The sequence below is a fragment of the Psammomys obesus genome, unplaced genomic scaffold (genome assembly GCF_907164565.1).
Source record: "Psammomys obesus unplaced genomic scaffold, mPsaObe1.curated_primary_1811, whole genome shotgun sequence".
Classification (NCBI taxonomy): domain Eukaryota; kingdom Metazoa; phylum Chordata; class Mammalia; order Rodentia; family Muridae; genus Psammomys; species Psammomys obesus.
In genome coordinates this window covers 6264378-6396828 of record NW_026596466.1, presented here as the reverse complement: position 1 = coordinate 6396828, position 132451 = coordinate 6264378, and the positions used below count along the sequence as shown (strand labels likewise).

At 48.4% G+C, this 132451-nt stretch overlaps 8 protein-coding genes and 1 long non-coding RNA gene across 15 annotated transcripts; 4 read left to right on the top strand and 5 right to left on the bottom strand.

Annotated features, from left to right (window-relative positions):
• Window positions 1-6920: 6920 nt before the first annotated feature.
• On the top strand, window positions 6921-7987 carry LOC129670137 (uncharacterized). Its single transcript, XR_008719130.1, has 2 exons — window positions 6921-7522; window positions 7722-7987. It is a non-coding gene; the product is annotated as an uncharacterized LOC129670137 (long non-coding RNA).
• A 12918-nt stretch (window positions 7988-20905) lies between these two features.
• Window positions 20906-22305, bottom strand: Mblac1 (metallo-beta-lactamase domain containing 1). Its single transcript, XM_055598585.1, is given in 2 exon segments — window positions 20906-21343; window positions 21345-22305. Coding segments are annotated over 2 exon segments (783 nt in total). The 5' UTR covers window positions 22086-22305; the 3' UTR covers window positions 20906-21301.
• A 465-nt stretch (window positions 22306-22770) lies between these two features.
• On the bottom strand, window positions 22771-28868 carry Cnpy4 (canopy FGF signaling regulator 4). Its single transcript, XM_055598586.1, has 6 exons — window positions 28673-28868; window positions 26316-26442; window positions 26132-26228; window positions 24582-24704; window positions 23718-23835; window positions 22771-23633 (listed from the first exon to the last, which is right to left on the bottom strand). The coding sequence occupies exons 1-6, from the start codon at window positions 28785-28787 to the stop codon at window positions 23482-23484; spliced, it is 732 nt and encodes a 243-aa protein (XP_055454561.1). The 5' UTR covers window positions 28788-28868; the 3' UTR covers window positions 22771-23481.
• Window positions 28869-29041: 173 nt separating this feature from the next.
• On the top strand, window positions 29042-38271 carry Taf6 (TATA-box binding protein associated factor 6). Of its 2 annotated transcripts, none has more exons than XM_055598573.1 (15): window positions 29042-29328; window positions 32199-32411; window positions 32768-32854; window positions 32972-33125; window positions 33275-33331; window positions 33447-33566; window positions 34156-34301; window positions 34398-34475; window positions 34577-34678; window positions 34785-34967; window positions 35558-35632; window positions 35729-35854; window positions 36970-37143; window positions 37319-37516; window positions 37758-38271. In XM_055598573.1, exons 2-15 carry the CDS (start codon window positions 32256-32258, stop codon window positions 38136-38138), a joined length of 2037 nt encoding a protein of 678 aa, XP_055454548.1. In that variant the 5' UTR covers window positions 29042-29328; window positions 32199-32255; the 3' UTR covers window positions 38139-38271. The 2 variants fall into 2 exon arrangements, with proteins under 2 accessions (XP_055454548.1, XP_055454549.1); XM_055598574.1 differs by lacking the exon at window positions 29042-29328 and adding an exon at window positions 29615-29658.
• On the bottom strand, window positions 38196-43683 carry Ap4m1 (adaptor related protein complex 4 subunit mu 1). The gene is made up of 15 exons (XM_055598577.1): window positions 43277-43683; window positions 43090-43178; window positions 42601-42707; window positions 42427-42523; window positions 41571-41681; window positions 41408-41488; window positions 40735-40797; window positions 40581-40647; window positions 40445-40498; window positions 40223-40329; window positions 40032-40126; window positions 39729-39773; window positions 38958-39008; window positions 38753-38864; window positions 38196-38660 (listed from the first exon to the last, which is right to left on the bottom strand). Exons 1-15 carry the CDS (start codon window positions 43332-43334, stop codon window positions 38436-38438), a joined length of 1362 nt encoding a protein of 453 aa, XP_055454552.1. The 5' UTR covers window positions 43335-43683; the 3' UTR covers window positions 38196-38435.
• Window positions 43684-43694: 11 nt separating this feature from the next.
• Mcm7 (minichromosome maintenance complex component 7) lies at window positions 43695-50950 on the top strand. 2 transcript variants are annotated; one of them, XM_055598571.1, is made up of 15 exons: window positions 43695-43815; window positions 44996-45075; window positions 45750-45914; window positions 46004-46128; window positions 46201-46381; window positions 46671-46808; window positions 47135-47284; window positions 47473-47587; window positions 47674-47805; window positions 48018-48101; window positions 48210-48603; window positions 48880-48963; window positions 49451-49619; window positions 50336-50445; window positions 50604-50950. In XM_055598571.1, the coding sequence occupies exons 1-15, from the start codon at window positions 43785-43787 to the stop codon at window positions 50806-50808; spliced, it is 2163 nt and encodes a 720-aa protein (XP_055454546.1). In that variant the 5' UTR covers window positions 43695-43784; the 3' UTR covers window positions 50809-50950. The 2 variants fall into 2 exon arrangements, with proteins under 2 accessions (XP_055454546.1, XP_055454547.1); XM_055598572.1 differs by lacking the exon at window positions 43695-43815 and adding an exon at window positions 44531-44691.
• A 695-nt stretch (window positions 50951-51645) lies between these two features.
• On the bottom strand, window positions 51646-54578 carry Cops6 (COP9 signalosome subunit 6). The gene is made up of 10 exons (XM_055598584.1): window positions 54404-54578; window positions 54080-54202; window positions 53759-53890; window positions 53310-53398; window positions 53158-53220; window positions 52774-52821; window positions 52379-52493; window positions 52209-52301; window positions 52019-52119; window positions 51646-51893 (listed from the first exon to the last, which is right to left on the bottom strand). Exons 1-10 carry the CDS (start codon window positions 54561-54563, stop codon window positions 51753-51755), a joined length of 1065 nt encoding a protein of 354 aa, XP_055454559.1. The 5' UTR covers window positions 54564-54578; the 3' UTR covers window positions 51646-51752.
• Window positions 54579-54600: 22 nt separating this feature from the next.
• On the top strand, window positions 54601-74950 carry Znf3 (zinc finger protein 3). Of its 5 annotated transcripts, none has more exons than XM_055598579.1 (6): window positions 61587-61696; window positions 64176-64252; window positions 64694-64826; window positions 66381-66472; window positions 66908-67034; window positions 68318-74950. In XM_055598579.1, exons 3-6 carry the CDS (start codon window positions 64772-64774, stop codon window positions 69355-69357), a joined length of 1314 nt encoding a protein of 437 aa, XP_055454554.1. In that variant the 5' UTR covers window positions 61587-61696; window positions 64176-64252; window positions 64694-64771; the 3' UTR covers window positions 69358-74950. The 5 variants fall into 5 exon arrangements, with proteins under 5 accessions (XP_055454557.1, XP_055454554.1, XP_055454553.1 ...); XM_055598581.1 differs by lacking the exon at window positions 61587-61696 and adding an exon at window positions 62010-62037; XM_055598582.1 differs by lacking the exons at window positions 61587-61696; window positions 64176-64252 and adding an exon at window positions 54601-54664.
• A 4029-nt stretch (window positions 74951-78979) lies between these two features.
• Window positions 78980-121035, bottom strand: Zkscan1 (zinc finger with KRAB and SCAN domains 1). The gene is made up of 7 exons (XM_055598587.1): window positions 120914-121035; window positions 112447-112965; window positions 111653-111803; window positions 108516-108607; window positions 108101-108227; window positions 104512-105321; window positions 78980-79722 (listed from the first exon to the last, which is right to left on the bottom strand). The coding sequence occupies exons 2-7, from the start codon at window positions 112870-112872 to the stop codon at window positions 79349-79351; spliced, it is 1980 nt and encodes a 659-aa protein (XP_055454562.1). The 5' UTR covers window positions 112873-112965; window positions 120914-121035; the 3' UTR covers window positions 78980-79348.
• Window positions 121036-132451: the final 11416 nt, after the last annotated feature.

The following is a 132451-nucleotide window of genomic DNA, read 5'->3' as shown; positions in this document are numbered from 1 at the left end:
GTGTGTACACACATGCGTGTAAAGTCTTAGTAGCAGATGGTTACATGTGGTAACCACTTCTCTTCACTCCCTGCCAGCCCTCCTCCCCACTTCCCCAGCCCCTTCAAACGTTTCCTCCAACCATTCCTCCCTCTGTCCCCAACAGTCTGCTTAAACAGTCCCTTCTCCCAGTTTTCCCAGTATCAGCAGCTCCACACTGTAACATCTGCTCTCACCCATCTGCCCAGGCCAGCTCTCCTGGCTCAACTGTCTCAACAATATCTTCTGCACCAACCGCTTTCTCCTCTCACTCTGCTAGCCCACTTCTCTTTCTCAGCCTCCGCTTGTTTTTTTTTATAACCTATACTGTCCCCAGAAATCCAACAGGCAACCAACTCTGGAGGTCACAGGTTCAAGCATTTCTAATAGCGATGGATTGTTAAGGGGCCACTGGGGATGCCTTAAAGGGCCAGGCACACAAGATAAATCCCTGTTGTACTGTTTAATATTTACTATTGCTATTACGTTTAGTAAAGCTGCTATTAATCCTAAACCAACTGTATACCTAATCACTATACAGAGACTGGGATTTATTAAATTAACCTAGAACACAATGCTGGGCAATAGTTACTCCATCCTAAACCTCCAAGTTCTCATAGTTTCCTAACATTTAGATTTCCCACATTATACTTGCTTTTAGTGATATATTAGGTCCAGTCCATCTTTCCACGTCTTTTCAAGACCTCTCCTCCTGTCTCTGCTCTCCCTCTTCTCCTCCTCTTCCTTCTCTTCCTCCTCTGCCTCCCACTCCTTCCTGTCCTCTGGCTCCTCCCCTCTCCTGCCTACTCCTTCCTCTCCATTGCTCAACATTATGGCTGGTTGTTTTATTTTGGCATGTTTACACAAAGTTGAGACAGGTGATGCTTAGAGTAAGTATCACAATGCAATGTCTGGATTGAAACCAGAGAGTGAAGGAGAGAAATCAGCATTTGAATGAACAAGGGTAAGATGTATACATTTCAAAAGAACATTATACCAACCATAAATCCCACTACATTTCCCCTCATTTGTTTTAGCCACTAATTGTGTGATTTTGAAGCTGTCCCAGGCACTCCCTGTGGCCATACTACTTTGGTGGGTTTTTTTTTTTCTTTTTTTGTTTTGATTTTTAGACAGGGTTTCTCTGTGTAGCCTTGGCTGTCTTAGGCTTGCTTTGTAGACCAGGCTGCCTTGAGCTCACAGAGATCCACCTGCCTCTGCCTACCAGAGTGCTGGGATCATAGGTGTGCGCCACTGGGCCTGGCTTGCCTTTGTGATTATTGTTTCTCCATTCTTTCCAATGTCTGTTCCAGTGTTCTCAGGTGTCTGATGTGATCTTTCTGTTGATCTCTCAGGAGCATATCCACAACTGAGATAAGAACCTAGCAGCAATGCTTCTCTTTTCTGTAATGGGGGTACTGTTTCCTGAACCTCTTATAGTCCTGAACTGTCTTATTTTTCAGCATCATTTCTCCTGAAGTTAACTCTCTGCAGTCTCTTAATCTCCAACCCCCTCCCCCAGCCCTATGAACCTTTGGTGTGCAGCCCCGACTTGGGCATGCAGGATATGATATTCACCATAATGTGTCTTATAAAGTCCTGCCCATAGGCCTGTTGTTGCTCTGCATTGGGGATGGCTCTGTATTGCAGGAGACCAAAGTCCTGATCACAGGCCTGTCAGTGCTTAGGTGAGACTGTTGCTTGGTCAGGCTTTTCTGGCTGTTAGGAGAAGGCAGTGACTGGTCTGTTTCTAGAAGACCTCCCCTGCTCAACTCTGAGCTTTATTAGTTTCAATGGTACCCACAGCTTTTTGTTGCCTGTGAAAATATAAGCAAATCCCAGTCCTCAATGCAAAACATCTGCTTTTTTCTATTCTCATGTTAAGACATCCTTATAGTGTACAGTCTGATTTAATTCCACAGGTTTTTATAACCCAGTGTCTTTCAGCTGCTTTTGTTCCCTTCTTGTTAATGTTCAGGAAAGTTAAAGTTAACAGAGCTTATTTAGTCTGTCCCTGGTGGAGGAGGGGTCCTTATTCTTCCTTTTTGTTTTATAAGCATTTCCTTTAAGGTGACGTTAGAACTCGCTGCAACTGTTTGTCCTGTAGGATTTCTTATATATTATATTATAATATGCAAAGTGGAAGTCGGGCCAGGACCTCTTTCTCCTCCTCTGCGGCAGACAGAACAACGTCTTCTAAAGGCGAGAGGACTGAGGACCTGAGCGCTGGTGAGGAGCACGGCCGTCACCATCTTCCCCAGAGCAGCTGTGACGACAGCAGGGGCCTCCACACGGCCCAGCCTGTAGACTTTCTTGTGCGGGAGGACTCGGGAGGGTCATTAGAGCCTCACCTGGGAGTCCAGCTGCCCCCGTCGCCAACCTTGTCCAGCTGTCTGCAGTTCTTCTCCAGATGCATGTGGTGTCTGGAGGTGCTGGGGCACAGAGAAGGTGAACGCTCCTAACAGGAGAGTTTCTGCAGCTTCAGGGAAGGGGTGTTGACGTGGTTGGCTGGAGACAACCTCTTAATGGTGCTCCTATAAGTAATCCCAACAAACCCATCTGTTCACCGATGCAGACATAGGTAGAAGTGTTCTCTTTGCTGCTGTTGCGCTGTGTAGGGCAAGCAGACATTCGCTCATGCCTTCCCAGCAAGTTCCTTTTTGCACTTTTCTGGACAACTTCTGACTTTAGACTCCCTGATGGACCCCTCCTGCTCACACTCCTTCTAGAATGTTCTCCCTGCAGTTGGTGTTCCCAAATACCCCTCAGGAGTGGGAGGAGGAAGAATGAGAGCTTCCTTTGGGTCATTCTCCAAGATTAAAGCATTAACCAATGCAAACATAGGGAGAAGCAGTAATGGAGCCAACAAGAGACAATGAAAGTACTTACCAAAACCAGAAAGACTAACCCGACAGCCAGAATCCTGTAGCCCTTGGAACACCCCATTAATGGAGCCTGGATCCTTGCAGCCTAGAATCTTGTTGAGTTATAGAAACAAATCCAGGTCGCTCACACGGACTCATAAGTTTACCAAGCCCTTCCAGCATAAAGGAACTGATTCACTGTGACTTGAATTTCCTTGAACACTGTACCTGTCATATGTACATAGTGTCAAATAGAGGAATACGGTAATTATCGGTGCCGAGGTCCAGCTGGCTCTATTACATAGGCACCTCTATCCACAAGTGCAGTTCTATTTGGTAAGGCCCTTGCCCTCCAATGACCCAGCAGACTGTGTGCGCAACGGAGTGTTTCTTGAGAGCACAAAAGTCCTTAGATTCCAGCCGCTCTGTGGCTCTTCTCACTGCCAAGTGTGACAGTGCACACTTGGATCACCTTCCAGTGTGACTCCTGAGCTCCAAGGGCGAGCACAGGCAGGTAGGGCTGGAGGCTGGGCAGGGGTCTTCTCTGCTGCTTGATCCATGGCTAGGCATCCCAGAGCTTAGTTCTCATTTATTTTTGTTGTTGTTGTTCATTTTTCTCACAGATAAAAGAACACAGTATAGACTGATCAATGGTCCCTTCATGGGAAAAAAAACGAACAGACCCAAATTCTAGTACAGAACAATTCCAACTAGGACATAAAGCACCTAAGCTGCGCTAATTACATTTCCCGAGTGTCAGTTACTAATAATTCAGACGTATTCTCCTTCCCGCTTGTCTGATCAATACTGAAATGACTGCCCAACTTTCATTTTAAATAAGCTAAAAGAGCCAAATTTAAACATAGCTCCAGATTTCATATGAAGCAACCACTTTATAGTTATTTAGGACATATTATTTACTCAGCAACAACTTTACCATCATCTTCTCCTACTAAAACTTCCCAAACAGTGCACTCTCAATGGCTTACAACACACTTTGGGCTTTGTCAATAGGATTCATCTTTACTGGGCAACAGCGACTAAGGAATTGGCTCTGCTCTTTAAATTGTTTTGTTGTTGTTGTTGTTTTGTTTTGTTTTTAATTCTTAAAGCAAAATGGCACCTGAAGCAGAATGGGTTATTAGCTTACTAAATGATGTTCCTGCTAAAGCACTAGCTCACAGAATTAATTCCTTACTTCCTTATTACTTATCCTTCCTTATGCCTCTTCACCTACAAAACTATATGCTAACAAGATATAGAAGTTTATATGTCTCAAGAGGGGTTAGAGAGATGACACAAGCAGTTATGAGCACTGACTGCCCCTGCAGAGGTCCCAGGTTCAATTCCTAGTAAACCATAAAGTGGCTTACAGCCTCCCGTAACTCCTGTTCCAGAGAATCTAATGGCCACTTTGATCTTCATAGGGACCAAGCACACATGTGACAAACATACACATACAGGCCAAACATGCATGTAATAAAAATAGGGTAAAGAAATTTATACATATCACAGTTCTCTGCTCTGGTCTGTTATTGTGTTAGGGTTAAAAATCTTTCCTTTTTATAAAGACAAATAAGGGGGGAATTGTTGCAAGATATTTGATCACACTATGAACCCTGAGATTGTGGTGCTTTTTTTTTTTTAAACTGGAAAAAAACTGGTTGTAGTTGTGGTGTGGCTCAGCTCTAGCACACACCTTTAATCCAAGAGCTTTCTGTTTGAGTATTGTAAATGAAACAAAACAAAGTTAGCCTTAGGGCAAGAGTCGGAGCAAGCAACCAGTTGACAGGGAGTGAACGCAGGAAAAAAACAGAGAGAGTAAGAGGAAGTCAGGACGACGGAGAGAGGGAAGCACAGGAAACAAAGGGAAGAGTCAGAGTGAAAGCTTCTGAGAGGCATCGGGAAGGGTGCTTCCTTTTCCTTTTGGGAGGTCGGCTGGGTGCTTTCTCTGCCTCTCTGAGCTAGCAGACTTTCACCCCAGCCTCTGGCTCCTCAGTTTTTACTGGTAAAACTGAACAGTTGAGATTTTGTTAAAAACAGCATTTGGCTCTTCAACTCGTGGCATGACCACACAGACTGAAATCACAACAGCTGTGGACAAAGTGAGAAGCTATCAGATTTGTTAAGTCACCCAGAAAGTCCTCAAGGAAAGAGTTAGGAATAGGAAATACCTTAATTCAAGGTGTTAGGTGTCAAGCATCAAGCGTCCTGGGGGCCCCGCTTGACGAAGTTCCAGGGCCTGGGTGCCTTGGACTGACCCTTCACTGTCCTTGGTGGATACTTCCTGTTAAAGGCCTCTCTCCAAAAGCTTGAGTTGGAATAATGTGACAACAGCTGGTATTATAAAAAATAGTAAGACTAACAATGGTTCCCTGGGAAAAACAGCAATGCAGGAAACTGAGTCTTCCATAGAATCTATTTAGATTTACTGTTAGATTATTCATGATATTAGTAACCCTGATGTAGAGGATCTGAGAAAAACTGTTAAGGAAGAAAAACTTTGGGAAATTTTGGAAGCGGACAAGCTGTAACTGAATGACTAGGCTTTCATGTTCAGCTTCAGAAACAAGGAGCTAGTATGGACAAGAAGAGATTTTGATCAGGCTAGTATCTCCCTGAAGGCAAAGTAAACAAGTTTAGAAACACTGATAGTCTATCCCCTACAGGATGGTTCTAAAGAAAGAAGTTGTATTGAAACAAGGATTCATAACAAAGTCACGGAGACAAGCATTTTGACTCAGCGAACTGCCTGCCTTCCTGAACAAACTTGTCAGACCAGGACTTTTCTGATATTATAAAGACAAAAGGACAGACTGCCGTTAAGTAAAAAGGCTGTACATTTTTTTTAATCCACGAAAAAGATGATGGTTTTGTTTTAAATATAAAGGAAAAATAGAGGAATGAAAGGATCAACCAAGGGTCAGAAAGATTGAACTTTTGAAGGAATATAAGTTTGATGTAACAGGTAGAAGGAAATAATTATTAATCTATCATTCCTATGCTTGTAACAGAACTTGCAACAGAATCAAACTCAAATAGAGCCATCCTGTCTAGCATTTTTGTAACCTCGAGGCTTTACAACACCAATCATAAGGAAGAAAACTTTGAATGAAAAAAAAACACTTGATTTTATCATAATGTTAATTTTTAGTTCTTATGAAATTTGCTGTTTGCTTGCTTTGGTTCTTTCGTTCCTATATACTTAGACAACCAAAGAAGACTTAAAGCTATGTAATCGATAATCAAAGTTTCTGAGGAAATGATTTTGTGTAAAAGTAAAGCTTGCAAGAGGCACAAGTTGTCAGAGCAGGTTAAGCCATACCGAGATGGGCTTCCTCTCTGTCCCATCTCCCATGAAAGAAAACTGAACGGTGTTCCAGCTCTCATCCTTTTGTCCCTTGTCACTCTGGCATCCACCCTCCTTCACGCCCTTCCCTTACCAGGGCTGGACCTGGCAGTTAGGGCCTGGATAGTAATGGTTGTTGTCTGTCTTTCTTTCCTCCTTCCTTCCTTCCTTCCTTCCTTCCTTCCTTCCTTCCTTCCTTCCTTCCTTCCTTCCTTCCTTCCTTTTTTGAGACAGGGTTTCTCTGTGCAGCCCTGGCTGTCCTGGACTGGATCTGTAGAGCAGGCTGGCCTCGAACTCACAGAGATCCGCCTGCCTCTGCCTCCCGAGTGCTGGGATTCAGGCGTGCGCCTCCATGCACAGCTGTATATACTGCTACTTTACATGTCTTGAAAATAGAAGCAGAAAATGAAAAGCTAAATGACTTAATTGAAATTGGCTCAATACTAATTATGATTTTTATCATTTTAGAATTTTATATTTTATCCTTAATAACCATAGTGGATTTCGGTATCCTTTCAAAAAAAAAAAAAAAGCTTTAAAGATACAGGAAAAAGGAAAATATGAAAAGTCGATTGATATGGTAAAGCCTTAGAATAAAAATTAGAGACTTATAAATAAAAATGAGAAAAATACTCAGACACAGAGGAATTTAGGCAAGAACCTACTGACGAAGGGCAGCCCAAGGTTGTTAGAAAACCAATCTTAGTTCATCCAGTTACTATGCAAGACCTGCCAAGAGAGGATAGGCACCCCCAAGTTAGGAAGAAGCTAAATGGAATTCTATAGACATACTAGGTTTGAGGAGATTTTGGGGGAAGCCATCATTTCACATGGTGTGCATTCCAGGATGCCTGGGGTTGCCACCAGAAGGTGTGCTTCTCCACCAGAAGGTCTGAGCTATGGGTCTCTGAGCAGAAGAGAAGGAAGCCAGGGCTCTCACGAGCCTGGAACGAGGTCTGTGTCACACGATCTCCAGTCTAGTTGCGGGTGCCCTTTAAGCTGGGCTGCCAGCACCAGGCCAGGCGGCAGCAGGGGCCCAGCCTGACTCACGAGTCCGGCAGCTGCTTTGGGAACCGCTGGCTGAGGAAGCTCGGGGCTCCAGGAGGGGGTACGGAGGCAGCAGAGGCTCGACCTGCTGGGACAGATGACAGCGGCGACCACGGCCGGTTCTGTGGCAACTGTGTGGCCGGAAGTCGAGTCCTGGGGTCCAGCGGTGAGTTCCTGGTGGAGACGTGAGGCCCAGCTTTCCCCAGCTCACAGTGAACAGCCAGTGTCGGAAGTCCTTCGTGAGGTAGATGGTGCCTGCTGCTTTACTTCATGTGAAACAGGGACCCATAAACCTTGGGCAGTGGAAAGGGGGGTTGAGAATGAATGCATCTGATTGGCCGGGACTTAGGGCAACGGCAATGTTCTGTTTGCATGAGGAAACACTCCATCGATTTTTGCGCGGACATGTGCTGATCTTCGTGCTTCTGTACTTGACTTCACAGAGAGAAACTTTCCAGAGAGCTTCTCGCGGAAATCCAACAGAGTCTAGTGGCTTTCCCTGACCTCGTGTTGCTGCTTGTATTGGCCTTTGGACTGGACACTGGTATCCTGACAACCGAGTTTGGTAATCCACTAAAGACCCATCGACCCTAATCAGCAGGAAGTAGGTTAAAAAACATCTACAGATCTCCTACCTAAGGTCGGGGGTTGGAAGGCAGGTGAAGGTGCTTAAGAACCCTAAATAAAGTCTGTTTGGTGAAAAATCTAACCCTAAGCTATTTATTCAGTTACAACAAGTAATTAGAAATAGAAATCATCCATTGTATATAACACATATCAGACCCCAGACAGTCTACCCTCTAACACAAGGTAAAATGACATTATCAGCTATTAATAGGAAACGTGCTAGAAGTCTCAGAATTTCATAGGAAACACCATGTTAACAGCAAAGGTTTGAAGAAAGATATTTCTATTACTTGGCAACAAGACAAGGAAATTAAAAGGCAATGAATGTCCTACTTGTTCTTTTATAACCAAACTTCATTACATGAAGGAAGTAACCCAAAAAGTACCAAAGAAATGAAATTTGGCAGCTGGGTTTCATTAGGCAACCGTTTCAAGTTCTGAAAAGAATGACTGTGTAATTACACATCTCAGAAGTTGCGGCTATCCTTGGGACACCGGCACAACTTAAGGCTGGCCATGCCGGAGCATGTGTCTCTAATTCATGAAACAGTTTTGCATAAAGAATATTACAAGTGTACTACACAATCCTACAGGACAAGCAGCGACAGAAAGACCTAATCACACTTTTAAAAATATATAAGAACATACGTCATAGACAGAAAAGCGCGGTGAAGATATACAGCGCTTTATTAACTTTAATGCTTCAGTGCTAGCGAGCAAGGAGCAGCAGCTGCACACAGAATTGGTTAGTAAAAAAAAAAAAAAAAATAGTAGAATCAAATCAGTCCATGTGTTTTAAAAATATGTTGACCTCAAAACAAAAACCTGGATATGCATTACGTTGGGAAAGAGGCTTTGCCTTTGTTTCCACAGGGGAAGAAAAGCTGTTTACCATAAAAATTGATAGAGTAGATTCGAACAGGAGAGGCCTCCTGAAGAAGGAGAGAGGGCAATCCATCAAACGGCTTGCTCATTCAGTCCAAACTAACTTAAAAAGACTAACAAATGCCTTTCATTTGATCATGCATGAAAAAATTTTAAAAGATAACATTTTTGAATTATAATTGACCAAAGGCACAGTTGCCTTACTGGCATAAAATGAAAAACGTGTTCTCTTTTTAAAACCACATGTCTTAATTCCATGTTAGAATGTTAGACTGTACATTGCCAAATGTTCCATGCCATCTTGGACATCAGCCCCTTATAATGATGGGTTGGATCCGTCCAAAGGCAGAGTCCTTCACAGGCTTAGCCATGGAAGGAAAATTGTTACGGTGGAACTGGTACCTCTCTGAATTCCTTCATGACCAGGATGTGGAGCATACTGAGGAAATGGCTCAGTTGCCTATAATCTCCATCCCTAAGCCACTCCCCCAAAAGAGGCACCTATTGACCTGTGGGAACCAATGGAATGGTCACCACATTTGGCTAACACAGGGTTGACTAATGGTTCATCAACCACTGATGGAACCACAACAAATCAAGAAGGCTGGATAGACGGCTCAGAGCTCAAGAGCACTTGCTGCAGACCTGGAATGGAGTCCCAGCGCCCACATCACCACTCACAACCACCTGTAACAACCCTACCAGGGAATCCGGTGCCCTCTTCTGAACTCCACTGGCACCATTATGCGCATAACATACATGAAGGCAAAGTACCCAGACACATAGACAGTAAAACAGTCTTTAAATTTTTAATATTTCACACTGCTGGGAGAGGGCAATTTCCAATAATCTCTTCAACTTGGGAGGCTGAGTCATTGCGGTTTATGGGTATAAAACCAGTCTGGTATAGTGTAGATTATATTTGCATATTAGTTTCTTTCCTTTTGCTGTGACTCATGGAAAAAAGAGTCCAAATGGGAGAGGGAAAAACTATAATGGCAGAGGAGGCATGGCAGGAGGAAACTAAGCAATTATATCAGGAAGTAGAGTAAACCGGAAACCTCCAGGCCCATCCCTGGTAACATACTTCCTCCAGCAAGGCAGCACTGCCTAAAGGGTCCATAATATTCCCCTCCAAACAGTGCCATCAACTGGGCATCAACTGGAGTCCATGGGGGGCATTTCTTACACAAACACAACAAGCTGTCATGTGCTGTTTGCATTCACTGAGTTACTGGCCCTCGGAGCAGGTTTGTCTCCACTTCCTCTACAGACCCTGTTTATCTCAAAGTATCTTCACACTGTTTCCTTGTCTACAGGTGGGCTGGCCTCCTAACTCCAACTCCGTGACAGGGAGAGCAAATAGCCTAAGAGTTAAAATACCATGTCCTTTGGAACAAAAGGAGAATAAGTATTAAAACATTGTGTCCTTGGACATAGCTAGGTGGTAAATCATTTCCATGCAGCACATTTTATCATATGATCTAAAAAGAGAAGCTGAAATTTCAACCCAAAACTTTTATTTGAGCCTGAGGGTATAGCTCTATGGCAGAGCACATGTCTAGAATTCCCCCCCCCCGTGAGAGGTGGCCCAGTGGTACTTACCTAGCATGTACAAGGTTCCAAGTTCCATTCTTAGCACCCCCAAAACAAACTTTTTTCATAATCTGTGCCAAACACCATATATAAAATGACACAGATAGGTCTAACCTTTAGAGGTATAATTTCCTGTGGCATGGGTCTCAAAGGCCAGAGTGAAGAAAAGCCCTCCTGTTTCACACCACATACACTGGATTTTCCTTGCTGATGTCTGCTGTCTTTCTTCCTGTTCGTATTGACTTTGCTTTGGAATCTGGTCCATGGAGAGAAATCTGGGCATCTCCTTCGTTATGGTCTTGGTTTCATTTTTAGTTATCAATTGGCTGGCAGTGTGCACAGGCCCACCTGTTTTGAGGTAAAGATTAACAAGGAGCTAAAGATCTTTTCAGTCAGGTGACAGAGAGTTAGACACGAGAGATCAATGCTAGAAATCCTTTATTTTATTTTCATTTCTCTGTGTGTGTGTGAGAGAGAGAGACAGAGAGAGACAGAGCGGGAAGTTCACACAAGCACATGTGTGCTATGCTCATGGGGGCCAGAAGAAGGTTTGGGATCCCTTGGAGTTGGAGCTTCAGACCACTGTGAGCCATTGCACTTGAGTTCTGGGAATCACATCATGTCTTAGGTCAGAACGACCAGTGCCCTTAAGCACTGCGCCATCTCTCTGGCCCTTTGCTCTGGGTTTTGAGCTGTGTGAAGATTTCCTGTAAAGCAAGGCCGCCTTGAGCGTGTGCTGGTTGTCTGGAGACAGGATCTTCTGTACGCCCCAGAACAGCCTGGGATTCACTATGTAGCCCACACTGGCTCCGTCTACTCCATATTTAAATCCACCCACCCTCTTTTTTTTTCCTGCTGCTGCTGCTCAAGACTGAAACCAGGGCCTTACTTACTGTAGGCAGGAGCTCTGCCACCAATGTATATCACTAACCCTTGACCCTGCCTTTCACCTGGGCATTTATACAGATTGTCCTTCAGGGTTGTCAGTCTTCTACCTTCTGTGTGTAAATAAACTTACTCTGTGGCCAGAGAGACGGCTGTGGGTCTCTGCATCTGTTTCCACCAGCTGCTGTGTGAAGCCTCTCAGAGGAGTTATGCTAGGCTCCTGTCTGCACGCACAGAGTAACATCAATAGTCCAGGGTTGGTTCTCTCCCATGGGGTGGGTCTTAAGTCCTTGGTTGGCCCTTCCCTCAATCTCTGCTCCATCTCTGTCCCTGCACATCTTGCAGGTAGGACAAATTTGGGGTAGGTTTTGTAGGTGTGTTGGTGTCCTTCTCTCTCCACTGGAAGTCCTGCCTGGCTACAGGAGGTGGCCACTTCAGGCTCCGAATCCCCCGCTGCTAGGATTCTCAGCTAGGGTGACCCCCTAGACTTCCTGGAGCCTTCCCTATCCCAGGTCTCTGGCAAATCCCAGAGATGACACCCACCTCCAACTTCCATGCTCTCACCCGGCCCTCTCCTCTACCCTGTTCTTCCTACTCCTAACCCCACCCTCACTGCCCTCCCCATCCCCTCTCCTAACTAGGTCCCTCCCTCCCTCCACCACCAGTGCCTATTTTATTTCCCCTTCTGAGTGAGATTCAAGCATCCTCCCTTGGGCCCTCCTTGTAACTTAGCTTCTTTAATTCTTCTGAGGATTGTATCCTGGTTCTCCTGTACTTTATGGCTGGTATCCATTTACGAGTGCGTACACGCCATGCATGTCTTTCTAGGTCTAGGTTACCTCACTCAGGATGATATTTTCTTGTTCCCACCATTTGCTTGCAAGTTTCAAGATGTCCTTGTTTTCAGTAGCTGAGTAGTTTTCCATTGTGAAAAACAAAACACCCCCCCCCCAAAAAAAAAATACCCAGTAGCTGGGAAAGCCTGTCTCTAAATAACAAAGAAGCAAAACCCAAAAACTTCCTCCTGCTAAGTCTAGGATAAGGTGGTGGAAGATACAGGAGTGGGATTTCTTCTGGGTTTGCAAGAGAGATTTGCAGGGGTGGGAAAACAGGACTGGCAGGCAGCAGAGCTAAAGACTGCCCTCTGGTGGAAGGCTCGGTTCTGGCCGATGATAGAGTCTTGCTAAGTGACCCAGGCTGGCCTTGGGACTGCTTTGTATGTCCCTACCTCTACACCCCTAGTTCTGGATTAAAGGAGCACACCACTGCCCCTGGACTCTCTCAGATTCTCATTTCCCAAGGGAAGAAAACTGGCATTTTTTTTAGGGGTTTTGTTGTTGTTTTTCTGTTGCTGTTTTGTTTTTTTGTCTTGTCTAGCAAGTACAAAACCCTTGGTTTGACCCCCCAGAGCCACATTATTAGCAAGATGAGGTGTTGTACAACTGTAATCAAAGCACTCAGGAATAGAAAGTGTCTTAGGGGTTTATTGCTGTGAAGAGACACCATGACCAACACAACTCTTACAAAGGAAAATGTTGAATTGGGGCTGGCTTACAGTTTCAGAGGTTAAGTCCATTATCACGGTGGGAGCATGGCAGCCTGCAGGCAGACATGGTGCTGGAGAAGAAGCTGAGAGTTCTACATCCTGATCCGCAGGCAGCAGAAGGAGACTGTGGACCACACTGGCCTTAGCTTGAGTATATGAGACCTCAAAGTTCCCTCGCTTCCTCCTGACAGTGCCACTCCCGATGGTCCAAGTATCACACACATGAGCTGTATCTATTCAAACCACCACAGGAGGCAAGAGATCAGTTCACCGTCGTCCTCTGGAGACCAGTCTGGCTACATGAGCCCTTGTCTCAAAGAAGAGAGAAAGGAAGAAAGGAAAGAAGGGGAGGGAGAAGCGGAGGGAGGGGGAGAAAAACCTGGTGTGTAGCCCAGGTGCCCTAGATACAAGATCTTCCGGCCTCAGTGCCGGCATTATGGAAGTACAGATATGCTGCAGCTTTACTTACTTTCATACCTTGTGAGTTCCTCTCCTAACAAGATCTTCTTCACCTGGCTCAACAGCCTTCTCTTCTCAAGCCCTATTCAATCTTCTTTCTTCCCGTAGCAACTGTCTTCTCGTTGCTACTCTCTGACGCTTTCTTCTTGCCACCTGGATGCTACTCTCATCCTACTCCAATCCTACCTCTCTCTCAGCCTCTGCTGGCATTTTATAGCTTCTTTTGATCCCAGAAGTCCAAGATCCCAGAAGGTCATAGGGTCAAGTAGTTCTAACAGCTAAGAGTTCTTAAAGGGCCAGTTGACCAGTCACTGGGGATCCTTAAAGGCCAGGTGCAAAAGATAAAACACACTATATTTCCCCACTTGTTTTAGCCGCTAATTGTGCAGTTTTGAGGCCTCTGTGGGCACTTCACATAGCCATGCTACTGTTGTGATTTTTGCTTCTCCATTCTTACAATGTCTTTTCCAGGGTTCTCATGTGTCTGATGTGACCTTTCTGTTGATCTTTAAGGAGCACATCTACAACTGAGACAATAATCTAACAGTGCTACTTCTCTCTCCTGTTTCTTGGACGCCGCTTCCTGAACCTTTTATACTCCTGGACTATTTTATCTGCTAGGAGCTGGTGTTCTGGAGTTAACTCCCTGAGGTCTCTGAATCTCCCCCCCCACCCCCAGCCCTGTGAACCTTCAGCTTGTAGCTCCAATTTGAGCATACAGGATGCTGAATTCAGTATAGTCTGTCTTGAAGTCCTGCCCATAGGCCTGTTGTTGCTCTGCATTGGGGATGGCTCTGTATTGCAGGAGACCAAAGTCCTGCTCACAGGCCTGTCAGTGGTTAGGTGTGACTGTTTTTTGTTCAGGCTTTTCTGGCTGGCAGGGGCAGGCAGTGGCTGGTCTGTGGTTTTCAGAAGACCTCCCCTGCTCAACTCTGAGCCTTCTTAGTTTTGATGGTGTCCAAAGCTTTTCATTTCCTGCGGAAGTGTAAGCAAATCTCTGTCCCCAATGTAAAGCATTTGCTTATTTCCATTCTGATGTTACCACATCCTTACAGGATATAGATTGATTTAATTCCAGGGTTTTGTTTTGTTTTGTTTTTTGTAACCCAGCTGCTGTTGTTCCGTTCAGAAATTTTAAAGTTAGCAGAGCCTATTTAGCCTGTCCTGGGGTCTTTAGTCTCCCTTTTTGTTTTATAAGCATTTCCTTTAAGGTGATATTAGGTCTTTCTACAGCTGCTTGTCCTGTAGCGTGTGGTATACCTGTAACATGCTTTATATTATAATAGGCAAAGAATCGTTTCGTCTTACTGGAGACTTATGTGGGGGCACCGTCAGTCTTAATTGTACAGATATCCCCACAATGGTCATTACCTCCAGTAAATGTATCATTTTCAGAACTCAAAGCAGTTGCCCATTGAATCCCTGAGTATGTGTCCGTGGTATAACAGGCAAACTTTAGTTTTTCAAATTCTGCAAAATGAAACACATCCATCTGCCAGATTTCATTTCTTTTAGTGTCTTAGGGTTACTTTCAGCAGGTAATGGAGTTTGGTTATAGAAAGAACAAATAGGCCATTTTCTTATAATTTCCTTGGCTTGTTGTCAGGTGATAGAAATGAATTTCTTTAAACATTCGCTGTTAACATGGCGTTTTTCATTAAAGTTTGAGGCTTCTAACATTTCTTAGTAATAATTTGTGGCAGGATATTTGATCCCATTGTGAATCCCGGGATTGTGAACTGTAAATCTGTGTTCCTTGTTTGCTGTGGTTGAGCCCTAACACACACCTTTAATCCAAGAACTTTCTGTTTATTGTCATCAGCTGACCATGGTGTGGTTCCGCCATCCGTGGCACACACCTTTAACCCAAGATCTTTCTATACACTGGATTTAATAAAGTTAGCTCTAGGACAATAGGAAGAGCAAATACTAACTGACAGGGATTAAAGAGTAGGAGGGTCTTTGAATTGAGGGGTCTTTGAATTTAAGACAACCTGTAGAGTTAGAAAGAGCTTTAGTTCTCTGGCTTTTGAACTTCAGCTCTCTGGTTTGGGGGCTGGCCCTGGGTTCTTTGGCCTTTTCCTCCTGGGCTGTCAGCTGATCCAGTGAGCTTTTAGGGCTTTTTCCATCAAGATGTTTGCTGAGAAAGAAGGTCATCTGGGTGCTTTCTCCGCCTCTCTGAGCTAGCAGTTTTTCACCCCAGCATTTGGCTCCTGAGTCTTTAATTGATAAAATAGAATGGTTGGGATTTTTATTCATTTATAACAAAAATAATTAGTCAATGCCTTTACTTCCTTGTGCTAATGGCCTTGGCAAGATGGCAAGATGAGACCGAATATATAATGGATAATTTCTGTTTCTGGTTGGCTGTCGCAGCTGCATAAATACAAATGACAAGGTTAATTCTGAATCATCAGGAATAAATACAGCAGCTTCTATATGCAGAACAACTCTTTCTGCATAGTGAGAGTCAGTAATTACATTAAGAGGTTCAGGAAATCTAATAATATTGTAAGAATTGTATACAACTTTGATTTTTTTAACTGCAACATATGGGCTTTGAATTACTTTGCTCATTTTGTCTGACTTATAGCTTGCCATTCCCAACTTAGTTGCATCAGTATAAAATGTAGGTGCTTCAGAAATTGGTGTTCCCATTATAATATGTAGGAGAATCCAACTAGTTCTTTTTATAAACTGAAGACACTTGCTTTTAGGATCTGTGCTGTTATTTCTCCCAGATAGTTGCTACAAGCTTTCTTGCCAGTCTTCATAGATTAGCCATAATGAAATAATCTCAGCATTAGTATAAAGCACTTTGATTTATGTTGGGGTCTATTCCTGACAGCTGACATACACTACAATTATCAGGAACTATATAAGTCTTTAATTTTTAACTTTGTGTGCTAAGAAGATCCATTCTAAAATACTATCTTCCCTTTGCATAATGAGCCCAGTAGAAGAATGAGTTGAAGGCAAAAGTAACCAAAATACAGTCCAGTTTGGGATCTATGTGACCCACACATGCACCTTGTAGTCTCTTTTCTACCAAAGTTAATTCCTTCTATGTTTCTTTTGTTGCCTGCCTTGGAATGTGTCTAAGTCTGAATCTCTGTAACCTTTGAAACAAATTACTTAACTCTCCAGTCATTAACCCAATAGTGGACCATAGCCAGTTAATATCTCCCATTAATTTTTGAAAATCATTAAGAGTTTGAAACTGATCTCTTCTGATCTGTATCTTCTGTGACTGAATTTTTTTAGTTGACTTATATTATAACCTAGATAGTGGATAGTACTCCTCTCTGTATTTTTTCAGACACAATCTGCAAACCCCAACAAGGCAAAATTCTTTTTGTTTCACCAAACATTTGCTCTAAGTTATCTGCCTCAGAATCAGCCAACAAAATATCATCCATGTAATGGCAAATAATGGACAAAGCTGGGTAAAAATACAACAACGTGCTTGGTTTAGACATGATTGCTCTTTAACATATGTATTTTAATTCATGTCTGTGTGTGTGTCTGTATATGTGTGGGGGGGGGGGCAAAAAGACCAGAGGTGGCAGATCTCCTGGAGCTGCTGTGAGCCACCTGACACGGGTGCTGGGAACCAGATTCTGGTCCTCTAGAAGAGCATGACAGACTCTTACCACTGAGTCATCTCTCCAGCTCTGGCATATCATTTAAAAAATATGCAACATTCTGTAATCTATCATTACTCCTAAGATTGAGGCAGGAAGACTGCCTCAGTATGAAGGCAGCCTGGGCTACACAGAGCATACTAATAAGAGGCCAGCCTGGGCTACAGTGTAACACACATATACCCTCTCTAAAAACAAACAAATAAAACCAAACCAAACAAACAAACAAAAAACACATCATGTGCTGGGCAGTGGTGTGCATGCCTTTACCCCAGCACTTGGGAGGCAGAAGCAGACAGATCTCTAAGTTTGAAGCCAGCATGGTGTACACATCGAGCTCCAGAACAGCCAAGGCTACACAGAAAAACCCTGTCTCAAAAAATAAATAAATAAATAAATAAATAAATAAATAAATAAATAAATGAAATAACAAAACAAACCAAAAAGCAGCAAGCAATGTGATCAGAGCTTCACCGCTGTGTGTCCCAAGGGACTTAAGGACCCAGAAAAGGCTACTCTATCTGCTGCATGGTCAGGATGATGGACAAGTTAGCTGGCACTTGAAGAACCATGGCTCTAGGGAACTGGGGGGCTGGGGCCCAGGCTTCTCTGCCCTTCTCAGAGCCCCTGGAAGGAGAGATGTTTTGGAGGCACCAGCACAAGGTGAGATGTGGTGGCACACACCTAGGCATTCCAGCACTTGAGAGGCTGAGGCAGGAAGATGGAGGCGGTGAGACAGGAGGACCCGAGTGCAGTTCCTGGAACTCACATGTGGATGGAGAACACAGACTTCTACAGATTGTCCCCTGATCTCGACATACTTGTCATGCCACATTCACACCAGCGCACGTGCGCACACACACACACACACAATTTATTAAAAAGTAATTCAAAAATTTAAAAGAGTTCTAAACCAGCCTGTGAAGCCTATAAAGCAAACAAATAGAAAAATGAAAGAAGGAAGGGAGGGAGGAAGGGAAGGGGGGAGGGAGGAAGGAAGGGAAGGAGGAAGAAGGAAAGCTTTCCAGGTAGCCAGAGAGAGAGAGGTTGTGGCATTGCCAGGCAAAAAAGGATACTGGAGCATGGACTAGAGCATGGAGCCCAAGAAAAATAAACGCTGACAAGTGTCCACAGCCTCAGGACAGTCGGCTTCCTCCAGAGGACAGGACAAATAGTTAAAACTAACACAGAACTCGTTTGCCCCTAACGTCTGGGCTTTAAAAAAAAAAATTCCATGGTCTCATATTGCTTGGTCTGGCCTCAAATTCAAAAATTTGCTAAACCGGGGGTGGTGGCCCATGCCTTTAATCCCAGCACCTGGGTCCCAGAGGTAGTCAGATCTCTGTGTTCCAGGCCAGCCTGGTGTACAACGTGGAGTCCAGGACAGCCAGGGCCACACAGAGAAACCCTGTCTCTAAAAATCAAAAAAGTAATAATTAATATAATAATAATTTTTAAAATTGCTAAAGATAACCTTGAATTTCTGATGCTTCCACCTGCCACCGTGCCATTTTTGGGAGTGCTGGGGAGCCAACTCAGGGCTTTGTTCATGGCAGGCAAGAACACCAGCAAACAAGACACACCCTCTGCTCTCCTGCTGCCTTTGGGGAAGACAAAATCTCACTGTGGAGCTCAGGCTGGATTTGAACGTGACCCTCGTTCAACCTCCTGAGCACTGGGATTCCAAGCATGAGCCACCATGTGTGCGCCTTGTTCAGAAAAAGAGAATAAGTCCTTTTTGCATTGATGATAGGAAATAAAGTCACGGCCTAATCCAGAAGCAGCCGCAGCCGGTCCTGTGCTGGGAAACCCTCAAGAGCATGGTTTCCTCCATGCGCCAATGGTCATCATGTCTCAATTACTATTTAGCTCATTTCTAGGTTTCGTAATGACTCATCTAACGTCTCTCACTCTAAGCCAGCGGTTTTCAAACTCCCAATGCTGAGACTTTTTATTACAGTTCCTCATGCTGTGGTGATGCCCCGACCATAAAATTATCTTCGTTGCTACTTCATAACTGTAATTTTGCTGCTGTCACGAATCATAATGTACACATCTAATATTTCTGATGATCTTTGGTGACCCAAGGCTCTAACATTTCCTGCTAATCTACCCAATCCTGTTCTTACCTCACACTAAGGCCTTTTCCACTCTGATCAAACGGTTGTTTTACTTACTGGTTGCACATAGTCCAGGCTGGCCTCAAACTCACTATGCAGTTTGAGGATAACTTTGAACTCTTGATCCTCCTGCCTCTACTTCCTCAGTGCTGGGATTAGAGGTGTGAACCATCAGGCCCTGAAACAGTGATCATTTGAAAACACATGAGATCACTTGTTATAGCCTGTTTTCCAGCCAGCGGCTCTGGTGTTACTTACAGTGATTCCCAGGTTTGTCTGATGTGAACCCCCCAATCTTGCCACTTTTCCCCGGCCCTTTGCAATGGGTCTTCCTTTATTTTTTTGGCTTTTCGAGGGTTTGTCTATGAGGCTCTGGATGTCTTGCTTTGCAGACCTCAGGCTGGCCTCAGAACTCATGAGATCCACCTGCCTCTGCTGGGATTAAAGGCGTCCACCTCCACACCTGGCTCCTTATTTATTTTTGAGACTAGGTGTCATGTTGCCTAGGCTGGCTTCATACTTGCTCTGTAGCTGAGAATGACCTTTAACTTCTGATCCTCCTGCCTCTACTTCCCAAGGCTGGGGCTATGGGTGTGTATTGCTACACTCAGTTTTATGCCTTGCTGGAAACTGAACCCCGCACTTTGTGCATGCTAGGTAAACACTGTACTGAGTTACTTCCCAGGGCCCCACAGGTCTTTCCTGCTGCTCAAACGGGTCAAGCTGCTTCGGATGGGAGCGTTCCGTCCGCTGCCACACACACGCTTCCGGTGGATCCCCTTGGAAGCAGCTTTCTCCGCATTCCTTTCTTTGGTCACACACCTCAAAAGCTGGATGTGGTAGCCTACCCTGGAATCAAAGCAAGCAGAAGGCTGAGACAAGGGGATTGCGAATGTCGAGGCCAGCTGGAGTTACACAGGGAGTTCTAGGCCAGCCTGGGCGACAGAACAAGACAGTCAAAGAAAGAAGGAACGAAAGGAGGAAGTTATGCTTGGTGGCATTCATCTGTAATTCCAGCACTTGGGAGGTTGAGGCAGAAGGATCAGTTCATCCTCAGCTACATGGCAAGTTCAAGGCCAGCCCACCACAAAAGACCCTCATCTAAAACAAAAAAACAGCGACCAGAGAAATGGCTCAGCTGATAAAGGTACTTGCCGCCAGGCCTGATGACTGATGACCTGAGTTTGACCCTCCTGCAACTGGTCCTGGCATCCATGCACAAGCCATAGCTCACGTGTGCCCACACACAAGCACACACGCTGCAAAACAAATATAAAAACAAGCAAAGAAGCAACATCTTTCAGAGGCTTTCTGTAATCTCTCAACATCAAGCAGCCCCTCTCCACCCTGCTCTCCATCCTTTCCTCATCCTGCACATATGTATGTCTGTGTGTGTGTATGTATGTATATTTCAAGCCACAACCTATAATTATTTGGTTGCTACCACTGTTGTCTGTCTCCTGAATGGAATGTGGCTCTCGTGTGGGGCAGGGAATTTGTCATTTGCTCACTGCAATAGACACAAGCCCTACATCAGTGCTTGGGACATTACAGATGTTAAATAATTATCCACCAAGTGAATCAGTGAATGAACTAATCAGGTGAAAGCCAGGTGGGGCAGCACATGCCTGCAATTCCGTAATCCCAGCATTTGGGAGGTTGAAGTGGGAGAAACAGGAGTTCAAGGCCAGCCTCAGCTTCAAAGCTGGACTGGAGAACATGAGACTGTCTGAAAAAAAAAAAAAAAAAAAAAAAAGAGTCAAGTGATTAAGGGGTCATCTCTGTGTCTGTGTTTTCCTCGGAGAAACAAGCTAGTGGCTGTTAGACCCAAGTCTCCCGGACCCCCAAGACCACCAAGGAGCTGATTCCGATGCAAACACAGCAGGGTCTTTATTACAAGTTCGAGCTCAGGCCTACACCATCACTGATGCAAATATTTGTCAAAATGGCTCTGTGGGTAAAAGCGCCCGCTGCCAAGCCTGATGATCTGAACTCAATCCCGGGTGGGACGCTCAGGGTGGGGAGAACCGACTCTTCCAAGTATCCTGCTGCACTCCACGGACACACACATATTCCAAATAAACATTTTAGCTAATGTTTCCCTGCACTGTGCTGAGGCTCACAGAGGTTGCGCGGCTGAGCCGGTCTTCCTGTCCCGTTTGGAAGCTGCCTCCTGGGAAGGCTGCACGTGGCAAAAACCTTGCTGGCTCTGCGTCCTCCGGACCAGTCCTGCTGGAGGGGCTTTCCCAGCGGGGGTCCGGTCAAGCGGCTTCCCCGTCTTCACTCATCAGATCCTCCGAACTCTCTGGCGGCGTCCCTGACCACCCGAAAGGGGGCCCCGTGGCCAGGCACCACCACGTCGGCCACGCTCAGGATCTTCTCCCGGCTGCGCTGCTGGGCCAACGGATCTTCGCTCAGGGCCTGCCAGGAGTCCTCGTCACCCAGGCGCTCGAACACATCGCCAGCCACCACCACGGTGCCCAGGCTGGTGCCCTCCACTACCACGCTCACGTCCCGTTGCCCCCCGTGGCCCGGCGTGGCCCAGACCTGCAGTCCGGAGCCCAGTACCAAGGGCTGCGTTTCACTCAGCCCGTGGGGCAGATAGAGGCCCCCGGGAAGGCAGAAGTCATGGGAGACTAGCAACGCAGCCCGGGGAAACAGCCCCAGGTTCCCGATGTGATCCGAGTGCCCGTGGGTCCCCACCACCAGAGTCACGTCCCCGGGGGCCACGCCCTGCCTAGCCAGGGCCTCCAGAAGCGCATCCCGGGCCCAGGGTCCCCCCGTGTCCACGAGGATGGGGCCCCGCGCCGCCCCCTCCAGGGCAGTCTCGGCGTCTCCGTGAGCGGGCGCGGCCACTCGGCGGCTGGGGTCCGACGCCCAGGCCCGAGGCAGGACGAGAGTCACCGAGCCATCCGCGCGCACCGCGCCACCCGGCCCCTGCGGCTCCGCGTAGCCTTGCTGCAGAACCAGCACCGAGTGGGAGCCGCTGAGCGCCAGCAGAGGGGTCTCGGCGGGCAGCGGCTCGGGGCGCACCGGGCCGCTCATGGCAGGGAGGCACCATGCCCGACCCCCGAGAGTCGGCCTCCGCGCTCCCACCGCTCTTCCCAAGTCTCAGCTCGCTGCACCCCCACTTGTGGCACGGCCCGCCACCACCACCCCTGCCGAAGATGGTACGGTCCCACCGGCCTCTCCACGCCCGCCGACCTCCCCTTCCGGAGACGGTTTGGTCCGGGTCTCCGTAGGCTTGCGGGTGGTAGGTAGGTATTCACCTGCCCACGTTTTAGGAAATTAAGCTATCGCTGTCCCCAAGTCTTAAAAAAAAAAAAAAAAAAAAAACCTCAAGTCGAGAAAACCGAGGAATTTTTGCCTTTTCCGGGCTCCCGTGCAGACTGGAGCCTGAGGCGCCAGCCACTCTGTATTATCCTAATTCCTGTGCAGGCCACACTGTGTTGCACAGTTTGAGGGTTTTTTTTTTGCTTGTGTGTTCTGATACAGGGTCTCACGTAGCCTTGAACTTGTTACATGACTGAAGACCTTGAGGTCTTGATCCTCTTGTCCTCCACCTCACAAGCGCTGGGATTATAAACGTCTATGCCGCTCTGGATTTCAAGCCCTGTGTTGCAGTTTCCACAACCGCGGCCAGCGTCCTTGGGGAGCGAAATCTACCAACGCCACTAGCAGCTAAGAGAAAGCGGACCAATGTCCCCACTAGCTGGGCATCCCCCAACAATAATATGCATGTTTGGAATGGGACCCGGCTGGTTCAGAGAAAAGGTTTAATAGCGATATAGAAAATACGGCACCTCTGAAGTACGACATAGGCCACGTGCCTACCCCCAACCTACGGGCACTGCTTCGCTCCCTTACAGTATCCTGTGCCTGCTCACAGGCTGACGGCATACCACCTCATGTTTGCCGTGTCTGCTGGCTGTTGGGAGTCCCCTTTTTGGCTGCTTTGAGACAGAGTCTCGTTTAGCTCCGTTGTCATGTGCTGCGTAGCTGGATGATGGCCCTGAATGTAGCCCTGCCTGCATAGGTCTCATGTGGCCCAACTCACATCACTGTCCACTCTGGGCAGGCATTCTACCAACTGAGTTACATCTCCAGCCCTTCTCCGGCCCCCTGAAAGGGTCTAAAATAGACCCTCCAAAAAGCAAAGCGATTTTCCCACAGCTCGTACCATCACCGATCAATGGGTGCAGGTGAAGACCAGCGAAACGTACAGAAAAGTTTCAACACTGTCACCACACACACTCAGCCAATGAAGCGGCTGCAACTGGCTCCCCTTCTCCCCACTTCTCTCACGTTGCCTCTCCCGGTCCCCAGGATCATGCCTGAGATCATACAAAAAAGACAGTTACAAGCCTTGTAACTGATGGGGAAAGGAGAGTTCGGAGTTTAGAAAACTCTCCATGACCCTTCCTTGGGGTTCATGTAAGGGTCACAGATCTTCTGGGTCGCGCTTGGGAGTGCCTGAAGTCTTGGTTATCTCTTCTTTCCCCTCCTCCTCCTCCTCTTCCTCCTCCTCTTCTTCTGCCTTCTCCTGCCCATCACTGATCTTCTCCTTTCCAGTCCAGGTTTCCTGTAGACAAGCTAGACACAATGAGAGAAAACAATGTCAGTGTTAATGCTGGGGACACGGAAGCTGGAGGAGCAAGACCCAACCTCTACGCTTACCAGTTTCAGAGGCTGGAAGCACATGACCTTCGCAGAGAAAGTTCTGTAGGGGCTGCTCCTGATGGTGGAAGTACCAGTCTCCCACAACCTCTTCAAATTCTTCCAGCATGGTCTCACACTGAAGAACAAGGATAGGATCTGCCCTGACGGCTTTGGAAGGCCTCTGCTTCTCACTCCCTATCTTCCTACTCCACTGACTGCCTTAGAGGCAGGCAGCCAGAAGGTTGCACTTGGCTTACTAGATGTGAGATTCTCTTTGTTGAGCATTTACCAGTATCTGTTACTGTCTAAAAATCTAGAATACCTACTCTGCTAGGTGCCAAATGCATGTAATTCCATTTAGGAGGCAGAGGCAGAAAGGTCATATATTCAAGCACATTGTCAACCAAGTAGTGAATTATGTGCAATCCTGACTCAAAACCTCAGTATGTCTCAAATTCTAACCCATAAAGTGGGAACTGTTAATCATACCCGTGACCCGAGAGTAAAACAAGGCAACAGGCAGAGAGTATGTGGCCCAAAATCCAGGACATAGTAGCTGCCAGTACACAGTGGTAGATATTATTACTACTACTATTATTATTTGGTTTTTCAAGACAGGGTTTCTCTGTGTAGCTTTGGCTGTCCTGGACTCGCTTTGTAGACCAGGCTAGCCTGGAACTCACAGAGATCCACCTGCCTCTGCGGGAGCTAGTGGTAGATCTCATTAAGCACCCAGTGTTACTTCTTGATGTGCTGTTGAGCCTGCTTTAATAAATGGCCCAGTTCTCACTCTCCATCTTCTCCCTGCTTGGAGATAGGCATCCCCCACACCACATCACGGGATTTAGGTCTTCTCCTGGGCAAAGTGGTACCCCATCCTACCTGCTTCTTGAGGAATGTGACCTCCACGCTGGGTTCGTCCCACAGCTCCAAAGGGATGCCCAGATCCACAGTCACCCCCTTCTGCACTAGGCCTTTCAGTGTTGCCATGGTCTGACTCTGACCCTGAGGGGTGGAAAATTTCCTGTTAGTCCAGCCCACACTCTTCTCTTCTTTCATCACCATGTCAGCTTTATCAGCTGCTGGAGACTCTGGTGTGTTCTGTGAGTCTGGCCGACTGGGTGTGGTGTGATCCCAGCACTCCCAGTGAGTTCAAGGCCAGTCTGGTCTACAAAGCAAGGCCAGGCCAGCCAAGGTTACACAGAGAAACTTAAGAGTTTAAGTTAGCCTGGGTATAACTCCATTTTGAAATAAAGAGCCATCTTGACTGGGAGCTGAACACCAGGAAACATCACAGAATATGCACTTGGCAAAAAACAAAGTTAACTCTCCTCCAGAAATATCACAGAATAAATACTTCATAGAAAATAGAGACAATCTCCCTGGCAATGATCAATGAGAATCAGTTGGAAATCGGCTGGAAAAATTCTCCCCAATGTTTCAGATATAGTTTAGAAGAATAGCATTGTGATCATATGCCTTAGGCAATTGTGATTATGTGCCTCAGAGAAGGTCACCTCGCCCCTCTAACTTTTACCTAATCCTGTAACGTCAAGGAATGTGCCCCCCTCCCCCCGCTCACAGACTTTCCCATTAAAAACTCTGCTCACTCAGAGCTCGAGGTCCCACTTCTCTACTGCTGTGTCAGTGAGACTTGGGTCCCGAGTTCAATCGCTCTCGTAATAAAGATCTCTTGCTCTTGCATCCAGTCGTCTCCTGGCAGTCTCTGAGGGTCCCTGATCCTGGCATTACAGAACCAACCGAACAAACACACATACACAGAGTCTGAAGAGTCTGGCCATCATAGAGGACACTCAGGCTTGGGGGGAGACTGGCAGATATTCCCTGAGGATCTTGGATGACAACAGGTCTCTGTTCTGAGAAACAGGGCCTGGGCTGGCGAGATAGCTCAGTCGGTGAAATGCTTGAGGACCTTAGTTCAATCCCCACATCCACAGTGAAAATAGAACAGGGCTGGAGAGGTGGCCCTGTGGTTAACAACACTGGATGCTCTTCCAGAAGACCCAACACCAAGATGGCAGTTCACACCTGCTTGTAACTCCAGCCCCAGGGGGATCTGACACCCTCACACAGACATAGATGCAGGCAAAACACCAATGCACATAAAAATAAAAAAATTTCAAAGCCTGGCATGGTGGCACACACCTTTAATGCCAGCACTCAGAGAGGCTGAGGCAGGTGGAACTCAGCCTGGTCTACAATGTGAGTTCCAGGACAGCTAGGGCTATACAGAGAAACCCTGTCTCAAAAAATTAAAAACAAACCAAAAAAAACAAGGTGGATGTATCCAGGGAACAACAGCCAAGGTTGTTCTCCGTCCCCTCTACATACTCACATACTTGAACATAAAAGGACATATGCATGGCTTTCGGGGAAGAGGGGGAAAGCAAGGCCCTTCCCAGGAGACTGACCTTGGCATATCTCAGTGAGCCCTTGCGCTCAGCGTGCACACTGTAATCCAAGATCCGCTCACATAAATTCTCCAAAGCCTCCTCCAACCTCGTCTCACTGTGGGAGGAAGGGAAATGAGACATCCTGATTCAGGCCGTTGCAGCTCCCCGGGGGCCGGCCCGAGGTGGAGAAGCCCAGACTCACGAGTGGCTGTAAGGCACGTGTCTTTTCCTCTTGCCCGTGTCCAGCACCTGCCCCAGCTCCAGCACTTCTCGAGAGCGGCCAGTTCGACTCAGCTCTTCCTGCAGCTCCATGCTCAACAGCTTACACACTGGTGGTAAGGAGACAGCCAGGGGGGTGAAGAAGACCAGTGCTCACACCAGCATCCTTCTGCCTGAGCCGACGCGGCAGAGCGTGCAAGCATACACTCTGGAGCCAGAGTGAAGAGGAGAGAATACTGACTCAGTCTTAGGAGCTGTGTGACACACTTGCTGTGTCTTTTTTCCTTTTTCTTATGTTTAATGTTTATTATATATACAGTATTCTGCCTGCATGTACACCTGAAGGCCAGAAACGAACACCAGATCTCAGTGTAGTGTGCAAACACGTTACAGATGTGGTGGCTGGGAATTGAACTCAGGACCTCTCCAAAAGCAACCAGGGCTCTTGACCTCTGAGCCATCTCTCCAGCCCCCGACTGTGTGTCTCTTACAGAGGTGTAATGAGGATTTAAGTACATCCATACATAAAAAACCCCCAAAGTCATGTCTGGCACACAGAAAACACTGTAAGTCCTTGGTGTCACTGTGATTTTATTTACTGGGCTACTTTCATCCGTACTTAAGAGTATAGAGAACATAAAGCCGCCATGATCTGTCCACGAAACACTGCCTGGATAGTTCGAGACTGACAATGATGGTTTGCTCCAGGGTTACCATCAAGAAACCTGTTTCCATGCCTGGGGGGAGGGGAGGGCGGCCTTTAATCCCAGCACTTGGGAGGCAGAGGCAGACGGATCTCTGTGAGTCTGAGGCCAGCCTAGTCTACAGAGTGAGTTCCAGGACAGCCAGGGCCACACATAGAAACCCTGTCTCGAAAAATCAAAAGGAAAAAAAAAATTGCCAAGAGCAGAGCAGGGACACAGGTGCAAAAGGAAGTGAGAGATTAAAATCAAGCTAAGAGTTAACAATGATAATAAAGTGCAGTTGGGTGTAAGGTGAAGTGATACTAAAATCCAACATAACTCAAACACCAGGTCAATGCAAATGACAAAAAGTTTCTGTAATGAAGCCAACACTGATGGACCAGGCCGCAGAAAAGACTTGAGAGCTGAACTGTGGCCCTAAAGAGATGGTACACAGCACATTTAGAGGACGAAACCAGAGAGCAAGGGGGAGCAGGGTGGGCTGTGGTACTGTCCAATCACATTTTGACATAAGGGGTTGAGCATGGGAGTTTCCATCAATCAGGATAGGAGTAGGTTCCTGGGCCTGGGAACATGAACTTAGTTTGATCCTGCCAGCAAGCCGGAGAAGTTGTCTCCCACCCCATGTTCCCAAAGACAGGGTTTCTCTGGGTAGCCTTGGCTGTCCTGGGCTCACCTCGAACTTAGAGATCCACCTGCCTCTGTCTGCCTCCCAGAGTGCTGCTGGGATTACAGGCCCTTCGAGAAGCTGTCCTTGGGACGCCACAGACAACAGTCTTCTTACAAGTTGTCCCAGAGGTGTCTGGACTCAGACAACTGTTTCCTTACAACAGAAGCTGTCCAGCTATTGGAAGTCCCCAGCTTTTCTAAGGGACCTTGAATTTCGTTTCTCCCTGTGATTAAATGGAGTCTGAGAACGAGATGTTAGTATTTTGCTTGTTCCCAACAAAAGAATCCAATGAAAAAAAAGTTAATGTCAGGAAGGCAACAACCCGGGGAGCCCCAGGGCTTTCGGTGACATTCCCCGCTCCCGGTTGGGGGCCCAGTTACTAACGCAGCCCTAAGCAGACGACGCTGCTTGCTGTAAAGTCCCTACAGTGCACCCCATCTGCAAAGCCTCAGACGAACGGCGACTTCTAAGGGGTGTGGTGTCTCCGTGTTGTGTTTATGAGCTTCGGCTGCTGACTTACTCACCTGTAAACCCCTGAAGGGGGTCACCAGGCCTGTAATTTGAGAGCGTCTCTGCCAGGGCGGAGCACAGGATGTCAGAAGGTGTGACCCTTACACCCCACCCATGCAGGCTGTCCAAATTTAGGTCTGGAGGTTAACAAGGCGGGAAACAGCACTGAGGAAGATGCTCTGAAGAGTCAGCGTTACAGGGTCTTGAACTACAATTCCCACAATCCATTAGGGGCCAAATCCGCAAGAAGAACCTGGCTCCTTCTGGATGCCGCCTGGGAAATGTAGTGCCATGACTCCCTCCCTTGTTCCCATTCAAGGGTTACCAAGCTCCAAAAGAACCTCTTTCAGGATGGTCGAGTGACCCATCTGGCGTAGTCCATTTGGTCCAGCCTAGAGTTAGAGAGGCAGGAGGTGGGTCAGGGAGATGCCCATAGGAACCGCTCCATTTCTGTACCTTCGCATTTGCTGGGCAAACGTTCCGTGTCATCGTCCTCCTCTTTCGTCGTCCCAGCCCGAGCACCGTACGCTGCCAGGAGGAAAAGCAGTATTTCCAGCCGCACGGACGCCATGGCAAAGCACAGTCCACACACCAGCGCAACCGCCGTTTGCCTCCGCACCAACTTCGGGAGGACAGCGGGCCCTTTAAATTCAGGCGCAGGCGGCGGCAGGCTTTTAAAGGGCGGGGGGAAGCCCGCCCGGAACGGTTAGCGCATGCTCAGAGCGAGCCCGGGAGTGGGTGGGGCGTCAGGCTCCGGGCTTCCCCGCCCCGGTTTTGTGGCGCGTCCTGACGGTCCTGGCAGCTGAGTAGTGAGGACACAAATTGAAGTAACTGGAAGAGAATAATGTTATCTCTGCGCGCCCGCGTACAGTGTAATTTTTGTCTGATTTTGGACTGTGGCTCGGCGCGGTTGTCTCTGACGTGGAGAAGAGCACTGAAAAGCTCCTGGCTTCTGCCAGGACTACTCCTACCAGGGGGCGGGGCCAAGATGGCGCCGAGCGCCGGGTGAGCGGCGCTGTGGCAGCGGTGAGAGGCGTTTGCTGCTCCCGGCGCCTGGCCGGCGGGGGACGCTCTGAGGTGTACCCGGGAGGAGAGCCTTTGGAGGGGCCCATGTGAGGACTGGGGAGAGGGCGGTTGGTGGTGTGTCAGTGCTCGTGGGGACCCTGTGCGTTTTCTCACTGGAAGGATGGTGCTGGGGAGATGTAGTGGATTGTGCACCTTCTGTAGCGCTGCCTGGGGAATCTTCGGATCGCTTCTCCGCTGAGGAAAAGGATGCACAGATCTAGCTCAAGTTATCGGTCCTCTGAGAAGTCTTCCTGTCGCCCCCACTGGTCTGAGAAGCTCCCGAGGCTGTGAGAGTGTTTTATGAACACTTAGTGGCAGAGGGTACCGCGGGGGACTGGGACCCCGCTGCTCCTTGTATGCCAGGCGCCAGGCACAGAGTATGTACTGAAGAATTCTATTTCCTGTAGACAAGATTTAACAAACGTCTGACAAGACTAGGGGTGGCTTGAAAAGAACCGGTACCCTTGGGCCTCTTTTTCCCCATCTCCTTAGCACTCTGAACACACTTGAGGTTGATCTTCCTCATCCCTGGTGTCAGGCAGGCTCCTTTCCTTTTGACCACAGAGTAAACTCCAAGCTTGAGTCTGTGTCTTTTTCATTTTGGTAATTGCTATTCCAAGTATTTATTGAACACTTACACCTTTAAGATGCATTTATTTTAACAATGCCTCAGGTATCAGTCTAGGCACCAGATAGGTCAGTGAACATAACAGACATATTCCTGTCCACTGGTGGGGTAGGGATGATAAACAAAAAATGATAGCCAGGCTCCATGGTTCATAGCCGTAAAAGGCAGGAGGAGCTCAAATTCACGGCTACAGAGGGAGCTGCAGACAAGCTTCAGCAACTTACTGAGACCCAGGGGTAGAAGGGTTGCTTAACATGTGGAAGGCCCTGGATTTAATATGGAGTAATTTTATGTATGTACATATATACACTTGGGAGGCGGAGGCCAAAGAACTGGGAGTTAAGACCAGTGTTGTCTCCATAGTGAATTTGAGGCCAGTCGGGGCTACGGGCGACCCTGTCCCTAAAGAAAGGTAGGTGGGGTCAGCTAGTCAGCCAAACACATTTAGGAAGAACACAACAAAAGCGATAAAACTGCCAAGTGTGGTGGCCCACACCTTTAATCTTAGCACTCAGAGAGGCAGAGGCAGGCAGATTGTGAGTTAGAGGCAAGCCTGGTCTACAAAGCGAGTCCAGGAGAGCCAAGGCTACACAGAGAAGCCCTGACGAAAAAAAGAAAAGAATGTGATAAAACCAAGTGTGTGTCTGTCAGATTTAAAGGACAGCAAAGAGAATGATGTGACAGGATAAAGTGGGAGAAGGAATCAGAGATAATGATGAGAGAAGTGAAAACAAAGTGAAAAGGAAAAAACACTTTAGAGAAGAACTTAACTGCATAGCCCAGGCTGGCCTCAAACTTGCTGTCTCCCTACTTCAGCCTCCACAGTGTTGGGATTACAAGTGGATACCATGTAGGAGCTCACTCTGAAACTCACTCTTGAGTCTGCTAGGAAACTCAAGGCAGTCCACTGAAATGAGAAGTCTTAACCCCATGCCTGGATAGGAGATAGATTTTAAAGGGAGGGCCTTGGAAGGGATTTGGTTTGGTTTGCTTGTTTATTTGGTTTCTTTGTTTATTTCAAGACAGGAATTCTCTGTGTAACAACCCTGGCTATCCTGGAACTCACTTTGTAGACCAGGCTGGCCTCACAGAGATCCACCTGCCTCTGCCTCCCAAGTGCTGGGATTAAAGGTTTTACACCACCATGTCTAGCCTTGGAAGGGTTTTTATGGCAAAGAACCATTACAGCAAAGAAGTAGTAATCTAGTTTATATATTTTTTTCCTAGCTTATATTTTGACAGCAACACTTTGGTTTTAAGGAGTAAATGCAGGAAAGCTAAGAAGTAAACAGCAATGCCTTTTCCAGGGACTTAGAGTTCAGCAGGTGATAGGTGATGGTCACCTAGGCCAAAAAGGGTCTGGGTAGGCTGCCTGGCAGGTTTTGAAACAGTGCTGGAAGTCAAACCCAGGCCCTTGTGCATGCTAAGTACTCTACCACTGAGCCACATCCTGCAGCCTTTACCTGGTGGATTTGGCTCAGGGTCTAGATGGGAATGAGTTGTGTTGGATGTGGTGGCACACGCCTGTAGCCCCAGCACTTAGGAGGGAGCAGTACCAGGAGTTCAGGGTCATCCTCAGCTACATGTGGAGTAAGAGACTTGCCTAGGCTACCAGAAGCCCTATTTAAAAAACAATCAACAACAACAAAAACCCAGAACTGAGCATGGTACAGTTCTTTAATTCCAGCATCCAGGAGGCAGAGGCATTCAGATCTCTGAGTTTGATCTCTGAGTCTGATCTACAGAGCAAGTTCCAGGTCAGCTAGAGCTGCACAGAGAAACCCTGCCTCTGGTGGGCATAGGGGACAAATTGGTCTGGAGATGAACCTCAGTTGTTCAGAGTATTTGCCTAGCACACACAAAGTCCTGAGTCTCATCCCCAGCACCACAAAATTGGATGTGTTGACGCATTTCTATGATCCCAGCATTAGGAAGGTAGAGGCAAAAGGACCCAGAGTCAGGGTTTAAGGTTCTGGCTACAGAGTTTAAGGCTGGACTACGGAAATCCTGTCCCCCAAAGTAAGACAAAACAAACAAAAATGTCCCTGGGCATGTTAATTCATGCCTATAATCCTAGTGTTTGAAAAGCAGAAACAGGAGGCTGGAATTACAGTGTTTGGGCTACATAGTGCTCCCCTGTGTCAAAAAAAGAAAAAAAAGGACAAACCGAGTTGTTGGATTCCTTTGCTTTGCTTTGAAGATGAGCTGAAGTTGAAGCAGGCAAGGAGGGAACTCAGATTTAGGCTCTGAATTGTTTTTCTTTTTATCCTGCCTCATCCCGTTTACCAGGCTCTCCATCTCCACCCTGAGTGGCATCCTTCCAGAGACAGGAGTTGACATTCCAGCATGGCCGAGGAGAAGAAGCTGAAACTCAGCAATACCGTGTTGCCCTCTGAGTCCATGAAGGTGGTGGCAGAATCCATGGGCATTGCCCAGATTCAGGAGGAGACTTGCCAGCTCCTGACCGATGAGGTCAGCTACCGCATCAAGGAGATTGCCCAGGTAACCAACCCTTGTGCCCAGCTTTGCTTTGTGTTAAAGATCCAACCTACTCTGCAACTGAGGATAACCCTGAGGTTCTAATCCTCCGCCTCCATGGCCTTGACATGATGGTGGGGACTGAACTCAGGTTGCCTGTGCACGCAAGGCAAGGTACTCACTGAGCTATATTCCTCAGGGTCTCTCCTCAGCCCAGGGTGGTGCACGTCTTTAATTCCCTACTCACAGGCAGAGGCCTGGATCTCTTGATCAGGAAGCCTGATCTACATAGTAAGCTCCAGGACAGCCAGAGCTACACTTTGAAATCCTGTCTCAGGAGGAAAAACAAAAACAAAACAACTCTTTCCTTCCTCCTCTAGGATGCTTTGAAGTTCATGCACATGGGGAAACGACAGAAGCTCACTACCAGTGACATTGACTATGCATTGAAGTTAAAGAATGTGGAGGTGACTTGGAGGGACTCAAAGGGCTTAAGAGGCTTGAGAGTGGGGAGACAACACGCCTGTAGCCGTGTCTCCCTCGAGCTATTCCTCATGTCTTTCTCTGTCTCTCTCCTGCTATAGCCACTGTATGGCTTCCATGCTCAGGAATTCATTCCCTTCCGTTTTGCCTCTGGTGGGGGCCGGGAGCTGTACTTCTATGAGGAGAAGGAAGTGGACCTGAGTGACATCATCAACACCCCTTTGCCTCGGGTGCCCCTGGATGTCTGCCTCAAAGGTTGAGGGAGGGTGGAGCTGGGGTGCAGGGAGGAGGGCAAGGTGCATCCAGTGTGAGATCCCTGGGGAATGGAACACCTCCCCTTCCCTCCGACTGGGTGACTCCCCAGTGTGCGTGCCCAGCCACCCAGCTTGCCGTCTTCCTTTCAGCTCATTGGCTGAGCATTGAAGGCTGCCAGCCAGCTATACCAGAGAATCCACCCCCAGGTGAGTTTGTCCCTGCCCAGATTCCCCTTACTGCCCTTGTTCTCCTCCCTGTGTCTGGTCCCATAGGGCTTCTTCTACCTTCTCAGTGCTCCTACTATGACCGCTTTTCCTCCAGCTTCCAAAGAGCAGCAGAAGGCTGAGGCCACAGAACCCCTGAAGTCAGCAAAGCCAGGCCAAGAAGAAGATGGACCCCTGAAAGGCAAAGGTCAGGGGGCAGCTGCAGCTGATGGCAAAGGTCAGTATCCAGGCCAGGTTTCTTCCTAATCTCATCCCAAAGCCAGATGGTCCTCACTGAATGGGTGACGTCAGGGACAAAGGGACCCCAGAAAGGCCCAGAAGCCTATAGAGGGGCCACATGTTGTAGTGAGGGGTTTGTCTTATACAGCGGCCTCTTCTAGAGCCTTCTGGTTTTGGTACGTGTGTGTGTGTGTGTGTGTGTGTGTGTGTGTGTGTGTGTGTGTGTGTACCAAGTGTACCAAACATACATATGAGTATGTACGTTCATGTGGGAAGGCCAGAAGATCCTCACAGCCATCAACTGTCATGCGCTGTCTGCTTTGTTTTTTGAGACAAGTCTCAATGGCCTGGAAATCTTCGGTTAGGCTATCTGGCCAGCCAGCAAGCCCCAGGGATCTACCTGCCTCTGCCTCCCCAGCCCTGGGATTACCACCATGCCCACCTCACCTTTTTGTTTTTTAAATACAGGTTCTGTGCAGTGAATTCAGGTCCTTGTGGTTATAGGGTATAAGGCAAGCACTTGACTGACTGAGCTATCCCCCCAGCCTGAATTTTCTTTTTCAAACCTGTCTCCTCATTCAACACAGGAAAAGAAAAGAAAGCCCCCCCTTTGCTGGAGGGGGCCCCTTGCCGCCTGAAGGCCCGCAGCATCCATGAGCTGTCTGTGGAACAGCAGCTGTACTACAAGGAGATCACAGAAGCCTGTGTGGGATCCTGCGAGGCCAAGAGAGCAGTAAGCCTGTCCTTCCGGCCTGCCTGCACAGGGAGAACCCTGGAGCGGTGGTGGTTTCCCAGTCAATGGGGCACCTGACTCCTTGCCCTCCCACAGGAAGCTCTGCAGAGCATCGCCACAGACCCAGGGCTCTATCAGATGCTGCCGCGGTTCAGTACCTTCATCTCGGAGGGGGTGAGAGAACTGGGAAAGGCCAGGCCACGGCTGAGGCTCCGAGGGAGGGTGAGGCAAGGAACATCTGAGGGGTCTCTGCACCTTATCAATCCCCCCCCCAGGTCCGAGTGAATGTGGTTCAGAATAACCTGGCCTTGCTCATCTACCTGATGCGCATGGTGAAGGCCCTGATGGACAACCCCACGCTGTACCTAGAGAAATATGTGAGTGGTGTGGCCTACCTCTTTCCAGGGTCAGGGCCCCTCTGCCAGCTGCAGCACAGGAGGTCAGGGCAGTCAGAACTGGCTGACAGAGCCTGGTCTCCCACAGGTGCATGAGCTGATCCCAGCAGTGATGACCTGCATCGTGAGCAGGCAGCTGTGTCTGCGGCCAGATGTGGACAATCACTGGGCACTCCGGGACTTTGCTGCCCGTCTAGTGGCCCAGATCTGTAAGCATTTCAGCACAACCACTAACAACATCCAGTCCCGAATCACCAAGACCTTTACCAAGGTGAGTGCCAAGCATGTATCAGATGACGCAGATCACCCCTCCAAGGCCATCCCCAGGAGAGAGAGCATCTACCCACCTGGCAATGAAAACTAGACCATAGGGCAGATACTAGAGCCAGGGAGATTGGGTCCAAAGGACTTGAACCCCTATGCCTTGATCCTTTATAAATGTTTATAGATAATTGTCAGTCCGTAGCAATTAGCTCTTGTTTTCTTTTTTTGTTTGTTTTTGGTTTTTTTTTTTTTGAGACAGGGTTTCTTTGTGTAGCATTGCTTGTCCTGGACTCACTTTGTAGAGTAGGCTGACCTCAAACTGAGAGATCCGCCTGCCTCTGTCTTTGAGTTCTGAGTGCTGTGAGGTGCGTGCCACCATCGCGCAGCAGTTTTTTTGTTTTTTTTTTTGTTTTTTTTTTTTTTTTTTCCCTCATCCGGGCTTTAAACTTGCTGTGTAAGTGAAGGTGGCTTTGAACCCCTAATCCTCCTGTCTCTGCCTCTGGTGTGCCAGGACTACCATCATGTACCACCAGGCCTGGCTCAGCAGTTAAAGCCTTTCCAGACCTTTTCATCTGTGTCTGTCTTCTCTCTCTGCAGAGCTGGGTGGATGAGAAGACCCCGTGGACAACTCGATATGGCTCCATCGCAGGCCTGGCAGAGCTGGGACATGACGTTAGTCCCCTGGGGGAGAGTGGGCGAGGGGCAGCCCCATGCAATGGGAGACTTCTGCTGACCTGGCCTGAGCTTTCTCCCCTTCCTTCCTGCCAGGTGATTAAGACGCTAATTCTGCCCAGGCTGCAACAGGAAGGGGAACGGATCCGCAGTGTCTTGGATGGACCCGTGCTGAGCAACATTGACCGTATTGGGGCAGACCACGTGCAGAGCCTTCTCCTGGTGACGAAAGAACCCCCACCATGCTCTTCCCTTCTTCCTACCACCCCCAGTTCCCACAAACACAGCTACAGTGTTTAGCAAGCACGAGGCACATCTTACTCTTACCCTTCAGAGGCCAGCACTGTTGTGCACGTGGAAAGCTAGGCACAAACAGAAACAGCCTTGATAGTCACTTCTGGACTGCACTGCCCTCATCCTGCCCGTCCCACCCTGCAGCTCTTTCTGCACGAGCACACAAGCACCCCATGTCTTCAGTAGACACAGCAAACCTGCTCACACCAGCGGATCCTTACGGAAGGAAAGGGTCTTTATGGTTTTGTTGACTTACAGTGGGATCTTGCTACGTAACCGTGGCTAGCCTGGAACATGAGAGGTAGACCACACTGGCCTTATGGCAGTCGTGCTACCTGTCTGGGATGTCGAGATTACAGGGATGCACTGCCACACCCACTGAAATCATTCCTTTTTATTTTTAAAGGGTTTTCCCCCCTTGGTATGTTTATGAATGCACACTGTGTGCATAGGCACCCACAGAAGCCAGAGAAAGGTCACAAATTGGGAACTGGAGTTCCAGGCGGCTGGGAACAACCAACCTCTGGAAGAGCCTAAACATGAGCTACCTCTCCAGCCCCCATTTATTTATCTATTTATTTATTTATTTCATGCTGCTGGGAATTGCACCTAGAACCACATGCATGTTTGCAAAGCACTCTACCACTGAGCTATACTCTTGACCCCCCCCCCCTTTTTTTTTTATTCTTTTGAGACATGCAGTCTGTCTGGGCTAGCCTAGATTTGAATGACCCTCCTGCTTCAGCCTGAGTGCTAGGACTACAGGCACAACCTGCCACACCCAGCTCAAATACACTCCCTATGGAAGAACAGGGTTTCTCTGTAGAACAGCCCTGGCTGTCCTGGGCTGGCTTTATACCCCAGGCTGGCCTTGAACTCACAGCAATCCACCTGCCTCTGACTCCCAGAGTGCTGGGATTACAGATGTGCGGTGCTGTGCCTGGCTGAACCCAGCTCTTCATTGTGGCTTCTAATACTAGGAGTGGATAAGCTCCCCTCTCACCTTCGCCAGAATACCAGCCCTCACTTTGTCTTCTCTGCAGAAACACTGTGCCCCAGTACTGGCAAAGCTGCGCCCTCCACCTGACAATCAGGATGCCTACCGGGGAGAATTTGGGTCCCTTGGGCCCCTTCTCTGCTCGCATGTGGTGAAGGCCAGGGCCCAGGCTGCTCTACAGGCTCAGCAGGTCAACAGGACCACGCTCACCATCACACAGGTCAGCTGAGGGAGGAGGCTGACAGGAAATATACAAGGATCCAGGTTTGGGATAGGACTTATCATAGTCAACAGTCTCAGGGAGCCTGACCCCACTACCACCCCTAATGAAAAGCTACTAAGAGCACAAGCAACTCAGGTCTACCTCCATGTTGACATTTCTTCTCTCTCCACAGCCTCGGCCCACACTGACCCTCTCACAGGCTCCTCAGCCAGGCCCTCGTACCCCTGGCTTATTGAAGGTCCCTGGCTCCATCGCCTTGCCTGTCCAGACACTGGTGTCTGCACGAGCTGCTGCCCCTCCTCAGCCTTCTCCTCCTCCAACCAAGTTTATTGTGATGTCCTCATCTTCCAGTGCCTCAACAACCCAGCAGGTATGTAGAGCCAGGGTGAGGGAAGCCTCCAAGTGGAGGCCTAATCCCTCCAGGCCCAGACTCAGAAGGGAGAAGGGCTGCTTGTCAGGATCTTGGAGACAGCAGTCTCCTGGAACTTGACCACTCACTGGGGACCGAAAGGGAAGGTGGGAGTAGAAGTTTTGGTCAACAGCAGGCACTTGAAAGATGATTCTGGGGAAAGCAAGGACAATCTGACCCCAGGCCTTCCTTTCTCCCCCAGGTCCTGTCCCTTAGCACCTCAGCTCCTGGCTCAGGCTCTACCACTACCTCTCCTGTCACCACCACGGTTCCCAGCGTGCAACCCATCGTAAAGCTGGTCTCCACTGCCACCACTGCACCCCCAAGCACAGCCCCTGCTGGTCCTGGCAGTGTTCAGAAATACATTGTGGTCTCCCTTCCCCCAACAGGGGATGGCAAAAGCGGCCCCCCCTCTCATCCTTCTCCAGTCCCTCCTCCATCTTCTTCACCATCCCCACTCGGGGGCAGTGCCCTCTGTGGGGGGAAGCAGGAAGCTGGGGACAGCCCTCCGCCAGCTCCAGGGACTCCAAAGGCTAATGGCTCCCAGCCTACTGGACCTGGCTCCCCTCAGCCTGCTCTGTGATAATGTCATGTTCTGCAGATTCCTACACGCACAGACAACGCGTGAGGGAGGAGGGAGTAAGCTGTTTCCTCTAGTGACTTTTCTTTTTAGATACTGTACAGTAAGTTCCTCAGAATAAAAGTTGGATTTGTAAGTTCGTGAGCCTCCCTGAGTCACATAACAGCAGAAGGGGTGAGACCATGGAACCTTCCTGGTCTTGGGACTCTTCCTGTCCAGATCCAAAGTCACGAAAAAGAAAATGTCTTCTTCCCGTTCATCTGTGCTGAGATTGCTGTTCATATCCTTGTTTGGGGAGCTTCAAATCCGAATTACGTAGGCATTGCTGTGGCTCAGATGTCGTACCCACTTGTGAGGGTTGGCACTACCACAAGTGCTAAAGGACAGTCTGAGGAACCGAACCTGGAGGCCAGAGCATGTGTGCCGAGGGAGTTCAAAGGAGAGGCTGGCAGGACCCAGGCCCAAGGGCAGCGCCGAAGGGGAGGGCCCATGGCTGGGAGGCCCCTGCAAGCCAGGGACATCCATCTGTAAGTAGAAGATGTCAGGGCAGATGGGAGGCTGGACAGCCACCCGCCCAGGGAGACTGGGCGGCAGCCAGCAGCACTAACAGTGCGTACCTGGAAAAGGCCTGAGAGCTGAGAGCCTCCTTGTACCCGGGGCAGGTCCCAGTGGAGGGCTCCTTCTCCCAGCTCTGCCTTCTGATCTGGGCTGCTCAGTTCCTGGGACAGGCTAGGGTTGGACAGGGAAGATGCTCAACTAAGAGGCTGCTTCCTTGGGAGAACGGAGGCCACACCCAGGAGTCTTCCCAGGGAGCATGCTGACCTGACTGCCCCACGAGGTAGGGGGAGATGCAGGTGAACATTGAGCGCTTGGCTGAAAGGAAGAAAGGCAGAGTCAGCCCAAGATGGCAGGGTCTCCCCCTGTACCTTTTTGTTTGCACTGTTCTTAAGACAGTCTTAAGCAACTGAGGATGGCCTGAAACTCATGTTTCTTTCCTCTGGTGCTAGGATTGCAGGAATGCACCACTACACTGTTTATGTGGTGCTGAGGATCAAACCCTAGGCTATGTGCATGCTAAGCAAGCATTCCCCACACGGATCTACAGCCCCAGCCTCTGCGCTGTTCTTCCTTAATAATACCTCACAGGAGTACAGCACAGATGCCTTCTCATCTCTACCCCAAATGCCACAACCTCTGACTCAACTGGAATTTAAAGTGAGTGGAAGGAAACACTGGTTTAGAGATGGGGGTCTCACTGTGAAGACCAGACTGGCTTCAAACTGGTGAATCTCCTGTTTTTCCAGCCTCCCAACTGCTGTCCACACTACACAACAAAGCTTTAGTGGACCAATCAGGAGGGCAAATTAGCAGGTCCTTGGGCCCTGTTCTCTGCCCTATACAGTTGAATTGTATAGGCTTGACTAACCCGACTCTTTTTTGTGTGCTGAGACAGGGCACTACGTAGCCTAACGAGGCCTCAAACTCCCCATGCATTTGAGGTTGGCTTTCGACTCCTGATCATTCTCTGTCTCCCGAGGGCTGGGATTATAGGTGTGTGCCACCATGCCCAATTCGACCGGCTCCAACTCTTACCTCTTTGGGGGCAGGTCACATCGTAATTTCAGGTAAACCTGGAGTCTGGAAAAGGCGGCATACAATCACTTACCTCATATCCTACTGGCGCCCCATCACTGCTTTCCAGGGGCCTCCAAGGAAGGCTGCGTAAGTTGTACCCCAAGAGGGAAAAGGACTGATCTTCATCCCAACAACACTAGCCAATACTTTTCCCAATCTGCACCCTATTTTCTCTGCCACTACCCTTCCGTACTAAGCCCTGGGAACATGTGAGCCTCAGTATGGCTCAGAATTGTTCTAAAACACAGGAATCAGTCTCACCTGCCTGAGCCTCGGTCCCACTGTATAGAGGGAAAGAGCCGAAAGGGGAGTGGTGAGGGGAGGTCATCAGAAAGTTGGTACCTCATCACAGTCAGCTGCAGCCAGAGAAGAGGAGGTCAGCTTGGTCTTGCACAGGTACCGCCTCCCTCCCCTTGGTGAGTGGAATACACCAGGGCCACCCTAACCCTGACCTCGCCCTGTGGTGGCTGCAGGCGGAGGATGCGATGAGACTCAAACTCATCTAGATTGACAGAGCTGTGGAACGACACCTCATCAACTCGAACTCCTGGCCCGTAACCTGCAAGGCGAAGGAGATGTCTCTCCTGACCCATGTCCGAGCAGGGAGAGACAGTTCCACAACAGTTTTTGGAGAAAAAAAAAAAAAAAAAAAAAAAAACTCGTGTCCTCCTTACCTCTCAGTTCCGACTTTCCCACACAGAATTCTTCTGTCAAGCCAATGCACATCTCTGTGGGAGGAAAGAACAGGAGAAAAGGGCAGCAGATAACACATCCAGGGGAAGCCTGGACCACACCTAACCAGAGCCTCACCAGAACCGCTGGGAAGGAAGCTCTTGAGCCGGATCTCTCCTTGGACATCCACCTTCAACAATGAGCCCTGGGGGACGGGGGGAGTAGGAGGTTAACATTCAACCTTCTCCAAGTAACATTTTCCTTCCGCACCAGGGTGAGAGCCCAGACTTACGTTAGACGCAATCAGCACAGACAGCCTCTCCACAACATCTAAAAACACTTCATTCTTCTGGCTCTAGGAGAGAGAGGGTTTGAGTTGTGGAGGCTGAAAACCTGTTTTAAAATAAAATGTTGGGCACAGTAATATGTCTGTAATCTCAGCGCTTGGGAAGCTGAGGCAGGAGGACTGCCATGAGTTCAAGGCCAGCCTGGGTTACAACGGGAGAGCCTTCCTCTGATGAGACTCTGCCTCAGGAAACAAAAGAGCAGGGACTGCAGAGATGGCTCAGTTAATAAAGGGCTTGCCGCCATGCAAACCCAACGATCTGCAAATCCCTGTGAAAAAGCCAGAGGTGGGGAGGCGGCCTCATCAGGGAAATGAAGACAAGCAGATCCCCGAAGCCAGTCCAGCCTAGTCGGCGAGCTCCAGGCTGTTTCAAAGAAGCTGGACAGCATTCCTGAGGATGACTTCAAAGGCCTGGTCCTTTGGCCTCCACACAAAAGCATGCACTGTGCACACACGCAGCAGAAGCAACAGGGTAGTTGAAATAGAGCCCTGGAGTGGGAATCCAGGGCTAAAGGAAGGAATGCCATGTAAAAGGGAGTGAAAAGAGAAGCCAAGTTCTCAGACCCTGGGGTCCTAGGATTAGGAAAATCCAGTCTGGCCTCACCAGTCCCTTCCTTACCTGGTCAGAACGGCTGGACAAGACCGGGCGACTGGCTGCACTGCTTGGGGCCACTCTGCTCTGCTGTGTCTCCGCCCCAAACTGTAAAGCACCCAAGACAACCAATTCTCAGTTCTGATGCTCTTGCCAATCCTCCCGAACCTCCTCTTTTCCTGCAACTGACCAGTCCCACGCTGCTGAGGTCAAAAAGGCTGAAGGGCTTGCTGACCACGGCTTCAGTTTGGATGAAGTTCCTCAGCATTTCTGTGGATGTAGTCTGCACATAGCCATAATCCTAACGGACAGAAAGAAATGCGGGGGAACTTAACCTCCCAAACTCAAAACTCCATGGCAGAGGAAAGGGCAACCCTTCAGAGGAGCACAGAACAAGAGAGGGTCATCCTTGTGGCTGGGGAGATGATTCATTGAGTAAAAGGCTCTCCAGACAAGTGTGGGAACCTCAACTCAATCCCCAAAATGCAAGTTAAAAAAAAAAAAAAAAAGCTGGACATGACAACAAGCACCGCAATTGCAGTGTTCCCATTCAGAAATGGGACAGGAGAATCCCAGGAAGCTGGCTGGCTGGCCAGCATTGAAGAACAAAGGCACCTTGCCTTTTCCTTCTGTTCTGTTGTTTTTCAAGTCAGGATTTCTCTGTGTAGCTCTGGCTGTCCTAGAACTCAATCTGTAGCTCAGGCTGGCCTTGAACCCAGAGATTCACCTGCCTCTGCCTCCTGAGTGTGCTGCTATGCCTGGCTTCTTTTTTGAGACAAGGTCTCACTATGTAACCCTGGCTGGCCTCAAATTTATTCTGTAGACCAGGACTGCCTCGAAATCAAAGTGATCCAACTGTCTCTGGGAGGTGGTATCAAAGGCGTGCACCACATGACAGCCAACGTCACCAAGGTAAGGTCTGACACCCGATACTGTACAACGGGGAGAGCGAGATCCCGGGAGATGGCTCAGCCGGTAAAGGTGCGGGCAATGTGTGGGCAAACATACACAAAAAATTATTTCTTTAAAAAGGGAAAGGGCTTTACCAGCACTTCATCCAGAAGTTCGTAGACGAGAGCCACGTTGCGTGAGATGGTCCCCTCGCTGAGCGAGCCACAGTAGTCGCCCAGCAGCGTGGCTAGCCTAAGGAGGAAATACGGTGCGGTGTGTGGGTGCGCCTCTCAGGCCTCCTTCCTAGGTGCCTGGCCAGCCCCACTCACCGGGAAAGCAGCTCCAGGAGACTGAAAGGAGAGACGTTTTCTGAGGTGGTGGCCACCAAATAGAGACCGCTGTGTCTTATGTGAATGAAATGACGGTCATCGTGATACTGGGGCAGCGGTGGGGAGAGAGGAGTTAATCAAAGACCACAGCTGTGGTAACGTAGCCCAAGAGATGGCACCCTGGGGTCTTTCCTAGTGATAGTATAAAGCGTGGCTTTGGCCGATCCCTGAGACCTCTCTAAGGTCTGGCCTCGTGAAGTGTGAAGCGACAACGGTGGTGCCTCCCTCTGAGAGTTGATGACAGTCAAGAGATGGGGGTGCCAGGCTCTGTACCTGTCGTCTTGTTAGCACTCAACTCGTTTACCTCAACGGAGAAATGCATCCCCTCTTCCTGAAAGCTTCCCCTCAAGCAGCCCTTGACAGGGAGAGAAGGGGTGCCCGCCCAGCTCCACAGGCCTAAGCCCCTGCTCGCCCGCCAAGAGGAGTTACCATGACAACCGGGGACTCGCCTCCAGGCAGTCCAGTCAGCTTCCGGTAGAAGAGCTCGGCCACATCACGACCACCGCTGTCCCCGCGGACTGGCCGGGTGGAAGGACAGTTAAGGAGCGGGCGACACAGACTGTCTGGGCGCGATGCCTACCCAGCTACTCCGCCCCGCCTCGCGGGTCAAGGATACAGTCTTTGTAGATGAGCGGGTCCCCCTTGGACGACAGAATGAAGAACTGGGAAATCATGGCCGTTCCGGAGGACAGACAAGACGGGGAAAGTTGAGCCACCCCGCCCTGCGGTCGCGGAACAAAAGGACACACGGAGGCTGGAGCTTTAAGGAACACTCCTCCCACACACACACACACACACACACGCACACACACACTCGCGAGCAGTAACTTCAAACCGCGGGAAGCAAGCTGCCCAACCCGCCAGGGCCTGGCAATCTCCCTCCGGCCCGCCCCCTCGCCTCCCGTCACTCAGCCCGGACTCGGCCAGTGATTGGTCGGATTCGGGGGCGGGCCGCGGCGGGAGCCCCCTCTCTGATTGGCCCGTACTCGGCGGCGCGGGTCACGTGGGGAAGGACGTTTCGCGCCAATTTCGGTTGGTCGGCTGCATCGCCCCGCGCGCTCGTTCTGCGCCTCCCGCCGAGAGACTCCTGCGCCCGCCGACTCGTGCCGCGCGGCCCGGCAGCGATGGCGCTGAAGGACTACGCGATCGAGAGAGGTGCCGCTCCGTAGGGCTGGGGGGCGCTCAGTAGGGCGGCGCCCTCGGAGGCGAGCCTCGACCTGCAGCCGCTGAGGGGAGCCGCGGTGTCGGCGCGGGGGCCGGCGGGGTGCGCCCGGGGCGGGGGTGGCCGCCGAGCTGCGGAGGACCCGGCGGCGGGGGAGGGGCGCCCCGGGGACCGCACGCCGCGCCGGCCCGTGCACCTCGGGCGCGGGCGAATTCCCGCGTCTACTCGAGACGCGCCGGGCTCCGGGGGCGGGGCCTGCCGGGCCGCTGCGCGCCGCGATTGGCTGTTCGCGGCCGCTCTCCGAGCGGAAGTAGGGGCGGGCGGAAGTGGCGCCGCTCCGCCGCAGGGAACGGCGTGTGTAAACAGTGTCCTTCCGCGCGGTGGCCTCGAAGCCGTCCGCCGTGGGTAGGGGCGTGCCTGGAGTTGGGGCGCCGAGCGCCCGGCGGCGGGAGGAGGCGGCGAGGCGGACCCGAGCGGCCCTGGGCGCCCTGGCCAATGGCCGCACGGCCGCCCGCCGCGGGCGGAGGAATCCCGGGCTGTGAGGCGGCTGGAATCCGGGCCCATGTGCTTCTTTGTTTACTAAGAGCGGAAGCTGTGGCGGGAGCGGGGCGTGGGGTGCGGAGGAGGCCTGGCGGCCGTCGTCCTGGCGGGACCCGAAGAGAAAGTGCCGCGCTGTGGGAGGGAGAGCCGAGGGTCTTGAGGGTCGATTGTGTGCGAGCTGAAAGCATTGAAGAAACTGGGATTACTACCTGAGGCAGAGAGTGGAATTCTCTCGAGGGAAGCTTGGGTAAGACTTGTAGCTGCCTGGGACCTGTGTTCTCCGGGTGGAAGCGCACTTGTGGAAAGGATACTGCCTACTTTGGGGATAGGTAGGTAGGCTGGTTTTGAATGGTCATTTAATTGAAGGGTTCATAGGTCCCGTCTTACTTGAAAGTGGGTTTCATAGGTTTCCGTTAAGAATTTGAAGAATCCAAAAGGAAGATTGTTTATAAAGTGTTTGGCTTTGTTGTGTGTGTGAGCCCGTGCGTGTTCCTTGTTAGTTGGACACCGGCACGCAGCTGTTCTCTTCCAACTTGTGGGTGGGCCAGGGGTTGAACTCTTCGCCCTCAGGTTTGGCAGCTGTGGTTTTCACCTCTCACTGCCCCTAAACCTTTGGGGCTTTTTTATTTGTAGAAAAAGTTAAGAAGTTTCTACAAGAGTTTTATTATGAAGATGAACTTGGAAAGAAACAGTTCAAGTATGGGACCCAGTTGGTAAGTCCCGGGATTGGTTATGGGGGATGGGGTGTCATATAAGAACTTGTGTGATGTGCTCTCTTGTGTTAGAACCAGTATGGCTGTGAATGACTTGATTTTGAGTGTGTTGTGGGTTCTTTTTAGTTAACTGTTTAATTCATGTTTGGGGGCTGCTCACATGGGCATGCCATACATAGCATGTGTGGAGGACAAAAAGGACAATTTGTGGGTGTCTGTTCTTTTACCATGTGTGTCGTGGAGATTAAATTCTGATTTTCAGGCTGGATGGCAAGCACCTAACCTGCTGGGCCATCTCATTCATTTCTAGCTCTTGGTTTTTATAGATAGTCTTTGTGTGGCTCAGACTGGCCTCAAGAATGCCCTGTGTAGTTACATAGTTGAGGTTGGCTTTGAGCTTCTGATTCTCCTGTCTTCCACATCCCAAATGCTGGGATAACAAACACCACCATTGCTGGGCTGTAGTGACTAGTTTAGTGGAGGACTTGACTGGTACGCAAACATGACACCGTATTCGTAAACACAAGGTATTTGTACGAGTCAGGATGTTCTAAAAAGTGAGTGTCTCTCTACTCTGTTCCTTCCCCTCTGAGGGATGGCCAGTGACTTCAAAGGGCTTTTGTGGGTGCCGTAAACTTGACTTTTAAAGTGTTGCTGTCTCTTCCTCACCTCAGGTTCGTCTGGCTCATCGGGAACAAGTGGCATTGTACGTGGACTTAGATGATGTTGCTGAAGAGGACCCTGAGTTGGTTGACTCAATTTGTGAGAATGCCAAGCGCTACTCGAGGCTGTTTGCTGATGTTGTACAAGAGCTTTTGCCTGAGTACAAGGAGAAGGAGGTAGGTGGCTGGTTTCTGAGCTTCTCTGCCTGGTGCCCTCTCATCTCCTTTGTTTTACATGCTGCCCCTTGCTTTCCTGTCTTCTGTAGGTGGTGAATAAAGATGTCCTGGATGTTTACATTGAGCACCGACTGATGATGGAACAGCGAAGCAGAGACCCTGGGGCAGTCCGCAATCCCCAAAACCAGTATCCTTCTGAGCTCATGCGTAGATTGTAAGTATCTCTGTGGGAAAGGTCAGGGAGTTGTTCTCCAGGGCCTTGCTGACAAACATTTCCTTCTCCTAGTGAGCTGTATTTTCAAGGACCAAGTAGTAGCAAGCCTCGAGTGATCCGGGAAGTGCGGGCTGATTCTGTGGGGAAATTGCTAACTGTGCGTGGGATTGTCACTCGTGTGTCTGAAGTCAAGCCCAGGATGGTGGTGGCCACATACACTTGTGATCAGTGTGGGGCTGAGACCTACCAGCCGGTATGTGTGCAGTGGGGAACAGGAAAGCATGCCTGTGCTAACTGTCCTAGAGAGGGCTTGTTGTACTGGTGATACAGTCTGTCATCTCACAAGGGTTGCTTTGCGCTCGTTTGTTATTCTGTGCTAGTGATCTGATCTCTGTGGTCATTTTGTTTTCTTGATGTTTCTTGATTGGTTTGAAATGTTTCAAGAGATTCTTAACACTTTGAAAAATATCTTGATACAGCAGAAATGGTTCTTGTGATTGTAAGAGGCTTTTTTTATTTCCAATTTCCTTTCTCACCTCTAGATCCAGTCTCCCATGTTCATGCCTCTGATCATGTGCCCCAGCCAGGAGTGCCAAACCAACCGCTCAGGAGGGCGGCTGTACCTGCAGACTCGTGGCTCCAAGTTCATTAAATTCCAAGAAATGAAGATTCAAGAGCATGTGAGTTGGGGGAGTAAATCCTGCAGTTGGCTGTGAAATGGCAGGAAGAAAGACGAGGGAAGAGCTGGGGAAGAGAAGTCCATAGTAGGAAAGAACTTTATTGATCTTAACTGAAAGGTCAAGAAATGATTTGATTGGAGTTTTCTGGTTGTTTTGGGAAGAGGGTAACCACTCGGCTTCCCTCCTGAAGTCTTTTAGGTTGGGCTGGCTGAGTCTTACCATAAAATGGGCTTCTTGGAGGGTGATGGTCAGGTGGGTCTGGTGCCCGTCTGCCTCACTTTGCCCCTTGTTTCATGTGTTCTGTGTCATGGACCCCAACCCACTAGAGTGACCAAGTTCCTGTGGGAAACATCCCTCGTAGCATCACCGTGGTTTTAGAAGGAGAGAACACAAGGATTGCCCAGCCCGGTGACCATGTCAGTGTCACTGGTATCTTCTTGCCAGTTCTACGCACAGGGTTCCAACAGATGGCGCAGGTGAGCATTTTTTTTGAAATGAGGTGCATTTCCACCTCATCCACCCACTCATTCTCTTCACACCCTTAGAAAATTTAAAAAAAAACAAAAAAACAAAAAACACATTGAACTTGTAGCTGTTAAAAAAAAAAAAAAATCCCAGAGACTCTGGATCTGGCAGTTTAAAGGGATTGTGTTCTCTTGCCCAGGGTTTACTCTCAGAAACCTTCCTGGAAGCACATCGGATTGTGAAGATGACTAAGAGTGAGGATGATGCGGTGGGGGCCGGGGAGCTGAGCAGGGAGGAGCTGAAGCAGATTGCAGGTGAGGGCCCACAAGGCTCAATTTGATGGTTGATTTCATGCCAGCTGTTGTCCTGAAGAAAATGCTGGCTTAACTTTCCCCCGCAGAGGAGGATTTCTATGAGAAGCTGGCCGCGTCCATTGCTCCGGAGATCTATGGTCATGAGGATGTGAAGAAGGCACTGTTGCTGCTCCTGGTGGGTGGTGTGGACCAGTCTCCTCAAGGCATGAAGATACGGGGTAAGAAGGACAAGAGACAGGCTTGGAAAGGTGGAGTCATCTGGGAGGGTGAAAGGGGGTCACAAGAGTTAGTGTCCTGTAAATGACAACTTGAGCGTTCACGACTTGGTTTTTTGGCTGTCGGGTGTCTTTGAAGAGGTTTCAAGTGCTCTTCACTGTTGGGACAACTTGTATTGCATGTAACATCACTCCGGCTTCCTTCACATTTTCAGGAAACATCCACATCTGCCTCATGGGAGATCCTGGTGTGGCCAAGTCTCAGCTCCTATCTTACATTGATCGTCTGGCCCCCCGAAGTGAGTGTGGGCAGGGACAGGGCTTGGTGTTTGATTAAACACAGCCGCCTCTAGAAGGCCTGGGGAAAGCAGTTCTTTCCTTTGGCAGTTTGCTGTTTCTCTTTGCAGGTCAGTATACAACAGGCCGGGGCTCCTCCGGAGTGGGCCTCACAGCAGCTGTGCTGAGAGACTCTGTGAGCGGGGAGCTGACCTTGGAGGGAGGTGCCCTGGTGCTGGCGGACCAAGGCGTGTGCTGCATTGATGAGTTTGACAAAATGGCCGAAGCTGACCGCACAGCCATCCATGAGGTCATGGAGCAGCAGACCATCTCCATTGCCAAAGCAGGAATTCTTACTACACTCAATGCCCGATGCTCTGTCCTGGCTGCTGCCAACCCTGCCTATGGGCGATACAACCCTCGCCGCAGTTTGGAGCAGAACATACAGCTTCCTGCTGCCCTGCTTTCCCGATTCGACCTCCTCTGGCTGATTCAGGACCGGCCCGACAGAGACAATGACCTCCGGTGAATGAAGTACAACACCCATAGGAAAACAGCCCATTGTAGTGGTTTTGGGGGAAGGGAGGTAAAATCAGAAAGCCACTCAACTTGCCTGGGTACTGGCACATCACTTTTCCTTGCCTGAAGTTCATAGGAATGTGGAAGGTTGGGGATGAGATGTTGAGGGTTTTCTGGGAAGCCTGTCTGCCATGCTGTGGATAAAGAGGTGGGGCAGAAAGGACTGAGTCAGAATCTAAGCAGGGTTGTAGCTCTAAAGAATTTTGCCTGTGTTCTCTCCAGGTTGGCCCAGCACATCACCTATGTCCACCAGCACAGCCGGCAGCCTCCTGCCCAGTTTGAACCTCTGGACATGAAACTTATGAGGTAGGAGACGTGGGAGGTGTGCAAGTCTCAGGAGAAGGCCTCGTGTGTACCCAATCCTCCCTCAAAGTGGCTGAGGCTAAGAGTGAGCCCGGGTCTCACTTTGTAGGCTAGCCACATACTGTTTTCTGGTTTGGGGTGATGCAGCAGCAGGCTGTAATCATAGCTACTGTGGAAGCCGAGGCAGGAGGCTCTTTAAAGCTCTTTTGGGGCTGCCTCCCCGCAAATCAGGCCCTCCCTTCCTCACTATCGTCCTTTCCTATGGTAAAACGTAATCTTCAGATTTCTAAATTTTTCACCAGGTCTTTAAAGTCTGTCCCTTTGTGTGACATGTTCAGAGAGCTTAAGTCTGCCCAGTGCAGATGGGTTAGTCTTGCTTTTGAAATTGTTCTCTTGGAAAGTTGGACGTCACTTGACGTACACTGGCAGCCCTGTTAAACTATGAAGTGGGGGATCTTCAGTAAATCACGTCTGTTCTGCTTTCCCACAGACGGTACATAGCTATGTGCCGCGAGAGGCAGCCCACGGTGCCTGACTCCCTGGCTGACTACATCACAGCAGCGTATGTGGAGATGAGGCGAGAGGCCCGGGCCAGTAAGGATGCCACCTATACCTCTGCCCGGACTCTACTGGCCATTCTCCGACTTTCCACTGCTCTGGTGAGTGCTGGGTTCCTGTCAGCTGCAAGGCTGACCCTTGCCTGCCACCTCACCTTAGTGACCCTCAAGCTGCCTCCTCCCTCCTCCCACCAGCCCTGCTGGGGCTAAAGTGCTGACAGTGCAGATAGTGGACCTCTCTGTGCTACCGCACTGTGGGTACTTGCTGCTCCAGCAGGGCACGGGCAACACCCATGGAGGGAAAGGCTGCTTGCTGCTTAATCCATGAGGATATGACCTTAGAAATCTCCATTCTGTCCTTCCCTCGTGGACCTTAGTCCTGGGGGCTCCAAAGTGCTGTTCGTGCAGGTAGTGTAATTACCCGACCTACTGCTGAGCCAGCACTTCCCGAGCCCCCAGGACACAACCTCTCTGACAGTGACCCTACCTGAGCTCCCCAGGCTCCATTTGTCATGATGGGGAGCCTGGTGGAGTTCAGAGGGTCTGGTCTCCCTCACAGGACAGCTGAACACCCACCGGGACTGGCCAGTGTTGAGAGGCGGAGACTTGGGCAATTGCTGGACGCTGCCCTGGGCATTGCACTTGTCTCGGTCTGACAGTGCCGGCCCAACACTGCAGATGTGGGGGCAGGGAGGAGTCCCCAGTTTCGTTCCTATACGTAGGCAATTGTGGCTTGCCCAGCCTTAGCTGGAGCGAAGAGCCTTGACTTCATTACTCTCCTCCCCTCCTATCCCCAACTTTTCTATGCCTTCCCTTAGGCTCGCCTGCGAATGGTCGACATTGTGGAGAAGGAGGATGTAAACGAAGCCATAAGGTTGATGGAGATGTCAAAGGACTCCCTTCTAGGTGAAAAGGGGCAAACAGCTAGGTGAGTATATTAATGAATGAAATTGGACCACTTTATTGAGCTAATCACTAGCTTGTGGCTTCTGCGCTGAAAAACCTTCCCTTTTTCCAGAATTTTCATGCCGATTGCTATTGTTTGCATAGCCCTGCACCTTAACCTTTTCCATCCGTGTATTTCAGGACCCAGAGGCCAGCAGATGTGATATTTGCCACAGTCCGCGAGTTGGTCTCCTCAGGGGAGCGAAGTGTCCGGTTTTCTGAAGCTGAACAGCGCTGCATATCACGTGGCTTCACACCAGCCCAATTCCAGGCAGCTCTGGATGAGTATGAAGAGCTAAACGTCTGGCAGGTCAATACTTCCCGAACACGGATCACCTTTGTCTGATAGCCAGCTTTGAAGCCCTGCTGCCCGCCCTATGTGTTGCTGGATGCCTATTAAGGTGTCAATGATGCCCCCAGAGGAAGACCTCATTTTCCCGTGCTGCACTTTTCTATTCTGTATTAATAAAGTGATTTGATTGCCTGCTGCTTGGGCCTCGCTTGTTAAGGTAGCATTGGGGACAAGCTGATGTCTGTTCCACTGTGAGCATATCCTAGTCTATCCACCAATGCAAGTTTCCATTGGCCCTGCCACATACAAATAAAGTGTGGCGAGGACTGAATGGAACTTGTTGGGTTCTTGGTGCTTTCTTTCCTTCCTGAGTGCTAGTCAAGTTGGGAGGCACAATGTGAGGATGAAGTACAGCATTTCTCGAAATGCTTCCATTTTGCTTTTTGTTTTCCCCATCTCCCTTAGAGGGTATTGAAATGGGAGATGAAGGCATAAAAGCAAAGCCTGGTACTGAAGTGGAAGTCTGACAGGTGAAGTGTAAAGGATGAGGCTCACAGAAACCATTCCCAATGGTGCCTTCAGTGTCCATGATCGCAAGGATTTTAGCTGTCCATAATCACAAAGACAAGCTTGGTATCCCTCCCAAAACACTTGCTCTGAAATTATCACTGTGGAGTTGGCCTTCATAAACTGATCATCAGAACAGAATGAAGAACTGCAAGTAGGCAGCCCTATCACACTCTGCCTGTCTGGACAAGGGGTCATTAAAAAGTGGGCAGGTGGCTGAAAAACGCTGAACAGATTCTGCCTCTGAGCAAGGCTGCCAGTTGAGGATTCTATGTTGAGAAACCAGTGTGGTGCCTGCTAGGACAAAGCCACTGGAAGGGCCGCTGAGGGGCTGCTCTTTTATTAATGACAGTTTCTCTAAGGGGAATGTAGTGCCCAGTCCCATGGGATAGTTGTCTGAGCACTGTACATCATCCCTTCCAGAACCCTCATCAGAAAAACAGTCCCCGCATTCGCCTGCCGATGCCTTGTCGGTCGTAGAGAACGTTGAACTTGTTCACAAACTGGTTCATTGTGTTGCACGTTTTGGTGATGGTGCCGAGGTAGGCCATGAGCCCCACGTCATTGCATTGCTGGGAGGGAACAGAAAGAACCAGTTCCCCAGGGCTCCCTCACATGAGCTGAGGACAACTGAGTTTGACTTGCCTGCAAGAATGATGGTGTGAGCCCCACCTCCCCGTCGGGCAGCAACACTCACATCGTAAAAGTCTGTCTTGAACTTGTCTGTGCTGAGAACCGGAAGACAGTGACATAGGGCATAGGCCTCCCGCAGGATCTCATGGTTGAAGGGAACCTCTCCTAGGGGCACAATGAGGCTGCACTGATGTGGATGCTGTGGCTTCTCCAAAGGGAGGAAAAAAGGTTAAAATGACTGGCACCTGCCCTACCTGCTTCAGAGGCCTTGACATATTCTAAAATGAGCTTCACGCGGCTGTGCAGCATCTTGATGGCACTATGCTGAGCTATCAGGTGTTCTGCCACTGCAGGAAAATGGGAGAAATGAAAGAAGGTACATGGCCACACCCAGCCCACACTTCAAAGAATTCACCTCCCTTACCAGTGGAGTTCTCCCCACTGCCTGTGGCAGTCATCCGGGCCACATGGTCTACACCGATGCGTTCAGCTTCCTCAGTGGCCAGAGTGTAAGTGAGCTCAGCGAACAGCATTGTGGCCTGCAGAGAAAAGGGTTCCCGTATAGAGTGAGGAAACAGGGCTGGGGAGATGGCAAGTCTGAGGATCTGAATTCAGAGTCTCAAAACCCACGTTAAGCTAATGTGATAGTATGTGTCCCAGCACTCCACAGCGAGATAAGAAGTGGAGACAGAAGAATTCCCACAAGCTCACAGGCCACCCAGCCTGGCAAACCAGAACCTGTCTCGAGGTAGAAAGTTAGGACAGATGCACACGGCATGCAGGAAAAGCAGGATTGGAAGGTTGCAGGGCAGCTATTACCTCTCCATTGACTATATCGATGACAGACTCAAAAACGCTGACAGGGAGCTGTGAAAACACAGACGGAGACAGAACAGCTCTTACTCAGGGCAAATGCACCTGAACTTACATAGGTGCCAGACTGGCCTTGTACTCGCAACCCTCCCGCCCCAACCTCCTGAGTGCTAAGATTGATTATAAGTTTGTCACCACACTTGGCTCACATACTCCCCCAAAACCCTACTGGAGGCTTTACCCACATTACACACAGGAACGCCCCGTTAGAGAAGGAATCGGGCAGCTGATGGGTAAATAGCAGCATGGAGAGCCAACTCAAGCGTTCTCTAATAGAGATGATGTCACAGACCACCGAGACAAAGGGGACCTAGGGTCAACAATACTCACATCCGTGTGCTTGGTCATAGGGTTCAACTTCAGAAAGAGAGGACTCTCAATTATCTCGCATACCTGGAAGAAAAGACAAGGCCCAGAAAAATTCATCATGTTCTTCCCCTAAGCTGTTCTCTTCCCAGCATGCACACATTTGAGCTTTATACCTGCTTGTGGACATGGATGTCGGAGGGGTCAGGCGGCCCCCCTGTGGTATACCAACCCAGAAACTCCAGCTCCTTGAAAACCTGTTTAACTGGAGAAGAAGAGGCCAGAGTAAATGTTTCTTTAAACCTCTCTTCCTCAGTTTGATAGGCCTGGTGTATTTCCTCACCAGCTCTTCCCTCCCTCCTCAAATTCTGGGTCAGTTTAGAATAACTGCACCTTTCTATTCGGTCCTCTCATCCTTCACTTGCTAAAGGCAACCTTGAGCTTGTAATGCTCCTACCTCCACCTCCCGCTTTATATGGTGCTGGGGACTGAACTCCCGGTCTCCCGGCATGTTAGGGTAATCACTCCACCCACTGTCCTTTAGCCCCAGCCCTTTTATTCCTTAAGACAAAAAAGCAAAAATCTTCCCACTTCTCTTTCCCACCCACTTCTATTCCCTGCTCACACTGCTCCTCCTTGGTGTAATAATACTCCTTGTCAATGACAATCTTCTCTTCCACGGTGTGGGACAGCAGCTCAAAGGAGTTCATCACTTCGATGTTCCGCCCCTCCTGCTTCCCGATCAGAGCCCCAATCACTAACGGGAGAGAAACACACGAAAACAGATGAGGACTAGTCATAGAAGCCTTTCCTAACAACCCGAGGCTCTGGCTCAGGGGGAATCAATGATTGGGGAAACAGTAATTTGGAAGAGAGATACGGGAGGGGAAGGGTGGTTGGAGGGGGTCTCCAAAAGCAGGGTTTGAGATTTACACACAACACTCACCCTGCATAGGCCGCCCCTCCTGGGAGCGCATGCGGATCCAATGGTCTGAGATGTTGAGGATGACAAGGGGGTGAAGAGCGACGGAAACACTCCCAGTCACTCCAGAGGCCATCACGCTGGGGACTGTTACAGGAGAAAGGAAAACATAGCGGGTGAGAGCTCGGGCCCACATATTCCAGCAGGGAGGTAGGGGACCGGCAGAACCGGGCCGTCCGTCCCTGCCCTCAAGTTACCCTGGGAGAGATGCCGCTTCCCCCAGGTTTGAGAAGTACTCGAGACGCCCCGCAAGGGCGGCTCCAGGGGTCGCTCCGCACGGCCCGTTACCTGCTGCATCCACCTCCATGCCGCTGCTGCCTCCGCTCCCATTCGCCGCCACCACTGCCGCCGCCGCCGCCGCCGCCGCCGCCGCCGCCGCCATTTTCCCCGCGCCCGCCGGCCTCGGCCCGCCCCCTTCCCTCTCGGCTTCCGTCGGCGCGTGGCGCATGCTCCGTGCGTGCTTGGCGCTGCCGGAGGGCGGGCCACCTGCCAGTCCTCGGTGGTCCGGGGTGCCGGGGTGTGTTGTCTGCGGCTGTTAGCGGTTCTCCGGTAAGTCGGCCCGGCCGCGAGCTCTGTACCTTGAATGCGAGGATGACCGAGCTCCGCCGCGGTTACAGGGCTGCACCAAGCAGCGCTGGTGTTTCACGCCCGAAGCCCAGAGATTCTGAACCAGCCTCAAGTCGAAGCAGACAGTAGGGCTCAGTGGTTCGTAGAGCCCGACGGTTGCACTGTAGGTACTGAACGCAGAGAAAATTGCCATCAAAAAGAGGTCAGGCTGCCGGGCGGTGGTGGCGCACGCCTTTAATCTCTGTGCCTGGAAGGCAGAGGCAGGCAGATCTCTGAGTTCGAGGCCAGTATGTTCCAGGACAGCCAGGGCTACGCGGAGAAACCCTGAAACCCCAGCTGGCTGGGAACTTGCCATTAGACCAGGCTGACTTCAGTGTCGCACGCAGACATCCACCTGCCTCTGTGCTCCATCATGCTCGGCATGCCCAGCTTTTAAAAATGTGTGTACTGAGGATCTAAACTCAGGTCCTCACACTTGAAAGGCAAGCACTTTATTCCCTGAGCCATCTTCCCAGCGGTCTTTTGCTGGGAGCACTGCATGCTGGATTGGCAGAAGCAAGCAAGTGGGCTTCCTGGAGGCAGCCCACTCGTTTTTGTTTGTTTGTTTGTTTTGTTTTGTTTTGTTTACAGCTGATGCATGGGTGTGTCCCTGGTTTAGGCAAGGCTCCAAGGATTTTGTCTCAAGACTGCTTATTATGCTATACTGCCAGTCCATTCTTGTCTCATATCTGGCACGGCAGAGACCCTCACCGCTTACTGCTTTCACTCTGTTGGGCAGGTTTCCTGTAGATGATTTTGAAGATGTACCTTCATGGCATAGTGCTGTTAAAAGGAACTGATCATTTAATAATCCCTGATGATGATTTTAAAGAATTTCTGACTTAAGTAATTTAAAAACCGTCCTGCAGTATAGCAGAAACTGGGAGCTAGGAGCTCTATGAACCTCCATATATCAAGCACTTGATATACATCAAGAGGGAAAATAAGATTGAAACAAATTAATAGTCAAAGAGATGGATTCATTCTAGGTTTAGTCCAAGGATAAGGCCCAGTTGTACACCAAGATGAGAAAGACCATATGAATATAGAAACAAAGAATAAATTGTTAGCCATACAAGGCAAGACAGATACCTGTTTCTTAGGAAAACCTTGACATAAAAAAACTATCCTTTGAGGGGGCTGCAGCTGGGATACAAAATGAATAAACTATAATAAATTAAAAAATTTAAAAACTATCCTTTGAAATAATAATGAAAGATAACTAGTGAAAGATAAAACTGCTTTGAACTCATAATAAGCATGTAGATAAAACCACTGCTTTAAACTTACAATGAAAGTATCTAGTTAGTATAGTTCTAATGAAAGAACTTCAAATCAGTATTCCTACTGTAACCCTCTTTCTGTGTGTCGATGTATCTATTCTTGAATGAAATATTTTTTTCCATACATAGAGAACCTTTGTATTAGATTGCATACAAGTCCAAGACAGAATTAAACATTTGTGAGGCCACCTGCTACATCCAAAAATGTAACTGTTTGTCTGTTTGTCCAATTGTCTGCCTATATTGTCTATATGTATGCATATATGTATATATTTATATAAGTATGGTTACATGTATGTGGAGGAATGTGTCTTTGGGAGCTCCCTTGTTTTGTCTGTTGATTGTATGTGTGCATATGTGTGTGTGGTTTCTAAAAATCTTCTTACTTTGTCTGCCAAATATGTACGTTTTTGCATGCTTCTAAGTTTGGCAAGTTTAGTGATAAGCAGTCGGAGTGTTTTATCGGCCTTCTTAATTAGGACTCTAGCTTCCAGCAAGCCGCTGTTCACTGCTGAGCCATTACGTTAAAAGGAATTAGGGTTTTTCTTTTTACAACCCCTTGTATTTACAGCAAGAAACTGTCAGGGCTGCGGCCACGCTAGTGCTCTCCATACCATGACTACAGTGAACTGACCTCCTCGTGTGCTGGGCGGCGGCGGCGGCGGCGGCGGCGGCGGCGGCGGCGGCGGCGGCGGCACACACCTTTAATCCCAGCACAAGGAGGCAGAGGCAGCTGGCTCTCTGAGTTCAATCAACTCCATCCTGGTCTACAAAGTGAGTTCTAGGACAGCCTAGGCTACACACACACCTATCTTGAAAAAGCAAAACAGCAGCTGAGCGCAGTGGCACGCGCCTTTAATCCCAGCACTCAGGGAGGCAGGGGCTGCAGATTCCTCTGAATTCGAGGCCAGCCTGGTCTACAAAAGAAGTTCTTGGCCCACTGTCATTCATATTGGGCCAATCACAGCCATGTGTTTACCAGTCACAGTCACCGAAGTGTGTGTTTTAGACCAGCCAGAGCTCTGCACCAGTTCACAGGAGTTCTTCCACAAGGGGAAGGGCCCTCTTCCTGTCAAGGTGGACACGTTTGCAGGTTCATCTACAGTTCATGGAGGCCGATGACAGCAAGATATCTGTTAAGTGGGGCTATGTCTTAAGATGCTTGGGAAATCAGCTGCGGTCTTTGCACAGCTGTCTCAAGGCCCCTGTTGTGTGTCCCAGACAGGTGATGATGGTGCAAGGGTAGTCTGGCTAATGTTGAGACTTGTAGTCCTTTTGCTTGGGGTTGCCTGCACAATAAGGGGGCCAGAGTACAATAGATGGTAATTAGGGAATTAAATTGCCGTATGCCCAGTGTCTGTGGTTATTTACAGGAAAATAAACAGTGGGTGTTTAATACTATGAACTTAAGAAAGTTACCTTTAGAAGAAAAAAAAGATAAAACATCATCATTAATGCTAACAGCAATTTAATAATATTTGTCCGTGTTCAACACCTGTCTAGGGTCTTGGAATGATTTTTTCCCCAGATTTTAGCAATTTTTGAAGATGGCTTCTGTTTGTTTGTTTGTTTATGTGTTTACCTATTTAGAGGGGCATGCCATGGCATAGACCAGAGGAAAGCTGCAGGACTTGGGTAGGTGGAAGCTGGCACCTGTCCGTGGGCTGCCAGGCTTGGAAGAAGTGTCTGAGAGTTTGATTGACTGATTACAGCTACAGTAATGTGGACAGTTTAGAATGTTGCTGGTCCAGAGTCGGATTCCCCGAATAGCCTCCTGAAGCCGTTTCTCCGCGCCCACCTCTGTGTCAAATCATCCTGCAACCTATAGACTAAACTAACGGACATCTAGCTTCCACCAATCCAGAAGCGAAGAATGGCCTCAGATGGCATGTGAGGCCTGTGGGAAAGCTCACTTCAGCTTTCTGGAGCCCTCTCTTTGATATATCCACCAGCGTGTTTTAACTTGCCATAATGTGTTAATGTAAGACTGTAACGTTACATGTAACTGCTTCCCATGTGGGAACATAGAATTGGGGTAACCTATAGCCGGGTTCCCATGCCATGATCGCTCAGTTAGGACTTGGAATAAGCTATCTCTTACTCCCCTTAAAGTGAGAGCTGTGGTTATACAGCAGCAGCAGCAGCAGCAGCAGCTAAGACTTCTATTCCCTAAGCCATCCTACTAGCCCAGCGATGGCTTTTTTTCTGGTGTTTGTGGGGGGTGGGGTAGGAAGTTTTCATATCGAACTTTCATAGACATTTAAAAAATAAAATCGAGGTAATATCTGTCTTTGTTGCTGAGGTGTGTTTTTTTTTTCTTTATTTTAAATTTTATTTCAGATTATTTACTTTACATCCCAAGGATCTCCCCCATTCTGCTTCTTCCCCCTTCCTCTCTCCCTTTCCCCCCAGAAAAGGGGAGACCCCTGTATGAACCCTCCCCAGCACATCAAGTCACATCAGGACTGAGCATGTCCTCATCCCCTGAGGCCAGGAGGAAGTGATCCAAAAGCAGGCAAGAGAGTCCATGCTAGAAACAACCCCACCCTGTCTACTCACAGGCACGTCACATGAAGACCAAGCTGCCTGTCCACCACATGTGTGCAGGGTTCCTCGGTCCAGACCATGCCTGCTTCTTAGTTGAGGTCTCAGTCTCTGTAAGCCCCCATGAGTCTGGGTTAGTTGTCTCTGTTGGTCTTCTTGTGAGGTTCCTGCCCCTCCCCCCCCAGGACCTTCCATCTTTCCCCCAACACTTCCACAGAATCCCCAGAGCTCTGCCCCATGTTTGGCTTCAAGTCCCAGCATCTTTCTTTATCTGCCTCTGGCTGGAGCCTCCCAGACTATAGTCAAGTTAGGCTCCTGTCTGCATACACGCAAAGCAGAGCATCATTAACAGTGTCAGGGGCTGGCTCTCTTCCATGGAGTGGGTCTCAGGTTGGGCCAATTATTGGTTGGACTGTCCCTTGATCTCTGTTCCCTCTTTATCCCTGCACTTCTTGTAGGCAGGGTAATTTTGGATCAGAGGTTTTGTCCCTGGGTGGTTGTCCCCTCTTTCCACTAGTCCTGCCTGGCTAGGAGGTGGCCACTTCACTCTGCATGAGCCCCCTCTTTCGAGTCTCAGCTAGAATCACACCCACATTCTCCCAGGACCCTGCCCTGTCACAGGCCTCCAGCTTGACAAAGAAATGTCCCCCTCAGTGTCCCTTCTTGTTCCCAGCCCTCTCACAGCCCAGTCTTCCCACATCTGATCTTCACCCTTGTTTCCCTCCCCATTTTATCTCCTGTCCAGTTCCCTCTCTTCATCCACTTCTGCTGTCTAAATAATTTCCCCTCCTGAGTGACATTCAGTCACCTTCCCTTGGGCCCTCCTTGTTACTTAACTTTGGACCTGTGGATTGTAGTTTGGCTATCCTGTACTATAGGTCTAATATCCACGTATAAGTGAGTACATACCATGTGTGTCTTTCTGGATCTGGATTACCTCGCTCACGATGGTCTTTTCTAGCTCTACCCGTTTGCCTGCAAATTTCATGATATCCTTGTTTTTAATAGCTGAGTAGTGTTCCACTGTGTCAATGTACCACAATTTCTTTATCCATTCTTCGGTTGAGGGACATCTAGATAGTTTCCAGTTTCTGGCTATTAAGGATAAAGCTGCTGTGAATGTAGTTGAGCAAATGTCCTCGTTATATGGTACAGCATCTTTTGGGTACATGCCCAGGGGTGGTATAGCTGGATCTTGAGGTAGAACTATTTCCAATTTTCTGAGAAAGTGCCAGATTGATTTCCAGACAGGTTGTACAAGTTTGCACTCCCATCAGCAATGGAGGAGGGTTCCCCTTTCTTCACATCCTCACCACAAGTGCTGTCACTTGAGTTATTTTAGCCATTCTCACTGGTGTGAGATGGAATCTTAGAGTCATTTTGATTTGCATTTCTCTGATGGCTAAGGACATTGATCATTTCTTTAAGTGCTTCTCAGCCATTTGAGATTCCTTTGTTGTGAAAGGACAACAAAGCTCTGTTTAGCTCTGTAGCACATTTTTTAATTGGCCAAGGTGAGCTTTTTATATCAAACAAATTATTTGTTTGAGAGCCAGGCATGGTAGTGCACACATTTAATCCCAGCACTGGGGAAGCAGAAACAGAAGGATCTTTGTGAGTTCCAAGCCAGCCTGGTTCATATAGCAAGTTCCAGGCCAGCCAGAGTTGCACAATGATATCCTGCTCAATTATTTAATTAACTAAAAGAGTTTTATTTGAAAATGTTAGGCTTGGGCTAGGGACTAGTGAGGCCATGCTGACTTGCAGAGCTCCTTTCTCCATCCTCATAGGTACTGTAAAAAAATAAATAAATAAATAAAAAATAAATGATATGATTCAGCCTGGACTGTGAGTCTGTGCTCTTCATTTCCCCTGAAAAAGTACCAAACCAGTGATTAACAGTGGTGCATCTCATAGGATGGGGACACATTAGCTAGAGGCCAAACTTTCCTCCTTCCCTTGGAGCTGGACCTATAGGTGGTTGTGAGCCTCAGACCCCTGGGAGCGGTCCTTGCTGAGCCATCTTTCCAGCATGCACTATTGACTCTTCCTTAATCATGTGGATGGGATTACCTTCCTCTCTGAGGCTGTAAGATGGGACACCACCACTCCTGTCAGTCTCCCACCACAATCTCTGTGGCGTCAATCCTTTGGATAATTTGTTTTTCCTAAGTAGGGTGCAACTGAGTTTCCAAATAAACCAGAAACTTCACTTCTGCAAGCTCATTTTAAATATGTAAATAAGATAATAATTATTGTTTGTTTTGAGACCCAGTTTTATTCTGCAATCTTGGCTGGCTTCAAACTCTTGGCTATTCTTCTGTTTCAGCCTCTAAGGCATTGGGATTATAGGTGCGAACCCCTATGCCAGGGTCATAAATGAAAAATCATCTATTATTTATGTGAGACAGCTCATGTAGCCCAGGCTGGCTTTGAACTCAGTATGTACTGAAGAATTCCTGATATTCCTGCCGCTACCTCCCAAGTGCTAGGCATACAGTCCCATGTCGTCTTGTCAGCTTTATCCACCACCAGGCTAGCCAAGCACTCTAAAAGCAAAGCTAAGCCGGGTGGTGGTGGCGCACACCTTTAGTCCCAGCACTGGGGAGGCAGAAGCAGGTCAGCCTGGACTACAGGGTGGACCGTGAGTGATGTGGTGACGTCATCTGACCTCCACCTCCATCGCGTGCACAGACATGCAAAACGGGAAAACGCTCTTACCCACAAAATAGATCTCTTTTTGCACTGAGCCCACGGTGCCCATGTTTGCTGCGGAGGTTTGGGTGACTGCGGGCCCGTCCCCACCCGTTGTAGTCTCCTGAATTCCCTGGTCCTCCAGCTTCCTCCACCTCAGCAGCGTCCCTTCCGGACGTGGCCAGCAGGCGGCGCAGTCTGGCCGCCGGCTCCCCGGCTCAGCGGGCCCCGGAGTCCGCGAACCATCGAGAGACGAAGACCTCCCGCGTTCCTAGAGAGAGCGAGCGGGCGTCCGGCCCTTGGGGGTTGGAGTCGGGGCGCGGAAGGACGACCCGGAAGCGAAGCGGGGAGGGGCGCTTCCGTTCTTTGTTCTGTTGTCGGTTGTGGGTCTGTGACAGGCTCCAGCAGGGTCTGGTTCGTGTCCGGCCCCTAGTCTCACGTCCCTGTCCCCAGGGTGAGTGGGCCGCCTCCCGGACGCGGTGAGGCGGAGGCTGCGGTCGCCGGGGAAGGGGGTTGGCGTTCCCACCTCTGCGGCCCGCGGGTCCCGGCCCACCCTCCTCCCGCCGGCGCCGTCCCGTCGCGCGAGCCCAGCGCCGCGGGTTGGGACTCCGGGGCTGCCTCGGTGTCCCCGCTGCCCCCAGCCCTGGTGTTTACAGTTCGCAGCGTCGCTGCAGATGTGCTCCCTCTCTAAAACAGCTGATGACAGACAGCTACGCCGACCCGGTACTCCGTGCACCGGTTTCTGTGCTGGGGCAGGGAAAGGAAGTTTGCAGAGAGAGCAAGTGCTGGCTCCAAGTGAGAACTAAGGTTTGGGAGGAGGTGCGAACTCGGGTCCTCGGAACGATCCCGCGGGGACCTCACCAAGACCCAATGTCCTATGACTTGGTTTAGCTTACTGCCTGATAGAGTGCCGGGACAGGCCTCCCACAGAAGTGGCTATGACCTAGGTGCGCACAGAGAACCTTCGGTTCATTTCAGCTCTCCAGGGTGCAAAGAGAAGACCGAATGTGATGGTCTCTGCTGGTTGTTATTGGCATATGTCCCTTTCTTCTCCTCACCTCGTGTGTGTATTAGAAATACACCTCACCTGATGTTTCCATTTGCCCACTTTCCTACAGCACCGGTAACACCTAAAGCAGTGGCTCTCAACCTTCCTAATGTTGTGACCCTTTAATCCAGTTTCTCATGTTGTGGTGACCCCAACCAGAAAATTCTTTTCATTGCTGCTTCATAACTATTTTTGCTGCAGATATGAACCATAATGTAAATATCTGTGCTTTTCCATAGTCTTAGGTGACCCCGGTGAAAGGCTCGTTCAACCCCCAAAGGGATCTCGACCCACAGGATTGGGAAACGCAGACCTAGAGTGAATCTCCTTCAGTTAGCCAGCCTTGCTTACTCACATCTGTAATCCCAGCACAGAAGCAAATGAAGCAGGGGTGTAATATAAATTCGAGGCCAGCCTGTACTGCACAGTGAATTCCAGGCTGGTCGGCCTATACTCCGAAGTCCTATCTGAAAAAGAACTCCCCCCCAAAAAAAAAATGCCAGGAACTGAACAAAAGGCACTAAATTTCCAATCATTGCTACTTTAATCGTACAGGATTAACTCCAAAGAAGGAAGAAAGGGTCCAGGAATTGAGGCTACTGTTGAGCTGTCAGGTGGTATTTCTTGGTCCTCCTAGCCATTTGAGGAAATTGACTTGGCAACAGGACAAGTAAAAGGCCCTGCCCACAGCCCAGATAGCAGAGTTACAGTGACAAAGTTTCTATTAGAAATGTTGTTTCCTGACTCAGACACAGAGAGCTTGTTGGTTTTTATATAGTCCTGGCTGTCCTGGAACTTTCTATGTAGATCAGACTGGTTTTGAGATATGTCTACCTCTGCCTCCCAGCTGCTGGGATCAAAGGCGTGCCTCACCATGCCCAGCTTGCCTTTTACTTTGGAGTCAGCTTTTCAGTTACCGTGTGTTTGTGTTTCTGTTTCAGGCCTATGCCACCCACCCCAAGTTGCTGGTTCACTGTTTTGTTTTTTCTTGAGACAGGGTTTCTCTGTGTAGCCCTGGCTGTACTGGACCTAGCTCTGTAGACCAGGCTGGCCTCCAGCTCACAGCCTGCCTTTGTCTCCTGAGTGCTGGGATTAAAGGCATGCGCCTCCACCACCCAATAAAATGTTTGGTTTTGGTTTTTTCGAGGCAGGATTTCTCTATGTAGCGTTGGCTGTCCTGGACTTGCTTTGTAGTCCAGGCTGGCTTCAAACTCACAGAGATCCACTTGCCTCTGCCTCTCTAAGTGCTGGGATCACAGGCGTGCACCACTGTGCCCAGCTCTAGCACAATATTAACAGTATACTTTTTCAATTTGAACTTTATATGTATGGATATATTGCCTGCAAGTATGTCTGTCCACCAGTTGTGAGCTGGGAATTGAACTTTGTTCCTCTGGAAGAGCAGCCAGTGCTCTAAACCACTGAGCCACCTCTCCAGTATCTTTGACTTTTTAAAAGGAAGGAACTTTGTTGTTTATGTCCTTTTTGTAATGAGGTCTCACATCAGATTGCTCTGTCTCTATTTTTCTCTTATGTGTATGGGTGTTTCCCTCTGTGTATGTCTGGGTACCATGTGCATGCGGTGTCCCCACAGGCCAAAAAGGGGCCTCACATTCCCTGGGACTGGAGTTAGAGATGGCTGTGAGCTATCATGTGAAGGCTAGGAATCAAACCCTGGCTTCTCTGGAAGAGCAGCCAGTGCTCCAAACTGCTGACCATCGCTCCAGCCCCTTGTTTTGTGAGACAGGGTCTCTTGAAGGGCTAAAAGAAGCACAATTGGGGTTAGGTTTTTTTTAATTGGTTTTTGTTTTTGTTTTTTGAGGTAAGGCTTCTTTTTTAATATTTATTTTTATTTTATGTGTGTGGGTGTTTTGCTGCACATAAGTCTCTGCAACATGCGCCTGGTGTCTGTGAGTGCCAGAAGAGGGCATTGGACTCCCTGGAACTGAAGTTGCAGATGTTGTAAGTGGCAGGGTAGGGGCTGGAACTGCATCTGGGTCTTAGGAAGGGCAACAAGTGCTCTGAGCCATCTGAGCCATCTCTAGTCTCAGAGTAAGGTTTCCTTTAGCACAGGGGGCCTTGAATTCCTGATCCTCCTGCCCCTCCTCCCTAGTGCTGGGATTACCTGTGTAGGACACTATACCTGGCTTAGATCAGTCATGTCATTCTGGTGAATGACACCTACCTCATTGCCACACTTGTCACTCAGAATGTTGGTGGGGCACGGTTTGGGAATCTGGATTCCTTGTGTGGTCTCATAGGGAGGAAGTGCCATATTACAGGGATCTAAAAGAATAGCCCTCTGTGTTTCTTCTTGCTCTTCCTGCATAACTGAGGTACAATTCCCTCTTTCTGAAATCAGTAGGCATTTAAAAATTCAGCTTTGATCTCTTGTTTCTACAGTGCTGCTTCTCCTTCACATCCCGCTTCCTTCTGAGTCTGCAGCTAGGAGAGCAGCGACCAGAATATTTCACTCTCCCAATGGAAAGTCAGGCAGCCCATGCGCCTCCGGAGCCTCAGCCCCTGCTAGAGAGTGGTAAGGTACGGGCTTGGGAGGGGGGTTATTTCTCTGGTTTTTTTTTTTTTTTTTCTTGCTTGTGTTTCATTTTTCTTTTGGGATAGAATTTCACTTTGTTGCCATGGCTGGCCAGAAACTCACTTTGTGACTAGGTTGGTCTGAACATAACAGATCCACCTGCCTGTGCATTCTGAGTGCTAGGATTAAAGGTGTGGGCTAACACACTTGGTATGCTTGTTTGTTTTTTGAGACAGGGTTTCACTGTGTAGCCCAGTCTGGCCTTGAATTTTCCATGTTCTTGTGTGTGGAGTTTTAGACTTAAACAGATGTCTGTTGCCATGCCCTGCCTGACTCATTCTCTGCACCCTCCTCTCTCTCTCTCCCATATTTATTTATTTATGTTGAGGCAAGGTCTTGCTGTGTAGCCTTGGCTGGTGGTTAGGGACTTCCTACACTGAAGGACTTCCTATATCTGTAGACCAGGATACCCTGGAACTCCTAGTCATCTGCCTGCTTCTGCCCCCAGGATGCTGGCATTAGAGGCACATGGTACCACACCCAAACCAAGATAACCTTTTACTGAACTAATTTTTTTGAATCTAACTTATTTCCTTTGTATGCGATATGTACAGACATGTGTGCCACAGAAGCATGAGGACTTGAATTTGAATCCCAGAAGCCACATTAAAGCCAGACATACAGTGAGACTGTAATCATGCAATCCCAGCATCCCTGTGGAGAGGTGGGAGGAGAGACCGGAGGCTCCCCAGAAGCTCGCAGGCCAGCTAGCATGGCACACGTAGCAGGGCAACAGCAAAGATACCTGTCCCAAACAAGACGGAGGCAGGGACTGACACCTGAGGCTGTCCTCTGACCTCCACATGTGCACCATGGCATGCTTGCACCCACAGTTACCCAGACACCCCCAACCCCCAAGAAAAAACAAATTCCCCAAACACTAGAGAGTTTTGGGAGATAGGACTTCTGGGTAAGTATGTATGCTAGGTCAGCATTTAGCACTGAGCTACAGCCCAGGTTTCCACCTCTGGCTGCTGTTCCCATGCTTACCAGGAAAAACCACTTATGTCCTTTCTGTCAGATCGAGTTATATGTAGTGGGTAGGTGCTGAGAGACAGCAAACTTCGGCTGATGAGAAAGTGTGTGGCCAAGGGCAGAGGGAGTAAACATTCTATTGTATAAAGATTGGTCTACAGGTGGAAAAAGAGGTGTGGGTGTTGTGTTTTCTGTCGGGGCTTGAGGGAAGATGTTCATTTTCCTCTGTAAGGATTTCCTACAGGAGTTTGCATTCATGGAAGGGAAATGGGAACGCAGCTGGTTCCCGGCCCAGCGCGAGGCAAAGGCTTGAATAGTCAGAGGAGCTGTCGATGGAGTTCAATGGGAGAAACTTGCATACATGCCCAAAGCTGTGGGTTTGCTCTCTAGCACCACCTGGGGGGATATGGATCTAGAAACATCTTTCATGAAAGCAGAGACTGGGCAGTGTTTTTGAGACGTGTGACCTTGGGTCAGAAAGCATGTAGACTGATTCTTGGACCTGGTATTGTCCTTCAGCTCTTGCTTCTTCAAAAGTCCCTTCCTTTGCTGACAAAGACAGTCTGGGGGACAAGATGTTGGCTGCTGCACTTCTAAAGGCCAAGTCCCAGGTAAGCCATGGTTTCCTTTGTTTGTTTCTTTTGTTTTGATGTCTCAGTCAGTGTCCTAAATTCTTAACTATGTCCATCAAGACCACGGTTCTGAGGCTGGTGAGATGACTCAGTGGGTGAAGGTGTTTGCTGCCAGTCCTGCCAACCCGAGTCCAATCCTTAGACCCACATGTTAGAGAGAGAACTGACAATCACAGTGGTCCCCTCGCCCACATAAATAGATGCTAGTTTAAACTGCATCTGATACGGACTCTGGGGGCAGTTAGGTTTCACTACACCATCAGTGCTCTTGTGGACGCTCACGCTGGCACTGCTCTCTCTCACCAATCCCACTTGCCGAAGAGGTACTGCTCAGTGCCATCCTGGTTGCTGTTTGGTATTGCCAGTCCCATCCCTTGCCCTGAAATTGCATGTATGGCCATGTGACTGTTTCAGGAGTTGGTGACGTTTGAGGATGTAGCCGTATACTTCATCTGGAAGGAGTGGCAGCGGTTGGCGCCTGCACAGAGAGACCTCTATAGGGATGTGATGCTGGAGAATTACGGGAATGTGTTCTCCCTGGGTAAGGACCTGGACTCTCCACAGAACCTGCTGCCTCTTGGCTTCAGGGTATGCTTGTGTCAGTGTACTGTTGGAAAGCTCTGATGGTGCAAAAGACCCAAGTTCAGTTCCTATTACCCACATGGAGGCTCAGAATTGTTTGTAATTCCATTTCAGGGGACCTGAAGCCGTCCTCTGGCCTCTGAGGGCACCACACACACACGGTACATACATACATGCAGACAAACAATCCTTCACATTAAAAATAAGTAAATTTTAAAAAGAAATCTAACAACAGTAAGAATGATAACTGTTATGTACAGGGAGGTTTCATGGATATCCTTGCATTTAATCCTCACAGTAACTCCATAGCGGAGGTGGTTAATCTGATCCTCGTTTTATAGGTGTGGAACGTGATGTCAAGAACTGCAAAGCAGAAGTAGAGAGATGCTCAGTGATTAAGAGCACTGGCTGCTCTTCCAGAGAATCCAAGTTTGATTCCCTGCACCCACATGGCAGCTCACAACCTTGTATAGCCCCAGTTCTTGAGAATCTGATGCCCTCTTCCAGCCTCCACAGACACCAGGCATGGGTGTGATATACACACATAGAGGCAAGACACTCATCTATGGAAAAAACACACAGAGACCCTTAGCAGCCAGCTGGGCATGGTGGCATATACCTGTAATCCCAGCACTTGATAAGTAGAGGCAGGAAGACCAACTGTTTCGCGATCACTACATAATGGGTTTGAGACCACCCTGGACTACATGAGACCTTGCCTCAAACAAACAAGCAAAGAACTTAGATGCTTTCTCTGTGCTGCTAGAGCTGTTGAGTGACAAAGCTTGAGCTCCAGTGTCTTTTCTTGTTGCTTATGTCTTTGTGGTGTGTGTGTGTGTGTGTGTGTGAGAGAGAGAGAGAGAGAGAGTTTGTGAGGCAGGGTTTTATACTGCAGCCTAAGCTGATCTGGAACTGGTTAAGTAGACCAGGATGGTGTTGGGCTATGTAAGCCTTCCACTTCAGCCCTTCCAGTGATGGGGTTGTAGGTGTGAGTTACCTCATCTGGCTGAGCCCCCGTGACACCTGGTGCTTACAGTCCCTCAAGAGACTTTTCTTCAGCCCATCTGCCTTACTTTGCTTTAGTTACACATACAAGTTGGAAGGCCTCTCTTCAGGCCAGCAAAAAGGTGTGTGCTTCAGGCACTATAAATGTAGACACATGACTATCTGTCCTCTGACTTTTATTCATTTTCTCACAAGCATCATATGACACTTGCATTTTTTTTCTTTTTATTGTGCTAGATGGTGAATCCAAAACTGGAAATGATCAAGTAATCTCCGAGGGTATGGGGTTATGTGACCTGATATTGGGACGATTCCGAAAGGATGTTTCTCAGGGTCTTAAGTTTGAAGACACTTACGGACAGGAAGTCGGTCTGAAGAGGCAGCTGGGGGACTCCTCTGTCGGCAGACGGAACAGGAGAATACAAGAGCTTCGCCAAGTGACAGTTGAGGGAAAGCTTGCCCGTATGGGGAACAGCTTCCCTGTGAATTCCAGACTTACTTCACATCAGAGATTCCCCATGGGAGGCAGACCCCATAAGTGTGATGAATGTAGCAAGAGTTTTAATCGAACTTCAGACCTTATTCAGCATCAGCGAATTCACACTGGGGAGAAACCGTATGAATGTAGTGAGTGTGGAAAGGCCTTCAGCCAGAGCGCGCACCTCATTCAGCACCAGAGGATCCACACTGGAGAGAAGCCTTATGAATGTAAAGATTGTGGGAAGACCTTCAGTTGTAGCTCTGCCCTCATTCTCCATCAGAGGATCCACACTGGGGAGAAACCTTATGAATGTACTGAATGTGGGAAAACCTTTAGCTGGAGCTCCACCCTCACTCACCATCAGAGGATCCACACTGGCGAGAAGCCCTATGCTTGCAACGAGTGTGGCAAGGCCTTCAGCCGGAGCTCCACCCTCATTCACCATCAGAGGACCCACACTGGAGAGAAGCCCTACGAGTGTAACGAGTGTGGGAAGGCCTTCAGCCAGAGCTCACACCTCTATCAGCACCAGAGGATCCACACGGGGGAGAAGCCCTATGAATGTATGGAATGTGGAGGGAAGTTTACCTACAGCTCAGGCCTTATTCAGCACCAGAGAATCCACACAGGGGAGAATCCCTATGAATGTAGTGAGTGCGGCAAAGCCTTCAGGTATAGCTCAGCTCTTGTTCGCCATCAGAGGATTCACACTGGAGAGAAGCCTTTGACTGTAATGGGTGTAAGCGAAAGTTCTTTCAGAGGGTCTACGGAATTAAACATCAGAGAATCCACATGAGAGAGCCATGTACCATTTCCCTCACTTGCTGAGTCTACAGAGCTCTTGCTTTACTTTTTAATAGGACCAATTCAGGATGTGTCCCACCTTAAACCATTCACTTGGGGTGGGGGGCAGATTGGGAAAATCATCCTGGCACAGTGATCACCAGGATTTCTTGAAAAATTGTGAGGCAAGTAGCAAATTAAGCACTGGGAACAGAAGGAAGCTTGGGGGCTAGTCACCCCTTTTTGGAAAGGGGTTTGCACTAAACCATTTTCTCAAACCAGAAGAGCCTTTCTTTCCAAGATGGGGATGGAAACTTATTAGCAACAAAATTCCAAGGATTCAACTAGTTGGAGTCAGTCTAATAAGCACAGAGGCAGAAGGAAGAATATTCTGGGCCATAGTAAGTTCTGGGAAGAGAAACAGACTAATTTTTGTTTTGTATTTTTGAGGCAGGGTTTCACTTGTAGCCCTGGCTGTTCTTGAACTCACTATGTAGACCAAGCTGTCTTTGAACTCAGAGATCCAGCCTGCCTCTGTCTCCTGGGTGCTGGGGTAAAGGTGCTCACAACCGTCCCAGGCCCCTACCAGCTGCATTTCAGAGCCACTTCCTAACCCAGCTTTAACAGTGGACAGAGAATATGCTGCTTTGATACATGATTCCAGGAATTCAGGAAATTGGGTGCGGATGGGTTTATTTTATTGGGGGAAAACAAAACAAAAGACCCCAACAGGGGTTTCTGGAACAGTGAAACCATGCTTTCAAGAGGAGTCTGGCTGTGCTGTTGGCAGACCCCACATCTTCCCTTGTAATAGGACTGACTGGGAATCTCGGAGCAGTACATAGCCTAAGGGAGATCAGAAACATTTAGCACTGGCCTGACTCCTGTTCTCTTTTCTTCCTATTCCTGTGGTGAAAAGTAATGTAATGTCAACCTCTAGATACTAGAATGTTCTCAGGGAACTCACCTACCCAGCTTGTCCTGCCGTTTCATACCCAGGTTCTGGAGCTCTAGATTCCACCTCTCACAGACTGGAAAGCCAGAGAGGGACTGGGGTGCTAGCTTTGCAGCAGGCTCCTCGCTGGGTTTGGGTGGTGCTTCCTGAGTGTTCCCAGCCCAACGGATAGCTTCCCATAGTTGCCCAACCCTGCTCATCCTGTAGCATAAATGAAATGCACTGTTAAACAGAACAGGTGTTTCAGAGGGGAGTTTTCCTGTATGGGAGTCAAGTGTGAGTTAAAACAGCACAGTGAGTGCAAATGGAGTGCAAAAGTGAGCTTTGAAACGTTTATTTGATAACCATTTTTTGGTGACAAATTTGAGGTTTTCCTATTGCAGCTCTCTCAGTCTCTTGTACACAGTGTTGTGGGCTGTTTAAATACTTGTAGCTATTTCCACCTTCATTCCTCACTTAGGGATTTGTGAGCTGGAGACCCTTTTGTGTGGTGTAGCGTCAGACTGACGGTGAAAACTAAGAAGGTGTGCTTAGCTCCTGTGTGGCAATGGGCAAGTTGCTCTGTCTTGGTTTGATTGTAGAAGGATGTCACAGCCACAGAGCAGGAAAGTTAGGAAGAGACTGATGTTAAGGTGGATGTGATCTCACTTTCTTTGTAGGGTATTGTAACAGATCATCTAATGAGTGTCTTAATTTCACAGAATTAGGGAACTGGCCCTTTTGGCTCCTTCAACACTTGCCAGGCCTGGTGGTTCAGGTGTCTAATCTCAGCTACTTGGGAGGATCACAAGTTGTAGGCCTGCCTGGGCTATAAAGCAAGGTTAAGGCTGGCTCGTGCATGTGAGTAGGAGTCCATTCCATTGCTGGCACTCTCATTACTAGAGATTAAACTGAGCCAGATTCTGCCTCCTCGTCAGTTTTACAGTCAGCCTCCAGTTCTGTCTTTTTAAGCAATACAACATAATTTTTTATCAAAGAAAAATTTGAAGAACATTTTCATTTATAGCAAAAGAAGTTTTATTTCCCTTCTGCTGGAGATTAAACCCAGTGTCTCACTCCTGCTGGGCAAGAATTATGTATCTCAGCCCAGAAGTTTTTTACATTTATTTTTGGTGTGTTTATTCATGCGTGCATACACAAGCCATGGCATGCACATAGAGGTCACAGGTTGACTTGCAGGAGTTGGATTTTTTCCTGCCTTGTGGGTTCCAGGGATGAAACTGAGGCTTTACTAGGCATGGCAGGAGTAAAGGTCTTTACCATCTCTCTGATTGAGGTGGGGGTTTTTTTGTTTTTGTTTTTTGAGGTTTTTTGAGACAGGGTTTCTCTGTGTAGCCCTAGCTGTCTTGGAACTTGCTTTGTAGATAAGGGTAGCCTCAAGCTCAGAGGTCTGCCAGCCTTTGCCTCGTAAGTGCTGTGATTAATGGCAGGTGCCACCATCGCCTGGCTCAGGAATTTTCATTTAATTTTGTGGTTCATTTATGAACCAGGACTGACCTTGAACTCCTAATCCTCCTGTGTCTACCTCCCAAGTGCTGGGATTACAAGCACATGCTACCAGTAGCTGGCTAGGAATTTGCTTTTAAAGCCTTCCATCTCCAGTGACACCTCTGAGGTCCAATTCAGATGACTGTGGGAAGGTGTTCTGTGATACAGGTTCTAACAGCACAGAGCCCAGCTTCAGGTGTACTTCTCAGGGAAGAGGACGAGCCGTGCTGGATGACTGGCGTCTTACTGGATTGTTTCTTTTTGTGTATCAGAGTTTCTCTGTGTGGCTGTGACTGTCCTGTAGACCAGGCTGGCCTCGAACTCACAGAGAGCCACCTGCCTCTGTCTCCTGAGTGCTGGGATTAGATGTTTAGATTGTTTATTTTTGACAAACAATACAAAACAAAGAAAGAAGTTGTTTTTCTCCGGTTTCTGTTTGAGGTGGGACCTTACCATGTAAGCCAGGCTGTCCTTGAACTCCATCCTACTGCAGCATTTTCACCTTTGGAGATTACAGGCTTAATCTGTTATGACCAATTTAAAGATAGTTCTTAAAAGCTCTCCAAAGTGGGAGGCAGAGGCAGGCAGACCTGTGTGAGTTCAAGGCCAGCCTGGTCTACAGAGCAAGTCCAGGACAGCCAAGTCTACACAGAGAAACCCTGTCTCAAAACACCAAAAGCTCTCCAAGGACCTTTTTATGTAAATAGCTTAGACAGGTGTTTCGCCCCATTTAAAAAAAAAACAAAAAACAAAAAAGGCTTGAGGGCCAGAGATGTAGCTCAGTTGGCAGAGTGCTGGCCTCACTTGATAAAGCCCTGGGTTTGACCTCCAGCCCTGCAAGGCTGTTGTTCAGAGCTACATGAAAGCCTGTCCCTTTCCCACCCCCAGTAAACCCTATGGTTTTGCTAGGTGCATTGGTGCATTATTCAAACTATGTCAGTAATGACTCAAGAAGTGTATAGACTATTTTCACACAAATGTGATTGTGGTTACTAGGATAGTTTGTCCTTTTCTAGAACAGCAGTTTTCTTAAGATGCTCTTTTTATGTCTGAGTTTAGGCCTGAGAAAGCTGTAGAAGAGCCCTGGGTCCTGTGGAGCTGGGGTTAGAGGCAGCTGTAAACTGCCTGACAAGGGCTCACAACTGCCAACCTTGGGTGCTGTAGAGCAGCATCTCAGTTACTGTTCTGCTGCTGTGATGAGACGCCACGGCCACGGCAGTGGTTGTAAGAGGAAGCATTTAACTGGGGGCTTGCTTTTAGAGCATTAGACCGTGACCATCATTTCAGGAGGGACTGGAGAAGCTGAGAGTTTTACATCTTGATCCACGGCAACAAGCAGAGAGAAAGGGAAGAGAGAGGGAAGGAGAAGAGAGGGCAGGGGAGAAGGGAGAAGAAAAGAGAGACTGGTCCTGGTGTGGGCTTTTGAAACCTCACAGGCCACACCTAATCTTTCCCAAACAATTCACTGAGCAGTAAGCATGTAAGTTTATGAGACTGTAGGGCCATTCTCGCTCGGACCACCACAGTATCTACGCTTACTGATGAGCCATCTGCCCAGCCTAAGTGATGATTCTTAGGGCCAACTGCCTATTGAGCCAAACATGGAATCATCCCAAAGGCCGTGTTTTGTTCCTTCTCCTCCCTATAGCTTCCCAGTCAACATCTGTTCCATTCTCATGACTCCTGAGTTGGCCTTTGCCTTCGTTAACTCGTTTGAGGACTTTGGTGCCAGCCTCACAGTGGGTGTCTGCAGGCTGCTTTCCCCATCCACTTTCTCCCTGCCTAAGTGTATTACTGTACTGTTGCCCTGGCCAGGTAACTGGCCTGGATACAACATCTATGGGTAAGCACTAATCTTAGCTCAGCTTCACCGATTGTGGAGTCCTCTTTTCCCAGGCTACTCATTTATTCTACAAATTGAGTATCACGTGATGAAATGACATTGCCTTTCCAGATGTGGGAACTTAACAGGTTGGACATTTTAGAATCTGTTTAATGTTGCTTTCCCATGTGAGCATTTTTAGACTTTAACTTGAAGACCATCAAAGTAATTCCTCTGTGGCCAGTACACAATCCATTCCACCGGTGACACTCTTCAAATTGAAATACAGGGGTTTGCACTATGGCTCAGTGATCAAGAGCACTTGCTGCTCTTCCACAGGACTTGAGTTTGGTTCGCAGCACCCACACTGGCAGCTCACAATCACCTGTAACTCTAGCTCTGTGGGATGTGATGCCCTCTTCTGGCTCTGCTGGAACCTGCACCTATGGGGTGCACACGTACAGATTTAACAAGGTTGAATACCCTGTAAGGACAATGAACAGGACTTGGACATCCGTTTCTGGCCCTGCCATGACTTCAGTGACCTAAGGCTTTCGTGGGAGGTGGTAGAGGAGATTACTTAACCGAAATGGAGTTGATGCTAGTGCCTGGTGGCCTTTGTGATGCTGGGATGTCCTTACAGCTGAACAGGTAACATTTGAATAAACAGTCCTTTACCTAAGCTACAGATCCACAGCTGATGTCCTTCAACAAACCCACCTACTTGCTTGGTCCGGCCAGAAACCAATCCTTGACTCATGAGGCTGAACATGGTGGTTAAACTGTACGGAGAAGACTTCGCTTTGTGGTGACCAGGAAGACAAGACAGATGGGGTCTGGGACTAGGTATCTTCTAGGGATGGATTCTGCCATCCATTTCCTCCATCTAGGCTTTCCCTCCCAAAGTTTCCACCATCTCCCCAAGTGCCGTACCCAGTGAAGACCAAACAAAACACATGAGCTCATGGGAGATCACGTATTGTAGCATTGTGTGTGACATGGGTTTCTGTGTCTCCTTCCCTGGAAGAAATGCCTAAATTATATTTATTTATTCTGTGTGTATCACAGGAGGTCCCATGTAGAGGCCAGAGGTCAACTTTAAGAACTGGATGGATCTCTCTTTCCACTACACTGGTCTGAGGGATCAAACTGAGCTTGCTATATTTGTGCCTCCATCTGCTGAGCCTCTCACTGTGCAGAGGGCTGAGGTCTTTAACCTGCCCTCTTCTCCCTCCATCCCACAGACCTTGCCTTGATGATACAGAAGTACCATAGTTAAAGAACACTATAGAATTCGTCTTCCTACCCTACCCTACCTAAGAAATTACTGTGGGAACCTTACTGTATGTTTCATTGTAATTATTTTGCTGATGGGAATTGAGCCCAGCCTCAGACACGCCAGCAAGGAGGCTACCCCCAAACTCCGTCTCCAGCCCCTTGGTTACTGCTGAGACGGGGTTTCTGGCACAGACTGACCTTCAGTGGGTGCCGCCGGCCTGGGCCTGGGCCTGGGCCTGGGCCTGGGCAGGCACTCTACTAGGGCCTGGGATTGCTAGGCGTTTCTTACCGCTGACATTTTCCATGGACCTTTTCCAGCTCACTGTGCATTCACTGTGACACCAGCTCCCACCCCACCGTGTTGATTCCCCCAAGAAGCTGTGCCGTTACTGCAGGGGTGTGTGGCCGGCACCCCCTGCTCTTTGACTCACTCGCCACGGTGGACTAATCCCCCCGTGTCTTTACACACATGCATCCACGTCTTCCACAGCCGCAAAGAAACGGTGGAGCTTTTTGACCTGCCCCGTGGTCCTGACCACATCCGTCCAGGTCCACGAGCCTGATCAAAGCTGCGTGAAGCAGTGCACGTGACCCCAGCAGTCCTGCGACAAGTATGACAGCGGTGACAGGGAGAGTGCCTCGGGCCACAGGCCACCGCCGGAACACCCTCTGTATTCATACCCTCTGAATACAGACCTCCGTACAAAGTGGAAGGCTAGAACTGACTCCTGCAAGTCGTCCCCCGACTTCGGGACACGGGCAAACCCTCCCGCAGACACACTCTGCACACACAAAGCTGGGCTGCAGCCCTGTTCACAGAATACCTGCCTTGCAACCATGGAGCCCAGGGTTCTACCTCCACTGTAAACAGGGTGTGGAGGTTCAGGCCTGTGATCCCAGAACTTGGGGGGCTAGAACCAAGAGGATCAGAGCCTTTGAACATGGGGAGCTCAGGGCCAGCTTGAGTTATATGGAGAATTTTCCCCCCCAGAGCTGAGGACCAAACTCAGGGCCTTGCGCTTGCCACTGAGCTAAATCCCCAACCCCGGAACTTTAATAATCCAAGCGGACCTAAATGTGAAAACCGTCCATGTTATGCAGTTTTCATTTACTTATGTCCATGTATATGTGCCTGCACATGCGCACTACAACTCAGGCTTACAGGTGTCTGTAGGCCAGAACAGGGTGTCAGTCCTCTGGCACTGGACTTAATGTGCTATATGACTGCTGGGAACGGAACTCTGGTCCTCTGAAGAGCAAGGAGAGCTCTGAGTGTTGAGCCACCCGGCACCTTTAATCTTACTCTTTAAGTTATTGTCGTTATGCTGAGGGACACACACATCCCATGTCACACACGTAGAGGCCACAGTACAGCTTTCAGGAGCCAGTTTTCTTCCGTCGCGCGAGTGCCAGGGATCGAATTCAGGCTGTCACACTCACTGGGCCATCTCACTGGCCTCCTGCCTGTCTGTCTGAATATAGCCTTTTTATTTTCTATGTGTGTAAGTAGCAGGGAGGGTGTGTGGATGTGGAGGTCAGGGCTGAGACCTCAGCTCTCCACCCCAGCCCCATATAAGATGGGTCTCTCTGCTGCTGCAGGCCAGCTTGCCTGTGAGCTCTGGACACACCTGCCTCTCCTGTCCTGCTGTCCTCCCTTTGCTGTAGCATGCTGAGATTACAGATGGGTGCTACCCCACTGAACTCTTACACAGGCTTCTGGTTCTCAGGCTTTTGTACAGTGACTGGTTTTACCCAGAGTCAACTCTTTTTGCTTATCTTTTGAGGCCATCCTGTTAGGTGTGTGCTGCTCCCCAGTGCACTGATTTTTGTCTTCAATACTCCTTGTCTTGTGATCCTTTTGCCGGGCATTAATAGAGATGCAGCAGCTTCCTTTGGCTAGTACCGTCCACACACACACACACACACACACACACACCTGCTGCCTGAAGCCCGATTCCTCTGCAGGCCTCTCTTCCTGGGAATGATGAGTGGTGATCACTGAGTTTACTGAATTTCAGGTTCTGGGGGGACACTAAATACATGCCTCCCGATCGGCTATAACGACAAGAAAATGCCAGTTTTCATCTGTAGTACCCCACCCTCCTACTTGGCTGGTACATGAAGACTCAGCGTGTGTGGCCGAATCTGCCCTTTGTTTTATTCAGATATAAAAGATGAGAGACTGGCAGCCGGGAGACTGCTTCAGAAGAGACTTGTCAGGAGAGGGCGGGCACGGCACCAGGGTAGGGGTGGGCAAGAGTGAACCAGAGCCTTCAGTTCCCCAAAACAGGGAATACTGCAGACTTCTGGGCGAAGGAGGGCTAAGTTCCCAGTGCCATTACATAGCCTACACGCCCGGATAAACGAGCTGAGAGGGCAGCAGAGAAAAGCCAAGAGCAGAGGACCCAAGTTTGTTCCCGGAATCCCCATCAGGCAGCTGCCTGTTAACTGCCTGTTAACTTCTATTCCAAGGGATCCCACAGGCATGTACTCTCATGTGCACACACCTACACAGATACACACACATACGGAAAAATACAATCTTAAGGACAAAGTTAAAGTTGAGCAGGGAATGGTTATATATACCTTTATTTCCAGAACTCAGGAGGCAGAAGCAAGTGCATCTCTGAGTTCAAAGCCAGCCTGGTTTACACAGTAAGTTCCAGGCCAGACAGGGCTGCATAGACCTGTCTCAAATAGCTAACAATAACAACAACAAATTAAGTTAAAATTCAGTATGTCAGCCGGGCGTTGGAATGAACACCTGTAATCCCAGCATTCAGGGAGGCAGAGGTAGGCGGATTTCTGTGAGTTCAAGGCAGCCTGTTCTACACTGTGAGTCTAGCACAACCAAGGCTACACAGAGAAACCTTGTCTTGAAAAAAAACCCAAATAAACAAAAAAACCCCAGCAATATTGCCAGGACTGGAGAGCCAGCTCGGGAGTTAAGAAGACACACCGTTCTTACGGAGCACCCAAGGGTGGGGGAGGGGCGCACAGCGGCCACCTGTAAATGCAATTCCATGAGGGAACCTGACAAATCCTTAACTTAAATTCCATGGTAGAAGGTGACACCTCCAGCCTGCACAGGCATCTCCTCACACATGGCACATACGTGTGCATGCCTGTGTACACACATTAAAGATACAATTGTCTTGGGCCTGGGCAGAGAAGTGTGAGGAGGGAGGTCACCGCTGCGGGGAGAGGGTTAGTGCCAAGGACACAAAGTCTGGCCTCTTGCGCACAGAGTGGAAGGGAGGGGAGGCTTGACTGCTGGGACCCTGGGAGGTTACACTAACCCTCGGGTCTGGTACGGCGCGGGAAACTTCCTGACCACCCAGTTCCTGGCACTCAAGGTCAGTGAAGGTATATGTGTGTGTATACAGGTATGCACACTTTCCTCAGTACTTTTTGGAGGAAGTGGCAGAAGGAAGGAGAGCAGCTGGGTTCTAGGCAGCAGCGGACATAAGAAACCGAGGATGTCTTCCCAGCACAAAGAACGCATTCACATCTTGCCAGGAAAGACTGAAGGTAATCCTGTGGGTTTCGATTTCTGCAGTTTTCAGAAGGACGCTGCTTGCACAGAGCTGATTTTCAGACCCTGGCACAGTCAGGATTACCATAAAACTCACAGGCTGACGACATGACCCCATAATGCAAATGTGTACTCATATGTCAGGGACACAGCACAGTGCAACCATTAGGCACCTGCCAGCCCTACCTGCCCAGGACTTCCTCACACACTCACACACACCCGACTGGACACTGCTGCCCCTTCTTTCCTTCCTCCCACCCTCCCTTTCCTTTCTTTGAGACATGTGGCCAGCCTGGAACTTACGACCCTCCCAGGTGTTGAAGTATGAGAATGGAGCCCACTACTGGCCAGCGCTTTACCCACAGGAATGTTCAGCAGCCACGGACACTGAAGCCTCAGTGGATAACGAGCTTGCCTGACGACATGCGCTGGACAGTCAAGTTGTTTTCTGGCTGCCACACACGTGCTGCTGGGAAGGCACACATTTACGCCCTCACCCAATAAAATGTAAAAAAAAAGTTCTCTTACAACATCATCACAATAACAGTCCCGAGGCATTACACGATGCTATACATTTATTCTCAAACAGACTGTTAAAGGTGGCTCAATTCTTTACAGACTACAAGTGTGGGATACATGTTAAAACACTTAAGCAGTTTTAATGTTTCTTCCTTAACTACACTGGACACACATCAGCTTAACTATGCAGAAGGCAATGTGAGCACAGTCCACTGGGGCCTGGAGCGAGGAGGACCCTGCTGCTCTGCGGTCCTCCGGCTGCCCGCTCACGCACAGCTCTCCCTCCACGGCACCCCCACCCCATGACTACAGCAAAACCTACCACCACACGTCACCGCATCACAGAGCTTCTTCCTAGCACTCACGTTCTAACGTTTACAACAGCAACAACTGAGGAGAACCGACACCTACAGAACCTCTCCCTCTCCCGTGTGGACCTTCTGATGTTTGGAAAGATTTGACTTGCTACAGAAGGATTTTCCACACTGGTTACACCAATAGGGCTTTTCACCAGTATGGATTCTGTGATGCTTGTTAAAATTCGAGCTGTGGTTGAAGGCCTTGCCACACTCCTTACACTTATAGGGCTTCTCCCCTGTGTGCAGGCGCTGATGGGAACTGAGCCCTGCGTGCTGACTGAAACTCTTCCCACACTCGTTGCACTGATAGGGCTTCTCCCCTGTGTGGATGCGGTAGTGCCGGATGAGGCTGCCCTTCCCGCTGAAGGCTTTCCCACAGTCCTTACACTGGTAGGGCGCCTCCTCGGTGTGCACCCTTTGATGTTTGAGGAGGTCTGAGCTCTGCCCGAAGGCTTTCCCACACTTGCAGTCATAGGGCCGGTCCACCAGGTGTGTCCGGTAATGAAGGGTAAGGTTGGAGCTGTGGCTGAAAGCCTTCCCACACTTTGTGCACACATAGGGCTTCTCCCCAGTGTGTGTTCTCCGGTGTTTAGTGAGGTTTGAGCTATTGCTAAACGCCTTCCCACACTCTGCACATATGTAGCGCTTCTCCCCTGGGGCAGGCTTAGCAGACGCTGGTTCTGCCCCTTTCCTGAAACCTGGGGCATCAAGAGAGGCTTTTGCTCCCCTCTCCCGTCCCAGATTGCTGGCCCACTGCCTCTCTGACCTCGGCCCGTACTTATTGGCAGATATCACGGGGATGACATCCTCTTTGAGTCCGTCTGCGTGAGCTTCTTCTTCAGAATTCCTCTGCTCATCTGCCGAGTCCTCCTTCTGGGGATTCGATTTAAACCCTGCAAACAGGCAGGTTAAGGTGCATCAATTGTTCCTATCCTGAGGACCCAGCTGTTACAGGGGAAACAGGTTCACCAGAGAGGTAGAAGGATTTGAAGGGATGGTGACAGGTGTGAAAAAGCTCCAGCAGCAACACAAATAAAACTGCTGTCACAACTAGTCTATGGGGCTGTGCACGCACAGCTGACCCCCCCACTGATCACCTTATAATTCTTACTCTCGCCCCTCACCCTGTACGCTCTCAAACAGTCTAGAATGCACTGGAATATTCTGTCTGTGGCTTCACATCTGCTTCTGTAACATACTCAGAGCCAATGTTCGTGAATGGTTTCTGGCTTGGAAGGGGCTGGGCCACACAGTAAAAGAATGTCAGAGCTCAGCTTCTCGCAGGGTGACACCAGGTTTCCGGGCCTGAGAATGACTGAGTTCTCTCAGCTCAGGCAGGCTGGCCAGCTTCCCCTGTTCACTCTTCCAGTCCAGCACGCCTTCTCAGGGGTGCTTAAGCCTCTCTGAGACTTTAAGCAAGGTTAACAGGGCCAACTTCTCTCCCGTAAGAGCACTTAAAAGCCTTTTCCCCAGCTGGGCATTACAACCTGAACCTGGGCCAGTTGAAGCGCTGCATGCATTTAATCCCAGCCCTTGGGAGCCAGAGACAGGCAGACCAGGCACCCTAAGTGTACAGAGTTCTATAGGCCAGCTACGGTAGAGACCAAAACAAAACAAAGACAAACAAAATTAAAATCAAGCCAACACCAACTCAACAACCAAACAGAACACCCACAGACACAAAACACCCACAACAACAAAAACCAATAGAACAGCCCATTTTCAGCTCCAGTAGGGCTTCCTCTCAGCTCTCCACTTCGTGTAGAACTGACAAGTGACTACGAAAGGGGAAGTATATGTAAGAGGATTCAATTTATCCTGTTTTTCTTTCCACTGTCCTAATTTTACTCGTAAGTTCTCAGAGCAGAATAAATTCTGTTGTGTACATGTACATTCTCTTTACCTACGGGCGCCTCGGCTGGTTCTATAGTTTTTGCATTATGAACAGAGCTGCAGTAAAGTTAGCCCAGTCTCTGAGATATGCTGATTTACAATCCAACAGATAGGAAGCTGGGTGTGGCGGCGAGACATCTCGAACCCTAGCACCTGGGAGGAAGTGGAAGCAGGGCCTGAAATTCAGGTCACCTTCATTTCCACAGCACCTTTGGGAACTGTGTCCTTTTTTTTTTTTTTTTTTTTTTTTTTAACAAAAACAAGTTTTGTGTATTCGTAAGGTGTTTTGCTGGCAAATACTTAAGTGTGCTGCATGCATTCCTAATAATCACAGAGGCCGATGGATCCCCGGGAAACCCCACAAACACTGTTTCCAGCTGCCATGTGGTGCTGGGAACTGAGGACGGATCCTCTGCAAAAGCAGAAGCTCTTAACTGCGGAACCAGCTTCCCAGTCCCAATTACCCTAATTTTAAAAAGATTTATTTTTATTTATGAGTGTGCTCACGTATCTGCTACAATTATATAGGTACCTACAGGGGCCGAAAGAGGCCATCAGGTCTCTTGAAGTGGGAGTTACAGGAACTTGTGAGCAGCCTTATGTGGGTGCTGGTCTCCAGCTTTTGTTCTCTGTAAGAGCAGCACATGCGTATATACTGAGCCCTCTCTCCTGCCCCTAGATACTATACACAAATGTGAAAAGTACCTTGGGTACAAATCTAGTGATAATGGTCCAAGGTGTGTCAGTTACGAGTACAAGCTTATCAACTCTCCTTCGTGTGGCGCCAGCACAGCAGGGCTTTGGGTAGGGAAGCTGGCTATCCCATGCTGAATCAAGTTTCAAAGTCAGAGTCTCAGAATCCAAAAGAGGGGCAGAAGTGAGGGTACAGAATAAAAATTGCAGGAAGAGAGTAGTCTGGATTAGAAGACAAGGTCGTATTCTACAATTGTGGACTATGGGAGAACATTTGAATCTGCAAGAGGGTCTTTCTTCTTTTTTTGGACAGGGTCTCACTCTGCAGACTCTCCTGAAATACACTAGGAATGCAACAGGACCCCAGGCCTTAGCACAACTGAAGCCATGATGGAAGTACCATTCAGGCCTTAGAACCCAATACACAGGTAGGAATACCTGGCAAAACAAGAACAAAGACCTAATCCATTTGAGAAAGTCCCTAAACGTACTAACTTTCCTTTTTCACTTCTGGCTAACATTCTTGCTACCTAAGATGTGTCAACCCAGAATGTGGTTTAAACACTTAAAAGCACACCCTGAGAAAGCTAGGGACTCCACTCAGATCCTGAACATAAAGACTTTCTCTTGGCTTGAACCTGTGTCTGGGTGGTCTTCTGTGGTGGATACCTCAAAACAGGTAGGGCCTAGTGTGTCCTCAGACTCATGGTAATCCTCCTGCTCCAGACTTCCAAGAGTTATGAGCAGTTATATTTTTGGTTTTCTTCATGTATAATTACAGCTCTGGGAAGCCCAAGGTAAGTGGAAGATGGTATTGACAACTCTGAACAGTGAAACACTTAACATTTTAGTTTCTACTTTTCCCAGAGAATGTGATTTTGTTGTTGTTTGTTTTTGAGACAGGGATTTTTGTGTGTAGCCTTGGCTGTCCTGGACTTGCTTTGTAGACCAGGCTGGCCTCAAACTCACAGAGATCCGCCTGCCTTTGCCTCCCTGAGTGCTGGGATTACAGGCGTGTGCCACTATGCCAGGTTGATTTTTCTTGAATCAGTTTCAAATATAGCTCAGGTTGGCCTTGAACTCTTCTCCCTCAGCCTTTTGAGTGCTGGGATTATAGCATGTATGACACCACACCTGGCTGTAGAATGTGGGAGTGTGTTTTGTCTACACGTATGTACATGTGTCACGTGTATTTGGTGCCTGCAGAGTCAGATGAAGGAACTGGATTACCTAGAATTAGAATTACAGATGCTGGTGAGAACCATGCAGGTGCTGGAACTGAACTCACACCCTCTGCAAGAGCAACGAGTGCTCTCACCGCCACCTCTCCAGACCCCTAGAGTGTAGCTTTCAAGAAAATTTTAGATTAGGTGGGTATGGTAGTGCACACTTTTAGGCCAGCCAAGACTACGTAGCAGGACCCTGCCTAAGTGGATTAGATACACAGACAGACCGACAGACAGTCAGATAGATATGGTAGGTAGGTAGGTAGACAGACTGATGGAAGAATTACTGTGTGTTCAGGCACTCCTGCAACTACACGTGCGGAGGTCAGAAAACACCTCCCAGGGTTGGCTCTCTCCTTCCATCACAGAAGTTCCAGGGATGTACTTAGGTCTCCAGGTTTTCAGAGCGACCACTGTAACTGCTGAGCCATCCTGTCAGTCCCTAAGATGTACATTTTTCACCAACTGTGTTCTTTATGTGCCTGCTTGTCTATCTGTGCACCACACATGTGCAGGTGTCCTTGGAGACCGTCAGTGGGTGTTGGAAGCACAGGAACTGGGGTCACAGGTGGTTGTGAGCCACTCCACATGGGTGCTAAGGAGGAGCCACTGAACCGGGGTCTTCTGGAAGAGCAGCTACTGCTCCTAACTGCCATTTCTCCAGCCTAAGAATAGGGTTTGTTTGTTTGTTTGTTTGTTTGTTTTATTTATTTTTTTGGGGGGACAGGGTCTCTCTACAAAGCACTGGCTGTTTTGAAACCCACTATGTAGACCAGGCTGGCCTCCACACAAATCCTGTCTGCTTCTGCCTCCTGAGTGCTGGGACTACAGGTGAGTGACAGATGCCTGGAACAAGAGTACAGTTTTCAATGGGATCGAAACTTCTTTTCCAAGAGGAGATTGCAAGAGTCTAGGACATGGTAAGCAAGTTAGGCACCTTTTCAGGACTATGGCTATGCTCATGAATATACCATATCCATGAAAAATGATAATAACAAGATTTGGAACAATGTGCTATATTTTCACCAACATATATATTTAATGTCTGAAAACATTTTTACTCTAGGTAAATGAAACCACCAGCATATACCAGCATAAAGCAAGGCTGTGATGTGTAAATACTGGTTTGTGGAGAGCTGAACAGGGGAACAGTTAATTACCCCAAAACATCCAGATTGGGGGGAAATCATCTAGATGGGTGGTGGTGACACACACCATTGATCCCAGCCCTTAGGAGGCAGAAGCAGGTGAATCTCTGAGTTTAAGGCCATCCTGGTCTACAAAACAAGTTCCAGGACAGCCAGGACTATACTACACACTACACAGAGAAACCCTGTCTCAAAAAAATCCAAAAAGAAAAAAAAGAAACAAAAACCAAAAGGAGCCCATCTTGAACTCTCCATACAGCCAAAGACGACCTTGAAACTGAGGCAGGGCTGCAGGTGTCCATCAGCACACATGGTTCAGGTGGTACAGGGGACAGAAGCCAGGGCCTCCTGCATCCCACACAAGCACTCTACAAACTGAGCTACACTTCCAGCCCCCACTCTACCTTTGACCTGTGAAGTCTGCAGAGATTCAGAAAGAAAGTTCCTTCATCGACCTTTTCCAGACCTATTCTGTCCTGCTCTGTGTCCCAGGAAACTGACCCTTAGTTTCATTTTATTTTTCTTAATGCTCTTTTTTGTTTGAATTCTGAGCCACTATTAAACTTTCCAGGGCTGCCTCTAAAGGTAGCAGGGAACTGAACTCTGGACTCTTAGATTCAGGGTCAAGGGCCTTATCAGTTGAGGTATCCAAGCCTCCTGAAACTGACCCTTAGGCCTAAACACTTTATACATTGTATAGCTGCTGTTCAATCTGCCAGCGGGTACACAAAAAAATGTGAGGGTAGGAATAGTGTGAAAATGAAGTATATATTAGTACTGGCTGGTTTTTGTCAACCTGACACAAGCTGGAGTCATCAGGGAGGAAGGAGCCTCAGTTGAGGAAATGCCTACATGAGATCCAGCTGTAAGGCATTTTCTCAATTAGAGACCAGTGGGGGAAGGCCCAGCCCACTGTGGGTGATGTCATCCCTGGGCTGGTGGTGCTGGGTTCTATAAGAAAGCAGGCTGAGCAGGCCATGGGAGCAAGCCCGTAAGCAGCACCCTCCATAGCCTCTGCATCAGCTCCAGTTCCAGGTTCCTGCTTCCAGGCCCTGCTTGAGTTCCTGTCCTCACTTCCTCCAATGAAGGACTACGATCTGGAAGTGTAAGTTGAATAAACCCTTTCCTCTCCAGCTTGCTTTTTGATCATGTTTTTTGTTGTTGTTGTTGCAGCAATAGAAACCCTAACTAAGACAATTTGGTACCATCATAGTATTGCTGTGACAGTCCTGACTATGTTTTTGGGGAGGACTGTGGAAGGGCTTTGGAACTGTGGGCTAAAAGAGCCACTGGGTGTCGGGAGCTCTGTGGGGGCTTGGAAATTAAGAGAGCAGCACATAAAATGAAGGCCCAGCTTGTGACGTTTAGAGGAAAAGTTAAAGACTATCAGGGCTTTTTGCTATTTTGATTTAATATTCTGTGGTTCTGGTTAGCTGGGGCTAAAGAATCAGCTGTGATTAACTAGATACCAGAACTACCAAAGCGAAACCTTTGCATTACAGAGACAATTGATTCTAGTTAACTGGAGCTAAGAAGTTTGTGTTGATTAAGAAGAAACCAGCATCACTGAGGCGAAATCTTCTGGGTAGTGTTTCTTCAGAGTCAGAACCACACAAACTGTGTTCCAGAGCTAGCCAAGGTTTTATCTGGTGCCGGCAGCCATATTTGCTAATGTGTAAGGGTCACCAGGTAGTACTGGTTTTGAAGCATGAAGGGGTCAGGTAGAGCAGCTGAGGCTTGGCACTGAGAGGCCACAAGAGGCCACTGGTGAAGCTGCAGCCTCAGTGGCAGCTGAAGGCCCAGGACTGAAGGGGTCTTGCAAAGTTGAGGCTTGGCACCATGAAGAGTGCCTATGAGCAGCTTTGGTCAAAGTGCAGCCCAGGTGTAGCTGAAGAACCCAGTGCTCTGGAGATGCCAATGCCATGAGATGACTGTCAGGGACAGCAGCAGCGATGGAGGGAACCAGCCAGAGCCTAGAAGACAAGCTGTGTGCTGCAGAGGTGGAGCTAGAGAAGTGACCCACGCCCTGTGGAGGAGCCCGGGAGACCGTGAGTGGGCTCCAGACACTGGAAGGTGGGAGTCTGGTTTTGCTTTGATTGTGACTGTGTCCTGATTTTTCCCTCTTGAAGAAAAAAAGTATTTTAGCAGAGTCCACAGTTAAGAGATTTTGAGTTTTAAGACTTTGGATTTTAACAGATTGGCAATTTTTAAGGACTGAAATTTAAATATGTTTGAGCTGTAAAGACTGTGGGGCAACTACAAGAAGGGTGGTGGCTTATTAATTAATTAATTAATTAACTGTGTGTCAAGATGACAAGGGGTCAGCTGTACTGGCTGGTTGTCTGTGTCAGGTTGACACAAGCTGGAGTCATCAGGGAGGAAGAAGCCTCAGTTGAGAAAATGCCTACATGAGATCCAGCTGTAAGGCATTTTCTCAATTAGAGACCAGTGGGGGAGGGTCCAGCCCATTGTGGATGATGTCATCCCTAGGCTGGTGCTCCTGGATTCTATAACAAAGCAGCTGAGCAGGCCATGGGAGCAAGCCCATAAGCAGCACCCTCCATAGCCTCTGCATCAGCTCCTGCTCCAGGTTCCGGCCCTGCTTGAGTTCCTGTCCTCACTTCCTTCAGTGATGGACTGTGATCTGAAAGTGTAAGTCAAATAAACCCTTTTCTCCCAACTTGCTTTTTGGTCCTGGTGTTTTCTGTTGCAGCAATAAAAACCCTGACACACTATTCCATTTTCTCTTCACTCAATGGCAGGACCTGGAGCCATGGCTCTAGCACATGACTCCTTCCTTCTTTATTCAGCTCGTCTGGTTTTGTTCTTCTTGGCCCATCAGGCTCACAGCCAGCCACGTCTTTTCACTGTGGTCCAGCTCAGCACTGCACTGGCTCAATCTGTCCAGATTCCTCAATCAGTCTCACTCCATTTTAAAACCGAGCTCACTTCGCTCAAGCCTCTGCACACGGGGTGCTGCCTATCCTATTTGCTGGGAGCCTGCCTACGGCAATGGGGTTTGGGAGAGGGAAAAGCATGCCTTCTACCCAGTCTGCTCAACCAGTGAGGCAATCTATAGGTCACCTTTTGCCTGGAGTTAGGTTTCTCTGGACACGAGAGGTCCTTACCTTGGCGCTTTCTTGCATTGTGAGTGAAAACCTTCTCCTCACCAGTCTCTTGGATGTACAGGGGCCCCCAAAACTCATACTTGGGGCTGGCATCCACAGGCTGGGCCTGGGTACTGCTCAAGGACTCCACCGAACTTCCTGAAGTTGGCATTTTCTCCCAAGCCTGCTTCTGCTCATTAGGAGATGAGACCTAGGGACAGTAAGAAATGGCTAAGTGCATGGACAGCTGACTCAAGGAAAAGAAAAATCTCAGCAGAGCTATGAAGAACTTTTGGAAGGAAATGAAAAATACCCATTCCACTTGCTTCCCAAAGTTACTTCAGGTAAGAGCAGACAATAGAAAACATCACTTAGCTCCCCAGAAGCTTCTAGGCCGTTGATCTTATTGGATAGTGTTGTGTTGTCTAACAGTTTCTGCCTTCCATCCTACAGGAAGGTAAACAACTTTAGGCTAGCTTCAGAAAATCCCTGAAACTGACCAGATTCACGAGGCCCCTCCCCCACCAGAGCAAGCAATAAAAGCTGGAGTTGCTGAGACAAGGAACTGAGCTGCCTACAGTCTGGGCAGTGTGCTCCAGGTCCCCAGCTCTGGGAGCTGTCGCCGACGCTGGGGTGGGCTTTAGTGATGCAACTGTCTTTAAGCTTTTTACATTCCTGTAAGGAAGCCCAGTAAAGCTCATTGGTTCACCGAGTTAGACCTTGGCGGTAACTGTACTTTGGTCTGTGTGCACTCCTCTCTGGGGTGAGCAGACTGTGTGTTGTGTCTGCCTAGGAGAAGTTTTACACGCAACAGAAGGACAAGCTGATTCCTGCCAGGGATGTTCTGCTCCCAGTCTCCTAGCATTGGCTGGCCTCCCACCCACCTGCAGTCCTGGCTCATCCAGTTCTTGCTCCAGGTCTTCCAGGAGAGCCACGGCTTCCTCTGCGCTCTCGGGGCACTGCTGCTGCACCCAGGCCTGCAGCTCTCGGGGCAGGATGGTCAGGAACTGCTCCAGAACCAGCAGCTCCAGGATCTGCTCCTTGGTGTGGATCTCGGGCTGCAGCCACTCACAGCAGAGCACCCGCAGCTGGCTCAGGGCCTCTCGGGGCCCAGGAGTGTCATGGTATCCAAACTGCCGGAAGCGCTGACGGGATAGCTCAAGGCTAGGGCGACACTTGTCCTTCTCTTCATCCTCTTCAACTTTAATGGTCGAAGGTCCCATCGGCTCCTGAGGTGGCCTGGGGCCCAGAACTGTGGCCATGCCTACCACCTTGGTCATTACACAGACTCCAGAAATGGCAGGACTTTAGGGGCAGACCCAGTGCCTTTAGGTTTCTGGTTCTTACAGGGCCACACTTCAAACCTACAAAAACATAGTTGCCATAAAATTATCAAAAAAGAAAAATAGGTTTTTCTGGTCTTTATCACAGGGGCCACCAGACAACTACCATATAAAAAGTCTTAATTCACAGCTGGTGAGATGCCTCAGCGGATCAAAGTACTTGCTGCCAGGCCTAACCACCCAGCTTTGACACTTGTGACCCACACGCTTCGAGAGAACCAACTTATGCAAGCTGCCCTCTGCCCACCACACGTGTACACATGCACACGCATACACCAATAACTAAATGCATATGGAAAAAAACCCTGTTCAGAAATGTCTTTTGCAGGTAAATGGAAGAGATAACCATGTCAAGTGAGATAAGCCAACCTCACCAAAACAAGCAGAGCATGTTTTCTCTCTCACGCAGAATGTGAAGGGTGGGAGCAGGCATCAAAGTAAAAGGAATGTGAAGGGGTTAAGGGAGTATGAGAGGGACAGAAAAGGGACTAAGGACTAAGTATGGCTAAGGTAATTATATATATATATGTGGTTATATGAGTAAGAATGGCCCCTACAGGCTCAGATATTTGAACGACTTAGAAGGATTAGGGGTGTGGCTTTGTTGCAGAAAGTGTGTCGGTGGGGGTGGACTTGGGGATTTCAAACACCTACACTAAGCCCAGGGCTGCTCTCTCTGCCTACAAATCAGGATGTAGTTCTCACTGCGGCTCCAGTGCCTGCAGGCTGCAGTGCTTCCTGCCATGATAAAGAACTGCAACAAGCCTCCAGTAGGAGTCGGTGTGGCCACCGCGCCTCTTACAGCAGCAAATGAAAAACCAAGAATGTGTGCAGGGGAATACAATGAAACCTGCTGCTTTGTACAGTTCATACATACAAAATCTGAAAAATACATAGTTTGAACTTGTACTGCAGTCACTAAGCCTACTTTCACTTGACTGAGTTGTGTCTATTTTCCCTCAAAGTGTAGAGTGGCACAATTCTAAGATCTTTGCTCCAATCACGGTTTCAAAATCATACAAGTATAGGTATCTTGGTTTCTACCATTTCAGCAGAGCACAGACGTCCCAGGCTGGAATTAACTAGCTTGTTAAAAAACAGTGGAAGTCTAATTAGGATGCAATCTGAACTTTACTGACTTACTCTAAAGAGAACATATTCAAAATTTTCTTTTGGGGTTTAGGTGTGCATGTGTGTTCATGTGTACAGGTAAGCTTGCCTGTGCATGTGTGTGTAAGCCAGAGGTCAGTGTCAGGTATCTTCCTCTATCACTGTTCATTTTATTGTTTTGAGACAGAGTCTCTCACTGAGCCTGAGGCTCACGGACCAGCTGGGTTGGCTGGGTGGCCAGTGAACCCAGGCATCTTCAGGTCTCTGCCCTTCCAGTACTGAGATTTCAGGCACAGACATACATACCTGAGTTTTTTACCCGTACACTCAGGTCCTCATGGTTGCACAGAAAGTACCTTTCCAACTAAGCCATTTCCCAAGTCCTATATTTAAGGTTTTAAGGGTCTTTAGCATAAAAAAAAATTTCAAAATGGTGTGTATGTATGTGACACACACACAGAGATGGAGAGAGAGAGACACACAACGACAGAGCGAGCATGCCCTGCACCTGTGGAGGGGCCCTCTGGAGCTACAGGCATCTGGGAACCACCTAACATTGGTGCTGGGAAGAATCTTGGTCATCTGCAAGAGTAGATCATGTTCTTAACCACCGAGTCATCTCTTCAGTCCCTACCCCTTTCAACTAATCAATTGTGTGTGTGAGATGCACGCTGAAGTATGTGCAGAGGTTAGAGGTCAGAGCTGACTTGAAAGACTCCATTCTCTCCTTCCACCATGTGGGTTCCAGGGATCAAACCCAGCTATCTGCCTTGGGGATAAGCATCTTTACTGGCTGACCCATCTTTTGTGGCCCTGCTGTTAGATTTAACAGAATAGTGGATGGGAAGACAAAAAGAATGTGTGTGTGTGTGTGTGTGTGTGTGTGTGTGTGTGTGTGTGTGTTGCGGTTTTTGAAGACAGGGTCTCACTGTGTAGCTTTGGCTGGCCTGGAATTCATGAGATTGGCCTGCCTCCCCTCCTGAGTTCTGAGATTAAAACTATCACTAAGCCCAACATTATATATGCTTATAGTTACTTAGTCTGACAAAAATATTGCTCAAAAGAAATTGCGAGGAAATTCAATCAAAACAGGACTACCACTTCGGAGTTTGAGCTTGCTGCCCTTAAGATGAAAGGGAAACACTGACTCGTGCAATTCACAACTCCCTCTCCTCTCTCTCTGTCAGTCACACACACAGGAAAAACCCAAAGCTTCTGACTCCTGCAGTCTAGCAAGCATACGGTCTATTCAAGGCAGGCTTTTGGCCACTTTCTAATTTTTCCCTCCTTCACGCCCATTCTGCAAGGTTTACCCTTTCCTCTTAATCGGCCTCAAGTTCATTCTGTGCAAGATGAGGCATAAACAAATCAAATTATCACAAACTGTAGCAAATCAACAGCATTTTCTACCTACGGGCAGATAATGCCTTGAAGACTCGCTCCACTTGGAAACTCCAAGCTGAAGCCATGCTGGCACACGCCTGCCATTACAGCACCGAGGAGCGCAGAGTCAGGAGGGTCACCAATTTCCACGCCAGTCTGGGCCGCACAGCAAACTCCTGTCTCAAACCGAGCAAACTAGTTTTCAAAAAGCTTCTGGGACGGCCAATAATTGTTTGAGGTGTACAACTGCCGGGCGGATCTAATTGCTACGAAAATCTCCTTTCGAGTGAGCCAAATTCTGCATCACTTCAATAGACCGGGACCAATACTTTGTCTCCTCGGAAGCCGACCAGCACACGAAAAACAACTTTCGTGTCTGTTGATTTTCAACAGTCCCCCTTTCACACAGATTTCCAAGTGTGTCACCCACCATTTAAACCAATCACCTCTCTCTCCCATTCTCAAAAACGATCGTCTAAAAATCTTCCCAGACTTGAGCAGATCCTGGTTCTGTGCACACAAAGGGGACTGCTTCCCCGCCTGGAATGGACGCTGCCCGAGATTAACGAGATCCGGGTTTCCTTAGGTTTCTAACCTTGGGCTTGGCCTCAACAATCGGTCCTGATCAGCTCTCCCGGCGAGGGCTGGAGGAGAAGGCCGTTTCCGTCGGATAACCGAGAGCCCAGGGCTGGAGCGGGGTCCGGAAGCAAGAGCCAGGGTTTTGTTCGCGAAAGCCCTCGGGGGGTGGAAAGCGCTCTCCCCGGAGCGGCGCGTCCGGCGGGGCGGGGCGGGGCGGGGCGGGCGCTCCTCCCGGACAACCTCCCGGCACCACCGAGGAGCCTCCCCGGGGCGCAGCCTCGCTCGCCGCCCCTCCCGCTCTCGACCTCCCCCCGACCGCCACGCCGGCCTGGGGCTCGCAGCTCACCGTGACTCAGAGCCGCTCCGGAGCCTGAACCCGCACGGCCGCTGAACGACGGACGGCGCAGACGGAAGTACGTCACAGGCCCACCCCGCGGGAGGGGGCGCAGCCGCCCCTCTAGGCCTCCCGGCGTCCTCGGTCTCCCTGTTGAGCGGAGACTGGGGCTGTCCTGGACGTGGAATGTCCAGTCCCCTGGCGTTTGTTTTTCTATTTTTTTATTCTCATCCCCACTCCCCCATTCTCCTCCTTCCTTTCTCCCCTCCCCCTCTCTCCCTTTTCCTTTGTTTTCCTTTTTTGTTTGGTTGGTTGATTGATTTTTGTTTTTTTGAGACAGGGGTTCTTTGTGTAGCCTTGGCTGTCCTGTACTCGCTTTGTAGGCCAGGCTGGCCTCGAACTCACAGATATCTGCCTGCCTCTGCCTCCCCGAGTGCTGGGGTTACAGGCGTCCGCGACCTCGTCTGCCCGTCTGCCCCTTTTTGTTTTTTTGGAAGGTTTTCATTGTTTGATTGGTTTTTCGAGATAGGGTTTCTCTGTGTAGCCCTGCCTGTCCTGGAACTCACTGTGTAGACCAGGCTGGCCTGGAATACCTGGCTCCAGTGCTACACCAGCACGCGGAGCTAAGTTTCAGCAGCAGATCAAAAGGTTGGTACGTTACATGGCTGTAGTCGCAGGGCTGGGAGGATCCCTGCGGCCCCCGGATCCAGTCACACCTGGTCTTAAAAACGAGGTAGAGAACTCTGGAAGACACCGGACACTGACCTCAGGCCCTCACATGTATTCGAACACACTTGTGTACACAAAGAACAGTCTGTGTGAGCTCTTGTTTATACAGGACGAAACCAGGGTCTGGGCAGGTCAGATCCAGTAGCAAAGTGGAGAACAGGATTTGAGTCTCTATTTGTGTGTGTCTATTTATCACCAGGTTTTTTTGTTTGTTTTTTTTTTTTTCCTGTGCTGAGGATGGAACCAGTGTCTTGTGCATGCTAGCGCTCAATCATCAAGCTATTTGCTTAGCGCTGAAGAGATTTAAAATCAGCAGAACTGGAAGTGGCAGCACAGAGTTGTCACCCCATGGGAGCTGGAGGCTGGTGACCACGTGCTTAAGATCATTCTCAGCAACATGAATCCCAGGCCAGCTTGGCCTCCAGGGAACTCTGTGAAAACATTAAAAAGCAGAGACAGAATAAAAATAGGTAGGATGACAGGCTGTTCATTCACGTCATTTTAAATCAAGGAATTTTATGATGACCCATTCTTCTTTTCCATTAATATAACCATGACCATAACAAGACAGGAAACAAGGAAAAGTCTATCCCTGTGATGTAGGATTCACTGTGATTTGCCACATGCATTTCCTCTTCAGAAATAGTTTGATTTCTCATTTGTTCACTGAACAAACACTTCTGAAGAATGTTCACTAGATCCGGTATGTTATGACACAGAAGTTTAAGAATGACAAATACCCAGTCCCAGGGCTGGGCAGATGGCTCAGTGGTAAAGCCCTTGACAAATATATGTTACTTTTCTACTGATGTGATAAAACACCATGACCACGATAACTTACAGAAGGAAGGGTTTGCTTGAGTTGGCAGTTCCAGAAGGATCAGGGTCCATTATGATTGGGAGGCAGCAGGCCAGGCGTAGCAGATAACTGAGAGCTCACATAGTTTTTGTTTTGTTTTTCAAGACAGGGTTTCTCTGTGTGTCCCTGGCTGTCCTGGACTCCCTCTGTAGACCAGGCTGTCCTTGAACTCACAGAGATCTGCCTGCCCCTGCCTCTCCAGTGCTGGGGCCTGGCACAGCTCACATCTTGACCCCCAAGCAGGAAGCAGCAGAACAAGCAGCAAATGGCAAGTCTCTGAACTCCTCTGGCAATATCCAAGCCTCCCTAAGCATCACCATGAGCCAGGGACCAAGTATTCAAATGCCCGAGATTATGGGGGACATCTCATTCAAACCACTGTTAAGCAAGCCTGACTCCAAGTACCTATATACAGAACCCATTGAAAGCCAGTGACATACATCTCTGTAATCCCAGCACTTCTACAGAGATCATTTGTACACACACACACACATAGAGGGAAGGAGGGGGAGGAGAAAGGGAGGGAGGGGAAAAGAGGGAGGAAGGGGAAGACAGGGAGGGAGAGGGAGGGAGGGAGAAAGAAAAAAGGAGGGAGGAAGAGGGAGGTCCTAGCAGGCCTGGGAACACATCAGTACAGCCAATGAGCCAAATATGTGGCTGACTGAACGTGTTACCTTGGCACCCACAGGCTAGCCTCTCACAACCCTCCCCTCCTACAGTGACTGCTTGACGTGGCCAAAGGCTTCCTGGTTGGGTCGCACACAGCACAGCCACATTCATGTTTGGAAAACTAGCACTGCTCTAAACATGCCCAGCGACACTCCGTGGCCACGCCAGGAAACTGCTTCTCCATCTTGCAGTATAAGAGCTGATGGCCTGAGTCTAATCCCTTGGATCCACCCACTGGGAGAAGAAGAGCAGAGTCTGCAGTTGTCCTCTGACCTCCACATGCTCTGTGGCATGCACACACACGCACACTGCAGTAAATGTGGTAGGCCTGCAGATTTGGGCTCACTTCGAGGACTCCACTGTTCTCTACATCACTCCGTTCTGTCGTCTTCAGAGATTCTTTGATTCTACAAAATTGGATTCCCATTTCTGTGTCGCAGAAAAACAGAAAGCCCAGCAGTGTTCACTGCAGTTCCTGACTCCCTCCTTTTTTGTTGAGCTGGTTTCTCCCCTTTCTCTTTCCCTCCCTCCCTGCTAAGCCCTCCTTCTCTTCCCCACTCCAATCAGCCATCCCCACACCCTCCAGGTTCTCAGAACATGGTCTGGACTGCCTTCAAACTCACATCCCTCCTGCTCAGCCTCTGAGTGCTGAGACTGTAGTATGCTCCATCACATCCAGTTTTCATGTTGATCCCTAAGATGGATGATATCTGTCTTTTTTCTTTTATCTCCACCTCCGCCCCGACCCAGACAGGGTTTCTCTATGTAGCTCTGGCTGTCATGGAACTCCCTTTGTAGTCCAGGCTGGCCTCAAACTTAGAGATAGATCTGCCTGCCCCTGCCTCGCAGGGCTGGGATTAAAGGCATATGCCACCATGCCTGGCAGATGATTGTTTTTTTCAGTTTTAACTTACTCACGCTTGTAGCCACAAGAATGTTTGGCCAGTAGAGGGTGCTCAGTTTCTCTTGAAAGGCAGCAGATTTCCCACTCAGGACCAATCTGGTCATGCCTGGAGTTTCCAGGTGGGTGAACACATTGGAAGGCTCGCTCAGAGAAGCATGGCAGCCCACCTTACACCTTGCCCTATGCATGTCCTCACCTGGCTTGTTCATTTCTTTTCTATGGTGTTGGCTAGTTTTATATCAACTTGATACAGGCTATAGTCAACTGAGAGGAGGGAACCTCAACTGGGAAAATCCCTGCATACAGTCTGCTGTAGGCTTCTTTGGACCTGTGGCTTGTAGTATGGCTACCTGTACTATAGGTTTGATATACTCTTATAACTGAGTACATACCGTTACGGGCCACAGGTCCAAAGAAGCTAAGTAACAAGGAGGGCCCAAGAGAGGGTGCCGGAATGTCACACAGAAGTGGACATAGAATAGACAGAAAAAGTGGATCAAGAGGGGGAAATGAGCAGGAAATGGAACGGGGAGGGGGACAAGAGCAGGGATCAGATGTAGGGAGAACAAGGGTGGGAGGTGAGAGGGCTAGGAACAAGATGGGAAACTGAGGGGGCCCCATGTTTTTGATAAGCTGAAGGCCTTTGACAGGGTGGGCTCCTGGGAGGATATGGGTGTGACTCTAGCTGAGATTCCTAAGGCGGGGGGGGCTGAAATGATCACCTCCTAGTTAGGCAGGACTAGTGGAGGGAGGGGAATAACAACCCACTCACAAAATCTTTGATCCAAAAATTACGATGCCTACAAGAAGTGCAGGGATAAAGAGGGATCAGAGACTGAGGGAAAGTCCAACCAGTAACTGGCCCATCCTGAGACCCACCCCACAGTAGAGAGTCAGCCCCTGACAGTATTAATGATGCTCTGCTATGCTTGCAGACAGGAGCCCAACTTCTCTGCTGTCTGGGAGGCTCCAGCCAGCAGTGAATCAAAACTTGCAGCCAAGCATGGGGCAGAGCTCCCGGGAGTCCAGTGGAAGTGTTGGGGAAAAGATGGAAGGACCTGGAGGGGACAGGGACCTCACAAGAAGACCAACAGAGACAACTACCCCAGTCCCACGGGGGCTCTCAGAGACTGAGACATCAAGTAAGGAGCATGTGTGGTCTGGACCTTGGCCCCCTGCACATTTGTAGCAGCTTGGTCTTCATGTGAGTTGCCTCGTGAGTGGAGGGTAGGGGCTGTTTCCATGGACTCTATTGCCTGCTTCTAGATCACTTTCCCCTGGCAAGGCTGCCTTTCTTGGCTTTGTTGGATGAGGATATTTTCAGACCTGATGTGAACTGATGTGCTGGAGAGGGTTATTGTTTGAGGAGAGGGCTCCCCTTTTCTGAGGGAAAAGGGAGAAGGGAAGGAGGGGGAGGGGCCACCCTTGGGATATAAAGTAATAAACTTAAAATTAAAAAAAGATCTGCTGTAGGCAAGCCTGTAGGGCATTTTCTTAATTCATGATTGATGACCCCAGACCGTTGTAGGTGGGTCCACCCCTCAGCTGGAGGACCTGGGTTCTATAAGAAAGCAGGCTGAGCAAGCCACTGAGTGACATTCTCCATGGCCTCTGCATCAGCTCCTGCCTCCAGCTTCCTCCCCAGTTTGAGATCCTGGCTTGGCTTCCCTCAAATAGACTGTTAGTCAGAATATGTATGCCTACCATATGGATGCTAAGAGTTGGACCTGGGTCCTCCGGAAGATCAGCCAGCACTCTGAAATTGAGTCACCTCTCTGGCCACTATCCTACCTTTTTTTTTTTTTTTTTTTTTTTTTTGACACATAAATGGAGAATTGTTTGACTAGATGAACAGCAATAGAATCAGGATGTGGCCTCTGAAGATGATTCCATGAGACAGTCAGCACAATTCACAGCGGCCACATAGAATTCAAGAGCAGTCTGGAGATCAAGGTGAAATACTGCCTCAGAGAACATGCACGCCCTTCAGGGGCCGTTCTGGATACAGAGGTGGGTCTAATTCTGCAATAATTTGCTGCTTGACTTGACTACATAGTGAGTTTCAGACCTTCAACAGCTATCTATCAAGACCCTAATATGTACTGAAACCTCATGTCTACCCCCAAGGACCAACAACAAATGCTGGTACTGTCTCATTTCTCTCCATCTGCCAGGCCTCTGGGTTGTGCATCAAAACTGAGCAGGTCTGGCTTATCAGTGAAACCCATGTGACACTGGTCTGCTTCCTCCTCTTCTGCTCAGCACCATGTGGCTGCCTCGGTCCTACACGGTATGGCTCTATCCTTTTAATTATTAAATCAGTAGGTAAAGCACTCTGTGCACCGTTCCAACAGAGGTAAAGGCTGTGGAGATCACTGATTTAACAGCTCGCCACAAATGGAGGTGGCAACTGGAGATTCCTGCCTTGCATCTGAAGTGAGAACAGTTTTGTGAGACGGAGTGCCTCAACCTTTGGGGTCTTTGTGCACCAACTTTAGGCAGTGTCAGAATTGACTTGACTTGCAGGACGTTGTCATGGGTGTCCAGAGAACCATGAAACCAAACCAGCCAAGCAGCAAACCTGACGTCTGATGTCAATACTCTACCACAACCTCTAAATGAGCTATCTTCCTAGCCCTGAACACCTATCTTCAACATAGCAAGAGGATAATAAAAAAGAAAAACAAAACAAAAAAACACCCCCACACAAAATCAACCACCTGCTGGAAATGGCAATTTATTATTTTACCAAGACCCAGAAGGTAACAGAATACTTGCTATGTGTCTCCAGGTTTTCCTCTAACTTTCCTTCTTGAACCTCTAATCCGACCTCACTGGTCTAAAACGGACCAGTAGCCATCTTTAGGTGCACACTCTCTTCTTCCTCTTCTCCTCCAGAATCTCACATAGCCCAGGCTAGCCTCAAACTCAACATGTAGCCAAAGACGACCCTGACTTCCTGATGCTCTCGCCTCTATTGCCGAGGTGCTCAGATTATAGGTGTGTCACACCTGCTTTGGGTGGTAGTGGAACTCCAGGTGAAGAGAAGCACTCTATCAACTTCACTACACTCGTGTTGGCTGTATCTTTCCCCAAAATATAGGAACAACAGACAAGACCCAGCCTTCCATTTCTTTGGAAACTTTAGCTTTCAACCAATGCTTCAACTTATTTGAAAGAGTTCTCTAGCTTTAAGAAAAGCAAAGAAAGCAATCTAAAAGACCCACTTTTCTCCTAAACCCCATTTAGTAAAAGGAGGCCTTACAGAAATATGAATGAGGATTTAAAAACAAATTCCATTTAAAAATTATTTATTGAACATCGACTATGTGTCTGGTCTCTTCAGAGGCTGGTCAAATCGAAGATCCAGTTTCTAACAACAATAATTTTAATCCTGCTGGCATACAGTTTCTTCTTTGGGTCTAATGTATTCTAGTATACGCTGGCAATGGACAAAACAGATGATTTACCTACCCTATGAACAGGATGTGCCTGGGGTAGTAATAACTCTATAAGCTTAGGCTTATCATGTTGACTAACCTTTAACTGACAGTTTATAAAAATACACTCAACTTAAAATAATTGTTTTTGCTTGCATAACCACCCTAACCCTTAACACTCATATTCTGAGGACAAGATTTTCCTGTTTAATCACAACCTCCCACGAGTTGCTGTAAGAACCCTCTAAGAGCAGAAGCATTTCTCGTGGGTGGGGGCAGTGCTGGGAATCGCATATGCTGGGCAATGGATCTGCTCCTGAACCACGTCGCAGCCCGTTACTGTGGTATTCTAGCAAATGCTCTATGGCTTAGGCACATCCCTAACCCTCACTAGGGAGTTCTAGGCAAGAGCTGCGTCTCATCCTGGGGCCACTCACATTCATAAATGCTCTTTACTGAGCCACACCCCTCACCCCCACCGAGGAATCCAGGTAAGCCTCATACTCCCAGTCAGGGCACTCTAGAATCAAGCTGTTACCAATTAAGATGGAGGGGAAGGTGAGCAATCAGCACCCACTCCCACCTCCCAAATCCAGCTTCTCTGCTGACTCTCCGGATCAGTACTTCCATAGCAGATCACGAGGCCACTCTTTTGTAACACATCTTATCTGGTCCGGAGACTACAGGACATCTGAGACTCAGTGTGACTGGTCATCCTTTCATGGACCTAAAGGACTTAGCCCCAATCTCAAATTGGAATGAAGTCCAAGTTTTGGTCCAGACTCTTCCACGCCTTCAAAAACTTCAGTCTTTCTATCTTCAAGAACTTGAGTGCTTGTGAAGAAAGACAATTTTAAAGCCCAATTAATTTGCCTAATGATCAAGTAATTTGAAGTTGAGTCATTTTTTGGAAGGGGGTATGTCACAGCCTCCAAGATTGAAACAAAACAAAACACAGACCATGACTTTTTTCCATTTGGAACCACAGTTTAGAGTTGCTAACCTTCACTCTCCATTTTGCTGTTTAGAATGTTAGAGAGAAACATGGAACTGGGTGATCAGAACCAGAAAATAGGAAGCTAAGTTCTCATATTAAAACATTAGTATTATTGGATGTCAAAAGGATTTCCCAAACTTATGTTTGACCTGCAGTATTGGAGATGGCTTACCTTACATATAACTTCAAGTTTGTTTCACAAAGTTTTGAAAAGCAAAATAGGTATTTTCAGACATAATAAAAAAAAAAAAATCTGAATAGCAAAATACGTTAACTGCTTTAAAACGTACAGCAGCGTTTCCATACTAAGAGCAAAGCCTAGTCTATGTTAGGAAAACTTTTCCAACATTGCTCATTGTCTCCAGAAGTAGCTAAAATAAAATCTACCGTAACTTCTATGAAGTGACCTCTGGTTCTCTTTCATACACTTCAGGCCTTCACTCCCCCAGTGGGAAGTCCTAGTACATTTCTTTTCCTTTGGAGACAGGCTGGCTGTGAACCTGTGATGTCTCCACCTCCTGAGTGCCTGGCTCCCTTATAGGTATGCAGATGCAGTTGTACAGGCTCTCATGCAGCTCAGGCTGGCCTCAGACTTGCTATGGAGCAGAGGAAAATCTCAATCTCCAGATGCCTTTGCCTCTGCCTCCCAAAGTGCTAGGCCTACAGGCACAAGCCGCATATCCTTTTGATGCAGTGCTAGGGGCGGAGCCACACCCCAGCCCTTCTTCATACGCACTTCTGAGAGCTCCTTGCAGTGGGACACAGAAAATGTCTCTTCTGGCAAGTTTGCTGTTTTGAGTGTTTCAGCATCGTCACTCCAAGTAACAAAATCAGTCTTCCATGAGGATGGCAAGAAGACCCTGATTAAGTTCTCTTTTGATAAACTGATCAGCATGGTCCTTGGAAATAAAGTTGACAATTCTAGGGCTAAAAACGTAAATCAACAAATATTCACATCTACGAATCTTCAAACGTTGTCTCCTAAGCAGAAATGTACCAGAAAATGGGAGCAAGGATAGGACCTTGAAGTAAAGCAAAAGCAAGTCTCACACTGTGAGATAGCCTCCCTCCCTGGAAGACCTACTCGTGTTTCCTGGAAGGGAGCCCTTCCTGTGGAGAAAGCCCCACTTGTCTAAACACGGAGGATTTATGAGTGGGAACAGAACTATGGTGCTGCAGTTGAGTCTGGGCAGACTAGCCATGCCAGGGTACTTCCTGTTGGTTGTATGTTTCCCCCAAATATATGAACAACACACAAGACCCTCTGCCCTCCAAGACAAGCCAGAGCACACCCATTTCCTCTGAATGACAGAGACCAGGCAGCTTGGAAGAGGCGCTTACGGAATCTACTTGACGTTAGTGTCTACTGACTCTTCACAACTGTCCTTTCAACTGAAAGCATCAAGCTAGCAGGTTTTCTCCCCAGCCCTAGTTCTGTGAACTAGCTTATAACCATATTAGTTGTTTTTTTCTTCCCGGTAACGGGTTCTGTTCAACAGAGTGGAACACGTTACAAGGAATATGAAGGAGGGTGTGAGGTGTACAAAACCACACTGACATCACAGCTTACAAAATATATCAAGGTTCTCAGCATTAACAGTTTTTGCAAGAAGTCGTATGCTTTTACTCTCTCTTTAGCATTTCCCCACGCCTGTTTTCTCCTGTGGATCCTCTGGAGTTAAGACTGAGCTCTACTGGCAGTTTCTGGAACTTACTGCATGATTGGGACAGACCAAGGGAAATTCCTGTCCAAAGCAACGAGTACGATGAAGTTGGCCTCACACACATAGGAGTTTATTTACAGTCAGCTTTGCCAGACACTACACTCGGACCACGTCTCCTTCTGGAATCAATTTCCTGACATATGCAAGGCGTGGACTGCCCCATACTCCACATGTCAGTCTCTCTACACACATTTAGCGCTCTCATGTTTATGCCTTTAATATTAAGTGCTTTACATATCAAGTTGTCTCACACATCTTATGCTGAGCCCTTGCCTGCCAGGCTGAAGTAGAAAGTCCACAACTTGAAGAATCTGACGTCTGTCATAAGGTTAAAAATACACTTAAAAGTCTTCGAAAGAATTCCATCACGTCAACTAGCATGCTAATGGTTAACTATTAAGTTAACTAATAACTGTTAACTAGTTAGACTGTTAACAAGTAGCCTGAGATGTCAGCATTTTTGACCATAACACAGTGACACTGTGCTAAGCATCTAAGAAGTCTTGGTAACCACTATAGTCTGCTTCCTAAGAAAAACACATCTTTGAATGTGTTCCTCAGAGGACTGCCTCTGAGGAAGACTTGAAGCCACCCCAGTAGTAGCAAGACGCCTCAATAAAATGGGAATCAAATGAGGAACCGGGAGCACAGGTCTGTCTCAATTTCATTTAAAAACAAGAGTGGTGGCTGAAGTATATCAGCATGTAGTTGTGTACATGCCTGTGTCTAAGCAGCCAAAAGGCAAATGACCAAAGCTCTTCCTTGGGATCAAAGCTGGTGTCTGGGTGGGCTCCCGGAGTCCTGTACCTTATTTCAGTTGCTTTTTGGCAGGTCAGAGCTCTCACAAGAGTCCACCATTATGACTCATTCCTTCAGGAAGAACCTTAAAGTATTTCTCTACCTCCAACCCACTGCTGAAAGTGAGTCAGGCATGCTCTTCAGAGCAGCTCTGCTGGGCTGGCTAGAAATACCCAGCACTGAGCTCAGAGCTCAGGCGCCCAGGGACCTGGGACTGGTCTAAGAAATAAAGTCAAGAGGAACTGGACAATGACTGCTTGTAGGAGTCTAGTCTGACCTGGAGGTGAGGCCACAGGCGCCCATCTGATGAGACCTGCTGTTGTGTCTCATGGACTTTGCTGCTGGTCAGTGAACAACTGGTGCAAGATGCTCTTAGTCAATCCTTGAGGGGAAATCTTAAACCAGGTGCTCACGTCAACAGTCTTCAAGTTTGTCTTTAGCTTATGTTTCTAGGGTTCTGCAGCTGCCTACATTATCTGAATGCTTTCATGGACAGAGCTCTCTATCCAGGCCCCTGATACCTGCATAGTCCACGATACCTGGGTCTCCTGCATGTGTTAAGTCTCCATCAGGAGCTTCTGAGAAGCCACCTGCAGAGATGACAGGAAAGGCTAAAGTCCCCTAACTCCACTTCATGAGAAACAGAAAAGACACTGTGTACTATGAAATACAGTGACACCACCAACCCCCCCACAGCGTGGCGGTGAACTTCTCAGTGCATCAGGACATCTTCTGTTATTGCCAGCTAATGATAACAGATGCTTCTGCAAGTTTAGGGTCATGTGTGGAAAAAATGCTCCCTTAATTTTCCCTTTTTCTGAGAATTAGAAAAACAGACAAAACAACAAAATCAAAAAAACCAAACCAAACAAAGAAAAGAACAACAACAAAAACCCATCACATCTTTTGAATAGCATTAGCTAAGTTTTGAACAACTTGGAAAGTGCTCAAAACATCACGATTCAGTAGCTAATTGAAAAAGAGTGCTGGCCAAGGATAAGAGCTTTGCTATGGAATGTCACATACACAAATACTTTAGTGTTCATAGTTTTCTTATGTAGGTGGATAACAAGAATCATTTCTGGCTTTCTGTGGGATTTACTTACTGGTCCATGTCTGCAGAGTCTCTGCGGGTAGCTAACCACTTTTCTTTATATTTAGGACAGTAACATCGACCCTAGGATAAGTTCTAGTGTAGCCTATGGCTCTGAGAGTCCCGTAGTTCAGGAACACACACGATTCACAGGTTCTATCACAACTGTGATAGTCCTGTTAGAAGGCCATCGTAGGGAGTGCCTTGTGCGTGTTCAGTATTACGTCCAGTGCTTGCTGTCAGAAATATATTTCTTGACAACTGAAGCATTTTTTTTTGGGGGGGGGGGTGTTGTTGGTTGATAAAAGCTTCCATACACTGAATGAGGAAAGATTAAATGAGTCTACAATCAAGTGCTAACTTGTGGAGAGTGCCCTCAGGAGTGCTAGAGTGCTTCAGGGACGTCAGAGAGGGAGAGAAGCATCTTGATTTGTTGCTACTTCAGTAGGACACATCTCACTGACGAGAGCAGGGTCACCCACATTTGTTAGTCCTTGGAACTACAAACTGGCACATATACCCTCCTTCAGAAAGACAGCAATCTTTGGTTTGATTCTGATCAGCACAGTTCTAGATTCCTATCGCTTTGGCAGGCTACCAGTGATCAGATACACAACTCTCTGGATCTATAACTTGCTCTAGCAGCACATCCCAATGTATTTTTTGTCCTAACTGTCTCTCTTCATTGAGAAATATACGTTGTCCAAGTAGGGCTTATTGGCAGCAAGTGGCTTTCTAACTTCAGTTAGAATTCAGAGCTAATCTTGATTCTCCAACTACGTGTTGTGGTTTCTGGAAGCGAACCTTAAAGGTGTACCCAACGTGGGAAAGCTTGCCATTTTATTGTGTGTGCTTTTATCTCGAGTGGAAGTATCCTCAAGAATATCCGTATGAGCAGCTCCCTCGCAAGTACTATGAGAATTACATGCCTACAGAGCACCGGAAGGTGCAACACTGTTGATGTAACTCTAAGGGTCCGTAAGTGTGACTTCTCAGACAACTTGACAGTGTTCTCACTTTTCCCTCAGTGGGCACGTAGGTCTGACATAATTCTGGAAACAAAAGGGGCGAAATGGCTTGAAGACACACTCCTGCTTTACACACAACTTTTCAGGAATGCTCCGAAGGCGTCCAGAGAGGCTGGGCTGTATTCTGAGGCTCTCTCTCTGGCATGGATTCTATGGTGCAGTGTGAGCGTTGAGCTTCTGGTGAAGGCTTTGCCACACTTAGTGCACTTGTAGGGCTTTTCTCGGGTGTGAATTCTCCGATGCAAAATAAGGTATGAGTTTCGGTTGAAAGCTTTTCCACACTCGCTACATTCATAGGGCTTCTCCCCCGTGTGGATTCTCTGGTGCTTCGTGAGGTCTGAGCTCTGGCTGAAGGCTTTGCCACACTCATTACATTCGTAGGGCTTCTCTCCAGAGTGGATTCTCTGGTGCAGAATGAGATTTGAGCTATGGCTGAAGGCCTTGCCACACTCATTACATTCATGAGGTTTCTCTCCTGTGTGGATGCGCTGATGCAGGACAAGGTTTGAGTTGAGGCTGAAGGCTTTCCCACACTCGTTACATTCGTAGGGCTTCTCTCCAGTGTGGATGATTTTATGGCGGATGAGGCTTGAGCTTCTCGTGAAGCATTTCCCACACTCATCACATCTATGAGTCTTTGCTCCCGAGGGAACCTCTTCCGGTGTGTTATTAAAGTTTGCACTGAGGCTGAAGCTTCTTCCCAAACCTTTGCCCTTCTCCCTGGGGGCTCTCTCTCCTGTGGTGGGCCTTTTTTCCTTGGCTGTAGGTGGCCCAGGCTCTTTCTTCTCTTTGCCAGTTTTCTCCTCAGGGTTTTTCTGTTGCCTTTCAACTACTCTGCCCTGCTGTTCACGTTTCTCTCCAAATTCTTTCTGGCATCTTCCTACTGTTTCCCCATGAGAGGTGGTGGAATCTTCTTTGACTTCAGCCTTTGAGGCTGACTCATTCCCATTCCTGTTTTCAGAACCTGACATGATAAACAGAAAATATGAATAGCACTGTTTTCTTATGAATACAGGTGTTAATACAGTGACATTATTTTCTAAGAAGCTTCTATGTATCTGGGAAAATGACTTCATAGGATTAAAGATAAATGCAGAAAAAGGGGAATAAACACTGGGATGGAGGTGGAAAAATAATCATAGCATTGGCAAAGAGAACAAATAAGGCCAGGCATTCATAGTGGTGCCCAGCCAGCATTCAATAGGTTGCGGCCGGAGAATCACCACTGACAGATCAGTCTGGGCTACATAGCAAGACCTAACTCAAAGGAAAAAAAAAGTGAAAAGAAAGTGAATAAACCGGCACGGTGGGGAGTGAGTAGAGAAAGTTCAGGATAAGGAGCTGACATGTGTCAGGGGCTCCTCTATTACTCGGTTACTTGCTAACTAATTTGAAAGAGACTGTATTTAACAAGTCATGGTTGGGTGTAGTGACACACACCTTTAATTATCACAGTGGAGGTAGGGGCAGGCAGATCTCTGGGAGTTCAAAGCCAGCCAGGGCTACACAAAAATAAAATATAAGAAATAAGTCAAATTGCATTTCCAGCAAATATCTGCAAGTCTTACGAAAAGAGAACAGGCAAGTCATCCTGAGGAATTGGTTAGTGGTGTTAGCAGAAGGAAAAACAGACACTCCCCAGTTCTGTCATATTTTATTAGGAAGGAGATAGTTGGCAGGAAACAAGAAGCCCTGACCCTGGTAGATTACAGGGTCCCTTGGCACAGGAAGCAGTTTTCCTCCACCAGGAAGAACAGCACAGAGCTCATGTGACAGAGAAGGGATGAAGGAGGCATCTGGGATTCATTACCAAAATAGCTAAAACCTTCACCAACTGATAGATGAGACTTATAGGAAAGAGACAATTCCTGAGAGTGTAATCAGAGATAGCAGAAAACAAAAGTTTTTAAATTGATTTTTTAATTCTTATTCCTTTTTTATATGCACTGGTGTCTTGCCTGCATGTATGTCTGTGTGAGGGTGTCGGATCCCCTGGAGCTGGAGTTACAGACAGTTGTGAGCTGCCATGTGGGTGCTGGGAATTGAACCCAGGTCCTCTGGAAGACGTCACTGTTCTTAACCCCTGGGCCATCTCTCCAGCCCCGGAAAACATATTTTACAATGTAGAGTTAAGCAACCAGTATATTAAAATACTGAACTTTAATTTTTATTGTCCACTACTATATCCCACATGTTACTATTTAAAAGAAAGAAAAAACAAAACCAAACCAAAAAGCCAACAAGAAATGTTTGTGTGTATGAGTGTTTTGTCTGCATGTGTATGTCTGTGTACCAGGCCTGGTGCCTACAGAGGCCAGAAGAGGGCACTGGACCTCCTGGATTCGGGGTTATAGAGGGTTGGGTACAGGGAATTGGACATGGGTTCTCTGGAAGAGCAGCCATCGCTCTTCACTGCTGAGCCATCTCCCCTGCCCTCAAGTTTTTCACTTATTTATTATCTACTGAATCCTCTTGCTGGCCTCGGATTTTGCTTTTAAGTAAAGACTCCAAGAAAGTCGGTGCCATCCCATTCGGTAGGCTCCTGAATGCTATGACTAGAGGAACTGGTAATATCTAATGCTTGGCTTATTGATGAAATAATCATAATCACTGAACCAGAGAAGTGAAAGCTGGTCTATTTCTGAATTCCAAACTAAGGTCTTGGACCAGCTGGACAGTTCTCCAGAGTGTTCCTTTTTTTTTTTTTTTCCTTCAAAGGTTATAGTAGTGGGGCTGGAGAGATGGCTCAGTGGTTAAAAGCACTGTCTGCTCTTCCAAAAGACCCGGGATCAATTCCCAGTGCCTACATGGCAGCTCACAACTGTCTGCAGTGCCAATTCCAAGTGATCTGACACTTTCACAGTATTGCACATTACTTTCACAGTAATGTGCATAAATAAAATTAAATAATTTTTAAAAAGGTTATAGCAGTGATAGCTTAGAAGCAAAGATTTCTATCTAGTATAAAGAATAAGGACCTAAAAGCCAGCTTCTCCTTTACACCGGTTTCCAAACCAAACCCAGCTTCTTAAGTCACACCCTTTCTTCATGGCCACTTTGCTCATCCCCCCTCTGCCCACTCAAGGTGGACAAGTTCTTGCTATGACCTTTCCTCCTGGTACACACCTGTGGGCTTCTTGGTGGCCCATGTCCTAGCACTTAAGATCTGGGAGAGACCCACACAACAGCGTTGTCAGCTGGCTGTGACATTTTATCTAGCTGATGCCCTCTGAATTACTTCAGTCTTCTTACATCTCAGCACCGAGAGTTCTTCATGGAAGACCACCACTGGGGCTGGGCCTGGGAACCTGATCCTAAGGGAGGGCCAGGGCAAGGCTGTGAACCACAACGTTCATGTTGAGCAATCTCTAAATACAAAGAGACAGACCGCCAAGGAGGGTGGGTGCCTTGTAAGTCTAGGAACAGGCTAAAAACAGGCTGGAACTGGACAGTGGTCAGCCTGCCTGGCTACCTCTCCTAGGAAAAGGAGATTGCCTCATGCCAGAGCAGAAAGAATCCTCTCTCCCAGAGAACAGAGTGGTTGGGGAGCTGAGAGAGACTCTGAACAGAGGAGTTTATTTCTGATACCAAAGAGCAGAAATTACCCAGAGGTACCAAACTTGGCAGGAACAGGCGGTTGGAGTACCATACCTTCAGAACTCAAGGAACACAAAGGTTTTCCCTTACTAACCAGCACAGAAGCAAAACAACCTTAGCAGGCAAGAATTGTGCATCAGTCTTACCCTGGGAAAACACATTCCCCATATTCTCCTGCCTGCTGTCCCTACTGAGATTCCTCCGAGCCAGGTTCTGACATCCCCACTCCTCCAGGATGAGGGACACGGCCATGTCCTCGATCTTCACCATTGCCTGAAATAACAGGAGATCCCCACACTCAGCTCCCTGCAACATCAGGGACAGTCCTACTGCCCAAAGCTGAGGTCAAGGACAGAGCTGATTGCAGGACTGTGGGACACCAGGAGAGAACACGTGCCCAACCCTGATGGACTGAAGGGGTTATGTCGGAAGGACACTAAAATCGAGGGGAGTGGGGCTTTTCTGGGCACCAAGAGCAAGTGACCTGGTTGAGGCTCATGAGAGGTGCTCCAGAAAGGGCAGATACAGGATCTCAGGAGGGAAGAGGGGCCCGTGGCTCACCTGGGAATCTGCAGTCAATAGTGCAGATGCCATCGCTTGGTCTCTGGGATTCCCCTCATGATGAGGGGCAGGAACATGAGTGGCAGGGACAGCTGAGGAGGAGAAAGGGGCTGTGAGTAAAATGGCTCTTCTCTGAGCCTCCCTCAGTGAAGAACCCAGCACTCTCCTTCCTACACCAGCAAATTCACTGCTTGATGTTCCGCTACTAAAAAGATAGCTCCAAAGGATACAGTTGACTGGAAGACTTCAGCTTCTCCAAGGCCTCTAGTCTTAAATTTGAACCACATGGAGCTCACAGAAGGGTCCAAACTTTACAAGGAGAAAAGTGAGGCCCTGAAGAGGTTGCGACTGTGTAATGTCACTCAGCTTAGAATGGTAGGTGCAGTCTAAAACCAGCTTCCTATCTCAGCTTGGGGATCAGTGGCTGCAAGTCTGGCACCCAGGGCACCAGGCTCCCGTTTCTGGGTACACCTGTGGACAACACATCTTCAAGATCACAGAGCACTGCGAATGATAGGGGAAGAAAGGGACCTCCACACTTCTAAGCACCTGCCTGCCATTCTGACCCTTTTTCCCCTCTTACTTGGTCACGGAAGCTGTTTGATAAAACATACACTGTTTGAATGCTGATGAGACAAATGTAGAAAGGTATGGGCCAACACACATAACAAAGGCAGCTGTAGCACAGCTTGTGACTATCAGCTATATGCAGTGAGTAATGAGATTTTAAAAAATCAGCTGTAAAGTTCAAATTTCTCCTTTTCCTTTCCTTTGCCAAGCATCATTAGAGTTGGAAACATTATTGGTACACAGAGATGGTACCAAGCTGCTAAGGACCAAAGAAACACACCACTCAATCACTACACCTTAGAGCTGTTACCACCCATGAGGCAAAATACACACAAGAACAAGACCCTAACACTTAGGCAGTCCAGAGTTAGGACATAAGACAGAACAAGACAGAGAGGAAGTTGAGAGCAAACCATGCCTTGATTTCTTCAAGAACAATTTAGTAAGTAACAACTCTAGCTGCGCTCTCTAAATCCATTTCCCTAGCTACCTGAAGCATCAATCTGGATTACCTGCTCAATGTCCTCTCCTGCTGACCCCTAATGACACCGTTGTACCTTCCACCTGTGGAGTCCCAGAAGGGAATCGACACAGGTGGAGTTAAACCTAGAAAACCGTACTGTCTGCTGCTGTCTTCCAGGACGTCTGGGGGAGAATGCTCCTTTAAGCTCTGCTCTCTAATATTCCCACTCTAAATGACCTCACAAATAAAGACATGGTAAAAGAACACACTTTAACTCTTCTGTAATTCTTTAACAAACTTAAAAAGAAAAAAAAAAAAGACTCTGTATGTGTGTGAGTGTGTGTGTGTGTTTGAGTGCTCAAGTGCCCTTGGAGGCCAGAAAAAGGCATCAGATCCCCTGAAGCAGGAGATAACAGGCAGATATGAGTGGCCTGATGTAGGTGAACTCTGGTCCTCTGTGAGGACAGCAAGATCTCTTAACTACTGAGCCTTTGGCAATTGTTCTGATATTCTATGTACTTGCTTTATTTCAGACTCTCATAAAATCATGGTCTGGTCTATTTCTTTAAAGTGGGCAAGGGAACCAACCAAATGTAATAGATTTCAATAGAAATAAATCCTGAACTAATATTGTTTTCATTTCCTCAGCCAAAAAGGAAAATTGTTCCCATTCTCTTCCCTTTGGTAATTTTAAAAGTAACCTTGAAAACAATGTTAAAAAACATTTTATGCTGGGAGGTAATGGCACATGACTTCATTCACAGCGCACTTGGGAGGGGGAGGCAGGTGGATCTCTGAGGCCAGCCTGGTCTACAGAGGGAGTTCCAGGACAGCCAGGGCTACACAGAGAAACCCTGTTTCAAAAAACCAACAAAAAACCCCACAAAATGTATATCTATGATCATTAGAAAGATTTATGACCCCTATAAATATTTAAGAAATGCTAGCTAAGTGGGGTGTGATGGTGCACACCTGTAATCCCAGCACTCAGGGAGGCAGAGGCAAGTGGATCTCTGTGAGTTCGAGGCCAGCCTGGTCTACAAAGCAAGTCCAGAACAGCCAAGGCTATACAGAGAAACCCTGTCTTGAAATAAAAAGAAAAGAAATGCTAACTAAAGTGTTTCAAGACCCAGACTGGAAGCCAGGCCTGGTGGTGCACGCCTGTCGTCCTAGCACTCAGGAGCCTGAGCCATGAGGACTGCAAGTTTGAAGCCAGCCTCGGACCACAGAGCCAGACCTTGCCTCAAAACAAACCAGTCAGGCTGGAAATACTATACCCTCCACCCAGAACCGGGCTGGACATCAGGGATGCGCATAGCTCATCAGGGACGCACACATAACCGCGGTGTGCCAGTCCGTGAGCACATGGCGCCCAGCTCACCTGCCTCCCTAGGGGACACTCAGCCTAAGGCTGGGCCATGAGCTCGCTGTGACAGGTGTACTGCTCTACAGTGACTTAGCGGGCCACGGTGCGTCGGCACCACGGGGAGCCTCGCCCCTCTCTTGAGAAGGAGAGGGCAGAAATCGGGGTGTGTGAGGGAGGAGCACTGGGAGGAGAGGGCTGCGAGAAGGATGTAAAGTAAATAAGTAAATTTAATAATAAAAAGGCAGATAATCAAAAAAGCATGCTTCTTGATGGAGTTAGCTGGTGACATGGAAAGAGGTACCTGCATCTTGGATCCTTTATTTCCCACCTTTTCTTTTGAGGGGAGGGGGCAAGGTCTCACCTCCTCAATGGCCTTGGCTGCTGGGCTGCCCTCAAACTTGCTGTGAAGCTGAGGATGACCTTGAGATACTGACCCCCGCCTTCCACCAAGTCCTGAGTGTTACAAGTGCACCAGGCCTGCCTTTTTGTTTTGCTTTTGAGTCAGGATCTTGCTATGTGCCCATGGCTGACCTGAAACTCACTGTGTATACCAGGCTGTCCTCGTACACAGAGACCTCCACGCTTCTGCCTCCAGTGTGGCACTAAAGGAGCTGCCACTCCTCATTTGATGAGTGCTGGGGATGGAACCTAGCACCTCATGTGTGACAGGCTCTTTCAACTAAGCCCCATCTTTAACTCAACAGTTGCTGTTTCTCCACGCACGAACCAGCTTCTTACCTCGGGATGGCAAGAGACGAGGCTTCCTAGACGAATGCTTGAAATGAGACCGGCCAGCTTCATGACGGTCAAAGCTTGAGGACTCCTGAACTGGATCCAGAGGCACCACCCCCCTGGCAAGCATCTCAGGCCCATGAACTTGACCTGGGACCTGAGGGGGAAAATGGTTTCCAGGTAGAACTTCTGATTGGCCTTGAACTCCTAATCCTCCTGCTCCAGCATGCCAAATGTTAGAATTATAGGCACGAAGCACTATGCCTGGCCCAGTAAATAACTTATAAAGTAGAATTTAGAAATATTAAAGAAAAGCTATTTAGGGGGCTGGAGAGATGGCTCAGAGGTTAGGAGCACAGGCTGCTCTTCCAGAGGTCCTGAGTTCAATTCCCAGCAACCACATGGTGGCTCACAACCATCTATAGTGAGATCTTGTGCCCTCTTCTGGTGTGCAGGTATACATGCAGACAGAACACTGTATACATAATAAATAAATCTTTAAAAACAAAAAAAGCCATTTAATGTATGCCAATGGATGCTGAAAGCGAAGGGCCTATCCTCCCTCCCTCCCTCCTTTCCCCTCTCCGGAGCTCCCTTCCTCTGGTCAGCCATTGAACCCAGAGCCTCACAAATGCCATGCTTAGGTTCTAGAACTGAGCTGCACTGCCCAGCTTCCAGAATTCTTTGAAAGAGCCCAGCAGAGCAGTATGTAAAAGAAACTGCCCAAACACTCCCAACTCTCTCTGAGCCTACTCGAGTGGATGCCCGTTTCCTAAACGACAGGTGGCAGCTCTTCTTACCTGCTGTCCCGACAGGTCAAGTTCCAGGTCCTCCAGGAGTGTCACGGCCTCCTCCCCGCTGTCCGGCCGGTACTCCTGCAGCCAGACTTGCAGCTCTTTGGGCAAAATGGACAGGAACTGCTCCAGTACCAACAGCTCCAGGATCTGCTCCTTGGTGTTGACTTCTGGTCGAAGCCACTGATGGCAAAGTTCCTTCAGTCGATTCAGAGCTTCCCGAGGCCCAAAAGTGTTCTGATAACAGAAGCGCCTGAACCGCTGGCGGAATACCTCTGGGTCAGCTGGCGGTGTCTCCTGCAGGCTGGAGTCCTGCCCCCACATGTGGTCTTCCTCATCTTCTTCTTCCACCTTCACGATGACTATGCCATCCTTCTCCTGTGCAGCCTGTGGGGACAGACCCATGGCTTCCCTTGACTCAGCAGTCATCATTCAGGCTCAGGGAACTGGTGGGGTCCAACAGGATCAGGCTGCCGTTTCTGTCCTAGCAACTGTTCTCTATTGGTTTCTGCACTATTCCTGAAGCTGAAAAGCAAAAAGAAGACACTATAAAAAGAGACCCTGGGCTCAAAGTCCTGCCAGTCTAGCATTCTCAGTGAGCTCCATGCTAGCGGGAGACACTGCCTCAAAAAACCGAGCAAGACAACAAACACCCAAGGCTGTCTTCCAGCCCCCATATGCACCCACACATACATGAGAATGTGCACGTGTGCACATACAAAGTGGCCTGTGCTGCCTATCCTCCACACAAGGCTACATATCAAGACACTAACAACGTCTCTAAAAATAAGGAGAGAACCACCAGAAAGCAGCACTGGCCTCGGCGTCACTTCTGATATTAAGGTCTGCAAATAGAAACCTTCCATGGTGGCTCTAATCTTAGGGTGTTTGCCTGTAGTCAGAGCACTGTCCTTCCAGAGACAGAAGGCGAGGAAATGGGGGCATTTACAGAAGTAAGTCCAGTGGGTGTCAAGGGCCAGGCTAAGCATAGCACAGGAGCCATCTCCTCCCCAATGCCCAAAGCCTGGCAGGCAGGAAGATGTCAGTGTGTACACAGCAGATGTAACTGATGTCTAGAATCCTCCTATCCTCAGGAGCAGATGTGTGCCTACGCTGAAGACACAGGGCCCATTACTGTAGCATCTCACTACCTTCATTGCTTTATGAGTGCTGTGGTGGCCTACGGTGGCAGTTTCCTTTAGGGAACACAGAAAGCAGCCAACAGAGTATATTTTAAAAGAAAGGGCTAAGGATCTGGCATGGTTAACAGAGCACTTGCCTAGCATGCACACAAGGCCACGGGTTCACTCTATAGCTTTGTATAAACCAGATATGATGACACACTTGTAATCCTAGCATCTAGGACCACCAGGAGTTCAAGGTCATCCTTAGCTCTGTGGCAAGTTCAGAGCCAGTCTGGATTACCTGAGATCCATTTGAGAGGAAAAGAGAAAATGGGGGAAGAGTGCTTGTAGAAGAGTCAAGTGTGGAAGCCGACAATTTTTGGGAACTTGAGAGGCAGAGACAAGAGAATCAGGAACTCAACCTGAGAACAGTTCCAGGCCAGCCTTGGCAGTAGGAAGCTATCCTAAAAAACAAACAAACAAAAAACAAACAAAAAAAAACCCAAGAGCTGGGCATGGTGGCACTCACCTTTAATCTCAACACTCAGGAGGCATCTCTGAGTTCACAGCCAGCCTGGTCTACAGAGCAAGTTTCAGGGCAGCCAGGGCTACAGAGGGCAACCTTACCTTGGGGGTAGGGGATGGATGAGATAATTTAAGTCACAAAGAAGTCACCTGGTCAGATGGTGAGCTGTCACGTGTCGGGAACCTCACATCTCAGTGGAGCCTCTCTTTTCAACTTGCTTGTTTAGTTTTGGATCCTAGGACATTGCCTTGCTTAACTGGGCTATATTATTCGAAATAGTGGATTATTCCATCTGTCTTCACCTACTCTCATCTTCATATGAGACTGGCAACTTTAAAGATGTGAGGACACTGTTATCAGAGGACTCATGGTGTAAAAACAATGAAAAAAAGAGAATGGCACAGCTAAAGCTCCGCTGACAGCGAAGTCTCAGCCACACAGAGGCAAAACCAAGTAGTGCTCATCCATACCAAGTTAAAAAGCATTAGTGACTAGGAAAGCTGGTGGCTTTAAAAGAGTGTGTGGGGCTCTGGATATATCTTAGTTCTAGAGTGCTTTCCAGTGTGACTAAGTGAGGAGCTGAGTCCATGGTACCTAAAAACAATTATAAAAGCATATGTTTGAAGTACTGCCAGAAACCCAATTATCAATTACTCTGGAAATCATCTTTAACAAGTACCTGCTTCTTGAAAACAATAATTGGTGTGTATGTGTGCCTTCATGGGTTATGTGCGTCACATATGTGCAGGTGCCTGAGAGGCCAGAGAGAGCACTGGATCTACGTGTGTGGGGGCTGAACCTGGGCCCTTTACAGGAGTGGAAGCACTTAAACTTGGAGCCATCTCTGATAGCCTCAATGTGTCCATTCTCTACAACCTTGGAACTCTGGGGCTGGAGAGATGTCTCTGTAGTTAGGAGCACCTGCTATGCCATCATGAGGATTGGGGTTTAAATTTCAGCACTGACATCACAAGATGAGAGTTGTATGTACCTGACATACACACACACACACACACACACACACACACACACACACACACCTTTAAAAAACAAACTTGGAACTTTTTCTAGCTCATTAAAAAATCTCCCAAATGAATTTCAATGGAAAGTTGTCATATATTCATTTATTTCTAACACACACACACCCCCGCCACAGTGCATGTGTGGCGGTCACAGGATGACTCTACCACGTGTCACGGGGATTGCTCAGGTTGTCAGGCTTGGTGGCAAGTGCATTTACCTGCTGAGCCACTTCCCCAGCTTTGAACTGAAGTCTTTGCAATAGAAACCTTTACTGTTCCATGACACTTTAAATCTTATGCTAGGGGCTGATGAGATGGCTCTGTGGTTACAGCTCTAATTGCCAAGCCTGAGGATACAAGCTCCTTCCCTGGTACCCACAAGGTGAACGGAGAAAAGCTGTCTTTGATCTCCACAAGCTGTCTTTGATCACCCCCACCTTCCCACAGTCACCTCCCTCCTCTCCTCCCCCACCTTATCACCCCTCCCCTTCCCTTCCCGTCCCTCAGAAATAAATGTCAAATAAAAAAGGAATCTTACACTTGTTGGGAGTGCTGTGATTGGAGTTGTCCCCCACTATTAAAAGCAGGGACAACTGTGTGATTTGCTGTAACACATTATCAGAAGCATTAATTTTAAAAAATCATGAAAAATAAAAACAGACTTGCGGACGTTTGAACTGTGATAAGTACTCAGCATGGAGAGGGATTCCTGAGCTGCTGAGTACGGTGGCTGCGCTTCTCCATCAACTTACTGGTCTCTGCAAGTGTTGCCTTTCTTTACACAGACACCCAAACCAAGCATCTTGGTGCCCAAGATGGCTCAGTGGGCAAAGGCAGTGGCCATTAAGCCTGGGACCCACATGGTAGAAAGAACAGATTCCGGCACACTGTTCTCTGGCCTCAACCTCCACACACAAATACATAAATTAATTTAATTAAAAAAATTGAAAAACCCAACAAAACAAAACGTTTCAGAAACAGACCATCCAAGTGTTTCACAGCGAATTAAACCAACAGCTTTTCAAGTGAAATTAATTTTTATGCTTATACAAGGCGGGGCCAAACCCACAGCCTAGTGTATGCTAGGAAGGGCTCTACTACTGAGCATACCCCAGCCAAAGCCAATACTTTTAAACTAGGAAAGCATTTTTAATTACACGGTTCTCACTCAAAACTACTGATGAGATTTGTAGAAATGGGATCGTGTACATGTATTAACATGAAAATTATCTTCCAGTAGTAATCAACAAAACCCTGAGAACATATGCGGTATGCAAATTTTTGTAAGTGAGCAGGCTTACACAAATTTATTGTAAATTACATTTGTGTGTACTCACACATTCACTGCCTCAGTCAGCGAGCTACCGAAGGTCAGAGGGTAACTTCTGAGCTTCTTCTACCACGTGGGTCTGGAGGATTGACCTCAGGTCCACCAGGCTGGGCACCTTTACCAGCTGAGGCACTGCACTGGTTCTCAGCAGTAGAGGACAGTCTTCCCAGCTGCTGTTTTGTTTTCAGGTGTTTCAGTTCAGTGATGATTTCTTTCCGTCCCAATACACACAACACCAAGGTCAGTGACTGTGCGACACACGCCACCTCAGCACTCACCCCACTCCTCTGTCCAGCCCTACTGCATTCTTCCTGCTAGTGCTCATTCCCCTGAGCACCTGCCATGACCAACGGTCTTCACTCTTGCTGTGAACAACTCCATTTATTAACTCTGTCGGTCCACGTTTTATTCACCCTTCAAGATGTGCATTGCCTTCTGATTGCTCTAGCTTACGCAAGGAGATGGGAAGTTGAGCTGTGTGTGTGGGGAGAACCACCCCTGCCGCGAACAGTGAGCAGCCCAGGGAGAATTCCACTAGTTCCTCCTTGCACAGGCTTACATTAACAGCTCACCTTCTTTGACTCCTCCCTCCTCACACAGCTCTCCAAGAGCCAGAGTGAAGTACTTTTGAGACAGGGTCAGATTCTGTAGCCTCTACATAATATCTATGGCTGAGGATGACCTTTAACTTCTGATCCTCCTGCCTCCACCTCCTGAGTGCTGGAATTACAGGTGTGTGCCAGCACACCTGTTTTAGGCGGCGCTGGGGATGGAACCCAGGGCTTCACGCATGCTAGGCAAGCACTCTACCCACTGCTACGTCCACAACTCGCTGAGTGAAGTAACCCTTTTTTATATTTATTGTCCAATCCAATCCAAGCTCAAGTCAGGCTTTTCTGGTGCTCCACCACTATCTTCTACCCACAAGGTACTTGCTACCTTACTCTGATTACTGCCCCTAAAACGTTACAGCTTCTGTCAGTGGGTTCAACTGTTTCCACTTTCCCACTCCACAAGCCCTTCCCTACTCAGCAGAGCGAGTCTACACCCAGCACCTCAGTCACGCTCTGCCAGTTCTACCTTTTCAAATCCCACTTTATCTTACAAACCTGAGCTGAGGTGCCACTTGTCCATCACTGATGCACATGAGCATTACAGGAGGAGTGAGAATGGCAACCAATATTTGCAGGTGCCAAATAACATACTGAGTGCTTCACTAGACCGCACACCAACAGTGGGTCTGAAGAGGAAGCTCTGATTATCATCTTGCCTTGCAATGTTAAGCTGCAGTTTACAAATATTAAACTACTTACCTAAGCTCTAAGAGCAAGCAAATGCTAGAGTAGGACCTGAAACTAAACTGTCACATCTCAGGGCAAGCTCTCTTTTAATTTAGGTTTTTTGTTTTCCGGCATGAGCATGGTGTGTCTGTATGTGGAGGCTAGAGGCTGACAATGGGTGTCTTCTTCAGTTGCTCTCTACTTTGAGGCAGGGTCTCTCACTTGAACCCAGAGCTGATACAGCGAGGCTAGCTGGCCAGCTTGCTCTGGGGGTCACTGTTCTCAAGGCTGGGATTAGGCACATGGCCCTCACCTGGGATTTCACATGGGAGCTAGGAATCCAAGCTCAGGTCCTCATGCTTATACAACCAGCACCTTTCCAGTCGAACTACCTCCCCAGCCCACGAATTACCGTAATTATTTCTGCAGGACTAGGGATCAAACATAGGACCTGGTGCGTGCTATGCAAGTGTGCAAACCCACCCCGAGCACTCTTTTAAGAGAAATGCATGACAGAAGGATCAAAAGTTCCAGATCTGTTTGGATTACAAAGTGAGTTCAGTGCCAGCCAGGACAACTTGGTAAGACCCTGTCTGAAATGAAAATATGAGCCAGGTTTGGAGGCACAAACTTGTAATCTCAACTCTTGGGAGGTAGAAGCAGGAAGATAAGGAGCTCACTGCCATCCTACCCTACACGAGACAGAACATAAAAGTCAAAAATAAAACAAAACCCAACAACAAAAACCCCCAAATATCAACAAAACAAGTACAAAATACAAAAAGGCCAGGGGTGCCAGTCAGTGGCAGAGTACACAAGGTCTAAGGCCCTGCCCTGAGCCAAACAACACTTGTTGAATTTACATTACTACTTTTTTCTGTGTTCAATGTGTCTTCAAATTAAACAAAATAACTTATGAAATTCTGAAAAAACAAAACAAAACAAAACAGTTCTGGTACTTAGCAGGCACTGGGAAGTCTTACTTTTTAAAAATGAACTTGGGTGACAGTGTGCCTGTCTAACATATGTGGGCTCAACCTCTGTACATATAACACGAACAAGCCAGGTGTGGGGGAACATGCCAGTATTTCCTGCACTTCAGAGGTGGGGGAAGAAGGGTCTAGAGCATAGGGCCAGTCTTGGCTACACAGTGAATCTGAGGCTAGACAGGGATACTTGAGAACTGGTCAGAAAACATTTAAAAAGTAAATCCTATGTACTGCACAATGTAACTGCACACTGTAATTAGCAGTGGAAGAAATCCTGTAACAGTAAAGGTGGCATGGCCTGGGACAAATGAATTATGTCCCCTGCAAATAAGTCACACATCCCTGAGTGGTTTCCAGTATTCTTACTAGCAATGGGGGAAGGGACAGAGGAGGAGGGGCAGAACACCACCTTTGGGGTTCCTCTGAGATGAAACACATTCTGACATATTATCTCCTTTAGAAAAAGATGACCATTTATCAACCAGACCCCTAAAGAAAAAATAAGTAACATTCCAACGAGAAATGACTCAGGGCACCAAGCTCGGTTTATTTCAAAAGTTCTTTTCTCAAAGTCCATTACTTCTTCTATGGCATAGTCTTGCAAGTTTAAATAAATCATCCTCTATCCACCACTCCCCTTTTTTCAACAGATAAATAAAACTTTATAATATGAAAAGGCTGTTCTTAAAAGACAGCGCATGGCCTAGTGTGGTGTCAATCGCCTGTAATCCCAGCACTCCAGAGGCAGTGGCTAGAATGCCAAGGTCAGCCAGGGCTAGAGAGAGGACCCCCGCCCTTTTAAGGATACCTAAAGAATATCAATACCAGATGGCTTGGTGGCACATTCGGATAATTTCAGCACTCTGGGAGGCAGAGGCAGGCAGATCTCTGTAAGTTCGAGGCCAGCCTGGTCTACAAAGGGAATCCAGGACAGCCAAACACAGAAAAACCCTGTCTAGAAGAAAACAAACAAAAAAAGAATATCACAGAATAAAAAGCTAAGATGTAAGATTTAGTACACTGGCCTGGTTGTATTTAAATAGGGTCTAAACCATCTGAAAAATTTCTAGATGGAGAGATTAAGCAGAGAATCAACAAAAGATAACAGTATTTAGTAGCAGGCATTTCTGTAATTTAAGAAACTGAATAAAGTAGCGAGTGAGACTCTTGTGTGGTAATTCAAAGAGGACACAAAGCTGAAGAAAGCATCTGGATAAATCTTCACTATAGTTCCCTGTGATAAGGTATTTCCCCGTATTTGGCCAGCTTTTCTAGTAACTTCACTTGTTGATGTGGTTACAATGAATTCTTCACAATTCAACATTTATTGACTGCCTCCAATTAGCCTAGCACTGCCCTGTACAATAAATGCTTTCTTTGGTCCCAAGCCATGGCACGGCCACTCTCAAAGTCAAAATGTGTGTGTCTGTGTGAAGAGAGGGGAAGGGAGGAGAGTGTCATGCTAAAGAACTTTTTTTTTTAAGGTATATTTACCAACTCCACTACTTTCAAATTTGGAAGAGTCTCTTTGAGCAGAGACAGTTTTAATAATAAAATGTCTCATCCAAGGTCATTACGCTGATCAGTGTGATTTCCTCCCGTTCTCGCCCACTCCAATCCCGCAAGGTGAACTAAAAACCCCACCTAATCTCCCAGACAGCACGTTTTTAAAAAGCTTAAGCCAGCAAGGGCCTCCGAAGCATTCCATAAAAGTGACAGCCGGCTGTTACTCTCTACTAGACCTTTAACCACACTGTCAAGCTTCCAGCGCCTTCACTCAGTGATGGGAGCTGGTGAGGCAGAAAAGCAGGTGATCTGGAAACGTCTGCGGAACCTCAAAACTTGTACAGGGCTCAAGGTCTTCCGCATCGTTCACCTCACGATCCTCAAGGACCCAGGGCAGGGATGGGACGGGGGAGCGATGGACAGCAGTAGAACGAAAACCACACCACACTTTCTCCGCAATCACAGCAAATGGCGACGGAGGAAGCGGGAGAGGAATCCAGACACAGGGACCACGTTCACTCGTGATCTCGTCCTCAGAAACGTCCTTCGAGCATGAGGACACGAAAGCGTTCCCTACCGACGCAGGGATGCGAGCCCTGCCGCGACCCAGCAGGGCTCCTTGCCAAGCCCCCCGGTGGTCACACGGCCCACCCTCAAGGCCCGCCCGTCCTCGCGAGAGTCCGCCATGAGACTCACCCTGAGTCTCCGGAGCGGCCTGGGGACGCCGGGGACCGCGCACGGCCGACTCCCGGGCTCAACCCGGCCGAAGGGCACCGCACACCGGCCTAGGCCCTCCCAACGCCTCGCCACAGACACAATGAGTCACAAAGACCGGAAGTAACTCGGCATCTCATCTTCCGGGACCGCGCTGAGCTTCCGGGTTCTCTCTAGGAACTGGGAGGACTTCGCATCTCCGTTTCCGAAGACTCGGGGACTCTTGCCCTGAGTCCCTGCTCCCCCAACCCAAGTCCCTGTCTCTCCGTCTTCAATTCCAGAGGCGACAGTGGAAATGAAGTGGTTCTGTTCAGGGTGTCCAGTTTTTCCTGATGCAGTGTCTTCAGCTCTATGTTTGTACTTTCTCCTGGCCTTTTCCATCCTGGGCAGTAATTACAGTTATTATCTAGCAGAAGAGCTGAAGCAAGGGTGTGGACAGAGGAAGATCAAAGCTAAGCCAGGGTGGCTGGTTTCACAAATCAGCCCTGGTTAGGTGTGCCAACTGAGTGCGTGGTGTTTTCAAGTACTTGGCCCGTGGACAAAAAAAGGCTGTCTTTCGGTAAACAAGTCATTTACACGGGTTCAGAGCTTTGCTCATGTAGAGTATGCTATTATAGCAGTTTACAAGGATTTTTTTTTCAGGGGAATCACAGACAGTTTTACCTTCAAGGTGTTTTCCTAACCCACAATTACTGCCTTCAACACTTTGCTTTTGGCAAATACAGAAATAAGGCCCCACCTTCTATAAGGCTCTACATTTCAAAAGTCCACAAGAGCAAGATCATACCCACAAGCTGGACTGCTTAGGGGAGGTAACGTCATGAAAAACAAAACAACTACTAAACTAAAAGAGCAATTGCAATGTCGTTAATGGGAAATCACACCCAACAAGGAGACAGCCATTCACCTGGAGAAGAGAAACCTTTATTCACACATAGACCAATCTTTGAAGGGTCCAGGCCTTACAGCTTTTTGTAAGTTAGGCAGCCTCTGTGACAATCTGAGAGTGGCCTCTGGGTCCCTTAATCATTTCAGGGAATTTAGGCAGGCAGGTTTACAGGGACAGATAGTTATGTAGGTTAGCGAATGTTCAAACCCTTGGCAGGCAGCAATAAAACAGAAGCATTTGCAAATAACATGTTTTGCCTGGTAGAAGTGTTTTTCTCTTAGCAAACAGAAATGCTATCTGCAAACTTCTTTCTAGGCAGCTTCTACCAAGTGTTTGTTTTTCCCAGATGAGAAGTAGGGGCTCCCCCACCCCTAAGCAAACAGAACTTCAGTAAAAACTTTAGCTCACTTACAGCTTTTAGGCTAATTATTATTGTTATTTTGAGACTGTTTTTCTGTGTAGCCCTGGCTGTCCCAGAACTGACTCTATAGACCGAGTGGCCTCAAACTCCCAGAGATCCGCCTGCCTCTGTTTCCGGACTGCTAGGATTAAAGGCATAAGATTTTCATTAAGCCACCACAGCATACTGTTGGGTGCAAATTCATATCATTTCTTACCAGTGTCATTAAAGGAAATAGCAAAATGGAGAAAAATAACAACCCAAAATCCTTCCAGCCTAATATGACGGAAATGAGCTGGGAAATCATTCTAGATTTATTTTACGTGTTTTAGAAAGTGTTTTGCTGGCGTGCATACGTGCGTGTGTACTGTGTGCATGGAAGGTGTCCACGGAGGTCACGGAGGTCAGAAGAAGGAGTCTGGACCCCCTGGAACTGGACTTACAGACTGTTGTGAGCCACCATGCGGGTGCCGGGAATCAAACCCAGGCCCCCTGTGAGAGTGCTGGTTTAACCTTGCAGCCGTTTCTCTAGCCCGATACATTGAACTTGCTGAAGGCTTTGCTGTAGGACACAGGCATGCCTGCAACGAAGCTTCACACTGCGATGCTCTAATTCTGTTATATAATCTCTCACATTTACTCAGAAAACAGTGCTATTTATTTATTTATTTATTTATTTATTTATTTTAGTAAACCTAAGAGAACTCCTTGTCCTTGATGCTACTTGATGACCATATAACCTTTCCCCAGTTCTCATCTCCCTCAGTTCCAGGCATTAGAAGGAGAGCGGAGTGGCACTACGGTGTCTTTTCCTCTAGGATAGTGTTTTATTCAGGGTTTCTATTGCTGTGATAAAACATCATGAGCAAAAACCAGTTGGAAAGGGTTTATTTGACTCACATTTCCACAGCACTGAACGTCACTGAAGGAATCAGGACAGGACCTCAAACAGGGCAGGATCCTGGAGGCAGGAGCTGATGCAGAAGCCATGGAAGGTGCTGCTCACTGGCTTGCTCTCCTTGTCTTGTTCAACCTTTCTTATAGAGCCCAGGACCACCAGCCCAGGAACGGAAACACCCACCATGGGCTGAGCCCTTCCTCATCAATCGCTAATTAAGAAAATGCTGTACAGCTGGATGTTATGGAGGCCTTTTCTCAACTGAGGTTCCCTCCTTTCGGATAACTCTAGTTTGTGTGTCAAGTTGACATAAGACTAGCACAGGTATCATGAAGGAGCATTCTTGACACCTCTAAGTGCTACTCAAACACTGGTTCATAGAGTAGCTAGCAGGTGTGTGTGTGTGTGTGTGTGTGTGTGTGTGCGTGTGCGTGTGTGTGTGTAAATGTGCATCCCAGGCTTCCAATGAATATGCATGTGTCTGAGGAGGTCCTCAGATTCCTGAGAGTTACAGGGAGCTGAGTTACAGGCAATTGTGGGCCTCAACATGTGTTCTGGGATCCAAACAGTATCACTTTGCATCTGCAAGGATGATGCAAGGATGGCTCTTTACTGTCTTTACATCTTCTCTGTCTGTCTGTCTGTATCTCTGTTTCTGTGTGTGTGTCTCCCCACCCCCTCCTTGCTCCTTGACAATGAGGCTCTGAGTGGCCTGAAACCCATGATCCTTTTGCTTTAACCTGTGGAGCATTTGTGCTTGTAGGTTTCAGGTTATAGGTTCCCAGCACCAATGTCTGTAGCCTTCAATTGCCTATAACTCCAGCTCCAGGGCATCTAATGCCCTCTTCTGGTCTCTGAGGAAATCAGCATGTATGTGGTATACTCAAACACACAGACACAGACACAGACAGACACACAGACACACACAATTTAAAATAAGAGAGTTACCTATAAAATGGGTAAAGACCACTTGTGTGTCTATGTTTCCAGAGATGACTGGCACATGGGTCAGCAAACTGAGAAGACAATCCCTGAACACCTGTGGTGCTGTCTGTGGGTGTGAGGTCTAGATGGAACAAAAGTGGAAGGAGGAGAAAGCTCACTCTCACATGCAAGCTCAATAATAATAATAATAACAACAACAACAACAACAACACTTCTCTTCCTTCTCCTCTTTGTCTTTCCCCTCCTCTGGGTATGTTCGTGTGTGTGCACGGGCATGCACATGTGTGTTTGTGTGTGTGCACACACAGGTGATTACATGTGCATTTAAGTTCAGGTGTGCTCCTGCCATGGCGTATATGTGGTGGTCAGAGCACAACCTCAGGTGTCCATTATTGCCTTCTACCCTAGTAGAGGTTTGGGCTTTTGTTTTCCTTTTCTTTTTCTTCTTCCTCCTCCACTTCCTTCTCCTCCTCCTGCTCTTCTTCTTCTTATTATTGTTGCTGTTGGTTTTTTTTTTTCCAGACAGCATTTCTCTGTGTGGCCCTGCCCATCCTGGAACTCACTCTGTAGACCAGGCTGGCCTCAAACTCAGATATCCACCTGCCTCTGCCTCCTGAGTGCTGGGATTAAAGGGGTGTGTCACCACACCTGGCTAAGGCAGGTAGATTTAAAAAAAATTATTTATTATTGTTGTTATTGTTGTAGGTGATGGTGGTGTTGGTGGCAGTGGTGATGGTGGTGATGGTGATAGTGGTGGTGGTGGCGGTGGTGGTGATGGTGGTAATGGTGATGGTGGCGGTGGTGATGGTGGTGATGGTGGTGATGGTGGTAATGGTGATGGTGGTGATGGTGGTGGTGGTGGTGATGGTGGTGGTGGTGGTGGTGGTGGTGGTGATGGTGGTAATGGTGGTGGTGGTGGTGGTGGTGATGGTGGTAATGGTGATGGTGGTGATGGTGGTGGTGGTGGTGGTGATGGTGATGGTGGTGATGGTGGTGGTGGTGATGGTGGCGGTGGTGATGGTGGTGATGGAGGTGATGGTGGTGATGGTGGTGATGGTGGTGGTGGTGTGTGTGTGTATGTGATGTGTACATGGAAGGGCATGTGTGTGTTGGCCAGAGGACAGTCCTCCTACTGTAAGTTCCAGGACCGAACTCAGGCCACCGCCAGACTTGTGTAGCAAATACTTTCATATGCTGAGCCATCTCGCTAGCTCAGCAAATGAAGATTTGAATTTCAATCCCTCCCCACTGAGGAGAGTCTCTCTGTCTGTACCATGGGTGTGTGGTTTGAGGAGGAGGTGTTATTTCTTCACACATCTTGATTTCCCTGGCTATAGAAGCTGGCCTGGAAGTAAATTCTTCAGTCAAACTAAACTCCTTGCCCATGTGGCTGTTAATCTGAGTCACCCACCTTGAGATTTGTTGAACGGCTCTTTGTTCATGACATTGAAGAAGTGGCCTTCCCACGCTTTTGGAGGCGGGTGTAGCCATGGTGCGATAGTAAAGCTAACCAAGAGAGAAAGAGGGGGGGCTGGTGACACGCCAGTGGTCCTTCCTCTGATGGTGCAGTGCGCCTTTGCCCTTTCGGGTGAGTTAATGAGTTCCCATTTTCACGGAAGCTTCATCTGACTCCTTGTCTGTCATTTGCTTGTTGGTTAATCTTTATTGCCAACTTCGCCGTCTTGACCAACGGTCTGGGGGTGATGAGTAACAATGTATACTGGTGGGGCTGGCCTCAAAGCGCTGAGGCCAGAGGATTGTTAAATTCAAAGAGTGAATTCAAGGGCAGCCTGGGGGACTTAGGGAGACCCTATGTCAAAACATAAGTTTAAACAAGGGAGCGGGTGGGGCTGAAGAGATGGCTCGGCAGTTAAGAGCACAGACTGCTCTTGCAGAGGATCAGAGTTCAACGTCCACTGGGCAGCTCACAACCCCTGCATCTCCAGGTCCAGGGGATCTAAAACCTTCTTCTGGCCTCTTTGGGCACCTGTAATCATATGCTGCACACAGACACACATGTAACTGAGAAAAATAAAGGTTAGGAAAGAAATAGAGAGCTGTTGTCAGCTTGGAATGGAAGTGCCTCCATCACACCGGCCTGGAAATGTTTGCAAAACATTATTTTTATTGATGTAAGAGGACCCAGCCCACTCTGGGCAGGTGGGCCTGGGGCTGGGTAAAAATGGTAGCTGAGGTCTGCAGCTCAAAGGCCAGACTCACAACTAAAAAGAGAGGTAGCTGAGCGATCCGGTAAGCAGTGTTCCTCTGTTAGTTTCCTGCTCTGAGCTTCTGCCTGGAGTTCCTGCCTACCTACTCCCCTATGTATAGACACTAAAATAAGCCCTTCCCCTCCCAAGCTGCTTTTGGCACTGTTTTATCACAACAGACAGAAAAGTGCGTTAGGACAGCTGGAGATACGGTTAAGTTGTTGGACATCAAAGTTTAATTCCCAGTAACAAATATTATCACCACCACCACCACCAATCCACTTCTGGGTGCCTGTGAGGACATTTCCAGAGACCAAGAAGGCTCTGACATCTAATGAGACTTAGTTAATGGGCAATATGCTGACAATTAGCAACCAATGATTTCATTGTTAGTTAACCATATCAATTTATTAATATTATAACATTATTTATCCTTCATCTCAACAATTCACTCACCTTAGCTGCTCAAGAAAACAATAGAGCTTATATCCATATGGGAGAAAAGAGACACTGTTCCTGGGCCAATGAGATGGTGCCATGGGTAAGGGCACTGGACGCTAGGTCTAATGCCCCGAGTTTGATAGTAGGAACCCGTGGTAGAAGAGCCAACTCCTGCACACTATCCTCTGACTTCTTAGACTCATGCTGAGGCATGCCTGCACCCTCCCCAAAGTAAGGAAACAAAAAGAAAAATTTAAAAAGAGACAATGACCATATAGTGAGATGGTGTCAAACTGGTGTTTTGAGAAAAAGCATGTAAAAACAAGTTTGCACATGATTCTTGATAGCATTTCTGTTTTCTCAGGATAGATTCAAAGAAAAGGAAATTGCTTGGTCCCACAAATGTTCATGATCCTTCAGGGAATAGTGTTGGTAACCCTGAGATTCTAGAGCCTGCAAATGGGCTCAGTTGGTGATGTCACAAAGCTTCCACCCAGGAGTTTTGAAAGAATTCAAGGTGAAAGTGTAGAATCATGAAACATAATAGTTTACAATTACCCAGAGGTAACGATGAATGTTTGGCTGGTTCCCAAAGAAACCTGAGTTCCTGAAGGGCACCCGGCAAAGCGAGCCTTCTGCTTCTGCCCATGCTGCAAAAACTGGTGGAGGCCATGCTGCAGGGAAGTGTTCCTGCTTTGTGTGGCTACCACCGTACACTAGCGACTTCTGGGTTGTGTTTCCCTGGGTAGGCAGCCACTTTTCCTTCATGAGTTCTTGGAGCGGTGGTCTCTCCATAGAGCTGCTGAGTTTTGGGTTTATGATAAGTTATGCAGAAAAAAACGTGTTTAATTCTTCCATGATCGTAGAGTCATGAAGTGGATTTTGTTGTTTGTTTGTTTTGATGCAAAGTCTCATGTTGTCCAGGCTGGCCTCAAAGTCACAATGCTATTCCAGCTTGTCCTCTGGTCTACACACACATGCACGCACACATGCACACACACACACAGGCAAACACTTGTGCCCAGACACACATACAAACTTACAAACACACAACACACAAACACAGGAAAAAAATAAAAAAGGAAGACCATGGCATTCTTCACAGAGTTCCCGAGGGATTCTTCCTTTTCCCTATGCGTGAGGAATTTAATATTGGTGTGGGGCTTTGGTCCCCTGTTTCTCAGCTGCTGATTGTGATTTTTATGGGTCTCCTCTGCTCTCTGAGCTGTCAGTCACAGGCTAACCATTCGCAGCAGCGTCCCCTCAGTTCTTGCCTGTGGCACACATCAAGTGGCTGAAGAGAGGGAACCCATGCCACAGAGACACATGTCGGCGTTAGGCTATTGTCCAGGGAGCAGTATGGGACGCTGGGTCAGTATGGGACATTTGTAACACAGCTAATTAAGCCGAGGGTCGTGATGCCATTGTAGAGTTGTGTAACTGGTTGTGAGGGTCACAAACATTTGATAGCAGTAAAGGTTGCAAGTGTGCAAACAACCAAAGATTAATTCAAAGCCCAACATGTAACGAGGCTGAGATGTTTCAGGAAACACTTGCCCATGTTACATTTTTTTTTTTTTTCTGCCATGTCCCCTTCGTTTCTGCAGCCAGGAGCTAAAGTAAATCTTCCTCGTCTTGAGTTGTTTTGTCTGGCATTTGGCCACGGCACCGCATGCGTTAACTATTACATTGTGATTTCCCCGTCGAGCTGCCTTTCTTATTTCTGTACTTTCAGCTGGTGATGGTCGCTTCCTGTGTTAAGTCCTGGCCAGTGGCTGGTCTCAGGGCTCATCTGGCCTTCAGAGAATGCTCTAGCGCAGGTCCCCAGGAATGGTCTGCATTCCCCTCCTAGACCAACCCCTTGGCTTTGGCTAGGTCCCTGAACTATAGGGCTGTCCCTGGGAGCATCTGCCAGGCAATTCTGCAGACAGGCTCTTTGCCACCTAATGGAGAGGAAGGGCGACAGGGTGGGAAGAGCTTGAAGGTGGAGCCATATTTTGGCCTTTGTTGAGTGTGTGATTTATGCAAGTGGATGGACCCCTCTGAGTCCCAGCTGCTGACCTGTAGAAAGGCATGACTTGGGTGGTGCCCCGACCCTCGGGGTTTCAACGGGGTTCCTAAGGGGGAGATTGGAAAGAGTGGGGGGAAGGGACGAGAAGCGCAAGAAATGAAGGCCAAGTCTGTTTGTCCGATCAAAGCCTCGTTCATTAGAAATTTTTACCCAACTTAGATAGGGAGAAGGCAGGAAAGGGGGAAGGTTAATCTACTGCTGCAGGAGACAGGAAGAGTGCTTTCATGGGTTAACTATTGTACCTGCACGATACCGTAAGGATGTTCTCTTAAGATATCTTAACAAAGATGCTCTAACAAAGGATGTCCTCACAGTCTATCACCCATGAGTTAGGGTCTAGAGAACTCTTTCACTACATAGCTTTAGGTCTCCACTAAATGACCTTTGCTCTCTACTTGGCTTTGGCTTCAGTAACTACCTTTGTCTCCACTAGATGGCTTTGGCTCACTCATTGACTTTGGCTTCAGCAGATACCTTTGTCTCCACTAGATGGCTTTGACTTTGGCTTCTGTAGACAGCTTTGGCTCCTGGCAGGGTGATAGTGATCCAGCCATGGGGCTCACTTGAGACTGCATATGTGGAAACTGCGTGTAACTGCAAAGCGCTTCTTCTCCTTTTCCTCCTCCTCTTCCTCCTTCTCCTCTTCTTCCTCCCTCTCTTCCTCCGTTTCCTCCACTTCCTCCTTCTCATCCTTTTCCTCCTTCTCCTCCTCCTCTTCCTCCTTCTCATCCTTTTCCTCCTTCTCCTTCTCCTCCTCCCCTTCATTCTCCTCCTCTTCCTCCTTCTCTTCCTCTTCCTCCTTCTCCTCCTCCTCATTCTCCTCTTCCTCCTCCCCTTCCTTTTCCTCCTCTTCCTTCTCCTCCTCCTCTTCCTCTTTCTCCTCTTTCTCCTCCTCCTCTTCCTCCTCTTCTCCTTTTCCTCCTCTTTCTTCTCCTCCTCCTCTTCCTCCTGCTCTTCCTCCTTCTCTTCCTCTTCTTCCTTCTCCTCCTTCTCCTCTTCTCCTCCTCCTCTTCTTCTCCCTTTCCTCTTCCTCTTCTCCTCCTCCTCTTCCTTTTTGAGACAGTTTTTCTGTGTAATAGTCCTGGTTGCCCTAGACTTGCTTTATAGACCAGGAAGGCCTTGAACTCACAGAGATCCGTTTGCCTCTGCCTCCTGGGTTGTGGGATTAGACGTGTGACCGCACCAGGGTGCAAAGTGCTTTCTTATAGGTGTCAACGATCCCTCTGTCCTCTCCTCCCTCCCCTCTTCCTTTTCCTCCTCCTCCATGTCTTCTTTTCCTCCCCTTCTCCTCCCCGTTACTCTTTTTGTTGTTTTCAAGGGAGCGTCTCACTGCACACTCCCGGCTCTCACCTGCTGCACACCACACCTACTTCCCCTTGTTCTTTTCATTTTTCCTACGCTGGGCCTCCGTCCCGGTGTCATGTGCATGTTAGGCGAGTGCTCTAACCACTGAGCTTCACCTCTGTTCCAGCCGGCATCACCTCTTTTATTTTATGTTGCGTTTGTTTGTATTTTGGAGGCAAGACCTAGCTGTGCCATTCAGCCTGGCCTTGAACTCACTATGTAGGCCACGTATGATCCTTTTGCCTTCATCTCCAGAGTCCTGGGATCGTAGGCATGTGTCACTATTCCTTGTCTTTCTCTTGGTACAGAGTCCCACGTAGCTCACTCACCCCGAACTGTCTATGCAGGCGAGGATGTGCAGCCCTGAGCTTTTGATCTTCCTCCCTCCATTTTTCAAGATCGGGGATTACAAGTATGTGGAACCATACATGGCCAACATCCATATCCATCTTCCTCCTCCTTCACTTCCTCTTTCTTGAGACAGGGTCTCAAGAGCCCAGAGTGGCATCAACTTTGCTATTCAGCCCAGGATGAGTTTGAAATTCTGAGTCTCCTGCGTCCACCCCCCAAGTGCTAGGATTATAGGCATGCACTACCATGCCCTGGCATCACCTCACCGTTGTAGCGTGTGTGTGTGTGTTTGTGTGTGTGTGTGAGAGAGAGAGAGAGAGAGACTGAACCCTCTAGCTACTCCTCCCAGCCCTTTGAACATGGACTGGACTGTGTAGGCATGAGGTATCTCTGGGAAGGGCTGGCAGCTAGAGAAAGGGGCTCCATCGATGCAGAGTGAGGATTGTGGTTGCTTCCGGGTCACCCATGCCGTTCCTGGTAAGCCCTCACCCAGTAAGCTACATAAACTCAGAGAGTTTACCCTGGGTTGGACCTCAGCGGGCCGAGGCCTTCCCTTTGTCGTTGGGACCTTGGGGCAAGGGGCAGACGTGTTCACCCGCCCCCACCCAGGGAAGGAATTTTAGCGACAGCCGTGTTATACCAGTTTCTTAAAAATCGTTCAGGGAGAGAGGAACACTTGCGCAGGCGTGCCGCCTCTCCAGGGCCCTGGAAGAAAAGAGGGTGCCTGACTTGCAAAGGGTTTACGCTCAGGCAGAGACCGGCCAGATGGCCGCTTCGAGCTCCCTCCCTGTGCAAACACGGCTCACCCTGCCGAGCAAACAGGCCTCCGCACACCCGAGGCTCCTCTGCTCCACTCCGGTGTGGTGTGGTCTGCAAACAAGGAGGGTAGGGCTCTGGGATCTTGGCTTTGGTGACTTGTTTCCTCTTGGGCCCCTGGAACAAGGTCATGAGTCTTGGCTCCCTTCTGCTTGTGTAAACAGAGTTAGTGGGCTCAGGGGTGCAGTAACAGCCAGGCCCAGGCTGCGCTGAAAGCCTGTGGCGAGGGGCGGAGTCTGCCGGCCCCTCCGGGTTCTCAAGCTTGGGGGGTCGGCTGTGCGGCTGTCCGCAAGGAGAGCAGAGTTTTGTCTCCCGTGGGGGTGGGGAGGTGGGGGTTAGATTGTTCCCTACTACCCCACCGGCGTTCAAACATTTCTGTAGCTAGGCAAGCACAGTCAGTCCTCCCTCCCTTCCCCTCTGAGTTCAGTTCCCAGCGCTGACACTGGGTAGCTCACAGCTGCCCGCACCTCGTTACCCGGCATTTAACACTGCGTGCTGGACTCTCCGAGACCCTGCTCTCACGTGGGTGCTCCCACCACAGACACACCTACATACTTAAAAACATAAAATACCTCAAAGGGAAGGGCATTCTGATACATCACACAACATGACTGAAGTTTGAGGACAACTGCACCAAATGAAACGAGCCCCTCAGAAAAGGAGAACGACGGATTCTATTTATCTATGTACACAGAGTAGACACAGTCACAGAGCGCTGGAGAGAGGGAAGACTGGTGTTAACGTCACAGTCAAGACAGTGGCCCTTTCTAGGAGGGCATTTATGCTAAATAAAGACTCATCTGACTTCCATCCTGGCACACTCAGTCCTGGTCATTTAAAAGCAATAACTGCAGCTCTAGACAGTCATGATGTGTAGTTACTGAAATGCACGCATCATTCTAAAGGTCAGGATTTGAAGCTGACGGTGCTATGCTCTGTGATTCTTCTTTTCTTTAAGATTCCAATCCTGTTCTTTCACACATGGCTATTGAGCACTTGAAATGTACAGTCTGAATTGTGTGTCTGTGTGTGTCTGTTTGGCGTGTTGGCGATGGAACCTAGGACATGAATCTCCCACATGCTAGGCACGGCTCTACCAAAGAGCCACATTCCAGCCCCTCACTGGGGGATTCTAGGCAGGTGACCACTGAGCCACAC

What these genes read in the sequence shown, in the direction of transcription:
- Zkscan1 (XM_055598587.1), bottom strand. Translation starts at nt 112,872, where the DNA reads ATGATGACTGCTGAGTCAAGGGAAGCCATGGGTCTGTCCCCACAGGCT. An exon ending in TATTGACTGCAGATTCCCAG is followed by an intron (nt 108,228 to 108,515) that starts GTGAGCCACGGG and finishes CTGTTATTTCAG; the next exon opens with GCAATGGTGAAGATCGAGGA. An exon ending in GGGGAATGTGTTTTCCCAGG is followed by an intron (nt 105,322 to 108,100) that starts GTAAGACTGATG and finishes TTATCATGTCAG; the next exon opens with GTTCTGAAAACAGGAATGGG.
- Cnpy4 (XM_055598586.1), bottom strand. Translation starts at nt 28,787, where the DNA reads ATGGCGTCCGTGCGGCTGGAAATACTGCTTTTCCTCCTGGCAGCGTAC. An exon ending in TCACATTCCTCAAGAAGCAG is followed by an intron (nt 23,836 to 24,581) that starts GTAGGATGGGGT and finishes CTTGTTCTTCAG; the next exon opens with TGTGAGACCATGCTGGAAGA. An exon ending in GCTTCCAGCCTCTGAAACTG is followed by an intron (nt 23,634 to 23,717) that starts GTAAGCGTAGAG and finishes CATTGTGTCTAG; the next exon opens with CTTGTCTACAGGAAACCTGG.
- Mcm7 (XM_055598571.1), top strand. Translation starts at nt 43,785, where the DNA reads ATGGCGCTGAAGGACTACGCGATCGAGAGAG. An exon ending in AAATGAAGATTCAAGAGCAT is followed by an intron (nt 46,809 to 47,134) that starts GTGAGTTGGGGG and finishes CCAACCCACTAG; the next exon opens with AGTGACCAAGTTCCTGTGGG. An exon ending in TCCGACTTTCCACTGCTCTG is followed by an intron (nt 49,620 to 50,335) that starts GTGAGTGCTGGG and finishes GCCTTCCCTTAG; the next exon opens with GCTCGCCTGCGAATGGTCGA.
- Ap4m1 (XM_055598577.1), bottom strand. Translation starts at nt 43,334, where the DNA reads ATGATTTCCCAGTTCTTCATTCTGTCGTCCAAGGGGGACCCGCTCATC. An exon ending in CTCCTGGAGCTGCTTTCCCG is followed by an intron (nt 42,524 to 42,600) that starts GTGAGTGGGGCT and finishes TTTCCTCCTTAG; the next exon opens with GCTAGCCACGCTGCTGGGCG. An exon ending in CTTCCTTCCCAGCGGTTCTG is followed by an intron (nt 40,499 to 40,580) that starts GTGAGGCTCTGG and finishes TTCCTCCCACAG; the next exon opens with AGATGTGCATTGGCTTGACA.
- Taf6 (XM_055598573.1), top strand. Translation starts at nt 32,256, where the DNA reads ATGGCCGAGGAGAAGAAGCTGAAACTCAGCAATACCGTGTTGCCCTCT. An exon ending in CCTGCGAGGCCAAGAGAGCA is followed by an intron (nt 34,302 to 34,397) that starts GTAAGCCTGTCC and finishes GCCCTCCCACAG; the next exon opens with GAAGCTCTGCAGAGCATCGC. An exon ending in GTGCCTCAACAACCCAGCAG is followed by an intron (nt 37,517 to 37,757) that starts GTATGTAGAGCC and finishes TTTCTCCCCCAG; the next exon opens with GTCCTGTCCCTTAGCACCTC.
- Cops6 (XM_055598584.1), bottom strand. Translation starts at nt 54,563, where the DNA reads ATGCGCCACGCGCCGACGGAAGCCGAGAGGGAAGGGGGCGGGCCGAGG. An exon ending in CATGGAGGTGGATGCAGCAG is followed by an intron (nt 54,203 to 54,403) that starts GTAACGGGCCGT and finishes CTCCTGTAACAG; the next exon opens with TCCCCAGCGTGATGGCCTCT. An exon ending in TTACACCAAGGAGGAGCAGT is followed by an intron (nt 53,399 to 53,758) that starts GTGAGCAGGGAA and finishes CTTCTTCTCCAG; the next exon opens with TTAAACAGGTTTTCAAGGAG.
- Znf3 (XM_055598582.1), top strand. Translation starts at nt 64,772, where the DNA reads ATGGAAAGTCAGGCAGCCCATGCGCCTCCGGAGCCTCAGCCCCTGCTA. An exon ending in TTCTAAAGGCCAAGTCCCAG is followed by an intron (nt 66,473 to 66,907) that starts GTAAGCCATGGT and finishes TGACTGTTTCAG; the next exon opens with GAGTTGGTGACGTTTGAGGA. An exon ending in CGGGAATGTGTTCTCCCTGG is followed by an intron (nt 67,035 to 68,317) that starts GTAAGGACCTGG and finishes TTATTGTGCTAG; the next exon opens with ATGGTGAATCCAAAACTGGA.